This window comes from Myotis yumanensis, unplaced genomic scaffold, assembly GCF_028538775.1.
Source record: "Myotis yumanensis isolate MYYU_CA2020_CCGP unplaced genomic scaffold, mMyoYum1.0.hap1 SCAF_16, whole genome shotgun sequence".
Lineage (NCBI taxonomy): Eukaryota > Metazoa > Chordata > Mammalia > Chiroptera > Vespertilionidae > Myotis > Myotis yumanensis.
The window spans coordinates 20,715,125-20,855,532 of record NW_027223767.1 but is presented as its reverse complement, the minus strand read 5'-3'; the positions used below and the strand labels follow the sequence as shown (position 1 = coordinate 20,855,532).

General features: G+C 54.0%; 2 protein-coding genes across 11 annotated transcripts; one reads left to right on the top strand and one right to left on the bottom strand.

The window, feature by feature from the left end:
- The first annotated feature begins 14,652 nt into the window (after positions 1-14,652).
- On the top strand, positions 14,653-28,656 carry PIPOX (pipecolic acid and sarcosine oxidase). Of its 2 annotated transcripts, none has more exons than XM_070394193.1 (9): positions 14,653-14,805; positions 16,305-16,453; positions 23,596-23,809; positions 24,096-24,278; positions 24,767-24,919; positions 25,288-25,446; positions 26,018-26,093; positions 26,330-26,503; positions 26,682-28,656. In XM_070394193.1, exons 1-8 carry the CDS (start codon positions 14,692-14,694, stop codon positions 26,458-26,460), a joined length of 1,179 nt encoding a protein of 392 aa, XP_070250294.1. In that variant the 5' UTR covers positions 14,653-14,691; the 3' UTR covers positions 26,461-26,503; positions 26,682-28,656. The 2 variants fall into 2 exon arrangements, with proteins under 2 accessions (XP_070250294.1, XP_070250295.1); XM_070394194.1 differs by having other exon boundaries at positions 26,330-26,508.
- A 12,182-nt stretch (positions 28,657-40,838) lies between these two features.
- On the bottom strand, positions 40,839-136,552 carry MYO18A (myosin XVIIIA). Of its 9 annotated transcripts, none has more exons than XM_070394375.1 (43): positions 136,458-136,552; positions 124,712-125,790; positions 89,990-90,025; positions 87,968-88,055; positions 87,658-87,764; positions 87,365-87,541; positions 86,798-87,011; positions 86,513-86,655; positions 85,840-85,940; positions 84,965-85,028; positions 84,408-84,552; positions 81,778-81,954; positions 81,470-81,560; positions 80,753-80,945; positions 79,878-79,964; positions 77,637-77,778; positions 77,324-77,483; positions 76,131-76,317; positions 75,130-75,373; positions 72,462-72,571; positions 69,356-69,421; positions 66,011-66,139; positions 65,175-65,318; positions 64,728-64,817; positions 64,446-64,565; positions 64,145-64,256; positions 63,304-63,431; positions 62,836-62,990; positions 60,988-61,111; positions 60,699-60,899; positions 60,059-60,169; positions 59,431-59,535; positions 58,717-58,863; positions 58,195-58,308; positions 56,772-56,888; positions 56,504-56,587; positions 55,927-56,064; positions 53,769-53,954; positions 53,265-53,404; positions 52,442-52,486; positions 49,170-49,295; positions 46,676-47,982; positions 42,095-42,185 (listed from the first exon to the last, which is right to left on the bottom strand). In XM_070394375.1, the coding sequence occupies exons 2-42, from the start codon at positions 125,708-125,710 to the stop codon at positions 46,680-46,682; spliced, it is 7,350 nt and encodes a 2,449-aa protein (XP_070250476.1). In that variant the 5' UTR covers positions 125,711-125,790; positions 136,458-136,552; the 3' UTR covers positions 42,095-42,185; positions 46,676-46,679. The 9 variants fall into 9 exon arrangements, 8 of the variants coding, with proteins under 8 accessions (XP_070250481.1, XP_070250482.1, XP_070250476.1 ...); XM_070394376.1 differs by having other exon boundaries at positions 124,712-125,787; positions 136,458-136,539; XR_011468437.1 differs by lacking the exon at positions 46,676-47,982 and adding an exon at positions 48,298-48,354 and having other exon boundaries at positions 42,101-42,185; positions 136,458-136,551.
- Positions 136,553-140,408: the final 3,856 nt, after the last annotated feature.

The following is a 140,408-nucleotide window of genomic DNA, read 5'->3' as shown; positions in this document are numbered from 1 at the left end:
AAGAGGGTGGCAACACACTCTCCCTGGAACAATGCAATGAGCCACAGGACCACGGTGCTCCCTTGGCCTGGAAACTCCTGGGCTCACCAGGTCAGAGCAGGGGAGGGAGGCCCTGGGGAAGGAGGCTAAGCTCGGGTGCTGGAGCTCTTCAGTGCCAGTTTGCAGGACTGTGTGCCCCTCAGAAGTCCATCCCTGGGAGGACCCATCTCTGGTGTTTCTGGTGGGCAGCCAGGGGTGGGAAGTAGAAGCTTGCCAGCTGTCACTCACAGAAGATGCTCCCCTCTTCTCATGAGAAGCGGAGAATGACAACATTAAAAACTGCCACTGCCTGACCGGCTTGGCTCAGGGGTTGAGCATCGACCTATGAACCAGGAGGTCAGGGTTCGATTCCCGTCAGGGCACATGCCTGGGTTGCAGGCTCGATCCCCGGTATGGGGCGTGCAGGAGGCAGCCAATCAATGATTCTCTATCATCATTGATGTTTCTATCTCTCTCTTTCCTTTCCTCTCTGAAATCAATAAAAATATATTAAAAAACGAAACAAAACAACAACAACAAAAAACACCCTGCCACTGCCGGAGCTTAGGGGCCAGTATTTTAACCTACATGCATTCAGTCACTCTGAGCATTGCTCTGAGGGGTGATCTTAGGTTCTAAGGATCTTATCCAAGGTCACCCTGCTTGTCAGTGTCTGGCTGTCTAGCCCCCAGGTTCACATTCTTAACCACAGAACTATTCTTCCTCTCGACTAGTCTCTGATACATTGTCAAACCGGTACCCTGTTCGGAGTGCGGGGGCGGGGGGGCGGGGAGGAGTAGAGAGAAGTGGGTAGGAGCACAGACTCTGGAGCTTGCAATCCTGGCCCCTCCCTCTCACAGTGCCTCAGTTTCCCCTTGTTTAAAATGGAGATGTTAACAGCCTCATAGGAGGGTGAGGATTACATGAGTAAATACCCTCAGGTTCTCAGAGCTGGTGGCATAGGAAGGGCGTATGTATAGTCCCTCTTTTTTTTTTTCTTCAGTTTATTTTACTCCACAGTCAAGTTGCAGCCACGCACTCCCAACTAACCTCGAACCTACTCCATCGTCCCTCTCGGGGCTTGCCCATGTCAGTCTCAATCCATCTTATTTCCCAGCCCCCTTCCCCTTCTGCCCAGCCTGGCTTGGGGCTCCACTGTCTGACTCCCCCAGATCCTGGTGGCTCCCCGGTGCTCCCCAGAGTTCTGTTGACATGTATCAGATGTCACCTGGTCTTTTGCCTAATTCGAAGGTCCTCCCATTCCCATGGACCTCACCGATGTTCGTGTGTGTGTGTGTGTGTGTGTGTGTGTGTCTTAATCTTCTGCGGTGGCTGTAGTGGAGATGCCCATTCCACAGGTAGCCAGCAGCACACGTCTGCAGGAGGCAGAGCACAGAGAGAGGACTTTCCTGAGAGGGAGTGGAGCAGACAGTTCCCCCTGGGGAAGGAACAAGGGTGGGAGGGTTGAGAGCGATTTTCCTAATGATGAGCAGTGTGTTCCCACCCTGAGCCATTCATTCCTGTACTTCCCAAGCTTTGTCCCTCCCCGAGGGGAAGCAGCAGTTGTGTCCACTCTCAACCCCTCCAGCTGCCGCAGGGAACTGGGACTTGGGCAGAGGAGCAAAAGCTTAAGAAATCTCAAAGGTGGGACAGGAGGAAGGAGTCTGCTGAAGCAAGGACTAAAAACTAGATTTGAAGCTGGGTGGTGACATCGAGGGCTGGGGGGAACCGGGACCTCTCCCTACGGGGCAAGGCGGGCCCCGTGGGCCCCAGCAGCCTGGCCTGCGTGCCCGCCCGGTGCCCCAGAGCCCTTCTGTGTAGGCTTGGCATCCCACGGAGGTGGCATTCTGCTCAGCAACTCAGAGCGCAGATGGGAGGGCGGGCATTGCGGCGAATCGATTTGCAGGAGCAGCGGGGGCTTTCTCTTCCTCCTTACTTCCCTGGTCTTTGATCTCCTGTCCTTCCTCCAAAGTCCTCTTCCCCCGCTTCTTCCCTTGATCTCTCCCTCTTTCTCTCCCTTCAGCCAAACCACAGCAGCTCTCTGGAAGGCCTGGGTGTGTGTGGAGGTGAGGGTGTGGGGAGGCAGTCCTTTGTCCCCTTCCTACCTTTGACTGGCGGAGCCTCACTGCCCAAGGTACCAGCCTCCTACCCAAGTCCTGAGAGGCAAGGTTTGGCTACAGTGAAAGGACACACTCACTGGAAAAGCAAGAGCTGAACTAGAGAAACCAAGGAAGAGAGGGAGAGGCAGAGGGAGAAAGACTGAGCATCAGAAAGAGAGTGAAAGAGATGCAGAGAGTCAGGGACAACGGAAAAAAGAGAATTCAGCAAATTAAAAATTTTACAACCATCCGGCAAGTCTGCAAAAATGATCTTCCCTGCGGTCTTTCATTTATCTCATTATCTGACTCCTAATGTGCTTTTTCCCCCCTTTCTTTTCTCGCCACACTTGGTGCAAAATCTTATTAGCGTTTTTTTTTTTTTTTTTTTTTTTTTTTTATCTGGCAGGGGCTTCATACAGTCTTTTTCATTACATTTCCTAATAAAAGCAATCACTAGGACGGCACGGCTGGAGGATTAAAAAGCCACCTCAGCAGCCTCCTGGCCAGCAGAGCCGTCGCTTGCTGTGGCCTCGTTCAGGCTGCCAGGGGAGCGGGCCAGCCCAGCGGGCCGGGTCAGGCCGGCCCAGCTGTGCTGTGCAATGTTCCAGGGCTGGGGGAGGCCTCACAGCAGCAACAAAGCTGCATGGCGTTATGTAGATGTGAGAACAGAAGCCCTGCCCAGAGCTTTTCTCGAAGCAGGTGTGACAGCCAAAAGTGGTGTTTTGGGCCTTGGCCCACCATAGCACCTTCTTTTGAATAACATCGGGGATATCAAGTCTTCGCTTTTTGAGAATAGATTTGCTTGTGCTGGCCACACCTTTATTTCACTGTGGTAAAATTCACATCATAGAACATTTACAATTTTCATCATTTTAAGTGTAGGTGTAGTGGCATGAGGTACATTCACATTGCCATGCAACCACAACCACCATCGTCGCCAGAACTTTTTCATCATCCCAGACTGAACTCTGTACCCATTAAACAGTAACTCCCCCCTCCACATCCCCTCCTCCAGCCCCTGGCCACCACCATTCTAATTTCTGTCTCTATGAATTGGACTACTCTACGTACCTCAAATAAGTGGACTCATACAGTGTTTATCCTTTTGTGTCTGGCCTATTTTACTTAGCATAGTGTCTTTGAGGTCCATTCACGTTGCATCATGCATTAGAATTTCATTAGTTGTTTTTTTGGTGTGTGTGTGTTTGTATGTTTGTTAATTCTCACTGGAGAATTAACAAACATTGATTTTTGAATCAATTGATTTTTAGAGAGAGTGGAAGGGAGGGGGAGAGACAGGGAGAGAGACACATCAATGTGAGAGAGACACATGGATCGGCTGCCTCTCACACGTGCCTTGACCGGAATTGACCCCAGGACCCTTCAGTCTGCATGCCGACGCTCTGTCCGCTGAGCCAACCGGCCAGGGCTCATTTGCTTTTAAGGCTGAATAATATTCCATTGCACGGATACACTGCATTTTCTTTATTGCACACTTTTTATTTATTTATTTATTTTAAAAATATATTTTATTGGTTTTTTTACAGAGAGGAAGGGAGAGGGATAGAGAGTTAGAAACATCGACGAGAGAGAAACATCGATCAGCTGCTTCCTGCACACCCCCTACTGGGGATGTGCCCGCAACCAAGGTACATGCCCTTGACTGGAATCGAACCTGGGACCCCTGAGTCCGCAGGCCGATGCTCTATCCATTGAGCCAAACCCGTTAGGGCTATTGCACACTTTTTAAACAGAAACATTTCCATCCACATAAGGAGAGTGAAGAGAAAACTCACCCAGGTTCGTATCACATTGACATAACGATTCTTCTCCCTTTTGGGTGTTTCTCTCTTTTGTTAGTAATTATACCTCCACCTGCCATTGAACCGTCCTGTCCTCCCGAGGGCTGTTCCAGACCGCTCCCAGAAGGCAGCTTGGCAGAGCACTTGGTGTTTGGAAAGGGCTAGAAGTTACCAGGAAACAGGTCTGATAAATCAAGTGAAGGGATAGAAAGGAACCCCCTATAAAGTAACATGACGCTTTATTGCCTGGGTTATAAACGGGTCCTGAGGTGTTTCGCACAGCAGCTTCCAAGATGATCTGGGCCACACAGTGAGCGGCACGGGATTAACTGCACAGTCCTCGCAGGGGGGTGTCTGCGAGGAGGACAATGCTCATTCGGAACTACTTGGTTTAGTAGGCTTTAAAATAAAGGTACAAAGAATCAAATTAAAAGTGACTTGTAAATGTCTTGTTCCTTTGGGAACCACTGAGGCCAGGCCTGGTTTAGGACTGCATCCTCTAGGTGCTCAGCCAGGGCTGTTCTCCGAGGAGACAGAGACCGGCAAGGGAAGGCGTTATTGCAGAAGGGTCTGCCTCAGTCAGTCCCTATGGGGCCACAGCTGTTCCCAGCCAGGGAGTGGGGGAAGGGCGAGGAGAAGGTGCTCTGATCTCAGCCACTGGTTTAGTTAATAATGACAGACCTTGCACCTGTGTGGTCCTTTGGGAGCCTTTTACCTCGCCTTTCTTTTCACCCTTTGCTCTAAGTCTCTGCCAGCCCCTGTCCCTGGCCCTGACCCCAGGAGATAGCAGGCTCTGCTTAGGGAGAGCAGAACCCCAGAAGCTACAAAGACAACCTCACCGACCCCATTTCCTTCCCTCATCTTGCGTCCGAGCCCCTGAAAGGAACCACAGATTTTACTACGTTCCCTCTCTGTACATGAGCAGAAAGTATGTATTTATTTTCCACATGGCTTTAAAAACCGCATCTTTTCCTTATGTACACCACACACACACACACACACACACACACACACTCACGCACTCGCGCACACCCTCTCTGTTCCATCAATATCAGCCTTTTCTAGATCACTTCCTTTCTCTTCCTGAGAAGCTGCCCTCCCTCCCATCGGGGCTCCAGGGGGCTTTTATTTTCAGCTCTCCATCAATCAAGGGGAGGGGGAAACACTTGCTCCGAACCCTTGGTGAGCAGTAGCAGCCACCAGCAGCTGCCAGGGCGGGGGGAACTTCATTTCCGGCTCTGACTTTTATAAATGTGGCACCGAATACCAGTAGGGATTGGAATAAATCAAACAGCTTCTCCCAAGGTTCCCAGGGGCTACTTTAGAATTTCTTCCCATGGGGGGGTTATGTTCCTTCTCTTCCTTTACAGGGGTGTGGGGTGGGGGGGGTGGGGAATGCTGTTATTTGCAACATGGAATGAACCACATTCTTGCCCATAAAAGCACTGAGCTAGGGCCCAGGATGCTCTGCAGTGAGAGCATGAGGCCTGTCTCTGGCTGTGGACAACGGCTTGGGTGTGAAAGCCTGGGTGGGGGTTGGAATGTTGGCTCTGTCGCTCACCAGCTATCGGTTTTCTCATCTGCAAAATGGGGATAAAAATGCCTGCCCTGTCCTCCCAGGGCTCTTGCGGAGATGGAATGAGAGGTCTATAAATTGAGTGCCCTGAAACCTTTGGTAAGCGTATGTAACGTGGTGAGGGGTTATTAAGGAGCAATGATAAGGACCAGGGTTGTCCAGACCCCCGGGGTGTCCAGAAACCTTTGTGGATGGACTCCAGGTAGACCTCCCCCACCCCATTCAACCAACCTCAGCTTTTTCCTTTCCTTCAAGAATCTGGGCAGGGAGCACTGACAATCTGTTCCAAAAATAACTGGACTCTTCCCAATGTCTTTTCTAAGCTTTTCTTCCCTTCTTATTCCCCTCTAAATATTGAGAAAATAAAGATGGGCAAGTATGATAAGTGGAGGGAGAGAGAGAGAGAGAGAGAGAGAGAGAGAGAGAGCTGCCAAGGTTGAGGCAGGAAGCAGAGAGCCGTTGCCAAATATCCATGCAGCAAGCGTGGCCTGGATATTCTCAAGGTTCTGTGCAAGAACCCTGCGCGGTGACACGAGGTCCAGCGTGGACCCTGCAATCCCACTCCCTTATGTTCCCTAAATTCCAGATGCCGCATACCACCGTTCCCCTGCTTTCTATGGATTTCATCCTACTCAGGCCCAGAACCCCCGCTGTGGTGGGGAGCATAGGTGTGGGCAGGATGCCGACATGCCGAGTCTACCCCTGAAGCCCCTCAGGATAGCAATTATCTGTCCAGTGCTTTCTTCTAGGCCTTTTTCTACACGTAACGAGATTCCACCCAGCGTCGCTCCCCAGAGGTGACTTGTGTTGCCAGTTTCTTGCTACCCTTATGGAGAGAAAACGGATTTCATTTAAATATTTGTTCAGCACTTTATTTAAAGAGATTAGGCGCTGCCATGAGGAAGGATGAACAGAAGAACACATCGCTCTATTGTTCTGAGCAATTCAGCTTTGGTGGGCAATTGCATGCTCCATCCTTGAAAGCAAAGGCTGTGCAGCAGGCAGGGCCCACCCTCAGCCGAAGGCAGTTAACCTTGGTGGGGGTGGTGGGGGTGTCACAGCCTACACCTGCATCTTATCAAAACACTCATGCCTCCTTTTAAACAAATATAGTAATTCCCTAAAAAGCATCTCATCAGGAAAATTTCCTTCGATCTTTTTGCAATTCATGATGATGCTTTAGGGTCCTATGTATCCTGGCCCTTTAGCGAAAACCTGGCTGGTCCACCCCTAAATCTGGTTCCCAAGGTGGCTGTTATGAGATTCCCATTCCTACTGCCCTCTAAGGGAGGTGGTCATTCCTGTTGACAATTGGCATTTCTGTCCCCGCCCCCCCCCCCCCCCCCCCCCCCCCCGCCCGCCTTGTATCTTAGGAGGAAGGTTAGGGGAGTGTAAATGGAGGACGTACCGGAGAGCTGATGGATTTGGGGTACAAATAATCTGATTGCAACTGAAGTAGGAAGCCTGATAACGGCAGGTTGAGTTATTTGGACCAACTATCCCAGTGAAAACAACTGAAAGTGCTAGATAATATATCAAAAACCTCGAAAAAGCCCCAAAGAGTTGATAAATAGCAAGGGATTTCCAGGCCAACACGGAAGAGAAGACCAGAGCATGGAAACCACTTAACAAGCCCTGAACTTTCATTCTGATCACCTGGAACAAGGAGGGGCTTAGCAATTCAAGCGCAGGCCCTGAACAGGGTGGAGAGACTAATGGAAGATCCTCCCCTCAATACACCGAGATCCCAAAGGGCTGCACCGCCAGGGTCCCGGGGACTCAGAGATACAGTGTGGGTCCAGCACCAAAGGTGTCTGGGAAATGTTGGACTTGCTGTTTAACCTTCTGTGGCTGTTTAACTCTCTGTAGCCCCAGGCGTGGCTGGCTACCCAGAAAACTGGAATGCCGCCCAGAGATAAACGTCGTCCCCCCAGGAAGGAGGTTAATGAATGTACAGCGCGTGATGACTGCCTGAATCTGTTAACTGAGGAAGGCGCTGTTCTTTCTGGTGATCTATGTGACTGCCCACCATATCATTTTACGATTAACCCCCTATTAAAAAGAGACCCTGTCCTGGGAGAGGTGTGGCTAATTCCCGGCTGGCCACCCCTGGGAGCGCAGCGGCTTTGCTCGTCTATGTAAGTTTCTCCTATTAAAGCTCATGAATTTGAATAAGGCTACGAGTCAGTTCTTCGGAATCGATCCTGATTTTAGACGTTTGGGGCTTCCCCCCAACCACCAGCCCAGGTTCACGTTGCCTGGGTGGTCCAGGGAACTCAATTTAGAGAGCTCCGGACTGGTGGTGCCCCCGTAAGCACAATCATCTCTAGATGGAGGCCCCTTCGTACTCAAATAATTGCCATCTATTTGTTCCCAGAGCAGGGTGAGAGCTAGCCACGCACACAGGAAAATAAGGCTCCGTGAGTCAGAATGATAGAAACCAGAGACAAATGAAAAACAGCTGAGAAGATTTCACCCCTCAGAACGATCAGAACAGGCTATAAACAAACATGCTTACTGTGGCCAAAGAAATAAAAGACAAGCTTGGAAATATTTGCAGGGAATAAGAAATGATGTAAGGTGACAAAATGGACTGAAAAAAAGGTAACGATCCTAAAAAATTTTTTTAAAAATCCACTGTAGCTGCAATTAAAACTCAACTTATTAATTCAAAAGCAGCCGAGATGCGGTGGAATAGAGAATTAGCAAAGTAAAAGATAATAGTGAGAAATTACCCAGAATGCAGCACGGAGAGACATAAAAGGGGAGGACAATGGAGGAGATAGGAGATACAGTGGATTTAGGCCTAACACATCTTTAATGAATGTACCAGAAAGAGAGGAAAGAACAAATAGGGCAGAGGCAAATATTTGAGGAGAGATAATGGCTGAGAGTTCCCCAGAACTCATAGAAGACACTGGCTCACAGATTCATTCAAGAGGTTGGTAAATCGCAACCCTGAAAGTCCTGCCTAAGCCAGCAGCCAGCTGAGAGGAGAGAGGGGCACCGCTGAGAGCTGCCCTCCCAGCCCCTGCAGGCTAAACGTCCCATAAAAGCCCCCACAGGAGAAAGAGCACTGAGCTTCTCACTAAGAAGCAGAGCCAAGTGGCTTTGGTGCCCGAGACTCCCCGCCCCCTTTTCCCTTCCTCCTTCCTCCACTGCCTGGAGGCCTTTCCCCCCATCAGGCCCCTGTTTCCTCCCACTTATCATCGGCAAAGGCCTTCCCTCAAATCTCTCTTTCTCTACTTCAAGGGAAGGAGGGGCGCCCAAGGCAGAAACAGAAGAAACAACAGAAGAGTAAGAACCAGGGAGGAAGCAGAGTAAGAGATGAGTCTTGCAGGCGTGTGGCTCAGGAGACGGCCAGATCGGCTGTGGGGGCCAGTCTTCGGAAAACGGGAACGGGAGATGACTTAGAGAGGCTGATATCCAGAATTCTGCTTCCCTTCCCTCTCTCCTTTCCCTCTGGCTTTCCTCGGATTCTCTGCCTCCATGCCCCTGTGCCTGGCAGTATGGTGGTGTGCAGTGTGGTGTCTGCATTCCCTAGCAAACAGCAGCATCAGTGGCCAGGCTGCGGACATAGCAGGAGGAGCACCACATGTACTTGAAAACCGGAGAGCACCAGAGAGCAAATCCCTGGAGTTCATCTTCCTGCACGCTACTGAATTTGGGCTGTCATTCGTCACCTGTCAAGCCAGCCCAATCCACGCGGAAGGTATTTACTGCTCCTGCCCCCGAGTCTCACTCTTCCCCACATTTACTCACCCCAGAGTGTCCTGAAATCCAGGCTATGAATCATGGAAAAGACATGGAAGAGAAGGGAGGAGAGGTTCTGGATGGGATGCACATGTCGCCTCCATCCCAGACACACTCTCACCTGAGAATTGGGACACCAGTCCTCAGCACTCTGACTGGTCATCTCCCCCAATGGTTGCTGAGCTTTAAGGGGCCCTTCTCAAAGGCCTAGAGGTGGGAATGTACCCACTGGGATATACTTATGTATAAAGACACCTGCTAATGAACACCTGGTTATACCGGAGGGCACCGCAATCAGGTGAGTGTGCAAATATGCACACATATTTGAAAAGAGCTGCGATAGAAAGACCTTGAGGTAAGAGTAAGGAGATGCCAGTGTTCGTCTTAAGACAATGACAACACTCCTTCCCTCATTTTACTGCCTTTCCTCTTGTGCCTGCGAGGTCGGAGAACAGGGGAGGTGCGTCCCTGGGCTAAATGATGACAGTATTTTCTCACAGGTTTCAGCTCCAGTTTCCAGGACTTCCCTTATTTTTCTCCCTCTCCTGGAGACTGAGTAGCAATTGAATTCTTGTATCTTCAGGGAGTGGAGTTGACCTTAATAGTGCCATTTAACAAATGCAAAAACCAAGGCAGGGCGGGAGGCAGAAGCCAGAGTCTCTGGGTGTCCCAGCCCCAGCCCCAACCCCTCCTGGCCTAAAGGTGGGTACTGCCCTCAGCCGCTCACGCAAGGCACCGTCAGCCTTTGATGTAACTCGGGGGGCCAGCCCAGGCGGACCTCTCCCCTCCCTGAGCACCTAATACCAGATAGCTAGAGAGCCGCACGGTTATAGGGCCCTTGTGACAGCCAGAGAGACCCTCCATTCACTCAGCAAACACATGTGGTGCCTTCTCTGTCCCAAATGCCTCCCCAGAATGGTCCATGGAATACTATGCAGCCGCCAGCAGAATATGCCAGCTCCCTATGACTCACGGAGAAGCCAACATACAGGAAATGGAAACAGCAAGGCGCTCCTTCTGAGATGAAAAAGAAATAAGAATATACCATGTAAGTAAGTTTGTGTACCCACAGAACATCTCAGGAAGGAGACAAAGGAAAATAGTAACAGTATCGCATGTGATGAGGTGAATGAAGTGGCTGAGGACAGGGTGGGATGGAGACTTCTGTTCTCTTCTTTACCTTTAAACTGTTGCATTATCTATGAAAAATGACAGTCAAAAGAAGACCCCGTCCCCCTTACGGAGCTGAGGGGGAAGGCAGACATGCAAACAATTACAATACACTGTGCTCATTGCTAACACTGAGACTAGACCGAGTGGGAAGGGACGTGGGGGAGTTTGGTATCATCATAGCAAACGCTGGAACCTCTCTTAGCTCTGAGTAGCCAGGCCTAACGAGCACAGGAGAAGGGACCTGCGGTAGACAGACTGCAGGAGCAGGCGGAGGCCAGGACGCAAACTGCCTTGTGTGCCAAGTGAAGGAGCTGCGATTTTAGCCTCAGAGAAAATGGGCAGCTGTTAGAGACCCGTTCAAATTCATGGTTCAGAGGGAGGAGCCAGGCAGGGTGGAAGGGTAGATTAAGAGGGTCCAGGATGGGCCCGGGAGACTGTTAAGAGGTTAATGCAAGATTCTAGGTGAGGGAAGGCGGGTGGATGACCTGGGCAAAGGGAGCAGGGATGGAGGCGAGGGGATGAAATCTGAGCATTCAGTGGGTCCTCAGTGTGTAGGGAGACCACGTAGGGATCCAGCTCTGCCCCTCTTCATTCCCTCATGCTGGAGTCTTCTGCACATTCAGCTCCTAACTCCCCCCCCACACCCCCAACCCCCCATCCCCACCCCGCAGCTGGCAGGATGGGTCTGGAGGAGCCATCTCCCCTGGCCTGTCTGCCTTCTTACCCCTGGAAGCCATTTCTTGGCAAAGAGTGGCAGAGGAAAGACAACAGAAGCCCCTTTCCCTCACCATTCAACTCCTAGATCTCTCTTCTCTCTCTCTCTCTCTCTCTCTCTCTCTCTCAGTTCGGGGTCCCTAATTATTTCTGATCTGTACAGATTGCTGCTTCCCTGGCCTGGCTCTCCCACCCCCACCTGCGAAGTGCCAATCAAGCAGTCAGATGAGCAGTTCAGCCTCACATCCTCGGTGGCTCTGCCCCAGGACACCAGCCACAATTGCTGACACACCACAGCACGGCGCAGGGCTGTGGGCTCTCCCTTTCATGGTCTTCCAACCCAGAATGGGTGTTAAAATGGAATTTGAGGGGCTCGCTCCTCTCCCCCTCCCCTGTCAGGACAGCCACAAGGACGGGCAGCCCTGCGACAGAGGAGAAACCTTCAGAAGTCAATTTGCTTTTCATTTCAAGGTTGGGCCACGGCCAGTGTATGCTTTCGGAGGAGCCGTTTGAAATTCTTAACAAGCAGCATAATGCTTGAGTCCAGGAATCCAGGGCAGGCTTGTGAAGTAGGGATGAGGAAATGGAATTGTCATTTTATCTCTGAAGGGATATCATATTAAACAAAGGGGGTGGGGGGCGATGCCAGCGGCTTTGTAGCTTTTCTGGAGGACGAACAATAAGAAATGTTATGGGCAGCTGGCAAAAACGGAGGTGAGAACAAAGGAAGAACTTGCCCCGACCCCGGAACCAGAGACCGGGGAGATCTAAAGCCTCTGCATCCCTGGGGGATTCCTCCTCCTTTCACAAATTGTCAATGGCAGCACAATTTTTTGTAGAATACGGAAACTAATGAGCATTAAGCTCAATTACCTCACCAGATTCTCTTTAGATCTTTGCTAACACACACACACACACGTGACTAGGGGTTGTGATCTGTGTGTCTGTTTGTGTCCTGCTTCTCCTCCTCAGTGTGATTTCATATACCGTACACATTTCTGCGGGGCCCACCGTCCTTGCGCCTGTCATTTTGAACCGCCACATAGTATTCCATTGTGTTCACGTGCCAGAGTTTGTTCAGCGATTCCCCGTGGCCGGCTGTTTCCAATCTTTTCTACTCTAAGAGCACAGCTGTAAATGTCTTCATACAAATGTCTTTTTCTCCCCTTGATATTTCCTCGGGGTATAGTTCCCCAAGTCAGATTTCTAGGTCAGAAGGTTTAAACGATTTTACTGTTCGTGCACACTGCCCCAGCGTTCTGCGCGGTCCCCGGACACTCTGGGTTGCCACCCTCCTCTCCGTCCCCACTGCACTGACACCGTCAGATGTTATCATTGTTATTTATTTTTGTTCACTTAATGGGCACATAATCGTGCCTTGAAGTTATTTAATTCCATTTCTTTCATTGCTAGTGAGGCTGGGCACACTTCCATGCGAGGATTTACTATCTGCTTTTCCGTGTGTGTAAACTGTTTATCTCCTCTGACATCTTATCAAGAGAAATCTGGGGGCTGACCTTATATATTTATATCAAGCCTTTATATGTACTTAAATAGTACGTTTTTCTCGGTTATGCTTGCCATTTTTTACCCTATGGGAGCTGTCCAATTGGGAGGGGGATGTTATCTTGTGCCTTGTGGGTTGGGGTGAGGTGGAGCTGAGATGACTTATGGATTCTAGAGTAATTCTTTTTTCAGAAGGAAAAAGAAATCCAGTCATATGGCACCTCCTCTCTGGGCTCCTATATTCCTAGAAAAGCAAGGGCTGGGCTGAGAAGACAGCTTGTGGCCAAGGTCACTCAGGGGCATTCTTTGCTGGGGGTGGCCACTGAACAGAGGCCTGGCAGCTCCCTGAGTTCACATGGATATCCCGGTCCATTTTTTCTCCCACTGACAGTATGGCCATGAGAGAAACAGCAAAATGTTCAAATTAGAATCATCATGACAAGTTCTGACTATTCCCCAGTATAGCACAGTGGTTAAGGTTCTGGAGCAGGCACACCTGGGTTCACACCTCAGTGCCTGGGTTTAGCAGGGGTGTGGCATTGGGTGAGTTACAACATCTGTAAGCCTGGATGTCTTTGGCTGTCAAGTGGTATTTTGGCATGGCTGCATAGCCAATTACCCCAAAACGTAATGGCTAAAAACAACGATCGTATTTACCCCATCTTGTGATTTTGCAGGTCAGGAATTCAGACTCGGCTTGGTTGGGTGATTCTTCTGCTCCATGTGGCATACGTTGGGTCACTCAGTGGTATTTAGGTGGTGGCTGGGCTGGGCTGGGGTCCAAGATGGCTTCACTCTCTCGTCTGGCTCTCCATGTGGTCTCAGGGCCTCACCACGTGGCCCCTCCCACAGGGCGGCTGCATTTCTAACATGGGAGCTCAGGACTCCAGCAGTGAGCGCTCCAAGACAAGAGGGAGCTCCCAGTCTCCGAAGACCTGGGCCAGAAAGAGACCCGGTGTCACTTCTGCCACATTCTATTGGTCAAGCAATCACAGAGCCTGTGATAGGAGGAGTGACAGAGAATTTGGGGTCATCTTTAACCTGCCAAAAGTGGGGATAAAAATACTTGCGCCTAGGGCTGTAAGGATTAAGCAGGACAATGCATGCAGAGGCAGTTTTACCGTGAAGCTAATGAAACATCAACCTAAATTGCATGGTTTCTTCCAAGTCCTAGCACCTAATTTTGTATTCATCATTTTCCTTTTCTTTTTCTTAAAGAGGACCGCCAAATCATATGAGAATTAGGCCCTACCCATCCTGGCTCCGTCCCAAAAGCATGTGGGAGAACTTATTTAGCACACTGCCTAGCCCAGGGGGAGCGCCGCATGGGCCCCTCCATGCCCTGGGCTGGTGCCTGGCCCCCTGACTGTGGCTCAGGAGAAGGCTCCACCTCTCACTCTGTCCTTTCCATTTGTTCAGGATCATTTCTTCTTCTCCTTTTAGACAAAATGAAAGTAAAACACGCTGAGAGTAATTTTATAATCACAAGGCTGCCCTCTCAATTGGCCCAGCACCTACCCCCTGACCTCACCACCCCCAGGGAGGTGGACCTTATCCTGGGCATAGTGCCAAGTTCTTAGTTCGGCCCTCTAGAATCTTCAAAGGAAACCAGGCTGAAGAGAGGAAAGCCAGCAGGGGGAGGCAGCATTCCTGGTGCCCAGCTTGGTCTAGGAGGCATTGAAATTCCAGGGCCGAGGTCCCAGAGACAAAGATCATAATGAGACAGGAAGGTGGCAAAGGAAGGAGCCCATTTGCATGACAATAATTGAGCCAAGAATAGAAAGCTAGAGAGATGAAAGGGTGAGGCTGGCAGCTGAGCTGGGTTAACCCTCACAAATCAGACTACCCAGCTCTGCTCTGCAGGGGAGGCCAGGCCGAGCCCCGTGCCAGGCTTTGGGGGAGGGGAGAAGGACACCGCCCCAGGGGATTGTGGGAATGCTGGCCAGGCTGGACTTTGCCCTCCTCCTCCTCCTCCTTCAGCCCAGGGTCCTGCTTTGCTAGCCCTCTCCTTTGTGTGTGGGCTCTGTGGCTGTGGGGCTAAGTGGGCATCATGGCTGCTCAGAATGACCTCTGCGATGCCATTGTGATCGGGGCGGGCATCCAGGGCTGCTTCACTGCATACCACCTGGCCAAACACGGGAAGCGCGTTCTCCTGCTGGAGCAGGTACTGTGTCCCCTCTGTGCTCCTGACCTTAGGGACTGTCCCTGTCTCTCCCCTAGAGAGAAGGTTCCAGAGCTAGCAGGCTGCGGAGCCAGGCCAAAGGGCCTGATCATCACAAATTCTGTGCAATCTGTAGCTTATCTGCCTGGTGTGTGCGTCATCACAATGCAAAGAAAGTCCCCCCCCCCCCGCCCCCCCCCAGCCAAGACCCATGTCGAGTTTCTAGGTGTATTTTCTCCTTTTACCCCCCCCCCGCCCCCCCCCCCCTTCCCAGTTCCTGCCCTTGATCAAGAAGTGTCCCAGGCCCTGTTCTCTTCCTTCTTGCTATCCATTCTCTTCTGTGCCAAAATGGTTGATCTGGCCCAGAAAAAGAATCAGTTCTGCTTTGGGTAACCTTAAGTAAAGCTAATTTTGTCTCGAGGCAAGGCTGATTTGTCAGCCTCAGAGGTAGGATTCTTCCCTGCACATTCCTGGCCTCTCACCCTGGCACCCAGCGGAGGCTTCTGTTTCTTCTGCCGCCTCCAGATAATAGCAGCCGCCTGTTCGATGCACAGGAAATAAGACTTTGGTCTTAGTTTTCCTTATAGAAAAGGTGACGCCAGGCAGCGCTGTCTACCGTGACCATGCACATGTGGGTGGGCCTGCCTGTCTACAGGGTTCTTCCCAGGACATGTCCACCCAGCTCACCTGCCAAAGATTTCTCCCCTCCCCTTCTGCCTGGTTTGGTTGATTCTTCTTGGTAAAGCTGGATTGGTTGGAAATTTCAGAGAGGAAGGGAGAGAGGAATAGATTTCAGAGAGGAAGGGAGAGAGAGAGGTAGAAACATCAATAATGAGAGAGAATCATTGATCAGTTGCCTCCTGCACACCCCCTACTGGGGACTGGGCCTGCAACCTAGGCATGTGCCCTTGATTGGAAACGAACCCGGGCCCCTTCAGTCCGCAGGCCAATGCTCTATCCACTGAGCAAAACTGGCTAGGGCTGGAAACCTTTTTTTATTTCTCTGTCATTTTTTCTCAAAGCCCGAGGGATTCTTGGTTCAACCTTGCAGGCAATTCTCCATTTTTTGCTAAATCCCAAGTGGTTTCCTTGTCCTGAGTGATCCGAAGCCACAGGGAAATAGTCAGCATCTGTTTCCTTGTCCATGAAATGAGGGGCTAGACTAGAATGATCTCAAAGGCCCTTTCTAATTCTGCTTCTCTGTGCCTCTAAGTAGGATGGGGTAGCAGCAGGATGACTGAAGACACACTAACAAAGGGGCTTCGGGGATGTGAATGATGTTAGCAAAAAAGGAAGCTGAAGAACTTCTGTTCTGACAGCCAGATCAGGAACGTGGTCATAAAGGGAGAATGTATGGAAATATTTGAAGAATAAGTGCTCCTGATTGACAGCTCCTGGTTGACTTGATGAGCTGGCTTTTAAAGGGAGTGGGGTGGGCGTGGGGGGCCGGGGGAGTGCAAGGGGTAATAGCTTCAGTTGTCTCTCTTGTTTTCCACTTCCAGTTCTTTCTACCACACTCCCGAGGAAGCTCCCACGGGCAGAGCCGGATAATCCGAAGGGCATACCCTGAAGAGTTTTACACCCAGATGATGGATGAGTGCTACCAGATATGGGCCCAGCTGGAGCACGAAGCTGGAACCCAATTATACAGGTTGAAGAATTCCTTAAATCATGGGGCCTGGCACCTGGAGGTGCTTCTAGGATGTGAGGGAGCAGTGCCGTGCACACTTGAGATGCCATGGAGGGACATAGGGCCTAGGGGAGAGCCAGTCACATGGAAGCATGCTGCTCACCGTCATGATCACCCACAGGTCCAGATGGCTCCTGCCGGGGTCTGAGTTTCAGGGCTGGTTCAGACCATGTGTCCAAGGCTAGCCGAGGTTGTGTCTGTATCTCCATGAAGCCATCAGAGATTCTGTTAGGGCAGGGATGGTTATAGAACAGGAGGCTGCTGTCTTGATTCTTTATCTTCCTACTAGTATCATAACTTTTCATGCTGGGTGCAGCTCCCAACTCCCAGAGTGACCCCTATAAATCCATTTTATTCTCTCTGAACGCCTCCTCCCATAGAACAAAGTAGGGATGCTCCTCAGACCCCATTGCTTGCCAGGGAGTGAGCCTGCAGCTCTTTCCTTGTTGCCCCCATGACAACCCTCAAGGCCCGCTCCTAACTGACCTTTCACACGCTCATGGGGAAGAAAGCCTGTGATACACAGAGAACTTTAACCACCCAACCACCTTTGCTCCCATCTTCTCTGTGGCTCTTTTTTTTCCTTCTTTTTCCTTCTTTTTTATTTTTATGGTTGATCTCTATGGCTCTTAACTGAACTTCCTACAAAACTCTAGCTCTACCCTACAGGGTGGCAGTTATTTTAATGGACAGGAACCAAGAGGTTACTGTTCTGTTGCAAAAACACCATTAACTTAAGAACAAAGTGAAATCCATTATGCAAATACAGCGAGGGCAGCTAATTACAGATTTATTCCAGAGGCAGCTAATGCACCCAGCACCCAAATAAAGGAGCATGTCCCGCTGAGGGGCAGCCTGGCAAAGGGACCCCTGTCTGTCAGCCATCTGCAAATACTGCTGAGTCTCTTGTGCTAAAAGAAATGCTGAGCCTTGGAGGGCAAAGTTCTTCCTAGTAGACAAGGAGGTGACTAAAAGAGACGTTAGAAGAGTGTCTGGCCCTAGCCGGTTTGGCTCAGTGGATAGAACGTCAGCCTGCAGACTGAAAGGTCCTGGGTTCGATTCCAGTCAAGGGCACATGCCCAGGTTGCGGGCTCAATCCCCAGTAGGAGGCGTGCAGGAGGCAGCCAATCAATGATTCTTTCTCATCATTGATGTTTCTCTCTCTCTCGGCCTCTCCCTTCCTCTCTGAAATCAATAAAAATATATTTTTAAAAAGAAGAAGAGTGTCTGAAGTCAGAAGGCTTGAATTTGCCTTTGTGCTCTACCTCTTACCGGCTATGTGACCTTGGGAAAGTTTCTGTACCTCTCTGTGTCTCATGTTTTCTCACAGGGTTTTGTGAGGATTAAACGAGACTTGTGAAATACTTGGCACAGTGCCTAGCACTTTTCAATAAATGGCAGTTCCTCCCACCTGTTTTGGGTTAGCCACATCCTATCTCAACTGAGCCAGGGAGGAAGTAGGGCAGGAGGAGACAGATGGGATGCAGCAACCAAGAACATCAAGGGGAAAGGCTCCTGGAAAGGGAGAGAGGGAAAGGCACCCTTGGGTAGGAGATGCTCATATTTTCATAATCTTCTTCTTTGGCAGGAGGACAGGACTTTGGATATCAGCTCTGACACATTTTAGCTGTGTGGTTTGGAGCAAATTGTTTAATGTCTTTGAGACTCAGTTTTCTCATCTGTAAAGTAGGAGTAATAATATATATTTCAGGGGCTGTTGTGAGGATAAGTATGAAAAGGGCTTAGACAAAGCCTCATCACCATCATCACCATCACCATCATCATCATCATCATCATCATCATCATCATATATTTAGTGCTTATAGTAAGAAAGTCAAATTGTTTTAAAACTACCTGATATTTTTTAACTCATTTAATTCTCATTAAATCTCATTAGAGGGTTGCTACTGACTAGTCAGGGCCTTAACCCATTAGTGCAAATCACAGAATTCTTATAGTCTAGAGCAGGGTTTGGAAAACTTTTTCTGTATATGGCCAAATAGTATTTTAGGTCTTGCAGGCCATATGGTTTCTGTTGCAACTATTGAATTTTGCCCATTACTCAACTCTACCACTGCAGTGTGAAAGCAGCCACAGAGAATATAGTTGCAACAAATGAGCATGGCTGTGTCCCAATAAAACTTTACTTATGGACACAAAAATTTCATATAATTTTCATGTCATGAAATTTTGCTTTTTATCAACCATTGAAAAATACAAAAACCATCTTGGCTTGTGACAAGAACAAGTGTCAGGCCTGACTTGGCCCCTGGGTCATAGTTTGCTGGCTCCCTGGTTTAGAAGATACCACAAATTGGTTACTTTGTCTACCTCCTGTCTCCAAACAAGTTTTGCTGGGGTCCTGCCCCAGCAAGTCCAGGGATCCCCAAAGGTGTGGACGGAGTCGGCGAAGAATGAATGACATGGAAACTGATTTCAGTTCATCAGCATAGCGAGGTTCTCCCTCCAGGATCTCCAGCCAAGTTCTGTCTAGGAACTCCAACCAAGTTCTGGTCAGGATCTCCAACCAAGTTCCGGTGCCATGTTCTCTCGCTAGGTTCTCCAGCCAGGTTCTACAGGTTCTCCAGCCAGGTTCAGTCACCAGGTTCTTTAGCCAGGTTCTATCCAGGTTCTTTTGCCATGTTCTGTCTAGGTTCTCCAGTGAAGTTCTGTAGCCAGGTTCTGTCCAGGATCTTTTGCCATGCTCTCTGGCTAGGTTCTGGTTAGGATCTGATGATTATTGTCTTGTTACATCCGTATTTATACCAGCCGATTTTAATCCTGTCAATTTCTATTACAAAGGTTAGGGCGTTTCTTATCTCCATTCCAGGGAGTAAAGATTATGTAGCTTAACTACCCGCCTGGCACTTAATTAAGGGGTTGTATCCCATCCCTAACCTCAGGGAAAAATCCCCACCTGGGGAAACAACCTTTCTCGGAGAGGTGACCTTGGTTAAAACACATGGCACTAAGGAGAGCAAACATATTAAGAACAATATGCTATATATGCCAGGTCCCTTGAAACATATGCTGTGCAGATGTTTCTTTCCTGCAGCAACTGTGTCAAGCAGCAAGGATGGACCAGCTTCCGGCAAAGTTTATTGCTAAATCATCCCAGATCAGAAGACTGCTAATGTATGGTACATTTAAAGACAGACACATACATAGCCCTCCTTAAAAGACCGTTCTGATGTCTCACAGCCTCAATTATGAAAAAAGAAGAGTAAAGTGAATGTGCTTTGAAAACCTCAAAAGTCCTATGGAGTGTTAGGTGTTCTGTATTATTATTATTGACAAGTCCTTTCTATGGCTAACCTAATTTACTCAGGCACACTAATTTATTTGGTTCTTTAACTTAGTAGAGGACACAGAACAGATACTTCCCATTCCAATTCCTTTAGCTGTTGTTCTTAATTCGGATTTTCTAAATGATCCATCATCTTCGTGGTGGATCATATAGTAACAGGTCCTTCTGGAAGAACTAGCACAATATCATAATCTAACTGATAGATACGGATGCATTTACTTAATGCTCTTTGACGATGATTTTAAAAAAATAACACCTTCAGGAGTTGGTAGGTAAGGCGGTTGCTCAATTCCTTTTCTTCTGTTCTGTCGCTTCCTGTGACAGTGGCATACTAAACATGGGTGAGCTCGGGATATTTGCATATATTCTGGAAACAGACTGTGACACATGTGTCAGATCACAAGGTCTGAATCGTTGTGATGTGTACAGCCAGGACGTTGATAGCAACAGCAAATCCCAGCTCTGTGGCCCCTCTCTTCCCCGCCCGCCTTTTCCCTTTGAGGCCTACCATCTAGCTCCTGACCCCGGCTGCCCCTGCTTAGCTGACAATATCAGACAAGATCACAGCCGTAGGCAGTACAGCTGCTGGCAGAACCTGGTGGCCCCCTCCGCAGCTGCTGCTTCCTGTGTCTGCGAAGTGTCTGGCTTGTCAGCCACATCCCCTCCCTGGAGCAGTCTTTGTTAACCGATTCCACCTCGGCCCACTGAGCAGAAGATGAAACACCAGGAGCTCCTCCAGCACCAACAAAGACAGCAGCCACCACCTAGTCCTTACTTAAATCCCTTCCCCAAGGTGACTTTGAGAGCTGGCTTGCCTGGTACTTTTAACCCAGACGGGGGGGGGGGGGGGGGCTGGAGACGGGGCTAGGACTTGGCAGATGTGGGGCGAGATGTCTGCCCTTCCCCCCCAATTCCTCCCCACTCCATCTTGCCTCCCGTCCTGCTATAGTAACTGGGAGAAATCCCTAATCACCAACTCCGTGGCTTTAGTGGGGCCGTCGAGTTGACGTGAGCCTTGGGAGGAATCTGTGATTACCTCTTCCTCGTGCCGGATCCAGCTGGGGTTGGGAGGAAGGCGCAATTCATACCAAATGCTTTGCACTCAGCTGAGGACATTCGAAGAGTTGGGAGCTGCCCTTTTTCCAGGGTTTCCTGACCTCCCAGCCTCACTTGGGGTGCCTTCTTGCTAGGCCAGCCCTGACCAGTCATTTTCTGGGCATTTCTTTTTCCTGTGATGCCTCCCCAGATTTTGTAGCCTAGGTCAGAGCCAAAAAGAGGAGAGGGAGGCCCAGGGCACAGGGGCGAGAAATTGATGCAGAATGAGCAGTCTGTTTATTGGGATCTAGAAAAGCCATTAAAAAAAATAAGCACTTAAATGATTTTCAATCTGCCCATGGAAGTCATCTATCTTCATACTGGGGGAGAGGCCCACTCTCCCATCCCGGTTTTGATTGACTGACTTCCAATTCTCTAAGCATTTCCCACAGGAGCCTCTCACCTATCTCCCATAATGACAGGCCTTTGCATTTCCAGGCAGTGTTTTACATTTATTTCCGATTTGCTCATAATGGTCAAAAAAATCTCTCTCCAATCCGAGGCGCTTCTCCGGCAGGGCACCGGTTTCCCTCAGGCCAAATAGCTCAGCCGTGATCCACGGAAAATGAGAATTTCCCAAACGCATCTTCGGATGAGGGGAGGGTCCGGCATCACCGATTCAGATGGAAAAGTTCCCACTGTTAGATCAATATCTGGGCTAAGAAATAAATGCCACAGGGGCAGAGAGCGGGAGCAAAATGATTACGATCGGCACAATTACATTCGCCGGCAGAACCGGCTAGCTGATTACTCTTCAGGATGGGGCGCCCCCGCTTCACCCGCCACAGGACGGCTTGGGAATGAGAACGTCACTCAGCATTTCATAATTCAGCAGATCGGCCCGTTGTCTTGGCCTGCGTTCATTTCCCCTGCACTGTATGTTCCTGTGAGAGGGGTTCTTATTTCAAGGAAGGAAGGGGAGAAGGAGGGAAGGAAGAAATAAAAGGAGGAAGGGAGGGAGGCAGGGAGGAGGGAGAAGGGAAAGGCACTAAATCTGAGAGCATATGAGAGACCAAGGCTGATACATTGCAGGCAGGGTTAGGCTATGGGTTCTACTTCCAGGCCAGCGATCTGACTGCTATAGGGAGGGGTTAAGCCAAAGTCTTTCCCAGAATTCTACCCAGCTACAACCCCATCGGGTAAAAAGGGTTCAAGAACATACACTTGGGTGACTTCTTAATTATCCTGTTGACCATGATGTTTACTAGGCAAGTTTCCATTAGCTGAGCACCCATCTGAGGTTCTTTTTTGGGGCCACAGGAAAAAGGCCGTCTGCTGCTAGCGGGGATTTCTGGAGCATCCTTCCTCTGCTGAGCTTTGAAGAGGCCGAGGTACTTATTGCTTTCTCACCAGCGGTGAACGCTGGGTAGGCGGGGGCCATGGCAAATGAATTGGGCACGCTGCGTGGCTCTGTGTACTGACACCAGCCCCGGGGCCCGCTGTGTTCCTAACCCCTCCCAATCTTCTCTTTAATCCCCCCAACCAGATAATGTGGGATTTGGAAGCATGTAATATCCATGAGACTCCATTATAGGCTATTACGAGCTTTATAAGCGGTACCCGGAGGATGTACCAGGCTGATGCCGGCCACTACGGCTGCTGAAACTGAGAGCGATGACAGGAATGGTTCCAAGGGCCGAAGTGACCTTTCCATTGTTTAGATCAGTTTCCAGAAAAAAAAAAAAAAAGGGATCTCTGGTTTCTTGTGACGAGAGACAGAAGCATTACAGAGAAACCGCTTTTACTCCCTTAGTGAGTAGGAAGCACAGAGGGAAGCATAAAGAGAAACAACATTGTAGAATCACTAAATTAATTGCTGGGGCCTTAAGAGGCCATCGACTGGCATTTCTGCATGAAGGTGCCCTTGGCATTTGGGTGGGATCCTCCTGAGCATCGCAGGTTTAGCATCCTTGGTCCTTGTCCACTAAACGTGAATGGCAACCCCCAGGCATTGTGACAACTAAAAAAAAAAAAAAAAAAAAAAAAAAAGGCTCATGACATTTCCACATGCCCCTGGGTTGGCGATGGTGCACATTGATGTGGAACCACCAATAGTCTAATAGACATTGTCACAGAGGAGGAACCTGGGGCCTGGAGAAACCAGAGCAAGGTCACAGGGGATGCTGGGACTGGCCCCAGAGCCAGACCTCCCAGTTTAGGACCCTTTCCACAAAATGCGCAGCCTCAAAGAAGGAACAGAGAGACAGACAGACAAGGAAGGGACAAAACATTACCTGACAAGAAAAGGGACAGAGAAAAGAAAGAGCAAGGGTGGGGGAGGAGGTAAAGGGTAAAGATGAAAAACAGTGAATAGATAGGGTCAGGGGATGGGAGGAAGGGAAGAGATCACATCAAACTCATTGAACACCTACCACTTTCTAGGTGTGGGAATAAAAGAGGACTTAGGATCTTTGCCCTCCAAGTCAGAATGGATATCCTGAGAGGGATGAGGGAGAAACAAGCAAACCGGTAGTAGTGAGAGACAAGGACAGACTTGGGAATGGCCTGGAAACCAGCTCAGTAACACTGTGATTCTTGCAACAGAGTTGAGATAACTTCACTTGTTTGTGTGTTGTTTTTTTAATGGGAGGCTGGGACTCTCCTTGGTGCCTGGCCCTGGGACCCTTGTTGAAGAATGAGAGAGAATGGCCCAGGGCCCTGATGCAAACCTTCACCCAGGTCTCTCTCTCTTTCTTTACAGGCAGACTGGACTACTACTGCTGGGAGTAAAGGAGAATCAAGAATTAAAGGCAACCCAGGCTACTTTGTCTAGGTTGGGGGTGAAACACCAGTGTCTTTCATCTGAAGAACTGAAGCAACATTTCCCCAACATTCGGCTGGCCAAGGGAGAAATGGGACTCTTGGAAGAGTCTGGAGGAATTCTCTATGCAGCCAAGGCCCTCAGAGTCCTTCAGGTGAGACTGTGCAGTATTAGGGGCAACGCAGCTCCTGATCTGAGCATCCTGGGTCCCAATCAGTCATGCCCCAACCCGCCTTCCCCCACTGGATGAGAGCCTTCGCCATGCTGGCTTTAGTCTTGACCTTTGGGCGGGGCAGTTGTATACACCCTGCCAGGTCTTGCCAATGTGGGAGAGGAGGTCTAGAATCTGCACTTCTTTCTGCCCTAAGCAAAGGACTCTTTGTCCACCAGGGTGAGCTGCAAATATAACCATTTGCCCTTCTCTGGTCCTGTCCTCTCAGGATGCAATTCGACAGCTAGGAGGCAAAGTGTGTGATGGAGAGAAGGTGATGGAGATAAAACCAGGGCTACCGGTCATAGTGAAAACCACCTGTAAGAGTTACCAAGCCAACAGCTTGGTCATCACAGCAGGTCCTTGGACCAACAGGCTCCTCCGTCCCCTGGGACTTGAGCTGCCTCTCCAGGTAAGGGACGCTGGAAGCCCAAGAGTTGGTGCTTAAGAGAAGAAACCTTGGAGCCAGATGGCCACTTACTGGTGGACAACTTGGGGCAAATTCATTTCCCTCACTGAGCCTCCAGTTGTATAACCTGTAAAATGGGGGGTAGGGCTGCTGGAGAATTAAATGAAAAGATATACATAAAGCCCTTCGGAGATGGTCTGGCCACTTGTAAGCACTCCATAAATAGAAGGCATTGTTAACTCCTGGAGAGAAAGCAGGAAGGCTCTTAGTTATAGGAGAAGACTAAGAGTGGGAGAAGAGACAGAGATTCAGAGATTTTTGTGCATCATCATATAATATAACACACAAATGACATGAGAACTGGATGAAAAGGGGATAGATGAGTGAAGTGGGGCATCCGGGCTGTATTGCAGGGCTATAAGACCCCAGCGTTGTCTTTAGAGTTCCAAGGCTTTCCCCTCTCACCTCCCACTTCCTCTCCCTGCTTCTAGACCCTGCGGATCAACGTGTGTTACTGGCGAGAGAAGGTTCCCGGAAGCTATGGTGTGTCCCAGGCCTTTCCATGCTTCCTGGGCCTGGACCTCAGCCTGGCTCCCCACCACATCTATGGGCTGCCCTCTGGAGAATACCCAGGGCTGATGAAGGTGAGTGAAAGGCAGAGAGAAGGCCAGGAGGGGTGCACACAGAATCGGGGCCACTTCTGTTCCCAGCGGACTCCCTCAGATCCCGGTGGGCGGCAGCGGGCGTCTACTCGCTATTCACGACTTGCATTGCAAGACACCCAGCTGTCCCGGCCCCCCACAAGGGGAGCCCTTCCTTTGCAAACAGAGGGTTGGCGGGGAATGAACAACTAGGCAACCTAGCGTGGCAGCAAGCAGCATTTGTCAGGAACTGGGGAAGGCTGGGATGATGGATGGGGGCACTGTGTGTACAAGCCTGTCGCCCGGGCTGGGTGGGTGAGCGGGAATGCCGGCCCTCGCAGCTCACTCACCCTGCTCTGGTTGGGAGCCAGGTCTGCTATCACCACGGCAACAACTCGGATCCCGAGGATCGGGACTGCCCCGCAGCATCCTCAGACATCCAGGACGTGCAGATCCTGAGCCGCTTTGTCAGAGACCACTTACCTGACCTAGAGCCCGAACCTGCCGTGGTGGAGCGTTGCATGTACACGGTAAGGGGGCAGGCGGCCCCGGAGAGCAGGGGAAGGAGACAGATTGGCCTGGCGCCGCTCAGGCTTGACTCTCCTCGACTCCTGACATCGGATGCGACTTGAAACAAATGAGTTAATTTCTGTGGTTCGGTTCACCTCCACCAGAGAGGGCCCATTAGAGGTTATTCATATGCCTTTTCATTAGGAAACTAGACTTACGCCTGGCAGTCCTTCACTATGTTTCCCAGAAGGGCTCTAAAAGATTTTTTGGCAAGATGTTCTAGTCGAGCGGGCCTTAGGGACAAAGAGAAGAGACAGATGTCACCAGAGCCTGAGGCATCTTGGCTAAGTTCGTTTGTGCGCATTAACTGAGCACCTACTGTGTTCATGGCTCTGTGGAGGAGAGAGGCAGATGGACAGATGAGAAAGGCTGACATACCCAAAGGGGGCACTGGCGTGCAGAGAGCGTTCCTGTGCCGCATTCCCATTCTTTCTGGAAAGGAAGCCAGCCTAACCCTCTCCCTCCTGAGCCTGCAGTTAGTTCTTCCTCCCTCCGTCCTCCAAGGACACAGGTGTGACTGTTTCTTTCTAGGACACCCCTGACAAACACTTCATTCTTGATCGACACCCGACGTATGACAACATCATCATTGGTGCTGGATTCTCGGGTGAGTCTGAGGAGGGGGAGACGGGGGGCCTTAAGCCGAGTGCCAGTGCTCGGTGCCAGGCAAAATGGTGTTAGCTGGCCATTGGGGGCCAGCGCCTGGACACTGAGTGTGTAAGGGGCTGGGCAGGGAAGTCAGAGGAACGGGTGCTCCTAGTGGGAGGCTCTAACTCGGGACGGTGTCGGGGCCTCCAGCCCCTGTCTCTGAGGACGCCGGACAAGCTGCTCTTCTTCCTCTAGGGCATGGATTCAAGCTGTCCCCTGTTGTGGGCAAGATCCTGTATGAATTAAGCATGAAGTTGACACCATCCTATGACTTGACACCTTTTCGAATCAGCCGCTTCCCTGGCCTGGGCAAAGCTCACCTTTGACCCAGACATCCAAGATGTCCAGCAGCCTTTCCTTGGAGCACAGGTGCTGTGAGTGAAGCCCTCTGCTGGGAAGGCTTCTCGAGGGGGGCGGGGGGGTGGGGGAGGGAGTGGCCGTGGGATGTCATCCTCTTCTGCTTTTAGAGTCCCCCCTAAACACCAGACGGTTGAATGTACCTTCTTCCCTGGCCAGCTCCTCAATCCCATTACTTTTTTGCTTCTAGATGGTCAATCAAATATTCTATCATCACGGAGTAGCAAGGACCTTTGAGAGGATGTCTGTTTGTACAACGAGGGGCACAAGGACCCAGGGCAGGAGACCAAAGTGGCTGTTAAAATTCTCTTTGCTGGGACATGTGATGAATTGGAGATGGATTTGACTAAGGCTGCCCAGCGGAGGGTAAACAAGATGATTTGTAGAGGACTACTGCCCTTGAAGTTCCCTTTCCTTAAAACTAGAGCCACCCACCATCACAAGCTCTGCTAAAACCTGGCTCATCGCGGGTGCACCATGAATGTTTGTGGAAAAAAAAATGTGTTGAATCGACAAATAAGTAATGGCATTGCCTTAAAGTCGGTGGTGGGCTTTATTTTCCGTGTGACCCCATTTCATATAGACTCAGCACCACAGAATCCATCACCCCAGGAATCCTTGGGGGTCCTTACCCCCTTGATGCACTGCACCCCTTTTCTCTGGATTCTTTGTCTGGTTCTCATCCTCTCTCTGGTTCTGGAAAGATGCTCAGTCCCCCAGCCTCCCATTAAGGTGTATTGTCAGGTCCTTATGAAGATGGAACTGTTATACCAGAAAGAAAGAGAGACACACTCGCTTAGAAACCCTGTTCAATGTTTGAATGTTAAATGTGCCATTTTATTATCATTAGGATTGCTCCCACTTAATGAAACGGCATTAGCACCGAGTCGGCTGGCCTCCTTGCACTAATTGCTTTGAAAGGGAACAGGCTCATGACTACCCCAGGGTGGGAGGAGGGGAGAGGGGTGGAAGCGGGGACTCAGGCAAGGCTTAAGGCGCTCAGATGGGACCCAAGCAGGAGGCCCTCCAGACCAGGCCAGTTGGGCCCAAGAGGAAGGAGTTAAAGTGCTCGGGGGAGGAGAAAACTGGGACTGGTGGGAGGGTGGTGGCGGGAGTGAAAATATTAGGAGGAGTTACTGAGCGGGAAAGAGTGGGAAATGGGAATAAAAGCATTACTATTCCCAACGGAAATACAACACAAAGGAAATTACTCTTCAACTGCCATACAGGCCTAGGCACATGGCTTAGCACTGATTTCTCCAGGGGATTATAAAAGGCAGCCAATCCCATCAGCCCCATGACAAGTCTGCTTTTTAGCCGCTCTCAGATCGTTCCCTGAACCTCATCCTCTGTAAAGTGGTAATAATAACCATCGTCGTATCTGCAAAATGGGCAGAATACTACAACCTGGGTGAACCTTGAAGATAAAATGCTAAGTGAAGTAAGCCAGACACAAAAGGACACATATTGTATTCAGAGAAACAGAAAGTAGAATGGTTGTCTCCAGGGACTGTGGGGAGGGAAGGATGAGGAATTAATATCTAATGGACACAGAGTTTCAGTTTGGGAAGATAAAAAAGTTTTGGAGCCTGGCCAGTGTGGCTCAGTGGTTGAGTGTCCACCCAGGAACCAGGTCACTGGTTTGATTCCTGGTTGGGGCACATGCCCGGGTTGTGGACTCAGTTCCCAGTGGAGGGCATGTGGGAGGCACGATGATTCTCTCTCATCATTGATGTTTCTGTCTCTCTATTCCTCTCCCTTTCTCTCTCTCTCTCTCTAAAAATCAATAAAGTGGGCCCTGGCTGGTTTGGCTCAGTGGATAAAGCATGGGCCTGTGGACTGAGGGGTCCCGGGTTCGATTCTGGCCAGGGGCACATGCCCAGGTTGCGGGCTCGATCCCCAGTGGGGGGCATGCAGGAGGCAGCCAGTCAATGATTCTCATCATTGATGTTTCTATCTCTCTCTCCCTCTCCCTTGCTCTCTGAAATAAATTAAAAATAAATAAAGGAGGAAACATGTTTTTTTAAAAGTTTTGGAGATGGATGTTATGATGCTTTCACATCCTAATTTAGCACATCACAAACATAATCATGGTTTAATTGAGTGTACTTAATGCCACTAAACTGTACACATAAAATGGTTAAAATGGTACATTTTATGTTATATATATTTTACCACAATAAAAAAATGATTATAATATCAACCAACTTTGCAGGAATGTGTGAGGATTAAATAAGATAATTCATTCATTTATTCATTCAATACACAAATATTTATTGAGCTTCTGCTGTGTGGCAGGCACTGTGCTAGGCACTGTGGATGTAACTGTGAACAAAACAGATGGAAATCTCTGCTCTTATGAAATGTACAGTCCAGGGAGGGGAAGAAATGTAAATGACATCTATAAGTAAGTTACATCGTATGTGAGGAGGTGACAAGTATGCTGGAGAAAAACAGAACTGGGTGAGGAAGATAGTAAATGTGGGGGGAGGGACTACCCTTTTTGATGGTGGTCAGGGTGGGACTCTTGAGGAGGGAGCATTTGAGGAAACTTGGAGGAGAGGGAGCGTGCCAGGCAGGTATCTGGGTGTATGTAAGAGAATGTGGTAAGTTGTAAAGCTAGGCATTGTGTGTGTGAGAGAGAAAAATGAGGTACAGAGAGGAATCAATTAAGTTCTTGCCAGCTCCCAAGCTGGCGAAGCTGGGGAGAAAGGGTGCTGGGAACCTCTCCCTCATGTTCCACGGCTGCCCGCAGTTCCCTCTGCCTCTCGCTGTGCCACCCTCCTCCCCCAGCCAGCTGCAGCATCCCTTCCAAAATATCCAGTCTAATTCAGCTTGCTGGTGGCAGCGAAAGCAGGGGACCGAGGTCTAGAGGAGGCTGAGAAAGGACGAGTGGGGGATGCGGACAAGCCCTGCCTGAGCTGGCTGAGGCCCTCGACAAATGAGCTGGTGTGTCCTAGAAACAGGGTGCACGGAGGGGCAGGGACCAGGGCATGCAGGGTCGGACAGGTGTGTGGGAGTGGGGAGGCCAGGGCAGAGTGGAGAGAAGCAGGACTTGGGGAAGAAGAGACTGGCAATGTGCAGGCCAAAAAGGTAGGCAAGGACCTCCAGGAATGCTGCACATCCCCTGAACCCGGGGAAACGGGTCCGGACGGGCCAAGCAATGCAACTGCCAAGTGAGCATTTCTTATTGGGGGTGGGAAGGGGTCCTAGACGGGGAGAAGAAATGCAGAGAACAGCCAATGGGCATAGAGGAGAGGATCAGCCATTGTAGAGAGGGTCAGAGGATACCGCGAGGGTTTAATAACACTGAAGGATTTGCCCAAACAGACTCACCAGCATTATCTCCCGGCTTTTCTTCTGCTTGAGCGTGGCCAGGCATCCCCTTTCAGGCAGACCCGACATATCTTCAAGATGGAAGAAAATGAAAATAAATCGGGCGGGCAATGAGACCTGTGGAAGGGCAGCTGGGGTCTGCACAGGCTGCAGGGGAGAGATAAGGGCAGCGGAGGGAAGGAGGCCCGAGTGGTTGCCAACCAGACGGAGGAAAACAGAGGCAGGCTAAAAATAGATTGGGGGTAGGGAGGGAGGAGAGCCAGTCCAGAAAAGAAGGGAAAGCAGAGGCAATCGATGCCGTCGAGCCTCTGACCCAATTCTTCATCCCTCAGCCTCACCAAACTGAAAAATTCGGGGGTGACGGAGGAAAGGGAAAGATTGGTCCAGATAGAGAGGAGAGTCAGAGGAAAGTAATTGGAGTCTTAAGACCGAGGCAATGGTGGGGTACAAATCAGTCATGGTGATGTGGACAAGAGGAGGTATGTAGTGTACGTAGTTAGTGCAGGTTAAACCCTCACCGGAGTGTGGCACCCGGAACAGGTTGAAGAGCTTAAGGAGTGTGAGTGTAACTTGGGAGGCAGGTCAACTGTCGGGAAAGGTACAAGGAGGCCACAAGGATGAGTTTATTCTGGGGTTAGCAGGCTGGAGTGTGACTTAAGGCTCGCATTTTATCTCTCATGAGAGTGATTAAAGAGAGTTTGGTGAGTGGGTATTCTATTTCTTTTTCTTTAAAAAAATATATATTTTATTGATTTTTTTACAGAGAGGAGGGGAGAGGGACAGAGTTAGAAACATCAATGAGAGAGAAAATTGATCAGCTTCCTCCAACACACTCCCCACCGGGGATGTGCCCGAAACCAAGGTACATGCCCTTGACCGGAATCGAACCTGGGACCCTTCAGTCCGCAGGCCGATGCTCTATCCCAGTGGTTCTCAACCTTCTGGCCCTTTCAATACAGTTCCTCATGTGGTGACCCAACCATAAAATTATTTTCATTGCTACTTCATAACTGTAATGTTGCTACTGTTATGAATCCTAATGTAAATATCTGATATGCAAGATGGTCTTAGGCCATCCTGTGAAAGGGTCGTTTGACCGCCAAAGGGGTCGCGACCCACAGGTTGAGAACCGCTGCTCTATCCACTGAGCCAAACCGGTTAGGGCTGGGTATTCCATTTCAATGGTGGGCTTCCATTGTAGCCAGCGGGTTCAGGTTAGACCTCAGGATATCTATCCCATTAAGTAGATTTGTGAGATAGTAAAACATGTATATGAGCACTCTTATGATATTCTTTCCTGGGAAATCTTTAAAAATGAGAAGCCGGTCTATGTGGGCCTCTAGGCTTGCCTGGAGGCCGGGACCTCCCCCAACACCTCTGGAAGATTTCTGGCTAGAGGTGAGACAGAGAGAGGGTCTGGAATGGCTGTCTGGGCCAGGGCCCAGGGCAGGGTGAACGAAAGCACCTGAGAGTGGGGGAGAAGGGGAGGCACAAGGGCATTGGGTTTGTTAGGCTGGGAGAAGCCGCAGGATCAGGGGGGCAGGATTCTAACACGAAGGACCCAGAGGCATTTACATAACTTTGAATAATGAATAAGCCCAGCTCTGGGGCTCTTAGTCAGCATGCTCATCTACATCTTTATTAAAGCTTTATAAATGATTCAGCTCCCTACCCTTGCCCCCAGCCCTGCCCCACCTGCCCCAAGCATCAGGGTAGTTGATTGCTCATTATTTTAGACTAGATTTGTTTCACCAACATTCAGTGAGGCATGGAGTGGGGACCACAGGAGAGAGGGAGGCCTCCAAAGGCAGGCTGAGTGGAGAGGTAGGGGGCGAACAGAAGCAGCGGCCATGGGAAGTCAGGTAGCTGGCTGTGAGCTAGGGACGCAGTCATCATTCTCTAAAATAACCCCGGGGTCAACATCCTCAGGAGAGAACGATTTCTTAGATTCCCTGAAAGGTGCTGGGTTCAAGTCCTGCTCAATCCCCAGCAGGCACGTGGCTTGGCTCCATCACAGCCCGGAGCCCCTTGAGCAGCTAAATGAGTACCACCCCCAGGGAAGTGCTCATTTTTTCCTGAGGTAGGAATTTTGCTATTTTCACACCAAAGGAAAAAAAAATAAAATTCTGCTACGCTTGCAAGGCAAGAACAGGCACCAGGCACATTAGGGGAGGAAGATACAGGGACGCGTGCACATGGTATATAAATATGCAGGGAAAAGGAAGGCTTGTGTCCACAGAGAGTTGGAGCTCACTCAACAGAGGAGCCCAGAGAAGAGGGGCATCCAGGTAGGCATGCTAGTGCCAGCTGCTCTGGTATCTGGATCGTCCGCGGCAAGAGGCAGGGAGAGGCATTTAACAGCCTCGCCCCAGATCGGGGGGAGTTGGCAGGAAGCTGGTAGGGGAAAGGTAGAACATTTCTCAACCCTGGCAGCACATTAAAACCACCTGGTTAGCTTTCAGAAATACAAAGCTTGGGCCCCACCCAAGGCCAATCACGTCGAATCCCTGAGGGAGAAGGTCCTGGGCACAGTAGTTCTTAAAAAGCTCCTCAGTGTTGGTTGGATACAACCAACGAACTAATAGATTTGAACTAACTCAGCGGTTCTCAACCTGTGGGTCGCGACCCCTTTGGCGGTTGAACGACCCTTTCACAGAGGTCGCCTGAGACCATCCTGCATATCAGATATTTACATTACGATTCATAACAGTAGCAACATTACAGTTATGAAGTAGCAACGAAAATAATTTTATGGTTGGGTCACAAGATGAGGAACTGTATTGAAAGGGCCAGAAGGTTGAGAACCACTGGACTAACTTAATATATGTACTTATTAACATATTGACATAGCGTAAAATCAGGGTAATTTAAACATTGGCTGGATATTTGGTATTAAGGAGGTTTTGATAAATTTTTTAGGTGTGATACGAGTTTTGTGATTACATTTTAAAAAGAGTCGCTTTCTTTTCTTTGAGGAATAGATACTGAAGTATTTATTAACAAAGTGATCTATCTGGAGTCTGCTTCAAGATAACCCAGTGGAGTGGGGAAGTGGACAGCAGTACAGATAAAGCAAGATTCGCTCTGTGTTGTCCTGGCCGGTGTAGCTCAGTTGGTTGGAGCACCGTTCCATACACCAGAAGGTGGCGGGTTCAATTCCGGGGTCAGGGCACATACCGTGGTGGCGGGTTTGATCCCCAGTTGGGGTGCATACAGGAGGCAACTGATTGATGTTTGTCTCTCACATCGATGTTTCTCTCTCTCTCTCTCTCTCTCTCTCAAATCAATTAAAAAACATATTCTTGGGTGAAGATTAAAAAAAATTGGGTTGATAATTGTTAAAGCTACTTGATAAAGAAGTTCATTATACTCTTAGTTTTACTTCTTGATATAAAACAAAACAAAAACAACAGCTCTTTGCGTGTTTCTGATATGCAGCCGGGTGAGAAGCTCAGAGCCAGGCCCTCAGAGGACAGGGCCACCTGGCACCTCTGCGAACAGACCAGCTTCAAGGACAAGAGCCAGCTTGTGGGACTGGCCTCCAAGGCCCTGGGCCTCGGGCCGGGCTGCGTGGGCCACCTTGGGGACACAATATCTGGCAGTTAGAGCTGCAGCTCTGGGGGTCCAGCCTTCTTCCCTGGCCAGCACAGCCGCTGGGGACTCAGAGCCTCCATGCTCGGTGCACTTGGACCAAAGCAAGCTGCCTGCCTGAGGCACCCAGAGCCAGCGATCAGCCTTGCTCTCCTTTCTCAATTCCCGCTGTCTCCTGACTGACTCCCCCGGGGCTGGACCCCCATCTCGGCTGGACACCCCCTCCCCCACTGCCGTCACCACTGCTTCCCTGCACTGTCACTCCCCGGACGGGCTCATCTGCCGCTGCCAGGGAACATTAGCCCAGCTGACTTCATCAAGGAGGTGAGGGGAGGCTGCACGCAAGTCCACAGAAGTAGGGGCACCCAGGCACCCATGCCCAGTGGCTGCTGGCAGAGCTGGCTGAGCTGCTGAGAGAGGCGCTGGTAGCTTGATCTCATTTGCATATCACCCCTGTAATGAACAAATTCAAATGAATCACAAATTCTCAGTTTTCTACCATCCCTGACGGGTTGGATCTCCTCATTCTTATCCCTGGCATGGACCCACCATTCCCATGTTTTCGGCCCTTCCAGGTGAGTTGTCCCCAGCCCCAATTCCTGCCCCCCAAACCCCCAACACCCAACAACACAGCCCCTCCCTCTCACCCCACCCCAGGCCACCACCAGCTTGGGCATCATGCTCAGTTTGAGGCCCTATCTGTCTTCTCCGCTCCATTACCTTCCCCTGATGGCCTCTCGGGGCTGGGGAGGGAGAGAGTTAGAGGGGGTCTGTTTAAGAGATTTTTGGGATCTGTGCCTGCGCATCACCCGCTGCCATGAGTTATTTCAGCGCCGATGTTTGTCTCGAGCTGATTATTCCAGCCCGAGAACAGGTGGAGCAGCCTGCGGTGGCTTATTCGTCAGCCAAGGCCATCTGTTCCCAACAAGCTGAGATTTGTAGCTGATTTCTACTGGGGAGCAAGGAGAGGGGGAGGGGAGGGAGGTGAAGATCACCCCCCATCCTCAGGGGACTTACTCCTCCCAGACCTTCTGTGATGCCTGAACCCCAGGCATTCCCTTCAAATACCCATGCGTTCTCATTTTCTCAGAGAATTCACTGGTCACTTGCTCTCTGAAAGAGCAAAAATACTTTTTCCTTAAGGGGCTAACCCTTCTTTGATGAAGTCAGGTCTGAGAAACACAAATCCATCAGCCAGACACAAAGTCTGGTTATTGAGCTGTGTCTACCCTTACAGATCTTTTAAGAAAAACGTATATAACCATGACCCAAATATTCTAGATGACCTTCTTGGCAGTTGGCTTCTCCTCACCCGGTCCATCCTCAGTCCCTTCACCAACATGAGTCCCCTCACCTAAACCTGTCACCCGCAGGGCCCCAGGCTGCACGGGAGGGCACAGTCTAGATGCTTTTCTCTTCTCCCGGCTGCTTCTCTCCCCGAAATACCCTGTTCAAGTTCCACCCTCCAATCTGTTCCTCTTCCTGCATTCACTCTCAGCCATGCCAAGAGTTGCCTGCTGCTTTAAGAATGGCATTCCCTGAGCAAGGGATCCAAGCAGTTTCTAAGCAGCTTCGCCACATGGCTTTCCCCCCACGGCTGCTATTTCTATATATGAAATGCCAGGAAGAAGCTTCTCTTACACTAATAGGACGATTTGGGGCCTTCTTCAGTGTTTGGCACAGACACACACCTATACTGACTTTTAAAAAAATGGCTGAAAATTTTATAATATGAGCACAGATACTTCATCTATCGCCCCACATGACAGAATGAAACTATAACATTCAGAGATCCCTTCTACTATTTCTCTGTTTTCACATGTACTGTGGTCATGTACGCGTTCCCTTAAGGACCCATTCACAGAGCTGTAAGTCTGCCTCACTTTCTAGTTGGTTCTCTAGGCTTATGTTGCCAGTTCCTGGGAGCAGAAGCTCCGTTTCTACTATGACAGCCTGCCCAGTGGCTCAGTGTGTGATCCACTAGAAAGAACAGCCCCACAGATGAGCTCCAGGACCCTCGAAGGCAGGCCATGAGACCCGTGCCTCCAGTGCGGAACGTTCTGGGGCAGTGTCCTTACTAAGGTCACTCTCCTTGCTTTCCAGAGGAAGATATTCCCGTGGGGGCCAGAAGCAGCCCTCAAGCAAGAATGCCAACCTGCTGCCCTAGCCGGTTTGGCTCAGTGGATAGAGCATCGGCCTATAGACTGAAGGCTCCCCAGTTCGATTCCAATCAAGGGCACATTCCTGGGTTGTGGGCTCAATCCCCAGCAGGGGGCATGCAGGAGGCAGCCAATCAATGATTCTCTCTCATCATTGATGTTTCTCTTTCTGTCTCTCTCCCCCACTCCCTTCCACTCTGAAATCAGTAAAAATACATTTAAAAAAAAGAATGTCAACTTGCAATTGACGCCAGTCTTTTGAGAAATATGACCTATGAGGCCTATTTCACCTCAGACAATTTTATATTTGCCTGGTTACCAGTCATTGTTCTGTCCTTCAAAGACCTAATGGTTCTGAACCTATTGGCTGCATCTTCCCTATTCCAGGATTTATTAAAAAAAAAAACTCCCCCCCCATTTTTGGTATTCTCTACTTTCAAATTCCTTAGCGTTCTCTCTTCCCCAAATCCATTTGCTTCTTCTCCTAATCTAGTCAGATCATAGATGGCACAAAACAGATCAAAATTTATTAAACTGTGGAAACTCTTTGACTCTTAAGCCACCTCAAATATAATTTGCCTGAAGAGTGTCAAAACTTAATATCCTTTTTGAGGCTTTTGGGTAAAACTGTCATAGCTGACTTTTGATATCTAAAGCAAATTCCATCTGCACATTTAAGGATTCCCCTGGGAGATTTATGTCACTGACTTCAATCGCAAAGCACACATGCTTTTTGGAATCTCCCTTATGTGTATGACCCATTACCGGGGCTTATACTACAGAAGACTCAATTTCTCTGCGAAATTTCTTCTAAACAAATCTGGCATTCTTGTTAACTCCAAAATGGCTATTGCTCTGGAAATCACTCCTCCCAGATCAAATCGCAGAGAATGGCCTGGATTGTTCCTTTGTACTGTAATGGAATTAGAATGAGGTGAATATAGCTTAAAATATGCATTCTGGGCCACGTGGAGCTGTTATTCATATTGTTGGCACAGTATGCGTGAAGCACAAATGTGATAACGTCTGGGGGATGTTCTGAAATTGTTAAGAAGCAACACAAATGTGAGGCTGACATTTCTCTCTAAAATTGCCCAGAAATGTTTCCTTCCTAAGGCCTTGGTGGATACCAGCTATTTGAGATGAAGATCATGACAGTGATTGTTGGCTCTCTCACCTCCCTCTTCATCCTCTGACAAGGCCAGAATAGCTCGCAGACCCTGGCGATTGCTGGAGCCAAGCTGAGAACCCTGAGAGGACAGATGTCGTTTCCTCACGGGGATAAGGACACTTTATGGAGTTGTGACAAAAGTTAAATGAGATGAGGTAGGCAAAGTGCGTAAGTACTGGGGACATTGTAAGTGCTCAACAAATGGGAATTATTACTGGCTTTTATCATCCTCTTCATCGCACGGATCGCCACTGACAGGCCGGGAAGCCCCAGTCACTACTCAGCCTCAGCTTCTGCCAAAGACTTCCAGGAGCCCTTAAAAGAGCTGAGCAAAGACAGGTGTCCTCACATCTCTGGAATCCTTAAAGGGCAAGGAGACTGGGTTTGGCCTGGTCAACTGGTTAGGAATCTTTAAAGGGGTGTGGTTTCCTGGAAGAGCGGGAAGAACCTGCGGGTGGGGATGGAGCAAGGGGCCCAGGTTATGCAACTAAGATGTGAATATGCTAATATACCTTGGTTTCCCAATCAATGGGAGGGCGCCTGACTGCACTGGCGGTGCCCTGAGTTAAAAGCCAAGGGCCATGAAGCCTGAAGCTGATGCAGAGGTGCAACCGGGCTTTGGACCGAACCAACCCTGACAGACTTCGCGCTGGGAAAAGACGTGCCTCCCCCCATGGGGATCTCACGGCCCCCCCTAGTGCCACCATTAGGCCCCTCGGTTCCTCACCGAGGGTGATGCGGGTGGGGATGTTGGCAGCATTGAGGGGCTCCTTCAGAACTTAGGAGCCAAGAGGTTCTTGCCACCTTGTTTTACAGATGGGGAAACTGAGGCCCAGGAGGTTAAGTCCCTTCTCCAAGGTCGCAGTGCTCAGTGCTCGGTTGAGCAGGTATTATTTGTCTGTTTTGTTTTGTTTTCACCAAGGCACGTGGACCCCACTCTGTAGGTGAAAAGGCAACAATCCCAAAGGCGGCAAAACCTGGTCCACTACCAAGCAAGCCCGGGACTGCCCACCAGGCTGGAGGCTTTAGGAAAGAATACTTCCTGGGGAAAGATGAAAGGAGGTGGGGTGGCAGCCAGGAGCAATAACAAGCAAGGACAAATGATCATAGACTGGCCTGGAGTGTGTTGCCATGTAAAGGTGACAAAGTGTTCCAGCTTCCCCGAGAACCAGCTCGGAGGAAATAAAAGGGGAACAGGAAGGATGAGGGTTAGATTTAAGGCAGCACTTTCTCCCAGGGGTGATAATGGGGCCGTTTATTCAGTGACCAAGGAAGGATGTGGACTCACCCGACTTCCTCCCGCTTCTGAGGCCACTGGGAATCCATCTAGCCTCCAGTCCCACTCGGGCCTGCGTGGAGGACGGGAATGACAATTGACTGTGTAAAGTCCCCACCATTCAGGTAGGAGATGCTTTTCCTGGATGGGCCCCCTGGGCTCTCTGCTGAGGGTGAGGACAGCAGACATGCTGGCTCCAGGGCCCTGGGGGGAGAAGCAGCCGTCATGGCATCTCTTGCAACACACTCCCTGCCAAATTGATTCAAATTGGCTTGGATATGAACATATGATTAAAGGAGCGGCGTGATTCATTTATCAGGAGAGATTAAAGAGCAGCATCTGCGCAGCCTAGCTGGGGGACAATTAAGGAGCAAATCGCTAAGTGTCTGTGCCACCAGGCATAGGGGCGGGGCATGGGGGGAAGGACAACTGGTATAATTTGCCAAGAGGACACAGGGACAAGAGGAGGTAGTTGGGGTGGGGGAAGGGAGGGTCACTTCGTGCAGCTGTTGTCTCCGGGCACCATGGGGAGCCTCACAGGGCTTTGGTCCTCACCCATGTCCAAGAGTCAGAGCGACCCTGAGGGGCTGAGATTAGAAAGAAGAATCTATTGAGGTGGCTTTGAACTTGGCACTGGGACAGATTTGCTGTCAGTTTGTGGGACTCACTTACAACTTAGGGACCAGAGCTACTTCAGGGTGCAGGTGAGGGCAGGAGCTTACAGGGTGCTGAAGGCGCACCCAAAATGAAGCAGGGCCTTGAGGATCCTGCAGGCCCCTGGGCTCCCCTGGGGAATTGGTGCTGAGGGGATTGCCTCCTTCCCAGCCTGGAGCCCAGCACCCTGGCCAAGAGGCTGTGCTAGAGCTTGGAGAAGCCTTGGTCAGATGAGGCAATGGCCGGCTTCCCTAGATAGCCTGGCATTTCCAACCACCACCTCTCTATCCTTGCCTCAGAGCCTTTGCTCAAGTCCTTTCTTCTCTGCATACTTGTCCCAGCAACACCTACCTGTGGCAATGCTATTCTTTCTTCCCACCCCAACTCAAATACCATCTCCTTTTACTTTAAAAAAATATTTTTATTGATTTCAGAGAGGAAGGGAAAGGGAGATAGAAACATCAATGATGAGAGAGGATCATTGATCATCTTCCCCCTGCACACCCCACACTGGGGATTGAGTCGGCAACCCGGGCATGTGCCCTGACCGGGAATGGAATTGTGACCTCCTGGTTCATAGGTAGATGCTCAAACACTAAGCCATGCCAGCTGGGCAGATACCACCTCCTTTTAGAAGCCTTCCTAGTCCTCCCCCCTCCTCAGTGAGTGTCTCTGCTCATAATATGCTCAAAGCAACTCTTTTGTCCTATTATGTCTCATGTAACTATTTTCACGTGGGTCTGCCCTAGCCCTAATTCACGAGCTCCTAGAGGACAAACACTATAACTTGCTCCTCTCTACTCACCCACAGCTTGCACATATTGGTAAGTGCAGTACATATTTTGTGTCTAACTTCTCAGAATATCCGCTTTAAGAAAGAAAGGACCTCATCCATCCCCAGCACTTAGATCAGTGCCTAGACCACAGCAAGCAGTTATGAAATATTTGTTGAGTGGATGGATAATATAATTGACTGTTGAGTCAATTAATAAGTGAATAGTGTAAGTTTGCTGACTTGAACGAAGCCCCTCTGTCCCAGGCCAGGCTATTGGAGATCGATGCTAGACTTTCCAGTGAACCAGAGACCCGAGTCCGTGTGTGAACAGAATTGGGATCTTGTTTTGTAGGTGGCAGGGACTTTGTCATACTAGTTCCTGAAAACAGAAAACGCACCAAGGTCTATGCAAACAGGAGTAAAAGATGTGATAGAACTGAACATGAGGGACCAGTAGTTTAAGAAAAAAGTATATAAAAATAACTTTGCTTTTACTACCTTCTCTATTCAACCTTGGGGGAAAGTGTCGAGAGGCAGTCTCAAGTTTAAGATGGCTCCATTTTACACTTCTCTCCCACTCATTTTCTCCCTCCTTCTCTTTCTTGACCCTTTCTGGGTAGCTGATATCACCAGAACCTCAGCATTAGAGAGAGCTGTCTGATATTCTTTCCCGCCTACCTGTCCAGACCAGGGGAGCCAGATCAACCAGCTGTACCAAAATGTCATGGGTGCAGGGGTTGTAACTGGTCACATTACAGAAGGTAGAGGAGGAGAAGGCTTGTAAGTGGTCACATGACAGAAGGTAGAGGAGGAGGAGCAAGCCATTTGTTTCTAGTCCTTCTGCATGAACTGCTTCTTGGCTTCAGTGAGGAGACCAAGTGTCAACTGGGGCAGGAAGGCAGAGAAGCCAGAAGTCCCAGCCTGTTCAAATTGCCCTGTGGTCCATGGGGCTGGACAGAGTGCTGTCAAGTTTTGATCAAAAAGTCATCTTTGGAATGACTAAAATTAAACTTTAAAAAAATCGAATACACAGGGCTTGGATTCCTTAACAACAACAAAAAGTTAGAGCAGGCAGGATCTCTGTAATTGGTGAGACTTAACAGAGGGACCTCAACATTTCCAAGTAGAGGCCAGGGGAAGATGAGGCCTGGTAGCTGTGCCAACCTGAATTACAATCCACAGGCTCTTCAAATTAAAAGTGGGGCTTGTATCTCCTCTGACCAATCCTCTCATCTCACTGCCTTGCCTGCCCCAAATGACCTGCCAAAGGTCTCCGAGTGGCTCTGGTCTGAATGGCTCTGGTCTGATGTAGGAGATCCCTCCCAGGTCCCCACCAGAATCTTGACTCTGCTACCCGATGGAACAGGCAGAAAAATGGGCAGAGCCAGGAGGAAAAGGACGTTTATTTCCATACATCAGGTAATCAGGGAAGAGAGAGCACAGCCCAATGAATACAAACCAATTGCAGGAGAGGGGACAGCAGATGGGAGCGGCGCCAGGCACTGCTCTTGGGCCCCCAAGTTTGGTGATGTTGGAGGGATGACCTTTAGTGCCGCGGCTGGGACTGTCAGGCCACATGTTGTCATGTCTAGGAGAAGTGTTTGTGTGTTGGGGCGGGGGGCAGGGTGATTGGAAGAAGAAAAATGACTTAGGCTCAGGACACAGGGTGAGGACCCGTGTCTAATACATATCAGTACTGACCCAAACTTCCAGCTTTAGTTTTTCTGATCACAAGTCCTCAACCCAAGGCCTTCCCTCTCAAGTTGAGCTTATGGTCCAGGCAACTTGGACAGAGCGGGAGGGAGACAGTGCTTGGTTAAGCCCCAAACTGGCGTAGGTGGAATGGGTTTACTTTTAAATAGGTCATTGCACTTAACACGCTGACGAGCTGACGAGGAGGAGGGGCTGGACGTTCCGGATGGTACATATGCACCCCGGTCTATGTAGGTTTGCTCGGTCCAAACCCAGAAGCACCTGGAAGCTCTGCTTAGCTGTCTCTCCAGCTGCACAGAGAAAGGACTGCTCTCCGAAGTGAACATGGAGATGAAATTCCCCTCGTCATCCTGGGGCCCCAGCTGCCACCACAGCCCCCGCCCACACTCAGGGATCCAGCTGTGTTGGAGAGGTTGGGTATTTAAATTAAAAAGTAAAAAGACAGCAGGCACTGAGAAGAGAAAGCCCTCACCCCAAGCCAGGGGGAAGGAATTGCTGTTCCAGCCCCCAACTCCGCCCCATGGACCCAGCAACCGAGAATGTCCCAGTAGGCGATCTGTCCACTGTCCCTGAGCAGAGGGCTGAGATGGAGGGCAACTTGCTGGCTCCATGCAGTGCTACGCCACCTGCCACTGCCCACAGTGGCCCAAGGTCGAAGCCAAGAGGGTGGCCTGTTGGAGGCAGAAGGAGCAAAAAGTTCTCTTATCAGAAACTCCTCTTGCCCCACCTCTTCCGTGTGGAGACATCAGACCCCACAGCCTGACCCAAGAGGGCCAGGTGTGTCTCCTGCAGATCAGCAGTCAGGTGGGGAGACCTGTGCCCCGCTCTTTCCTGGGAGAGGTGCTGTGGCGGCGGCAGCCCATGGGCTGGGAGGCTACGCGTCGGTCTCCGTTGGCTTGGCCTCTGTGTCGCTGTCACTCGGGTAGCTGTGGGAGTGTCGGGGCCTGGACGTGCTGTCAACAGGGTCGTGCTCTTCATCTGACCGGTCAGGGGCAAGGGACTTCCAGTAGCTGGTGGGGCTGCAGGGAGAGAGGAATGAGGTCACAGAGGAACGATATTCCGAATCTTCAGCACCACAGCCTTTAGTCCTGGGGAGCCCCCCGGCCACCCAAAGCTGTCAAAGCCTTCCCCAAAAGCCACACATTGAGAAGTAAAAACCTCCCCTGGCTTCCCCAGAGGATATTCAGAGTAGTAAGAGAAAGGAGCACATGGTCTCGACTCTGAAAACTTGGAAAACTCCAAGGAAAGCGATGCTGTAGAGCAGTGGGTCTCAGACTTGAGTGCGTAAGAAATCAGCTGCAGGTTCCTGGGTCCTTCCCCTGAGAAATTCTGACTCGCTAGCTCTTGGGTGGGACCCAGGAATTCTGCATTTTTAACTCCCTTCCCAGAAGATTCAGGTGCAGGCAGTCCATGGGCCACGCTGATGTGGAGACTGAAGGTCTGGTGCTCACATGACTACAGCTTGTCTAAGGTAAAGTTATTCCTGAAAAGATTCCAAGAAGGAGGGCCTTGACCCACTGAAGACTCCCAGATCCGAACCCTTTCTCCTCATCAGGTTTTCCTAAGGCCTGTGAGAATGTCTGCCCTTGACCATGGCATCATCGACCTACCATACAGAATGGAGACTCAGGATGTAGAAGCTGGCAAGACCTCTGTTTCAGGGTGGCACAGATGTCCCTTTCTTGGCACCATAACCCAGCCCCATAGAGCTTTCCTCAGGCCGCTGAGAGCCTCCACCCATATCTGCCCCCACCAACATGTTGAGCAGCATCAGCCCTGGATGGAGCAGGCTCATGGCTTCAAGCAAGGATGGAAACTCATCTTCCAGGTCCGGTATCCTTTTCTTTTCTTTCTTTCCCAAAGCCTTCCCCTATCCCACCCCCCACGTGCACCTCCACTGCCTCTGCCAGTTCAAGTGCACTATCATTTCAACCTTCTTGGAGAAAATGCAGCTCAGCGTGGCTTCACCCCTACCAGTGCCCTGCACCCAGCGGGTCCCTGCCTGGTGCTTCCAGGGACACAGCCCTGCTTGCAGGTCCTGGAGAGCTTCCACTGGGCTAAACGGGACTTCTGTGATCTCTCTGCCGACAACTCTAAGAATCCGAGGAGGGGCCTTGTTTACCAGTCCTTTCAAGGTTCTATCCCCAAACCAAAGGAGCCAGAATCAGTTCTGCATGGATGCACTACACTCTGTGGTGAAGAAAGGATTTGGCCACTGAGGACTTCCTGTGTGAGACACTCCCTAGGCGCTCTGGGCATGCTATGTTATCTGCACAACAACCCCTGCAGTGCCACGAGGAAGCTGGTTCAAAGAGACAGAGCATCTGGCCCAAGGTCACACAGCCAGTGGGTGAATTCGAACCTGGGACTCTTAGACCTCAAAGCCTTGCCACCAGATTGGGTGACCTGAGGAGAAAACAAGACCAAAGCGGACTTCTCCCGCTGGCCTGGGTGAGAGGCCGGGGTGTGTGTGAAGCCAGGGCTCTCTCTCTCTCTCTATCCCTCCCCGGGGAGAAGGAACAGCCTGATAAAATACATGTTCAATTATGCAAAGTGGTTCAGGAATGGGGCAGTCTCCTTAATAGTTATCGTATTTCTCATGAATGAATTACCATTTTTAACGGAATCACAATAGCACAAAACACATTTAATACAAACTAGACTGAACATAAATGAGTCTTACTTTGATGGGCCAAAGGCACTTAAGGACGCTGGGGTGTCTCAGGGACAAAATTATAAAGGCCAATGATGGCTACGCAACGTAGAAAAAAAATTGGGGTTATTTTAGCTCTCGGGTTGTTTGAATTCTAAATTAGTGGGTTTTATTTTCATTTTTTAGACACAATTTCTGGGCATCCACTGCTGAGGTCTGCTGTTAGGCAAAGGCAGGACTGGCTTTGTGAAAAGTCAGTGGGGTTATTTTGTGGGCAGAGGTGGGGGCGAGGCAGATACCAGGGCTGACACTCAGATGTTAACTGGGTGCTGCTGGAGAGCCTGGGGTGCTCCTTTCCACTCTCACCCCTTCTCAGAGTGGGGCTGCAGCCCCCCCTCCCACATTGCTGTGCGGGCCAGGCAGACCGTTGGCAAAATGACAGCCAGGTTTCAACACTGTTCTATCCGACTGCTGGGCAGTGGGGAGGGGGTAACTCCATGCCTCTCTTCCCTGCTCTGTGGAGCCTCAAGACCCCCTTGCTCCGACCCTGGGTGCTCTGTAGCCAGTCTCCTCCGAGGCTTATCGGCTGCAGCTGTCAGAGAGCCTACAGCAGGCAGCCAGCCCCCTCCCCAGGGCAAGAGTCAGGGCTGGCAATTTGAACATTTTAACCAAATTGTTTAAAAAGCTTTCCTCCTCACAAGCCACTGTCTCCTGCTCAACGCTGTCACAAACAATTTGGTACATAAGCTAATTCCTGCCGGGCGAGCCCAGGGTGGCAGCCTCCTCCCCTTGCCTTAGCTACGATGCGGTGCATTCGTGTTCTGAATTCTCGCTGGTCCCCATCGCCAGATGGGAAGCTAAGCCACCACTCTGCCTCCGCCCCCACTCTTGGCAGTTTATCCATCCAAAGCCAGGACATGCTGCGTCCAACTAGGTCCTCCCTCCCCCGGCCCTTGTCTCGCCGGCTCTGTATTGGTTGGCTGGCTGCTGGCTTGGTGCCCACTCTCCCCGCAGTGAATACAATCCTCCACGGAGGTGGTGGTGTGTAGGGTTTCAGAACTACTCCTGTTTTCCCGGTGGACAAGAGGAACTGCGCTGGTGGCTGGGGGAAGAAACAGGCTTTCTGTGTTTTTGTTCTTGCTGGTGGTGGAGTCAAGGGTTGAGAGCACCCACTGGAGTCTGAAATCCACGTTGTTGGCCAGTGTGGGATGGCCTCCCTCTGCAGGTGCAGTGCTCAGAGGGGCCTGGCCCTCTCTGCTTTCCTCACCTCCCTCCATCGTCCATCAACTGCCTTCCTGTGCGGGGGCAGCAGGGCACCCCCAGGGCTGCTGAGGTGGTAGACATATGACGACTCCTGTCCTTTCTCACTATGGAGCTGTCATGGCTCCCCAGTGCAATCGAGACACTCCCTGCTCTTCCCAGAGCACCTACAACCATCTGCTACCTGGGGGCAGTGACAGAGCAGTGCTGAGCCCAAAGGCTTGGTTTCAGAGCAGCCCAGGGCCCAAGGAATCCGAGTTGGCCATGAGCCTGGTTGGGTTCAAGTTCCATCTTCCCTGTCCGGCCGCCCCCCCCGCCAATCCCATCCCATCCCATCACCATCTCCAAACAGCTTCGGATACTATTCACTTCCACTTGCTCCATCCCTTAAAACAAAACTTGGTCCCTTCGGTATAAAAGGGACAAAGTCAGTGTACTCCTCAGCTGCTCCGCTGCGCAAGCCCACAAGCATGCGACAGGTGTGTGTTAGTTCATGCATCCAGGAAACAAACACCCGTGCCTCAGGGGGCTGCGCTCTGGGGCCAGGCCTCCTGGGAAGCAGCAAGCTGGCCCTGGGAGGGTGCCATGCTGGTACCGGCTTCACAGAGGCAGGGTGAGCCAAATGTCACCACCCGCCAGGGGAACTGGCAACAATGGGATTCCAATGAGTCAGTCTCTGCCTTTCTTTCGAGGTGGGTGTGCGGGCAGAAAGGGCCTGACTGCTAGCTCTCCCTCCCCACAGGGAGAAGACAGGGGAGGCAGGGAAGCCGGGAGGGGGCTGTCACTCAGCCGCTGCTAATTTCTATTCATTAAAACTTTAGAAGATGAGCGGAGATGAGGTGACGCCCATGCGTGGGCTTCTTCAGGTGGGAGGGGCGGGGAGAAAGTCAGGCATCTCCGGGTCTGCTGCAGGGTGCAGTACTATGGGGGCGGGAGTGCACCTGGCACTCCTCGGCTTGAGACCCATGCCAGGGAGGAAGGTGGCATTGCAGGGCCGGGGACAGCTGAGCCAAAGACCCCATGAGAGCTGGTGGCCATTAATGCATCGATCCAGACCAGGGGGTCAGCTGGGATGGGCCCAGCCTTTTGGGGCCACAGACAAGGGCTCCTATAGGTGTGCTGCCAGGTAAATACTTGGCCCCATGTGCTCTGCCTTGGGCTGTATGGAGGAGTGGTTAAGGACAAGTTGAATCGCCTCCACTCAGATCCTGGCAATATCACTTCCTGGCAAGTGACTTAACTTCCCTGAGCCTCAGCTTCCTCTTCTATAAAATGGGGCTAATCAGACCTTTACTATGGGATTACGGTGAGGATCGAGTGAATAAAGCGTGCGAGGTACCTAGGAAGGTGCCTGGCCCAGGGTAGGACACGGTGAGCGGGAGCTCATTGACATCACCTGCACGTTCAGCTGATTGGGCTCAGGGCTCTGAATGACTAGCCAGCTGAGCTGGCCTCTGCCCTCTGGGGTAGCCCGGAGGCTCTCTGAGGCCAGGCCTGCCCGAGAGGCATCGGGAGGGGCTGAGGTGGTGGCAGGAGCACGTTAGTTCACACCGAGGGGCACACGCCATGCTGCACTGCACGCCAGGTGCCACCTACTGCACTAGTCGCTCTCGGGCCGGTACAGGTACCGCATCATCAGGCTGTCCACCTCTTTCTTACGCTTCTTCTCCTCCTTCCGCGACGGCCGGGGCGCCTGCCCAGCCTCCTCTTTTTCCGCGGCTGGGCCCTTCTTCACGCTGGAGCGGCTGTGGCCTGAGACCGTAGAGCCGCTGGATGATGAGGACTCCGACTCCGACTCCGACTCTGTTCTCTTTCTCCTCGACTTGGACTTCTTCTTGCCCTTTCGCGAGCGCCCCTTCTTCCGCCGCCTGTGCTCTGAGGAATCCTCGGAGCTGGAGCTGGAGCTGGAGCTGGAGCTGCTCCTTCTCTTGCTCCTGCTCTTGCTCCGGCTCTTGCGGCTGCTGCGGGACCGGGACCGAGAGACATCGGCCGCAGAGGCTGAGCGGCGGATGCTGGTGGCCTGCTCGGGGGACTCCCGCTGGGCGCTCCGGGCACTCTGGATGCTCTTCCGGTCGTCCTCGGAGTCGGGCTCTAGGCTGGTCCGCTGGAACGGGACGGGTTTGTAGCTCAACACCTCATTGATGGCAGCCTCCAGGTCCGGGTCCAGGTAGGAGTGGCGGCTGACGGAGCGGGTGCTGGAGCCCAGAGGCTCCTCCGTGGTGGAGGCCGAGATGCGTGGCTGTGGCGGCACCGACAGGCTGCGGGCCAGCGACGGGTGGCTGTACTGCGAATGCGCCTCACTCAGGGCCACGCTGGCCCCGTCATCCCACTCATCCAGGCAGCCCCGGCCCAGGGACAGGCGGGAGTCAGGGCTCTCCCGGCCGAGGCCCGAGGCCCGGCCCAAGGAAGGGCTGAAGGTCCTGGACAGGCTGTCCAGCCGGGAGGCGCTGCGGCAGGAACTGGGGGAGCCCGACAGTGAGATGCTCATGGAGGAGCGGGCCCCATCTTCGCCCGAGCCACACCGTGTGGCCGAGGAGGCCCGGCTGACAGGTGCAGAGACGGTCGAGGCCCCGTCAAAGTCTGAGCCCCACCGCTTCTCCAGCCCCCGGCTGGCACGGCTCCCGACCGCGGAGAAGATGGAGCCACGTTCACTTGGCTCCTCAGACCTCCTGCCCTGGCCTGGTTCCCCCCTGGGGCTCGGGCGAGCCTTCCGCGGGGGCCTCTCGGGGGAGGCGGCCCGCTCGCTCAGGGTGGTGAAGAGTGACTCTGCGTCCCCCGTGCCCCCGATGGAGTCCTTCAGGGTGAGCCTCTTCCGATAGCTCAGGGAGCTCAGTGCAGAGGCCGGCCTCTCCTCCACCCCCTTGCCCTCCTTGCCCTCCTTCCCGAGGGTGCTGAGGGCCGTTCTGAGGGAGGAGGTGCGACCGGGGAAGAGAGAACCAATAGTGGATTAGGGCCACAAGGAGAGAATGAGAGAGAGAGAGAGAGAGAGAGAGAGAGAGGCGCGTTAAACCTAGAGAATACAGACGCAGGGGGAGGGAGGAGAAATCGGCAGCAGCCCTGGCAAAGTGGCGGTGAGAGCGTCGGAGGAAATGAAGCAAAATAATTTGCGTCAGTGAAAATAGCTTCATGGAGAATGTCATGTAAATTAGACTATTGTTCTATTTCATCACTTTTCCCCCTCTAAAACGTTTAGTTCAATTTATTTCATTGTCAACTACCTGGAGCCTCGTGCCACGCAGCGGTGAATGGCAGTGGGGCGGGGAAGGCAGCGTTATCTGCAATAACAAAATGTTGTTCGGCCGAATAAATTAAATCAATTAGAAGGGGCCACTGGGTGCCTGTGGTGAGGGGCTGGGCTTGGGAAGGAGCCTCAGGAGGGCTGGAGAAGAGGAGGGATTCCTTTTCCTACCCAGCCCACCTGCTGTCTTGGAAGGAGGTGGGGTGGGATGGCTCTGAGCTGGGGAGGAGGGGGAAGGGGACACAGGGAGGGTGGGAGCAGAGGACTGCTCTCCCTACTGCCATGCTGGCTGGCAGGTGAGGGATGGGGAAGGCAGACCCCTGGATACCAGAAGTAGTTGTCTGATCAGGAGGCTGTGAATGGGCTAGAAAATAGGGGAGCAAGCCTACCTGCCCCCCACCATGGGTGTGAGCAGAAGCATGGCGGGGGGTTGGGGGGCGGCAGTAAAAAGGTTAGAGGAAGGAGAGGATGGGCAGAGAAAGTCCACGCTGTGTCTGTAGCAGTGACAGGGGAGTCGGAACCAGGGCCTTTGCTGCAGCTGCTCCTGCTAAGACCTCCGACGGCCCAAACTATCAGGCAGTCCAGTCAACATTTGTTGAAAGTGTAAGTGGGGATGAAGTTAAACCTACACCAAACCAAAGCCCCGAGCCTGGGGCACCGCAGACTCTGACTAAGAAGAAACCGCGCCTCCTGTGCTCATTCCACGTGCAGGGGGCCCCCGAGGCCCCTCACCCTCATGCCACGCCACAGACGCAGGAGGCGTGAGGCCTACCTCTTTGGGATAAAGGCCTACTGCTCGTCCAGCCTGGGGCGTGGGTGGCTTTTCCTCCCCGCTCCAGGCCACGTGCTCACCTGGAACTCTTCAAGCTGCCATCATCGGACGTTGCCTTGGAAGAAGGCCCCTTGTTTTTCGACAACCACGACTTGACCCCGTCGACCCGGTCCTCCAGCTCCGAGTCCACATCTGAGTCGCCCTCGCTGTGGGATGAGGAGCAGAAGGGTAGGCGAGGCTGGGGAACAGGTGATCACCCGCTGCCCCGCAGGGAGCGCTGAAGGGGCGGCAGGTGTGTCTGGGGCAGGGGTGGGATGCAGGGTGGCATGCGCATCAGTGAGTCAGGGAGAACAGAGTGGTTAGAGAGAGCGCACCGTTCATCAGAACCCTGGCCCCACTCAGCAGGCCGCCCTGTTGACAGCCACCAAGACCCTGAGGAGCATGGGGGCACCTCCGTTCCACTCTGTGTGACCGTTCAGCAAACCAACCCGGAGAGAATGATAAGGAGCCCATTCATTCATCAATGACACCTGGAGGGCTCTTGGTTAAAAAGAGGAGTCCTGGGCCCTTCAGTTACTCCCTGAGGCCTACTCTGCTATTTCTTATCTACCCTCTCCCCAAAATGTGGCTCTAGCTGCTATATTTTTCCATGCCTTCCTTGCAAGAGCTGGGCTGCTGGCCCTGAGACAGGAAAGAGAAGGGATGCATTGTGACTTTAAGTTAGCTTGAACCTGGAGTCTCCTGAGCTGATGGCAATGCCAAACCGGGCCCTCGAGGCCATATCCCCGACCCATCCTGCAACTGCCCTGGCCCTTAGGAAACAGAGGGGGCAGCAGCACTTCCCAAGGAGCTGGCGACAACTTCAGGATTTAAACTGCACCCTGAGACCCAGTCGGGTCCAGAAAGTCCCGGACAAGGGCTCTGTCTCTCCAAGCCCCCTCTTCCGCCCCTCAGACAGCCTCCAGCTCTTGCCCCTCGGTGCTTCTCTTGGCCAAGCTGGCCTGAGCCCTCTCTACTTGCAGGAAAGCCCAAAGGAGTCAAATTCTGAGGCCGGAGTCACGGCGACCCCTCACAGAGCAGCAGGGGCTTGGAGACAGCTTCCGAGCGAGAATACTCCCAGGATTCTGCAAAATGTCTGCTTGTCACGTTCCCCAGCTACGGATATGCTAGGATTTCTCCTTGATATAAATTTCCTTTCATCTGTGTCAACAGGAGCAGCCCTGTCCCTGAATTATGTTCTTGAATAAATAGCCACACAGGCGCGTGTGTGTGTGCATGCATGCGTGTACACACACACACACACACACACGATACCGCCAGACTCTATTCTGGGGACTGTGAAGAGAGCATGACTCGTGGGGAGGGGAATAAAAAGGCACATTTTATGGGCTCCCGTCAAATACAGAATTATAACAAAGACGAGGCTGACTGCTGCCCCGGGTAAACAGGAGTTTAGCAGACAGCCCCGTAACCACTAATGCCATCCCCGTGCCGTCCGGGCCCGGCAGATTTACCGTGGTGCAAGGGCCCCACGGAATGCCAATACCGCCTGATTTATACGCCCGCGCAGAAAACCGCCTCCTCCAGCTTCGCAGCCGGTAATTTATCACCGCCGTTCATAACCATATTGATTGCCTTTAGAAAGGAGGTGCTGTATGCATCGCAAAATCTATGTCTACATGTTAAAAGCGTTTCTGTATAAATCTCCCTTAATACCACGCTGTTTACTGCTTTCATTAAGGTTATGGCAATAACAACTGTATCTCTAAGTAAATCGAAACATTATTTTTCTGCCCGCCTTAGCACGCTCGCTCGATAACTTGGAGCTGAGGCCCAGAGCTGCTGAGGAAGGAGCCGCATCACCTCGCTGCCGTCAGCGGGAACCCAGCCTGGACTGCATGCCCTTGTGCGCCTGCGTGAGTGCCCGGGGTGTGTGTGTGTGTGTGTGTGTAAGCACCCATGTGTTGTGCCTGGCAATGATTTAGAATATGATCTTAAATGCACGTTTTATCAGTCCTTGAAGCTGCTACAGCCCAAGGATGGCGGGGCTGGTACACACAGGGGACAGACGCCATGGGCCCAGCATACGAATCGTCCTCCTCACATTCAGAGCGATGAGGCGGCGGAGACGCTGGCCTGCCTGCCCTCGCCTTCCCTGCAGTTTCAAGCATATAGATGATGTTTGGGCTCTTTTCCTTAAATAATCAAGCCCGTAAACAAACTCCAGGGGCAGGCAGGCTCAGGGGGCAGTTGAAATTTTAAATGGTTGGAATTAAACCTCGTGTCAAATACAATTTATGTCCAGGCTCATGTGCTATTAGTTAACTGGGAGCCAGATCGCGGGGGAACAAACAAACGGAGACAGAACGGCGGGGGATATTAATTGTGTGTGACAACCGGGCTCCAGCGGCCCTCTATCACTGTTACACACTATTACATTTATCATTAGCTCACGAAGTCCTCTGCACCGCCGCCAGCCCATCCTGGCCAGGGCAGGAGGCCTGCCAGGCGAGAGAGAGTGGGGGAGGAAACCCAACCCAAGATACAGGAACAATCTTCCCCGAAACAGCCGGTCGAACTTGGCGGAGGGTCACCCGGGTCCGCCCGAAGGCCTGCGCATCTGCACCTGCTGTCCGGCTCCCACCCAGAGCGAGGGAGACGACGAGCGGGTGGACGTACTGGGCTTCCTGCCACCAGCTCAAGGCCCGGGGCCTCCCTCTGCCGGACGTGCCCGCAGGGAGTAAAGTAAACACATCTGGCTGTGTTCCCTTCCCAGCCACAGCAGAGCGGCCGTGATTAGCTGCCTGAATGCTTTCTCCAAACAAGTGACTGCTCGATGCCCCTCACCTCCTGCCCTTGTCTGCCAACCGAGGTGGCAGACCTTGCAAAACGAGACATACCCCCTTCTCTGAGGCTCCAAAGGAGCCCCAGGATGCGGGCAAATCCATCCCAAACAGACTTTTCCCCAGAGGAATAGGCTGGGGAGGCGGCGACACTTGGTTTCGGAGGGAGGAGAGGGCTGGAGCTCAGGAAGGCAGACCTGCTACCTCTTGAGGCTGAGCTCTCCTTGCTGATGGAGCCCCCATCCTGCCCGCCAGGGCGGGCCGACGAGCCTTCCTGGGGGAACGCACCCTGTTGCCTCCTGCGCAGCCCAGCCTTAGACCCGGCCTCCCCTCAGGACAGAGTCAGCAGAGTTAGCGTGAGAGCCTGGCTCAGAGGAGATGCGAGAGGCTGTGTGTCCCCCCAGCCCCCCACCCCATGCGTCATGCAGCAGGCCAATTGGGGGCCAGTGTTAGGGGCGGTTAGACACCACGCCAGGAGAGGCAGAGAGCGCATGCCCTCCAGTCCTCACGGTTTATTTTTCCTTTTCTGATATTTTGTCACCATGTCCTGCAAACTGGAAACAGAAAGAAAATGGTGGGCCAGGGGGGCCAGAAGAAGATGAAAAAAATCAGGCAAACCCAGGTGGACCCCTCAGCTGAGGACCCCTCTTTCCTCAGCAAGAGACCAGAGGGTGGGAGGAGTGACGGTGCTGTCCTCAGAGGGAGGTCTGGGCCGCCCCAGGCACCTTTCCCCTGACACAAAGGAGCAGGTGCCCTGAGACCTGCCTGCAGGATGCGGCCCTGGCCCTCATGTAGGAAGGGGGCAGCTTGGGGGACGCTGCTCAGGGCAGCCCTGGGAGCCTCTCCAGGGCCTGACCACCCCATGCCCTCGACTGCCGGTCTGCCTGCCTCATGAGTTCCTCCCCAGCCTAAGACTACAAATCTCTCTGTCTCTCCTAAACCATTCCTCGGGTGGGTTTTATGAGAGAAAACCTCTGGCATGGTAACAAGGCACCACGGCCCTTAAATCTCCGCTCTCCCCAGAGCAGGGCAGGCGCCATCGGAAATGCAGCTAAACGGGGGAATAACTCATCCCAAACAGGCAGCGCCGGACAACCAGGTCCGGGGAGGCCCGGGGAGGGAGGACCGCGAGGATGAGGGGAGGAGTCTCACCCAGGCAGCACCTGTTCTGCCCTCGACAGGTCCGTGCTGGGGTCTGGCAATGAGGGGAGGGAGGCTGGTGGCTCAGTGACGGGCAGACAGAGGTTGTAACTGTTCTACCTGGTGGCCTGGCCCAGAGGCGGCCGAGAGGGCCTCCGTGCTGCCTGAAGCTGCCCTAGGGGCCCCTCTCACCTGTTGATGAGGTCCTCGTTCTCATCGCTCTCCATCTCATCCTCAATGGCGGCCTGCAGGTCCCCGATGCGCTTGAATGCCAGTTTTAGATCGGCCTGCAGGCTCTGGTTAGCAGCCTCCAGACTCTCCAGATCCATTTCCTAGGAGGGGAAGTGGGGAGTCCATCTACAGGAGGGCCAGTCTCTCGTCCAGCTGCCCCAGAGAAAGCCTACTTCGAGGCTCGCCCAGCCAGGCAGGAGCTACATAGGTGCAAGTCTACAGGGCTTTTTTGTTTGTTTGTTTGTTTTTTGCTTTGGTGTTGCTGGGCGGTGGCGCCTAGTCTCGCCTGATGGAGACTCCAGGACCACCCTTGGCCTCTGGCCTGCCCTCAGGGCTCCCTGGACTGTCCTCTTTCCTCCAATTCTCTAAACCATGGTTTCTTTGGGACCCCCCCCACCCACCAGCCCAGGGGTAAGGCGTCCTCAGAGAGCTGCCAGCGTGGGGCCCCAGGGTGGGGTGCATTACCAGTTCGTGCTTCTTGCGGCTTGCCTCAGCCTCCTTCCTGGCCAGCTCGCCCATCTCCTCCTTGGTGTCCCGGAGCTGCCGCTGCAGCCTCTTGTTCTGCTCTTTCTCCCGGTTCTCAGCTGCTGTGCGCTGATCCCGGTCCTCAGTCAGCTTCTCCATGTTCTCCTTGAGCCGGCTGGCCAGGCTCTGGACAGGGAGGCGGGAAGAGGGGCCCATCAGCCAGGCAGAGAGAGGACTGTGGCGGAACTCCGGAGTCAGGAGGTCTGGGGTCCACTCCGGCTCCACCACTCACTGGTGGGCAAGCAACTAAAGCCCTGTGAGGCAGCCTCCTTTGCCTTTCTGTAAAATGGGAGAATAACACCTAGTCCCTGTGGGTCTTCTAAGGACCGAGGAAGGTAAAGTAGGTGAGGGCATGGAAGATGACAGGTGCTAGCAGCATCACCCTCACTACTGAGGGGTGCCTCCAGCTGTGCCTGTCTATACTGACACCACGTGTGGGGGCTCCATGAGCAGCAGGTTTCCCTCTGAGACCCCGAACCCAGAAGCACCAAAAGCTACATCCTGAGCTCAGAGGTAAATGGCTTTACTGAGAATTCCCAGATTGGGAGGAGACTTAGCAGTCGTCAGATTCCTAGCACAAAGCCATCCCTCTAAGCCTGATGCATCTCTTCCCCCAGGAACATGAACACATTTATTCCTGCTGGGCCACAGGATGCTGAGCAGGAGATGGCCTGGAGACTGGGCAGAGGGTGGGGGAAGGACCCTGGTTCTACCCTGCCTGCCGCGGGGCCTCTGCCTCTCCGCCCCCCCTCTCAGTCTCTGTGTCTGTAAAATAATAGCGTGAGGCTATGTGACCTCTAAGGGCCATTTGTGTTTACTATTCCATGCGTCTAAACCGCAATACTGCCTTTCTGAGCAGAAGGGAAAATGAAAGAGAGAGCTGAGGAAAGGGACTGGGGCCCACGAGAAAAGGAGACAAATATAGCAGGTCTGTCCCATAGCCACCAGACCAGGGCCTCGTCTGCCCTTGACAGCTTTGTGACCTTAGGCAGCCTACCTAACCCTTCCTGTAGGTAAAGGCAGAACATGAACTATGATTAAGTCTCTTCTAACTCTCTCTAGCTCTCCTGCGGACTGTGACCCCATCTCGGGAGGTCCAGCCATATTCTCTTCCTAGGTCAAGGGCACCCTCCATGCCCACTGCCAGCCCACAGCCACTGCTTCCATCCCCACCCTAGTGCCTGCTCCACCGATGAGGGGTTGATGGGAGGTGGCAGGGGTGCTCCTCAGCACCCACATCCGTGAACACAGTTCTCATGGAGAAATGTGGGTGCTTAGACATGTGTCTACAAGCTCGAGAAGGACGAGAACATAAAAACAGGGCGAGAGGGGTGGAAACCCGGAGACAGAATGCTGCCTGCCTCTTTCTTCTTACCTGCTCAGCCAGAAAGGGAGGGAGCTGGAGCATGCTGGCTCCGCGACATTGAACAGAAAGGATTGATGGAGATTACAGTTGAGAGGAAGGAGAGAGAGAAAAAAGAAAAGAGATGAATAGAAAAAGGAGAAGGGTTGAAGGGAAGAAAATGAAAAATAGAGAGAGAAGAGGAATGGGAGGGGGAAAAGGGAAAAAACAGGAAGGGGGTAAGAAAGGGGAATAAGATTAGGGAGAAGAGAAATACAAAGAGAAGAAAGAATGGGGGGAAAAGATGAGAGGAGAAAAAGCAGAGACGAGAAGGGTGGGAAGAAGTGAGGGGAAAAGGGAGTAAAAAAAGGGAAGGGAGAGAAAGAGAGAGCAGTGAGATGAGAGAACAGGCTTCAGCCTCATAGAAGTGGCGCCATTCACTGCATATTTATGACCCTGCCAGAGAGCGAGTGAGGCGGACCTGCGGGGGGAGCTCATGGTGGAGGAAAATATGAAGACGAAAAGCTAAGCTGCTCTGGTCCCTTGGCAGAAAGTAAGCACGAAAACAGAATGTAAAGCAGGCAGGCTCCGTGGTGCCCAGAGAACAGGCCAGGCGGGCAGGGGAGAAGGCACCGCCCTGTCAGCTGGCCTGGCAGCTTGGCAGCGGCCTCTGCCCAGCCCTGCTCAGTACGTGTGGCTCCAGCTACAAGGGCCGCGCTGCCTGGTCACTGCGGACCAGGAGAAGTGTGCACCCACCTCCAGCCGCTTCACTTGGGTCCTTTCGAACTCCAGGCGTGTCTCCAGCTCTCGGATCTTAGCTTCCTGTCTGCTCACCAAGGACTTGTCCACCATGGACTGCTCTAGGAACTCCACTTGGCTCTGGAGGGCTTGTAGCTGGGGGTAGGGAGCAGGAGGAGAAGAAAGAACTGAGCCCACAAGGGAGGGGGCAGAGTCTGGGGCTGGAAAGATCACCATGGTGACCAGAAGGCTGAGGGAGGGAGGGAGGGAGGGATGCACAGGGGAGGTGGAAGAATGGGGCCCTGAGCCAGAGGCGTCCCCCACCTGGCCCAGCGCTGGCACAGATTTAGCCCTTTGGAGAGAAAGGAGAAAGCTGAGGACCAGGGAGGGAATAGAAATGTGAAACGAGGCAGCTGAAGCCAAAGTGTCTGCTATGGCGACATGGCTCCAAGCCTAGCTCTCTGCACTTGACGCTGCTCCGTGGATTGCCGATGGCAGAGAGAAGTGCTTGCTATCCCGGGAGCGTGGGGCTTCATCCCCACGTTTGGGGATCTGGGCACCCTCTCTCTCTCCCAAGGCAGACCCCGGTGCCCACCTTCTCCTGCAGCTCTTGCTTCTCCTTGTTGGCTTCTTCTAGCTGAGCCTGGAGGTCATTCATCTGAGCCAGGTCCCGGGAGGCCTGGGAAAGGAGTGAGTGCTGAACAGGATCCTCCATAACCCTCGGATGTAGCCCACTCCACCCTACTCTGAGTGCCAGGGACCGCAGGCACTGCCACCGCTCCCAAGATGCTGCTGCGCTGGGGACCTGTGAGGAGGGCAGAGCCTGCGGCACAGGGTGCGGCGGGCACTCCTGGGCCGGGTACCTGAGCCACAGCTGCCTTGTGCTTCTTCATCAGCTCATTCATGTCTTCCTGATCCTCCTCCAGCCGGTTCTGGATCTCGTTCTTCTCGCGCTGAAGGCGGCTCAGCTGCTCCTCCAGCTGGACAGAAACAAAGGCGGATCAGAGGGCCTTGGTCTGAGCGGGAGTCGGAATCTTCAGTGGGAGGGGCGTGGTGGTGACTGAGGCCAGGTCCCCCTGCTAGAGGGGGTTCCAGGACCAGGGCCATCAGGGAGCTGCCTGTCCGGCTCCGGGCCGGGGAGATGAGGGAAAGGGCTGTCTTTGCAGCTCAGGCCTACCCTCAGCTAAATGACAGCTGCTTCCTGGCAGCTCTTTGGAGGCTAATTAAAAAGGCAGAAAAGATCTGCCCAGAACAAGCGACCCAGCACCCAGGCACTAGCAGCCTAGGCCCTAACCTTGGTGCCCTCGGCCCCCTTCAGGTCCCAGGAAGGACCCCTCAAATCCTCGAAGCTCTTGTTTCCCCAGGGACGGCCTGCTCCCTGGCCTTCCCGCCCCCAGAGCCAGGCCCCTCGTGGGGGGAGGGGAAGAGACAGCCAACAGCAGCTTCAGGAAATGAATGAATCTATTAGCCTGTAATTCCAAACCAAAATGACTGCGTTGGCTCCTTCTCTGCCCCATCCATCTTGTTACCGGGCTGTGGGGAGTTGGGGAAGCCTCTGCCAAGAAATTTATTAACTCGGATTTAAATAAAATGGTAATTTTATAACAGCCTTTTTTAACACAATTAAGGAATTTGAATTACTCACCTGAAAACTGCTGAAAAGCACAAATGTCACGGGGATAAATCAAGCCTGGAAGATGGGCATCGGTAGCCGGGTGGCTAGCTATGGGGTCGTGGAGCCCAGCCCAGCCTCCTCCCCGGCCCCGTTCCCTGCCGGAGGTAGTACCAGAGCACCGGTGGCCACAGCCCAGTAATGAATTCTCGCCCAGCTTTGCATGGGCCGTGGGAGAGGTGGGGAATTAAAAGGGAGGCATTAAATAAGAGTGCTAATTAGCTGCCGCTTGGGCTTGTCAGTGGGCTGGCCAGGGGAAGGGGAGGGAAACGAGCCATCCCATCCCCTTATCGGTGCTTCTGCTAATCTCTAGGCACCTGCTTACATCCCTCAGCCACATTAGCGGCTTTTATTAATGGTGTTGGGGCCTGCAGCCAAGCTCTCACAGGCAGGTGGCTACGCAGGGCCAGGGGCCCTGGCTGGCTCCCTTTCACCTCGCCCCCTGTCGGTCCTCGGCTGTTAGTGGGGGAGACGGGGGAGGAAGGCCTGCTCTCCCGGCAGAACGTCCTGGCGTGAAGGGACCTGGCTGGGGAAGGGTCCCTGTTTGGAGTGAAGGCAGCCGCTGTCACAGCTCTATTCTCCCTCAGCCCGGCCTGCGCACCCCGGTTCCTCACCGCTGTCTTGGCTTTGGCGATGTCATCAATCTGCAGGTGGAGGTCTTCGATCTCCACCTCCATGGCTTTGCGTGCTTTCACGGCGGCGGCACAGGTGAACTCGGACTCCTCCAGCTGGACACAGAGCCACCCCCGCCCCAGGGAGAGACGTCAGCCATTCCCTGGGGACAGGCGGGCTGTGCAGGGTGCTCACAGGAGAGAGGGGGCCCAGGCGCTCTCCTTTCCTCCTCCGTGTACTCAGACCCTGGGACCTCAGGGTGCTGTGGTGCGTGCACAGGCACCTCCTCCTGTGATAGGGGTGGGTAGCGGGCCCACCCCCAGCAGCCCGGGGCTTGGCAGTCACGCTGGGCATCATGCAGAGACCCTGGGGAGTATGGCTATTCCAAGTGGCTTCTCCCGCTTCCCTGTCACCTTCCTTCCCAAGGACTCAAGACCCACTGAGAGGGACGAGAGGGAGAGAAGGAACACTGGGAAAGTAAGCCCAGGTGCCCTGAGAGCGGGCCACGTCCTCTCTGCAGATACCTGGTTCTTCAGCTGGGCGATCTCCCGCTTGCTGGGTGCGTTGTTCTTCAGGTGGTCCAGCATGATCTGGGCGTCAGCCAACAGGGCCTTGGTGCGCTTCAGGTCTTTCCGGAGCCGCTTCTCTGACTCAAAGTCCCGCTGGTTCACCTGGGTCGGTGGTCGGCAAACTCATTAGTCAACAGAGTCAAATATCAACAGTACGACAATTGAAATTTCTTTTGAGAGCCAAATTTTTTAAACTTAAACTATATAGGTAGGTACATTGTTATTAACTTAATTAGGGTACTCCTAAGGCTTAGGAAGAGCCACACTCAAGGGGCCAAAGAGCCGCATGTGGCTCAAGAGCCGCAGTTCGCCGACCACGGATGGGTGGACACCAGAAGTGGAGGCTCTGGGCTCTACCACAGGGCCCCCTCCTGTCTTCCCCAAGCTCACGCCTCACTCTGGCTCTCATTCTGAGGCCCCCTAATGAGCAACGACAGTGGAAGTGCCAGGATCACGCCGGCCAGTGAGGAAAGCCTGGGTGTGCGATGTATGATTATCACCCCCGTTCTACACATGATGGCGGTGGGCTCCACAGATCCCCGCGCCACCCTCCATGTTCCCAGATCTCTCACCTCTGCCCACTGCACTCTGACCCCTGCCCAGAGTGCCATCCCTAAGTCTGGATGGGGCAGGCAGCTGGCCAGGCCCCAGCCAGCGGTCTCCACTCACCTGGTCGCTGAGCGTGGTGAGCTTGCTCTCCAGTTCCCGCTTCTCTCGCAGCACCTTCTGCTTGTCCTCATATTCCTCCTCAAGCTGCACTTCCATTTGTTTTAACTGGAGAACCGTGGGGACAGAGCCCTATCAGTGCCCAGTGTCTGGGGGCAGGCAGTCCCCTTTCCTCCTAAATCCCCCACCCCCACCCCCACCCCCTGGGAAAACAGTGGGCGGGGCTGAGCATGAATGACCCCTGCCCTTGAGGTCCCTGAGGTTTCACGGCAGCCTAGGAGGGAGAGGAGGGATGGCAGGACATGATGGTGGCCCCAAGCTAGAGCGGGAGCCCTCATTCCAGGGTGGGCAGGCCCCACGGAGCCAGGTGAGCTGACGGCACAGGGTGGCTCAGGGTGGGCTGCTGATCAGGAGAGACAGCAGAGAGCACTAGTCCCTCAAGGGCCTGAGTTTCTCTACAGACCCTGAGAGCACACATCCCAGCTCATGTCAGGAGCGGAGATTCCTGGCCCAGAAGGGCAATGAAGGAAAGCGTGGCTAAGGCCGGGAAACAGAAAGTCCCTTACTTTGAAGCAGTGCTGGGGGAACCGGTGTTTCTACTGACTGGACAGGTAAGTCCCCACGGCTTTACCTTCTTCTGACACGACTGCCGGGCCTCCTCCACCTCCTCATCCCGACTTTCCATCTCCTTGGAATGGGTCTGTCTCATCCGCTCCATCTCCATCTCGAGTCGCAGCTTGGCCTGGAGGTGGGTGGGAGTAGAGGCTGGGTTCCTTTCCCAGCAGCTCGCTGACCTCTGGCCCATGGCACTCTGACCTCTGCCCACTGCACTCTGATGGGCAGCTCTCTCAGACTCAGGAGCAGGGAGGGCCTCTGCCGGCCGTTCGCTTTGCTCCCACCTTGCTCCTGTGGCTTTCCTCCCTTTCTAGGTGACTAGCCCAGGCCCAGAGAAGGCTGCTGGGGCGGGACAACCCTGAAGCTTTTCCTCTTGGCCTCCAGGCCCTAGCTGACACGGTGGCTCAGTGGCAGCCGGGTGAGCTGCTGTGCATCCTGAGCCCCTTCCCGCTAGAGCTCAACCAAGGCTTGTTCGTGTGGAAAGCACGACGGAAGCTTAGTTATCCGCACACTGTGGTCGGCACAGGTCAGGTGCTCACTCAGCATTTGGTGACTCAGGGAATGAGTGACTGAATTGGAGATCTTGCCCTCCTCTGCCCATGCCTCAGGTTAGCTGTGGGGACTGCGGTGGCTCCCTTAGCCAAGCCTTCCAGCACCTGTTCCAGCATCTGGATGCTCCCCGCCTGCTCATCCAGTTCCTCTTCCTGGTCCTTGACCTTGGCCTCCAGGTCCCGGAGCTGTTTCTTGACCTTGGCCAGAGAGGCTTCATCCTTGGACTCTTGGGAGGAAATGTCCTGGAGCTCAGCCTCCAGGGAGACGACCTTCTGGGTGAACCCTGCAATGTCCATGTCTTTCTCCTGGAGCAAAAGAGAAGCTGAGGCCGGTCCTGGGCCGACCTGGGCCTGTGAAGGGGACAGGGTGTGGATGGTGGGCAGCCCAACGCACCTCCAGCTGCTGTTTCAGGGTGAACGCCTCGGCGAGGAGCATGTCCTTCTCCCGCTGCAGCTTCTCCCGCTGCAGCTTCTCCCGCTGGGCCTCCTCGTGCGCCTGCGAGAGCTCGCTGTCAAACCTGTAGGGAGCATGGCCGTCGCGGCCCCATCAGACGAGGGAAGAGTCTGGGTCTCCAGCACCCAGAGGCTTCTGGGAAACGCCGCCGCAGGTACAGATGGGATACAAGCGGAGGGGGTGCTCATGCAGCCTGAACTGCGGCCGGGGCGAGGTGACACTTCAGGGGTCAAGCCATCTAGGCCCTGCTCAGGAGCCTGGTCCTGGATTGGTGGGGCGGGGAGGCATTTCATCAAGCTGGTCCCAGGAGCCCTTTCACCAGGGGGGCCTACGAGGACCCACAGACTGTTCCCGGACAGAGAACATCCTCTCCTCTGGCATAAGTCTCCACCTTTTCCGTTTCAACAGATCCAAGAATGAGGCCCCCGGGTGAGGGCGGCGAGGGTATCAAGATGGGTAGAAATGGACATCCCGCCGCCTCGTCTAACTCACTTTCCGCAGTTCCGTCTGGCTCCTGCCCCCACTTCTCCGCACTAGCCTTTGGCCAGGCCCACCTGCCCCAGCGGTGCGCATGCCGCCACCAGGACACCCCACCCTGGGCTGGAAGCCAGCAGCCCCACTGTGCCCGGCTGGCCCCAGGCTTCCATGGGCAAGTGTGCATCCATCCAGGGTTGGGGGCCTCTTTCTTCACACCTCCACTTCCCAGCCTTCCATTTCCTGCCCAGTGACTTTAAGGAGCGAATGACTGAAATTCCTCTTAACACCTTCCCTGAATAGCTAATCAGGCTCCTGTCGAAAACTGAACAGCTCCTCCTACCCCAACACTGTATCCAAAAAAAAAAAAAGTAAGAAAACTCCAGGCAGCTGAAACCTAATAAGTTGCCCAGTGGGGAGTGCAGCAAGGCCTCACTGGCACTGCCACCGGGGTGCTCAGAAGGGGGCTCCCGCTAAGGGTGCCCGCCGCTAGGGAAAAGGGAGGGTGGGTGCAAAGATAAGAACTAGGGAAGCACAGAGTCGGGTGCTGCGAGGAAGAAATTTAGGACCTTGTTCCCTCTCACTCTCCACAAAGCAGCAGCCCAGCCAGGAGGCCGAGGGAAGCCTGGGGTCACTGGAAGGTCGGGGCTCTGCGGTTCTCACCTCCGGGGTGTGGGTGTGGGGCTGCCCCTTCCCTAGTGCCTCTGCTGAGAAGCTCTCCCTGCAAAGGAGAGCGGGGTGCTGCTCCCACTCCCTGGGGCGCCCTGCCGTTCCCAGGGTGTGTGGTTCCTCGGCGTTGCTAATAAAGGCGTCCCGTTCCCATCCCCAGCCCGGGAAATTAATTTAGATTGGATTTTCTCCTGTGAGGGCTGCCCCCCTCCCTTGTGTCATTACCATAATGAGATGGAAGTGGCACGGTAGTTTAATGACATTCGTCAGGAGAGTGTGATTGTGTAGCTGAGGCAAGGGAGAGCTGGGGAGCGGGGTGGGCACGAGGGCAGGGCCCTAGTGGAAAGACCCCTGCAGGGGGCCTGGCCGGTGCCCGTCCTTATGGGGCCCAGGCAGGGTGACAAGGACTCTGGGGGATCATCTCCGAGAGCAGAGGCCTGAGCAGGCCTTCGGTGGGATGTGGTCTGAGTACTTCTCAGAGGTCAGGAGTAAGACCCATTCACATTCTAGACGAGTGACCATGCAGGAGAGGCCCCTGGCCAAATTCAGGCCCTTTCGTCTTTCCTCCGTGGAGGGAGAGGCAAGGAGTCCTGTCTGGAGCTGCTCTAGAAGGTGCTCTGAGCCCAGGGCAGGGGACCCACCCACCTCCTCTGCTTCTTCTCGAGCTCGTGGTTGCGGACCTGCTGGCCCTCCAGGTGCAGTTTGGTGTCCTGCAGCTCAGCCGTCAGCCGTTGGCACTTCTTCTTGAGCTGCTGCAGGGCCCGCTGGCTCTCATCACTATCTGCCTGCAGGTCCCCGAGCTAGCGGCCCAGATGGGTGCAGGGTCATCAGCCATTGAGAGGCCCGGCAGTGTTGGAGAAGGTGAGGAGAAGGAGATGGACAAGTGAAGGGGAAACCAGAGATGAGGGATGAAGTCAGGGACGTTCAGGAAATGAAGACACTCGAACAACAGTTTGCCCTTGGTGGTCCCCTGCGCTGAGAGGCGGACACGCCAATCCTCTCCTATTGCTCCCAGGGTCGGCCTGCCTCTGGCCCTTCACTGGGCCAACATGTGGGACCGAGCCCCGCCCTGCCCTCCCAGGCCCAGGCCTCCATGGCTTCGGGCGGACTCACCCGCCTCTCCAGCTGCCTCTTGTTCTGCTGCTCCACCTCCAGCTTGTCCTCAAACTCCTGCTGGAGCCGCTTCTTGGTGAAGTCCACCTCCCGCACGGCTCGCTCATACTTCAGGCGCCACTCGCCACCTGTGGGGTTGGGGCAGACAGGGAGGCCTGAGCTCCTGAGAGTCCCCAAGAAAGGGCAGAGGGGAAGAAGGATGGGGCAGGGAGGGCAGCAGGTGGAGTCGGCCAGAGGGACTCAGCAATGTCTCTGGAATGATGGCTTCGTCCCCAGGTGGGAGGAGCCAATGGCGGGGACTGCCAGACCTTGGCCCTCGAACACGGTCATTACCACGGTCATTGCGGCCCTCCATGATAGTCCCCTGCATTTATTGGCACCTTCACTGTCCATGTATGGCACTATAGCAGCGGTTCGCAACCTGTGGGTCGCGACCCCTTTGGGGGTCGAACGACCCTTTCACAGGGGTCGCCTAAGACCATCGGAAAACACATCTATAATCACATATTGTTTTTGTGATTAATCACAATGCTTTAATTATGTCCAATCTGTAACAATGAAAATACATCCTGCATATCAGATATTTACATGACAATTCATAACAGTAGCAACATTACAGTTATGAAGTAGCAACGAAAATAATTTTATGGTTGGGGGTCACCGCAACATGAGGAAGTGTATTAAAGGGTCGCGGCATTAGGAAGGTTGAGAACCACTGCACTATAGCCTTATCACAGAGCTCTACGAAGGGACCCGCCTGGACAAGGGGTGTGGTTACCCAGGGGTGGGCATCAGAGCTGCCGCTCAGGCCACGACCGAGTTGCTCCGGCCTCAGACCCACCTGCATCATCATCGTCCACTTCCCCGTTGATCTCGGCTGCCCGGATGAGGCGGGCCTCCATCACCTCCATTTCCATCACCTCCATTTGCTTCTTCAGTGCGTCATACTGGGTCTGCAGGAGAGGGGGTGAGGAGGTGTGCCATCCCATCCCCAACTCAGTACCCCCACGTCCCTGAACCACACAGACCATGGTCACATGCTTACCCAGGGCAAAGATGCCACCTGTCCTTGGGGGGAGCCGATGGGCACTAGAGTGTGGCAGCCGCTAGCATGGCTGTCTCCACCCCGGCCCTGCCCTCACCTGCAGCTCCTTCATCTCTTTCTCAGCTCGGAGCCTCTCCGCGGTCTCTGCGTCCAGCAGCTGGGAGGCGGACTCTCCCGTGTTACGTTCATCTGTCAGCTCCGATGTCAGCTCTGAGATCTGGGGGGGGAGAAGCGGGGGGCAGAGGGAGATGCCACCAGTTACCAGTTGAACTGCCTGCCTCCTTCAGCCGGAACGCTGGGGAGGTGGGGGAGGGAGGCCTCCTAGGCCCAGCCGCCCTGTGGGGGTGAGCCAGTTTGCCTGGTGCTGGGAGTCACTCACCCGGGTCTCCAGCCGGTCACTGTTGAGCCGCAGCTCATTCCGCTCCTTCTCCACTTTCTCAAGCTTGCTCCGCAGCTGCTGGATCTCCTCCTAGGGGGCAGCAAGGAGGGCAAAGTGAGCCAGAGGCACTGCGAGAGGTGAGGGCCCGGGACCTGCAGCCTTGGGGTGAACAAAGCTGGGAAAGCTTGGGGCCAGGACACGAGGAAACAGGAAGCCACTGCCTTCCAGGGGGGCCCACGATTTTATCCTATGAGGCTCCCCAGGGGCTCAGCCAGCACCCCAGAGGGAGGCCTTCTGTTTGATGGGCCTACTTTAAGGACACCAGCTCTCTGGACTAAACAAAGAAGCACTTGGGAGCCCAAGAAAAGCTGGTAAGGCTCTTGCCCACGTGGACGAACTGCTCTTTTTTCCTCCCGGTCACCTGGGCCTCCCGGGGCTGTTACGCACGTCTTTGTTCCGGATCTGCTCCTCGGACAGCTGCACCTCAATGAGGGGCCGCACGGTGGTAAAGAGCTTCCACCAGGGCCAGTCCTTCACCCCTTTGTTCTTCTTGATGTTCTTCTGCACACAGCGAATGGCCAGGTCCTGGATCTAAGTTGGGGTGGGGGTGGTGCACAGTGGGGCTCTCAGTACCAGGCCCAGCCTGGATCCTCCCCGCTGGGCTGCTCCTCTGGCCACCTATCTTGGAGTCCAAACTCCCTCTGCTGCCCTTTGCCCCCAGCCTCCCTGCCTCCCTCAGAGAGTGGGCGACAGAGACTGGCCCTGGGAGCACGGCCTTGGGCACCGGCCACTCCGCCATCATTAGGAATATAATTCCATCTGCTTTATTTGCGGCCTGATTATTTCCAGCACCCTGGCCTGCAAACGCTATAAAACCTAATCTTGCTGAAACACAGAGGCGGCGGTGCTGGCTGTTTTATGGACTTGCTAATAAGAAAAGGAGTCGCTGACACAGCTCCTTAATCTTCATGGAGCAGCCTCTGATCCTCAGCCCACCTCTGTCTGGGCCCTGTGCCCCCACCCCACCCTAACTCTTGGACCAGGCCACATGATCTCATCACTGAGCCCACCAGCACTCTCACTGGCACCGAGGGACTGCCCATTCCCCAGCCTGGCCCAGGGCATGGTGGCCCCCGGAGGCCCCTACATCTTCTCCCCCAGATGGCAACAGCTCACAGCCCGAGACCAGCCTCCTGCCCCTCCATGTTCCCCTCTCGAGTCCCCCACCCCACCCCACCCGACCCCGGGAACTCAGCTCTGCCTGCGAGGCTGGGGAGTGGCACCTTTTTCTTCTTGAAGTGCTGCCGGGCCAGGTAGCCCCTGCAGGCCGCCTGGAACAGGGTCAGGTTCCTGCTGGTCTGTTCGTCCCGCTGCTCCTCTAGCCGTGCCAATGTGCCTGCCCGGAAGAACACCTGCGGAGAAGCGGGCCGTGAAGGCAGGAGCCTGGGCGGGGCAACCCGGCGAGGAAACTGGAAGCAGACGCAGGAAACCAGCAGGCCTACCGGCGTGACCCTCGGCCTGGGAAGAGCCTGAGAATCCAAGTGTCCAAGACAGGAGGGAAGGAGCAAGAAGAGGCCCCAAGAAGAGGAAAGAGGAGGGCCAGGCTGGGGGCTGGGTGGTTTTAGAAGGGGAGGAGTAGGTGGGAAATCCAACTTCAAAGAGAGATGAAAGGAGATGGAATCAAAGGAAGGTATCGGGATAAGGAAAATGGGGAGAGGACACCCTCGGCCACATGCTCCCGCTGCCTTTGGCATCCAGCTGCCTGAGGCCAGGTGAAGTGGATGGTGGTGTCCGTGCGTAAGGAGAAGAAAAAGGCCCAGAAAGCAGTGTGCAGAGAAAGGGGGTGGGGAAGGGTAGGGAGCCCCTTCTCTGTACCCTCCCAGCTCAGTTTCTTTCATGTGCCAGCACCCCACCCCCACCCACACACCCAGGTTTCATCTGAAGAAGCCAGTGTGGTGGGCGGAGGTTGGCCCAGTCAAGGGACCTGTCATACAGGTTTGGGGGCTGGAGGGCAGATGTGAAAAGAACCAGCTGGGTGCCCCCACACCCAGCCTTTCCTTTCACTCTCTGGTGCCCTGAGCTGGAGCTGGGTAAATGTTTCCCTACTAAGAGAGGAAGAAAAGGGGGAGATGGTCAGGTGAGAAAAGGCTCTAGTCTCCTTAGAGAGGGCAGAGGGACAGGTATATGCCCACCTCCACCACGCTCAGGACACACACAATTCCCTTCTGTGGGGCAAAGAGAAGACGTGAACTCCACGGGAAAGACTCAAAACCACTAGGTACAAGCTCCAGGCCTCTCTCAGGGGACCAGTGGGGAGAGGGCCTCCGCTTTCTGCTGAGAAAGCTTTGCCTCTGGCGACGCCGAGGAAACCTAGTCCCCTGAGGCTGGCCTGGGAGAAAGGCAGCTCCATCTTCCATAACACTTTCCCCAAACCCACATGTGGGGCCGAGCGCCTGGCCTCTCCCATGGGTCCCGGGTCCAACCTGAGCCTTGATTTCCCACAGCGTGTGAGCCTGCGACCCTGCCAGGGGCGAGGGAATATCCCAGCCCCCTGTGCCAGCGGCCGGCATACACAGTTGTCTGACTAGGACAGCAGCAGTGAGGGGCCAGGTGGGGGACAGATAATGGCCCAGAAACACCTGAGAAGAAAACGGATGGTCTAGCTAGTGGTTCTCAACCTTCCTAACGCCGCGACCCTTTAATACAGTTCCTCATGTTGTGGTGACCCCCAATTTTATGGTTACAAATTGAACATAATTAAAACATCGTGATTAATCACAAAAACAATATGTAATTATATATGTGTTTTCCGATGGTCTTAGGCGACCCCTGTGAAAGGGTCATTTGACCCCCAAAGGGGTCGCGACCCACAGGTTGAGAACCGCTGGTCTATAGGCTAGGGCAGGGAGCCTCAAACCTGTCTTGAACAGCTGTGTATTTGTGGGGTAAGGAGTCCCTTTGAGTATTAGGTGAAATCTCAGGGCCATCTTCCCCCAACATAGCCATCCATACAAATTTCACAAACAATAACCAGGGGTCCTCAGATCCCCCAACTCCTTGCCTAAACCCTCAAGGTCCTGTGGGCTCAGACGGAGACCCCTCCCTCCTCCTCTGAAACGATATGACAAACAGGGAGTCCTGCTTACCACCCAGTGTTAACCACAGAAGTCCTCAACTTCTCTCCCAAACCAGATGTGAGCGAACATCTGCCGTTGCCCCTAATTCTGCCCCCTGGGGCGCGACTGCCTCAGCCAGGCACGGGGACCATGCAGAGGGACTGGGATGGCAGCCGGGAGGAGGACCGGCCTGGGCAGGCCCTGTCCTGCCCACAACATGCCTTGGAGGAGGTGCCACCCCCATGCCAGCCAGTAGCAGCTCAGCCTGCCCGAGGGGCAGGAGCCCACCCAGGGAAGGACCAAGAGGCTGAAGTGAAATCGTTGACTGCAGGCTTCCCAGGGAAGAAGCTGAGCTGGCAGCCCCCAGCTGAGAGACAGTTGGGGAAGGGGAGAGGGAGGAGGTGAGCCAGACAGCCGAAATCAAAACCAGAAAAATGACACGGAAAGAGGGCGGGATGCAGAAGACACAGAGGCCGAGGAAAGAAATAGAATAATAGAACCAGAAACTGAGGAACGGAGACCAGCAGGGACCGCAGGGGCAAAGGGACCGCCAAGGACAGCAGAGACACAGATACAGCGAGGGGCTGGAAAGGGATGCCCAGGGAGGGAGGGGGCAGGAGGAACCAAGAACGTGGCTCCGAGTGCAGAACAGAGAGAACAGGGTGGACAGACCATACTTAAGCTTTTTGTCGAGCCTCCGCTTCCACCTCACTCTCCCCCTGAGGCCCTGGGACGGGAGTTCCTCCCTGTCTGCTGACAGACGCACAGGTCCAGAAGCCTCTGTCTGGCTCCCAACTCCCCTCCCTCCCACTACAGCCCTTGAGCACATACGTGGACGCTGCTGGTCAAGCCTCCCAGTTGCGGGAAAGAGTGGCGTGCAGGGCTCCTGGCGCACGGGAGGAATGCTCAGCTGACCCTCTCGTGTGGTGAAGCGGCAGACTGGCACCCGGGCCGGGCGTGCCTGCCTTTTATGTGCTACGTTCCATTCAGATGAGGAATTCGGCCCGTGGGCAGGTGGTGGCAGCACAGCATTACCATGTCCTGCCTGCCCTCCTGGGACCCTGGCAGCCCCAAACGAGCTGCCAGAGGGGGCTCTGCCCTCGGGAGAACTCTGCCTACGGCCTTCCCGATTCTTCTAGCCCTCCTCCCTCCGGCTTGCCCACTCCCCACACCAGGACCCAGGGCAAGTTCAGGGCCACCCTCCCACCCACTCCCTCCTGACATCACAAGGTGTTCACGGCAGTGAACAAGCCAGTTATTCAGAGGGAGGAAAATCAAGTTTGCGGCAGCTGGGATATCTAAATTCCTGGCCCCTCGCCCTAACGAGGGCAGCTTGAGAGGAAGGACGGCCCCAGAGTGGCTGGGGTGGTGGATAAGGGGACCTGGGGGGCAAGACTCAGAAGGGGCACCAGGAGATTCCTGGAGTAAGACTGAGCAGGGAGGGCCAGCCATGTGGACAAGGGTGACCAGAGAGTGAGGCCCGACTGTCGCCTTCCTGTGGGGACAACTCACCCGGCTCAGGCCCATGCAGCAGCTGCTCTTCTCCAGGTCCAAGGACTCCAGCAGCTCCTCCACCGCCTGCAGAGAGAGAGGTCTCTGTCATGAGCCGACCCAGGGACTCCCCATCCACAGAGGCTCCGCCCAGTCACTTAGTCCTTCCCTGTCCTCCACTCAGTCCCTTATTTGTGCACCAGGCACTTTCGGTGGCTCCCACAGGGTCAGGCATTTGCTAGATTCTGGGGCTGTAAGGATACAAGCTATCTTTTGGGTGTTGTGAGACAAGTGAATTAGTGAAGTACATAGAGGAGGAGGCAGCTAAGTCAGCCAAGGGGGATCCTGGAGGGCTTCCTGGAGGAGGTGTGGATTGTGCTGAGTCTTTAGATACAAGAATTAGCCAGGCAAAGTAGGTGAGAGGGTATTTCAGGCAGAGAGACTAGCATGAGCAAAGGCCCGGGAACAGAAGACAACAGAATGCGCTGAGAAAAGTAGTTAGCATACTTTGGAGTGAAGTGGGAGGAGTTAGGGTACAATTAGGGAGGTGAGCAATAGCCAAAATACTTGGAATCTGTGTGATTTGAGAGGTCCTGGAGGGTTCTCCCGGTAAGGACGTGATTGGATTTGCATTCTAAGGAGATATCACTGGTAGAAGGGCAGAAGATGAATGGAAACTCCCTTAGGCAGTTACTGTAATAATCTACAGGAGAGGTTACATAGAGCCTGACCTAAAGGGGAGGGAGGGGGGTAGATGTGGGAGATGTTAAGGAGATAGAGCCTTGCCAGGTATGAGGAAGGGTAGAGAGGAAGGAATCTAGGGACACACTGAAGTTTCTGACTTATGTAACGAAATAGACAATGGTGTCGTTTTCTAAGGGAGAGAATACAAGAGAAAGAGTGGGTTTTGGAGGCGATATAATCAGTTTGGTTTGAAATGCTGAGTTTGAGGTGCTATGGCACACCAGTAGAGAAGTCCAGAAATAAGCTGGATAAAAATGCACGTCTGGAGTTCAGGAGAGAGGCCTGGGCTAGAACTATTGATTTGGGAGTCATCAATATATATGTGGTAATTGAAGTGATGGGTGTGAATCAGGTTGCCCTGGAAGAGGGTGCAGAATAGAAAACACATATGGCCAAGGAGAATCTCAAAGGAGAGAGAGACCTTTATTTCAGGGGCAAGTGGAAGCAGGCAAGCTCAGAAGTTCTGAGAAGGAAAGAATAGAGAGACGAGGGAAAGCCAGGAGTGGCAGCAAACAGGCTGAGCAGAGATTTTCAAGAAGAACAGAGCTGTCCACAGAGTCACATGTTGCGGAGAAGCACAGAGACATGCCCGTTAGCCCTGGCAACACGAAGTGCAGGAGGAGACAAGGAGACCAAGCCCAGGTGTCAGGGATGGGAACCAGGCAGCTGTGGGTGGAGGAATGAATGGCGGTGGGGTGGGAGGACACGAGAGGAGAGGAAGTGTCGAAGGCACAGGGCAGGCAGGAGACAGGCAACGGTCGGCAGGAGAGAGAGTTAACAGAAGGCTCCTTTCTGACAGCAATGTCTGTGGGATGTTTCTCCACCGAGAGAAGAGCCAGCAGGAGAGAGGCCGAAGGAACAGGAGAGGAGAGCTACCACCAAGGGAGCAGGTCTCCAGGGAGACCACCGGAAGGGGGTCCAAAGCACAGGAGGACGGGATTGGATGAGGGAGGGGTGCTTCTCCCACCGACAGGAGGAGGGAGGCCCCTGAAGAGCCGTGTACAGAAGACAGAGGAGGAAGTTGGAGCCTCGATTCTATGAGCGTTGACAGGCCAGGTCAGCCGCTGGCCAGAAGACCTGGGATGGCACGGTTGGGGAGTATTAGAGAACGGTGGAGGATGGAGTGTCAGGGAAGGAGCTTAGAATTGGGCCTGGGTAAGGATGGGGCACACGGAAAACTTGCCAGACTACCCCAAGGGCCCCGTTGGGGCTGGAGACCATGAGGCTGTAGGAACTCAAGTCCATATGGTTGTGTCTTTTTCTCCCACAGCAACTTGGGAGCGCAAAACTGAGGCGTGTGGATGCCCAAAGGCTGGTCCTTCAGGGTGGGGTTAGGGGAGCAGGGCAGGTGCTAGGGGAGGCTCAGAAGAGCTGAGGATGGTGATGAAGGCTGTGAACAGAGGGTTAGACTGCGGCCTGGAGGCTGAGCGGAAAAGGAAGTAAAGAGAGAGGGGATGGACAGAGTAGAGAGAATGCGGTGGGATCCAGAAATGAGAGGTCTCAATGGACAGAGAGGAGTGAGACGCACAGGAGGGAGGCCGAAGTCAGAGAAGGCCAGGTTGGAATTTCAGAGGCGGAACATTTCAGGGCGGGCAGGGTGCTGGGCGTGGCCATGAGTGGGAGGCTGGAATGAAGGTGAAGAGTTAGGGGTGGTGGGGCAGGTCATCGACATTCACACCAAGACTGCTGAGGACCCTGGCAGGTCCTGAATGAGAGAAGGTTCTGGGGTCTCCACGAATGTGGGTCTGTGTGTGACTCGGGACAAGGGGAGGGGGGCTTTCTGCCCATTCTGTAGAGTACCCGCCCTTTCAGGGAAGCCATCCTGAGGTCAGATGCCCTCAGAGTCAGGCAGGGTGCCTAAGGGCAGAGCACAGTGAAGGAGGATTGCTCTGCTCAGGAGGGGGTCAAGGCGACAGCCTAGAATGGCAGGGGGACATCCCCTTCTGCAGCCAGGAATCACCCACCCGGGGTTGACAAGGGGCCCAGGAGGCCTGAGGCTCACCCTGGCACAGCTTCCTCTGCAGGAACTAGTCCCAAGTGGAGGTCAAGGCTGAGGGGCCCAGGGGCTACCAGTGGCACACCAAAACATGAGCTCTCGTCTGCACCTGGGGGTTCCTGAAGGATTGTCAGCAGACACCCCACCTCGGGCCTCCAAAGAGGGTGGCTCTTCTCAGATTCCTGCAGTCCATTCCCCAGGCTACCTTCTCTCTACTGACACAGGCTGTCTGCCGCCTGCCCCTGTCCTCATTCTGGATGGCCAGAACCAGGAGCCTGAGCAAGAGCCAGACCAATTCTCTCTAGGGAAGGAAGGGTAGCTGCTCAGAGGGCTCTGGGCTGAGAAAAGGGGGTCTGGGGCGGGGGGTGCCTTGGGGCCCAGACCTACCCGCTTTTCATCCATGACGATGTAGTTGCGCCCGTGTTTCTTGGTCAGGTGTGGGGCCAGGACATCAAAGCGGCGGCGGAACTCGGAAAATACCATGTGGTCAGGGTAACCTAGAGAGAGCGCAGCCCAGGGCCAGGCCCATCAGCATTTCCCCTGCTCCCACACTCTCCAACAGCCACCGCGCCCAGGCACTGGCGGGGAGGGTCACCCGCAGCGGGAGGAGGGGCCTGCGGTGGAGGCAGGCCCAGGAAAGGAGAGAGCGGAGAGGCAGGAGGCAGGGGCGAGGGACAGGAAGCCGAGAGGACATCTAGGGCTGCCCTACAGTGGCATTACAAGGTTTAAAAGGGGAACAGGTTCTTCTGGAAGGAAGCAGGTTCCCTGTCCGTGAGGGGTGCACATGGGGGATGGCTGACCACCTGGAAGGGATGCTATAAAAGCCAGATGGCCTCTAAGGCGCTTTCCAGTCCTCCATTCCATGACTGTCATCACCCAGAGAGAACAATGTCATGAGGACTTAATAAGAAGAAAAAAAATAAAAATAGGGCATTGGACAGTAGCTGAGAGAAACAGCACATGAGCTTGGGGGTGGAACCTGGCCCTGGCTCCTGGTATCACATGACCTTAGATGGGTCACTAGGCCTCTCTGAGCCCCGGTTTCCTGATCTTTAAGTGGGGGCCCTACCACGTATCTTGCATGGTAGTCATTTCATTAGAAAATATGTAGAAAGCTTGACTCACTTGGTGACTCCTTTCCTCAGTCTACGGAAGCAGGACGTGGGAAAGGGCTCCCTTCCTACCCCCATCTTGACCTTGAGTCCTAGGCCAGTGGTTGGCAAACTGCGGCTCACAAGCCACATGTGGCTCTTCGGCCCCTTGAGTGTGGCTCTTCCACAAAATGCCGACTTCTGCGCATGGGCCACGAAGTTTCAATCGCACTGTACGTGCGCGCCCGCACATGGTATTTTGTGGAAGAGCCACACTCGAGGGGCCAAAGAGCCGCATGTGGCTCGCAAGCCGCAGTTTGCCGACCACTGTCCTAGGCTATGTGACCCAAAAAGACTTGTAGACGCTCTTTCCCTAAAGAGTGTGACCTCTCACAGAGATGCCCTTACTGCCTGGGCCTGCGGTCAGGGCAAGGGTGAGATGGCTTCCGGTTTGGAGCAAGGAAAGGATGGTGGCCGGCGGGAGGTTACCCGGTCTCACCCGAGGAGGCCAGAGCCCACAGTGGAGGACCAAGAAACCAACTTCTGCAGAATCATGGCCTTTCAAACTGGAAAAAGGTGTTAAACCAGACACAGCTCATCTTCCAGACACGGAAACTGAGGCCTGAGAGGCGGAGCGACTGGTTGCTCAAGATCACAAAGGCTGTGGCTGGAGGCAGAGCTGCACTCGGAGCCCAAACTCCGACAGCCGGTCGGGGGCTCTCTCCACCGTGCTGGCCTCACTGGCTCTGGGAAAGCCTCCAACTGGGAGATGAGGCTGATGCATGTGCCTGATAATTGAAACAGGAGGCGGGGGCCGCGGAGGGGCCAAGACAAAGTGAGCTATTGATTGTATCTGAACTGCAATTAAATTGATGGGCCGGGATAGCAGGTCCGAACGCCAGGCATCTTAATTAATCATCAGCGCTATCGATGGTGGCTGGGGGCTGAGTGAAGGGGGGCCCTGCTGCTGCTGGCCTCATCGATCTGCTTGTTTGAGTAAAGCACATTGATTTTTGTTCAGAGCGGTAACAATCTGGTTTTGAAATAATAAACACCAACTCCATATCAAGACGTGGGGACAGATCGATGATTTATTTGGAGCAGAGCAGGGAGCCCGTTTCCTGGCTTGGCTGCTGAGGAAAAGTGGCAGTGCACACGGGGCGGCCTCAAAGGGACCTGGCTGTGGGTGGGCGGGACCCTGCCTGCTCCTCTCGCTGAGGGAAACGGGCACAAACCTGGCCATTCCTAACTTCTCAGACAAGCGAAACCCTACTTGAGAGGCATGAACTGGGAAGCTGGTCTGCCTGGGTCAAATCCCACTCTGCCACTCACGAGCTGTGTGATGTTGGGCAAGCTCCTTAACCTCTCTGAGCGTCAGTCTCCTCGTCTGGGGATGGTCACAGTACCTACCTGTCATGAGGGAGTCCAGCTCTGCCTCCACACATTAAGTGAGTCAATGTGTGTGATGACTTTGGTATAGTGCCTGGTGCCCCGTCAATGTTCTACGGATGTTAACTATGACTGGCACCTCATTTCTCACTGCGGGGCTAACCCAGCCACCGGCCTGCTCTTGGAGGTTGGCACCTCCACCGGGCAGATGGTTCCATGAGGGCATCTGCTGCTGTGGGCAGAGGTGACCATCCAAACCAGTGAAGGGGAAAGGATGGAGCTCTGGGTACAAGGCATGTGGGGTAGGGGGGGTAGGGGGGTGAAGAAGACAGGAATATGGAAGGGAGAGGCAGAAGAGAGAAGTCAGCAGAGTGGAAAGAAAGAGAAGGGAGCACGCGGGGCTGGAAGATGAGACGAGATCCCACAGAGGAGGCACCGGGGCGGAAAAGAGACCAAGGGCTGGTTGGAGACCGGAGGGGAGCAGCACCCTCTTTGGCCCATGGTCCCCCTTTGAGAGATGGGGAGGGACAGAGGCAGGTCCAGAAAAGGGAGGTTGAGAGCGAAGGAGGCCCTACCTTGGCGGTACATGCGCATGGCATCGAGCAGGCGGGAGCCACGAAGCTGGGCGCGGAGCAGGGGCACGTCCAGCTGCAGGAGCCCAGCCTCGCAGTGGTCCCCTGAAGGCAGGTCCAGCTCGCTGCTGCTGCTGACTCGGCGGGAGGAGGCGGCCCGGGGCTCCCCGGCCCAGCCCTCTGCCACAGGCAGGAAGCAGTGCACGAAGTGCAGCTTCGACTTCTTGATGGTGTCGATGAGGGCGTCCTGCCAAAGGGGAAGGGATGGCCCTCAGGGAACTGGTGCCAGCATCTCCACTCCTTGCAGGCTGGCAGGTGCCCCACCACTGCCGAGGACATGCCAAGTCTGATAAGTCTGCCTTCACAGCTCTGAGTGACCGCCCTCACTGGTTTGGCTCAGTGGATAGAGCGCCGGCCTTCAGACTGAAGGGTCTGGGGTTCAATTCCGGTCAAGGGCATGTGCCCGGGTTGTGAGCTCAATCTCCAGTGCGGGGCGTGCAGGAGGCAGCCGATCCATGATTCTCTCTCAATATTGATGTTTCTATCTCTCTCTCTGGCACTCCCTCCCTCTCTGAAATCAATAAAAATATTTAAAACAACAACAACAGCCCTAACCGGTTTGGCTCAGTGGATAGAGCGTCGGCCTGTGGACTCAAGGGACCCAGGTTCGATTCCGGTCAAGGGCATGTACTTTGGTTGCGTGCACATCCCCAGTAGGGGGTGTGCAGGAGGCAGCTGATCGATGTTTCTCTCTCATCGATGCTTCTAACTCTCTATCCCTCCCCCTTCCTCTCTGTAAAAAGTCAATAAAATATATTAAAACAAACAAAAAAAACAGGTCTGAGTTGCCACTCAGGCAACCGCACTGAAAAAGGGGACCCCACCAGCATCGATCAAGTCGAAGTGGGATGCAGAGTGGGCACTGGGTGAGTTGAGTGTGCCCAGAATGCCCAGGCTACCTGATGGGGTGAGCAGGGCACCGGGGCCGGGGCTGGCAGACTCACCACCTGCAGCTTAATCTGGATGCACAGTGACTTCTTCTTGACCGCCGCCATGCCCGTGGTGAAGGTCTTCCGCATGCTGGTGGCCCGGCGCAGCGCCAGCTGCGAGCCTCCCTCCAGGCCCGCGATGGAGCCCGAGAGCACCGTGGCGCCGCCCGCCCGGCCCAGAAACAGATTGCTGATGATTTTCCTGCCAGAGGAGGGAGGGCAGGGGAGGGGAAGAAGTCACATTCACAGAGCAGTAGAGGCCATTCCTTTTCTGAGCTCCTAGGAAGCCAGACAATCCCCATGGCCAGGGGCCTGGCCTACCCGGGCTAGGGCTGCGTGCCCCTCGCCCTACAGAGACACTGTAGAGAAATCTCTGAATAGTGAGAAGACAAAACCAGGGTGGGCAGCAGCCGAGGGAGGCGCAGCCAGGGATTGGACAGAGCGGGCGATCTGTTCTCTGTCGCTAGGCAGGGCAGAGCGGGGAAAGGGTGCCCATGAAGCAGGAGACAGTGGAGCCCATCTTCTAACAGAAGATATAATCTATTACGTCTACTGTCTCCAGTCCCACTAGAATGTAAACTCCATAAGGGCAGGGATTTGTATCTTATTCAGTCACAGAGAAGGTGCCAATAATTATCTGCTAAATAAATGAATGGATGACAAGGATTATACACCTGAGAGGTTTCTAAGGCTATGCCTGTCTTTTGTGAAGAATGCAGGGGTGTCAGTCAAATCTAAAATTATAACTCCCCCCTCCCCAAAATAAGTAAATAAATAAATAAGCCCGACTGGTGCGGCTCAATGAACATCGACCCATGAACCAGGAGCTCACGTTTCGATTCCCGGTCAGGGCACATGCCTGGGTTGTGGGCTCTCTCCACAGTAGGGAGCGTGCAGGAGCAGCTGATCAATGATTCTCTCATCATTGATGTTTCTATCTCTCTCTCCCTCTCCCTTCCTCTCTAAAACCATAAAAATATTTTTTAAAATACACACACAAAAAAACCCAAAAAATACCTATAGGTCCCTGCAACCATGTCTGTCCCCACCTCTACTCCAGGAGGCCAGCCCCAAACTCTCAGCTAGCCTTGGCTATTGCCTCTTAGGAAGCAGAGGGTATCTACCCTGCTGGAGAGGGAGGCCTCTGACCAGGGGGCCCAAAACAGCCTTTGGGGGTGGGACAGGGGCAGAGTGAGTGGTATTCTTACTTCTGGGAGTCCTGCAGGAGCCGGGGGGCATTCTGGGTAGCCGGGTTCTGCTTGGTGTAGCTCAGCCAGCCAGCCACATTGTACTCCACCCAGTTGGTGCCATGGCTGTGGCCCAGGAGAAAATGGCGTGGTTTGCTGCTGCGCAGGAGGGGGCTTTGGCCTGAGGGTGGGAGATGCAAGGTTCAGACCATCAGGGCACCGGCTCCACAAAGCCCAGGGACTCAGTGAGCCCCTAGGCAGTGCCACCTGGACCCATATAGGGGGGTCCCCTGGAGAGGAAGTAGAGGAGCGGCCCTCCAGGGGTGCCACCTACCTTTTTTGTCACCTTCCTGGGGGCCATAGTAGGAGAAAAGGCGCTCCAGGAGGGCATCCTCAGTGGCCCCCGGCACCAGGGCCTCCTCCTCCAACAGCCACAGCAGGCCCCTGGCCTCGTCTGTGCGGGCCAGTGAGCGGACCTGTGGAGAAGCGAAGAAATCCCACTGTGCCACATGGAGCTGTGGGAAAGGAGCCAGCGCCCAGGCCCTAACCACGCACGATCAATATGCTGCACATGTACACACGTACACACGCACACCGCACACACACAGCAGCTCCCGCCCCTCACTGCTGACACCTTGTGGAGCAGGTGGGCAGAGAGGAAAAAGAGGAGGCCAGAAAGAGATCAGAGGAAGAAGCCCACGGCAAAATATGACTCCCAGGACTCGTGGCCAAAGTCACCAAAGGCTTCTGACACCCAGAGGCTCTCCTCCATCCTCATCCTCTCGCAGGTCACATGGGGTTTGCGAGAGCCTCATGCTGCAGTCACTCCCTGGGCATCACCCATGAGCATAGCGCGCGGACTAAAGGAAGCTGTCAGTAAGTGACAGCTGTGGGGCTCACCTGAGAGAGGCGCACCCAGGGCACTGCAGGTGGGGTCATTGCAGAGTCATAAACTCAAGTGTGAAGAGCATAAGACAAGTGACTTAGTGGCTGTGAAAGCCCAAATGGGCAGATGGAGGCTGGCTGGAGACCAGGTGTCCCCATCGAAAGGAAACAGCCACCCCTCAGCGGCAGCCAACTGCTGTCCTGCAAGAATGTTGGCCTAGTATTGGTAAATACCCAGTTTTTCCAGAGAAGGTGGAAATAATGAATTCTGATTTCTAATGCCCCATGTAAGCCAAACCAACTATATCTGTGGCCACATCTGGTCTGAGGGCATCTTTTTAATGGAGTTTCCAAGTCTTCCTCAAGCAAGAAGGACTGAACTTTCCCCACACCCATTCTGGCCTGGCCTTTAGGGACTGGGGGACAAGAGAACGAAGAGAAATGCCATTTCCCTCCTGGACCCCAGCTGCCTACCTCTCCTCCCTGAAGCTGCCCAAGGGAGTCAGTGTGATTACCAGGAGGTGACCAAGGACTGATGAGCAACTACGGTCCCAGAGTGGCCAGAGCTGCCAGCAGGAATGAGCAATGAAGTCATCAGATGGTGAGGGGCCGGCTGGGCACTGAGGGGCCCTCATCCCCAGGGGTGCAACCGCCCGATGCCAAGGCCCATCAGATAGGAAGAGCAAAGAAGAAAAAGAACGGCCAACCCCCATCCAAATACACTGCCTGACCCACTGCTGCTCCTAAGCCACACGGACTGACTTCCTCATGGCCAAGGTACTGGAGGGAGGCCACCTCAGGAGCCCAGGTATCAGGGGGAAAGCCGCTTCCCTGGGGAGATGTGAACCTTGGGCACTTCAGGCATTTGTCCCGGAGGGACATTCACTCTCTCCAACCTCCACTCCCTTGCTAGCCAATGGGGGCCTTCCCACAAGGAAGAAGGAGAGGGAGACAGGACTCGAAGCCGAGGAGGGAGAGCAGCAAGCCTAGCAAAAATGTCGGTTCTCCAGTAAAACGCCTCAGGTGACTTCCCTAATTGGAGATCATCACCAAATGCCAAGTGCACTTCAGGCCAGCCAGTCCCCAGGCAATAAGGTGTCCAAGACACTAGTCCCAAGGGTGACAGAGCCCACCCGTCCCAAGGATGGGGGGAGCTCAAATCCACATGGCCCTCAGTGGGCGTCTATAGCTGGGCGCTATTTCCCTGTTTGGGTGCAATGCTGCCTCTTCACCCCACTCTGCCAGGCACATCAGTCTTCTTCTTGGGGACAATGGGAGGGAATGACTATGTCCTTTGGGTCCAGCCAGGCCCTCGCCACCTAGGAGGACCTGAGGCTCAGCCAGTCACAGGACAGGGCCTAAGCCCGGCTGGTGAGAGAGGAGGTACACCTTCCTGTTTGGCTCAGACACCCAGGGGCTGAGGCTCCCCATTACACCAGGGCAGAAGAAAGTGCCACCTTCCTGGCCAAACTGGCTGAGGGATAAGGGAGGGGCAGGGACCATAGCTCTAAAGTGCTTGGTGTCTGGGCCTGATTGCTGTCCCTCTCCCCCTCTCCCCCCACCCGCCCCCACCCCCGCCTCAGCACCCAGGGGCACCGCTGGCAACAGTTCATATAGGGAGGGTCCTGCTGAGGAAGAGGAATAGGAAAGGAGAGAGGAGACCGGCCCAGGGCCTCGCTGGAACTCCTACCAGGGACTGATGGGAGGCTTGGTCCACGGCAGAAACAGAATCGTCTGTGGCCGGCTCCAAGTCGTCAAACGCCACCTCGATGTTCTCCTGGGAAGGAAGGCAGAGCGTAGTGAGCACCGGGCCATGGGTGGGCGCAGCTCTATGAGCAGGCGAGGCGGTCAGCAAGTCTGACCTCCTGTCCCACGCAGGAGCGCCCCTCTAGCAGCCCGAGTGACCACGCTCATTACCTCCCAAGGCACCTCGTGCCACGGGCGACCAAAACTCTTCTAACCTCCTTTCACACTGAGCTAGAGTCACCGATTTCTGTTATTCACATCCATTGAGTAGACTATGAGGAGTGAGCCTTTCAGGTTCACACTCATCCTTGAGACACTTGAAGACAACTGTAATTTTCCTCCTGAATCTTCTCTGATCCCCAATAAATATCCTCCCCAGGATCAAGATCCCTCACCTCCACATGAGGGCAGATTTCTAGATCTCGTCTCATCCATGACCCCCTTTTGTGAAGGGGCCCCCAAAGGATCAATCACCGTCTTAACAGGTCAGGAGACAGGGAGGACCACGCCCGACGCCCAGTGGCGATCGCAGGGCTTAGGTGGCGCCTCAAAGGGCAAGAAAGGGCTCCTGGGACCCTGAATGCATCTTTAGTTCTTGGGGAGCAAACTCCACAAAGTAAGAATGTAGCCTGGGCAGGAAAAGAGGCCCAGTGCAGAGAGCACCGGTGGGCAGAAATGACAAGAGCATAGAAGCTGGGAAGGAGCCGCCAGTGGGGAAGGTGGTTCATCCCCTCACCCACAGAAGCCCGCCCTGAGGGGCCAAAGCCAGAGGGTGAGGCTTGGGGGGAGGGGGCAGGCCGAGCCCAGGTCGAGCGATACCTCCTTGTATCTTTCCAGCTCCTGCACAAAGGTGCGCTCGTGGAAGAGCCCCTGCAGCCGGTCCTGGGCGTAGTTGTGGCACAGCTCCTCAAAGGAGGCTCCTCGGGCCGCCCCTCCCTGCTCAGGGTTCTGGAAGCCTGGAGTATCCACAATCATCATAGAGCAGAGGGAGTGCTGGCTGGACTTGAGAGCCCTTGACAGGGAGAGGCTGGGTCAGCGCTGGCGAGGGCAGGACCACTGAACAGGCCCCACCGGCAGCCCAGCCCTGGACCAAGCAAGCTCCCATCCAACCCCGTGCGGGTGCCCAAGACCCCGGTGGGGAGGATGTGCCTCCCTTGGCCTAGAACAGTGATGGCGAACCTTTTGAGCTTGGCGTGTCAGCATTTTGAAAAACCCTAACTTAACTCTGGTGCCGTGTCACATATAGAAATTTTTTGATATTTGCAACCATAGTAAAACAAAGACTTATATTTTTGATATTTATTTTATATATATAAATGCCATTTAACAAAGAAAAATCAACCCAAAAAAATGAGTTTGCGTGTCACCTCTGACACGCGTGTCATAGGTTCGCCATCACTGGCCTCTAAGGACACGGAGCCATCTGCTGGTGGAGCATGGCTCTACCTCGGCAATCACACAGCACAGAGGCTTCTAGTCCATCTTGGTCAAGGCAGGAGGCCTGTGAGCTCCTGGACCCTCCCGCTTGGCACTCACCTGTTCACCAGAGAGACAAGAAGGGTGAAGAGCTCGCTGTAGAGGCTGGACGCCATGCCCTCTAAGCACTCCAGCGCACTCAGTTTGGGGCCTGTGGGGCAAGGGGATCAGACATGTCTCCTGCTCCCGGGGATCCCCACCTGGGTATGTTCCCTCCCTACCCAGGGCCAAGTCAGCAGGGGTCTTGGGGCTCCCTTTCCCCCTGATGGACGTTCTAGTCGCCCCAGCAGTCTCCCCATGGCAGAGAGAGCAGTGAGCCCTGGATGAAGCCTCCCAATGACATTCACCAGCCAAGGGGCTCAGGGTACCTGTCCCATCTCCCAGGCCGCTCTCCTCGGGGCCCTGGCGGAAGGAGGTGGAGCGCTGCAGGGTGCCACCCTTGTACTGGTGCTTAAAGATGGACGAGGAGAGCTCCTCCAGGCTGCAGCCCAACAGGTACGCGGCCTTCTGGGCCCACTCGTGGCGGGCAAACTGCTTGCGCCCAGCTACGGGGTAGAAAGAACCATCTGGTACCTTGGGTCTTCCTCCTGAGGCCATTTGATGCCCTTTGGCTCCCTGTTCCCATTGGACTGGGGAGTAGGCATCTTCCAGAGGCAAAACCAGCCCAGATGACACCAGAGGGCTTCAGGCAAAACAAGGACAGCCAGCAACTGCCAGCTTCCTGTGCCCCTGGGGGACAGAGAATGAGCAGGTCCTAAAAGAGGCGGTAATACACACTGCTGCCACCAGAGGGCATCCTGTCAGCTTTCAACATCCTTTTAGGGCTTGGCTCCCGGGTACCAACTTGGGGAAATGCAGTCAGAGGATGAGCCAGAGCCCACCTACGATGAGCACCGAGATCCACCTGTGCCTCGGGGGGCAGGTCAGGAGGGAGTACAACGCCTTCCCTTCCATGAACGCATCAGGACCCTCCCTCTTACCTCCAGGCATCTGCCAGGGGGGACCACGAACACCCACCCATGGCCCAGCAGTGGGGACATGAGGAAGCCTCAGAGGAAAGAAAGCAGCCCACGCAGACAGAAGTGCCTCAGCCAACATGTGTCTAATCACGGCAATTAGGGAAAGCTAACAAGAAACAAGGTTTTACCTTCAGCAGCTTCTGTAAGGCAAAGGACCAGCATGCAGCATGCAAAGAAAAACAGCATGTTAGCAAACAGTCATCAACGGAGCCCGCCAGGCCCACGGGGAGGGGTGGTGGAGGGTGGGGGTTTGTGAGGACGAGCAGGCAGGAAAACACAACCACGTTCAGGCTCGGGGACACAAACACTCGCACGCACAATCTCACAGGAGGATGTAATCACCCTGACACACACACACAAGAACCTCCAAAGACACACACACACACACACACACACACTTCTCTTTCCCCTCAGCCTCCAAGGCCCCAACCCCCCTGGAAGCTCTGAGGAGGTAACAGACCCTGCTCACAAGGCAGGTCCATGTGCTGCACACCCAGAGCTCTCTCTCCACCTGCAGGCAGCCCTGAGTAGGGTTGGTTACAGGAAACCGGGGTTTGTCACCTCCTCAGAATGAAGGAACTTCCTTAAGACACAGCCAGCCACCCACCCGCCCGGCCGCCTACGGTTTGGGGAATAACTTCTTTAAAACGGAGCCTGCTTCCTTTTTGGTGGAGATGCCACCTGCTGGGATCATAAGGAGCCTAACACCCAGACGCCGGTTCTTCCCTGTATCCACCCACCCACCCACCAGTGCTTCCTCGCTCCTGCTGAGCAGCCTGCAGCCCTTCACATCCCGAAGGAAGATGAAGCCAAAGCCCGGGTGCTATGAGAGGCTCCCCTTTCCCTAAACTGGAGGAGAAAGAGGTGAAGAGGTGCTCAGAGTGCCCGCCCATCAGCGTCATCTCAGAGGAAGGCAGCGGAGTTTCCAAGCCAGGCCAAGCTCTAGCCCACTGATGGCGAACCTATGACACGCGTGTCAGAGGTGACACGCGAACTCATTTTTTGGGTTGATTTTTCTTTGTTAAATGGCATTTAAACATATAAAATAAATATCAAAAAGATGTCTTTGTTTTATTATGGTTGCACAAATCAAACAATTTCTATATGTGACACGGCACCAGAGTTAAGTTAGGGTTTTTCAAAATGCTGACACGCCGAGCTCAAAAGGTTCGCCATCACTGCTCTAGCCATTCACAAGCCCCCAGCACAAGTGCCGAAATTGCAGCCCATTGGTTACCACGGTGCTTGCTGCCCCCTAGTGGCCTTCACCCTGACATGCAAGAGAAAGAAACCTGCTACCAAACCCGCGGAGAGAAGGGTGGACTCGGAGAAAACTGGCCTTAGGAAACCCCCGGAAGCAGGCCCACCCTACCCCACCTGAGCCCAACGAGGGCATCGTGAGAGGTTCCAGGGTCTGGATGCAAAACAGATAGGAGCAGCTATTTTGGGGACTCCCAGAAGCCCACCGCCAGCAGCTGCCCTCGCCACCTCAACCCAGAGGTTTCTCCCAGGCCAGTCCCCTCATTACAACAGAACAAGCCCAGCCCCCAGAGAGAGCCCCGGGCAAGCACCAAGGGGGGCCAAGTGGCCCCACACCCCAGGGAGGGGCCAAGGTCAGTTACCCTCTTGCTCCTCAGGGGCCTCTGTCAGAAAGGGAACAAGAAGAAGAGTTATTCCAGGGGACGGCTCTGAGTCGGGCCCTTCTCTTCCCCCTCGGCCTCCAAGCCCCAACCCCCTGCTTTCACAGAGCTCCCGCTCACGGCCACCTAAATCCAGGCCTCCGGCCACCATGGGCCGAGCTGCTTCTCCGGGTGTCGGGAGCCTTCTGCTCTGATGTGGGGGGCTGGGAAGAGGCGCAGTGAAAGAGGGGTGTCTGATAACAGATGAGTCTGTGCTGGGCAAGGACAAACTGGGAGTGGGAGGGTCCCCCAAAGGTCTCTGGGCGACAAGCCAGACTGTGGGGACCCTGGGCAGATTACCTTTGGTGGCTCCTGCAGCCCCCAGGTGGTAGATGGCAGCCAGGATGAGCCAGCAGGCTTTCTGCTCATCGGGGGAGATGCCCAGCACCTTCATGGCCGCCTGTAGCTTACTGAACTGCTGAGCTGCCTTCTGCTTCTCCTCGGGCTACAGGGGCAGAGGAACACACTGGCACCCGATCTCAGAGGGGCTGCCCCCTCCCCCCGCAGCAGACCCCCATGCCCTCAGGGAGGGCAAGGCTAGGGGAGAGCCACCCAGCTGGAGCTGGGCTCCTGCTATTCTCACGGGCACTGCAAGCCATTGGAGGCTTCTTCTTCTTCTTGTTTTTAATCCTCCCCCCAGGACATGCTTATTGACTTTAGAGAGGGGAAGAGAGAGAGAGAGAAACATCGATTGGTTGCCTTCCCATACTCGCCCTGACCGGGAACTGAACCAGGAACCTTTCGGTGTAAAGGAGGGACAACACTTCAACCAGCTGAGCCACACCGGCTAGGCATTTGAGGCTTCTTTTACCCCCAACGCCCAGGGCTGTCAACCCAGTACCCACAGGCCCCCTCACCTTGGCCAGTGGCACAATCCCGAACACATTGTTCTCTGCCAAGTGGTTCAAGTGGAGCTCTGTCCTAGGGGTACAAATGAGGGATCAGCACAGTGCTTGGTCCCGATGCCAAGGCCATCTCCCTACCAGCGTGGAGACAGACAGACTCAGCTTCCAGACTCAGTTCTGTCGGCTCCTCACGCCCTGCAGTCAGGCCAGCTGCTACCGCCTTTCTTCATCGGCTGGATGCCTGGTCAGGGTACCAGTCTCCCCAGCACAGGTCACCAGAGATGCCCTGATGCAGAGTGTCAAGCCAGACCCCTGGGAGGGGGCAGGAAACCTGCCTGAAGGGCGAGTCCAGCAGGACAGGGACTGTGCCCTCGGTTACAAGAAGAGCTAAAGAGGAAGTGCCCACAGGCTGCGGCTCAGCCTCATCATTTATCCTCTCGTCAGTGAACACCGACAGCAAGTCCGAAGGCCTTCAGGGAAGCGCCTGGCAGAGGAGCCAACGTGGGGCAGGAGGGTCAGCTTAGAGGGAGGGCACTGGGAAGGGGTTAAGCTCTTGGCCCCCGTGTGGACCGGCTCAGCTCCCTACTAGCTGGGTGACCGCAGGCCAGTTCCTGAGGGCCTGTACCTCAGGGTGCTTTCTCGCTGGGTCTGGCTTAGCAGAGATCCTAGCTAAGCACCGGGAACACTGAAGGGTTAACTGTGCCCCTCACACATAACCAGACCCCTGTGCCCAGGCAAAGGGAGCTCCTGCCGGGCAGGGTCTCGGCTCACTCATCTTGTCATCCTCAGGGCCTGGCAATACGCAAACGGGACGGGATGCAACCGAGAGGCAAGATCTAGGGGGCTGGAGCCCAAAGCTCCCTCCCGTTCCCTCTGTCCCATCTCACCTGAGGGTGCCATCCCCACAGGCCAGCAGGTAGTAGAAGACATTGAAGGTGGCCTCGCTGGCCGGGCGCCGAGCCACGCGCAGTTTCTCCAGAAGCATCGTCTGTGCGCAGCATGAAGGGTGTGGGCAAAGGAGAGAAGTGCCAGGAAAAACTTCTCCCACCCCACGGCAGAGAGGACCGGGCCCACGGAGCCAGCGGCCGCTGGTTAATCTCCAGGTGCCCAACCAGAGGCCAGAGCACCCATGGGGCAAACCCGGGCAGAAACCAGGGTGTGTGTGTGGGGGGGCGTGGAATAGAGACAGGCCCAGCTCATGGGAGGACACTGCCACTCTGCCTACTTCCTCAGCACAGCCTCCGCGGGAAGCTGGACACGTTGTGGTGAGAGATTTCATTTAGCAAAGAAGGGGCCTACCTTTACTGACAAGCCAGTCTCCCCTGGGTGAAACCACCAGAGAGAAGGCCCTGAGCACGGGGCGGGGCTTGGCTGGGCCCCACCCAGGGCAGCAGGCACAGGGAACAGAATGGGGGAGGCGTGGGCAGAGCAGGCCAACTCCAGTGCCAGGGTCGGTTTTGCTGGGGTCGAATCCCAGGAAAATGGGACACAGGAGAGAGCCTGATTCCTAGGGCATGAAACCGGGTGGTCACTCGCCTACCACCCTGAGTGTCCCCTCACCTGGATGGAGGCCGAGGCCACCTGGCCAGCTTGGTCGAAGTCCAGGGAGAGGATCTGGGAGAAGCGGGTGGCATTGCCGTTCATGATGGTGGGGCTGTTCCCAAAGGCTTCCAGGAGGGTGTACAGAGCCTGCCACTTGTCCACTGGAGAAGAGAGGCCCAGGGGCCGTCAGGAGAGCCGGGGCACGGAGAGGCCAGGGAGAAAAACGCGGGCACCTAGCAGGGGCCTCCGTCCCCACCCTCTCTCCCAAGCCCATTCTCAGTCCCTCAGTTGCCCCTGCCTCACCAGAAAACACCTTGTTCCCGCCGGTGCCTGCGATGGTGGCCAGGTACTGCACCAGGTGCTGGCAGCTGGTGGTCTTGCCACTGCCACTGCTGCCCAGGAGGATGATGGACTGGTCCTGGCGGCTCATCAGCATTGCCCTGTATGCCGTCTGGGCCACGGCATAGATGTGGGGTGCCATGTCCTCCCGCCGACACCCCTTGAACATGTGCATCACCTTGGGCAGGAGAGGGGTGGGGAGGATGGATAGGCTCTTAGCTGGTCCACTCAGACACCCCTCGCCCCCAAGGTCCACATCTCTCTGGGCCTTTCACTCCAGGGCAGCAGAGGGATCCCGAGGCGAAGGCCAGGCATGGAAATGCAGATCCTCGCCACGTTCCGGCCTCCGTTAGAGGTTGGGGAAGGGCTTTCTGTCCTCACCCCTTGAAATGACCCTCTTCCCAAGGTCAACTGAGAGAGTGGACAGGGCCCAGTGGGATGCCAAGGGGAAGGGGCAGAGCCAGAAAAGGTGGGATCGGTAGAGGCTGGGTGGGTCCATGAGGCAACACAGTGGTTCAGGGGGCATCACACCTTCTCGGAGTACACAGCGGGGGCCCCCCGGGGGCTGAGGACCAGCAGGCTGGGGCCGGCGTACGTGTGCAGCAGGCTAGCGCCGTAGCGCTGGCGCAGTGTGTGCACCACGCTGGACTCATTGAGGTACACCAGCGAGGCCAGGTCTTCCAGACGGTCGCAGGAGGGGGCGTTGGCCTGTGTGAAGGGACAGGCGGGAGGGCACTGAAGGAGCCGAACCAGCCTGCACTGCCAGCGGACAGGCCTGCCCTGCTCAGCCCACCTCCTGTGCCCTCCACCAGCCTCCTGCCAACCTTCTCCACGTCGTCCTCATCCACATCCAGGATGGCTCCATCGTGGTCTAGCTTCACGCGCACCTTCCCCTCGGGCAAGCTGAGCTCCTGGGATTTGAGCTGACTGGCTGCAGAGCGGCGCAGACAGTCAGGCGTGGGTCTGGGAAGGCTTGGCTACCCTCTTTGGGCCCGTTATGGCCCTGCCTCCTCCTCCCCACGGTATCACCGGCCTCTCCTTGCTCACCACCCAGCCCTTTCCAGATGCAGAAAGCGCCCCAGCCCTGAAACCCAAGAGGCCGGGGCACCTGCCCCTGGGCGCCCCCAGGCTCACCCAGAGAGAAGCCATCCTTATGGACCAGCCACACCTTCTCTGTCTCGTGCCAGGCCTCCTCCGCTGCAATCTGCTCTTCCGTCTTCACCTGGCAGAGGGAGGGGAAGGATACATAGTCAGACTCTGTTCTGGAAAACGGGGGCAAGGACAACGGGAGAGAGGAGGGACTTGAGGGGAGGGGCTCCCAGAGGAGCCACTGGGCGAGGAGGGGGCAGTTGTTGGCAGACACAGAACAGGGACGTCAGCGGTGTCAGAGGGAAGAGGTGGGGAAGCCAGGAGGGGGTGGTGGTCCTGGGGAGCCTTGAGGACAAGGACACAGAGCCAGTGGCACAGGGAGCATGTGTCCAGGAGAGAGCGATCCCTGGAAAACAAAGCAGCAGGTTCCACCCTCAGCTGCCCTTTCCCCCACCTCCCTGCGAAGCCGGTGGGATTAGTGTCCTAAGCCCACAGCCCTCCCTGGGCCACAGCTGCTGTGACCTCTCAGGCCCAGCTTCTCCCGCATCCTGGTGGGCCCTCCCTTACCAAGCCGGGGAAGGGCATTTCCTCAAGGCCTGGGGCGGGAGTGTCTCCTGAGGACCTCACGGTGCAGAAGGATACGTGGGGCCGGAGTCCTAGCCTCAGCCTGGCCTGCCCCTCCAGAGGATGCTCCCCGGGGCAGAGGCAATGCCCAGATGCCCACGCCAGCCTCGCGGCTCCTACTCCCTGCCTCCTCAGAAGGCGGGAGGTACACAGACCTACATGGACATGCTAAGGCCATACAAGGCATGCCACACAGATGGACATCAGAATGGGTATAGAGGGGCTGGGAGCCGCTTAAGGCCCCAAGTGGTCACCAATCAGAAAGAAGCATTTGCAGGGTGTGGGGCTGCCAGCCCTGGCACTCCATGAGACAACTTGGGCTGGGCAGGAATGGTGCCAGGGGGAGCTTGGCAAACGGGAGACAGACCCATCAGGCTCCTTTAGTTGTGTGTGGGCAAAGGGGCAACAGGTCATCCAGGGGCCCTGCTGGGGGGAGGGTCACCCCGAGCTCTGAGGATCCTCAGCTCTGAGGTACAATTCGTCTGCTAGCGTCCCCCACCCTCCTGAGACCTGGGCACACACACTGCTTTGTGATACTGAGCCCTGGTGAGGGGTCGAGACGGATAACAAGAGGAAGCATTTTCTCTGTCCCGTTTCCTAGAGCTGAAAGAGAGATTGGGGTTCTGCTCCCAGGTTGGATTCCGGCTTCAGAGAACTCTCTCCCTCGCTGACTGCCCTTCCCAGCTACAGTGTGAGGAGGCGGGGCTACCCCAGTGGTCCCCGGCCTCATGGCAGTGAATTTGCCCTTCAATTAGTAGGATCACTATGGGGTACCTATAGCTTAAATTAAGTGCAGACATTAAAAAATGGTTCGTTTGTTATATCTGAAGAAATGTAACTTTATAAAACAAAATTATTTTGTATGTGTTGTCTTCTGAAAACCGTGTGAGACAGGCGAAACCTTTGTCTTGAATGAGCACGTTCTGCGGGTCAAGTGTTTGAAGACTGATGTATAAGGTGACATCAAAGGGCCATGGCCTATAACTAACTCCTTCAGAGCTAATTCGAAGGTGGGTTTCCCACATTGCCCAGCAGGTGGAGACAGAGAAAGCCGCATCTTCAGGCTTTGGATGGGGACTGGGGGGGTGGGGGTGGGGGGCGGGGGACGGTAGGGATTGAGCCTTTTCAGCTACCCAGAGCGAGCAGAACTGAAACACCCAGAAACCAAAACCCTGGGTCTCCAGTGGCTAAGGACCATGTACCACAGAAGCCAAACTCAAGTGACTCTCCCCAAGGGCCTGACACAGAGCTGCCCCATCTCCAGCTCTTAGCACTGCCTCCCGGGAGGATCCCGCCGGACAGCAGGTGGGGACCAGAAGGGGAAAGAGCCCTTACACTCCAGCATGAGGCCCGAGCACAGACGCCGGCCCAGGTACAGGCCGGGGGTGGCAGGTGGTCCCCGGAGGAAGTGGAGGGCTCCTGAGGGGGACAGGAACACCCTACCTGGCTGTGGGCAGGAGAGGCGGCCTCAGGGTCCAGCTACCAGCAGCAAGCAAAGAAGAGAGAAGAAGAGGGGTGAAGACAAGCAGACCATCCGCACGTCCCCTTCCGCAAGCACCCTGGGCCAAGTGGGCGGGCACTCTCGGGCTGCCCAAGGTGTGGGTACGGGTGGGACTTGCTTAGCACCAGGAGGAGGGTTGCTGGCCCGGGCAGGTGCACTGAGCCCAGGGCAGGACAGGACTGTGCCATCCTGGCCACAGTCTCTCCCAGGCTGGCCATCTAGTCCATTCTGAATTAGGCTCCTCTTCTGTGTGCTGCCAGGCCAGGCCCCCTCACCATATCCAGGGCCTTGTTCCCCTGGGAGCCCCTCGCCTTGTCTCTAGGGCATTTTCCGGCCTAGCTCCCCTGTAGCCCTCAGACCCCAGGACAGGGCTGTCCCTGGCCTCCATACACCCCCGCCTCCCGCCAAGGCTGCCCTTCAGAAATGTCATCACTGCACTTCTCAGACAGCAAGACCACCAGTAGCCCCAAGTCTAGGACCCTTCTTCAAACCCCCACGGAACCACCGCACCACTCCCAGGCGGGCACCCTACCCATGGCACGTGGAGGCATCGCCCCATCCGGGTCCACATGCCAACCGCCCGAGTATAGGCACCTTGACCTCTCGGCCTCTAGCTGGTCACTTAAAGGCCTCTCTGGAGAGGGAGGGGAGTCGGCCAGGCCTTGGGCCTTGCCTCTTAGAAATGGACAAGGAGTTAACAGGCCCACCTGGGTCTGGAGAGCCGGGGCATCAAAAAAGGGGAGTGTCAGCTCCCCTCTCGACACCCACCAGACCTGGGCACCAAGACATGTCCTCATGGCAAGAGGACGGGGCCAGAAAAGGGGGTTGGATCCCCAGCCAAGAGGGGTCCCTCCCACAGGCACTGGGCTCCCTGGAGGAGCAGGCGTCACTGTGCTCAGACCCACCACAGAGCCCTTCTCTCCTTTCTTGAAGTGGGAAGCCCACTGTGAGGCCCCCAGGACCCAGGGACCACTCTTCCATAGGCAGGTGCTCCCACACACACACACTGACACACACACTCTGGCCGCCAGCCTCAGGCAGGAGGAGGCCAGGGCCTGGGGAACCGCACACGGGAGGTGGCATTACAGGCGCGGTGAAGATCCTCTCCAGCCGCAGGTGGGCCTCCTCCGCGGGGCTCAGCCGGACCTCGGGGGCAGCTCCTGCCTGGAGGTTAAACCACCATTAGTCCCGGCCCCGGGAGTGGTGGGGACACCGCATGTCAAGCTGCTAGCCCAGGAAGCCACTAGGACCCAGTGGGTAAGTGAAGTAGGGTCAGGAAGGCAAGCCAGGCACCAATCTGAGGTTTTAAACGATCAGATAAGAAAGAAAGAACGGGTGCCTGAGAGTTCTGAGGCTATTTCTTCTCACCATCTTAACCACTTCAGCACCAGGATGGCCCTGCTCTTCCACGCACCCTCTGGCCTCTGCCATCAGCCAAGGCGGCAGAAGGCCAAGCAGAGCTCTTCTCTGATCCCAACTCCACTCGAGTGAGAGGTGGAGGACGGGGAGCCAGAGGGAGGGCAGCAGCCCAGGAGCCACTCCTTGGAGGTTTTCTCAGGGATGGATGGTTCACCTCATGCCCTGCCCATCAAACCAAAATGCCCCTGCCAACTCCTGTGTGCTAGGAGGTCCGTTTCCTGCTGCAGAGTGAGCCACGAGGGCTGGGGAGAGCTGCAGCCTGCTCCTCTCTAGGTTCTGCGAAACCCAAGAAGAATGGAATAGGCACAAGACGGGTTCTGGGGCCTGAGGAATCCCAGGGGCTGGAGACAGGACAGGCCTGTAGGCTGTGCCCTGCCCCTCCCCTTCCAGCCAGGAGCACGGAAGAGCAAGGAGAAGCACTGGTGAAACTGCACCCACTCCCCGTCCCCGCCTCCCCCGCAACACACACACACCTCACGAGGCCTCAGAAGGGTCTCTACACAATGGGAAAGCTTAAAGAGAACTGGCCCCACGCCTAGGACCAGCCAAGCAGGCATCACCTTCCATGGCCAAGGGCTGGGCTGACCGCCCTTGCCTATCCCCTCTGCCTCTCAGCATCCTGTCCCACCCAGAAGGCACATTGTGGACAGACAGCGCCCCAGATCCAAAGGGGGCCCACTGTGCCCACTAGCCACCCAGGCACAGGGCTCCTCACAATCCTGCTGCCACCGGGGCCTGGTGCCAGGCCTGAAGGCAGTGATGGCGATGATGGTATTAATAACTACTGTTATTAGCATTACCTACAATACTACCGTTTATTTATGGAGCACCCACCATGCCAGGGACTGGGCTGGGAGCATTCATTATCTGAACCACCTCTAACCTTCACAGGAACCCTTCAAAGCAATCCAACGTCCAAAAAGCCCTCCAAGACCAAAAGATGCTTCTCAGCTATTTTGGTGGCCAGTCCTGACTGTTTATATTCTATCCCTCTGCGGCGTGAACATTTACAGGTTTTGCGGTGGAAATACTAATGCCTGGTTATGAGTGGCTGCTCATTATGTACACTGCCTGGCATTCTAAAATATAAAAATTACTCATTTCTCAAATACTTCTGGCCCCAAGGGCTACCGAGAAGAACTGAAGGCCTGCGTCCTCCCGACTCGACAGATGAAGACTCGGGGATGGGACCTCGCCGAGATCCCACTGGGGTGAGTGGCTGGGAGGTGAACGCACACAGGCCTCCTGACTTCGGTTCTTCCCACCCTAGCACGGACCTGCTAAGACTCCTGACCTTGATGTAGCGTCTGGAGCCACAGGCTGAGCCCACATCGCTGAGGACCAGCCCTGACTCCCACTGAACAGCCGCATGCTGGTTAGCAGCCCCATCACAGAGCCCAGGCCGCCACCGCTCTGGCATTCCATCTAGGGGAGCCATGCAGCCCCGCCTTCAGCAAAGGCTCGGGCCTAGCCTCTGCATCACGCGGGGCCTGTGGGGTGGCCTGGGGGAAGCCGGTTGTGAGGGTGCCTGGCCCTCGAGCGAGTGAGCGAGCGAGGGAGGGTGGTGAGGGGCAGGGGAGGTTAGTGACACACTCGGGTACCTCCTGCTGCCCGTCAGGGGCTGGTGACTTGCACTGCTGCGGTCCAGTGAGGTTCGACTTCGGGCCAGCGGAACCCGAGTCGGCCAGCTCTTGTGGCGCGGCTGGGGAACACTGCTTCTCTGGGGTTCCGGGCTTGGCGGGGGGGTCCACCACCTCTGGGGAGCCTGGTTTCCCCGGGGAGCCTGGCTCCTGGCTGGGGGGCGACTCTCCCTTCCCAGGAGGCTGCCTGCTGCGGGGCTTGTGGTCCTTGCCCCTGCCCCGGGACATCAGGCTCCGCAGGCCCACGGAGAGCTCATCCTTGGCTGCCTCCTTCTTGGCTTCAGGCTTAGGTGGAGCAGGGGGAGGAGGCGGAGGGGGAGGGGGCTTGGGGCCGGGGGCTGCCTTTTCTCCCCTCTTGCCTCGAGCTGGGTGCTCAGGGGACTTGACCCCTCTGCTCGGAGGTTCCCTGGCATTCCCCGGCTCCTCGCCGGGCAGCACCTTGCTCACCACCTTCCTCACTGCATGGGCCACCTTCTTCCGAGACAGGCCCGGGGCCTCCTCGCTTGGGCCATCTGCTGAGGCGGCCCCCAGGCCGTTCATGGCCGGTGTGGGCACGGGGCTCTTGGTTCTCTGGGAAGTCTCCGCAGGTGCGGGGCTGGTGGGAGGCTGCGGACTCTTGGATGGGCCACTGCCGTCCTTGGAGCTGCCCTCTAGCTACAGTCACACAGATACAGGTAGACATTAGCATCAGCCCGTGTTCCTGCCCGCCCCACGCAGAGGAAGTAAGAGGTGTGGCCTCACGCCCAGCCCTGAAACAGACCTTCCATTCATGCAGCAAACAACGCATAGCTCCAAGAGGCTTTCCAGCCAGCATCTGAGCGTGTGGTGTCTCTCCCCCACAAAGACAAGCAGGAACTGCTGTCACCTGCCAGGCTTAGCATGGAGCTGTGAGACGCCAACACAGAATCCCTGGAGGCCCATGAGGTGCCCCAGAGTTAGTGCCATCCAACGGGGCAGCGACCAAGCCCCAATCCAGGTGAGCCCAGTCCCTCACAGCCCAAACACAGCAGAGATGGAGCATAGAGAGGGCAGGCAACCCGTTCCTAGGCCTCATGCCGGGGCCTCCTGCCTTTGTGGTCCCTCGGTCACCTGGTTTTCTGGGCTGTCAGACCCAGAGTCTGCTCATCCTGATGAGAACAACAGTTAGGGAGCAATTCCCCACCTGTCTACTCCGCACCCACATTCTCAAGGCTGCAGAAACCCAGTGCTCGCCCAGGAAGCTTCCACCTCAGCCTGCTCTCTGTCCGTCTCTGCAGTTTTCCTCCTGCAAACCTCTCAAGGGCTGGACACCTCCTAGCTCCCAGAGGCTGCGTGTGGGATAATGGGAGGAAGAGGAGGCAGCTGTGGCCCACAAAGGGTTAAGCACTCAAGCTGCCATGCCCTACAGCCTCTGGGCACCCAGGAACTAAATGCAGTGTGCTGGCACACTCCACCTGCTGAGCCTCCCCTCCCCCCAACACTGGGGGGACTGTCTGTGGACCCATAGGACTGCCACTGGGAAGGCCAGGCTGGCGAATGGCAGGGCAGAGTTGCCTGCAGAGCTAGCCACATTGCCTCGGGGCAGCCAGGCCAGCCTAGGGGCTCCTTGCTGGTCAGGCCCTGCCACTAATGAGCCGTGCTCGTGCCCTTATTCCCCAAAACAATGACCCTGGTTCTGGGGTGTATCTGAGCACCGGGCTCCAAGGGGGGCCGCCTGCCATCTCTGCTTGGTAGGAAGATGCCTGCAGAGTGGGCAGACCTCTGGCTGCCGTGTGGAGAGGTGGCCCCACGTCCTGAGAAGAGCTGAGCCAAGGAGCCCGGGCCCAGGCCTCAGCGGCACTGTGGCCCTGCTGCAGGGGTGGAGGGGGGAGGGCCTGAGGTGCTCTTCCTCCCTGGCATGCCAGAGGCTGCGGCGCTGGCTGGTGGCTCTGGCTGCTGGGTCCTACCCCCCTCCCCTCCCCCTCTGGCTTTCCTCCCGTCCCCTCGAACTGCAGATGATGAGGACAATGTCAATGACGATGATGACAGTAACTGAGAACATCCATACAGGGCTGATTATACGCTGGGCCGTCTTCTAAACACGTTACATGTAATTTTCACCCCCAAAACCTGGCATTCTCTGAGACCCCTCCCGCCTATATCTCAAACATATCCCTTGGAAATCACAGGCTGGCCTGGCAGGATTGTTTGCAGATTAGGTAGAAGCCACAATGCCTGACTAATCAAATCTCCGCCCCAGGAAGTGGGGGGAGCGGGGACAGGCTCGCCAGTCTGGGGTAATGGCGTAAGGGTCTATTTGGTGAGGCAGCTCTGCTCCCGAGCTCTGGGCACGCCCACCTCCCAACTGCACATCTCTAGCCCTGGCTCTTCTGGAACCGTCTCCCTTCTCTTGCCTTAAAGGAGTCCAGCTTTATTCAGGGTCTCCATCCCAAGGCAGAATGACTGGGGTAGGGGGTGGCTGGGGGCCCTGGGCAGCTGGAGCCGGCCTCCGGGTCACCCGCCCCAAGCAGCTGACGGGGTCTCCGGGACGAGACAGCAGCAGCTGCACTGAAATTCCTCCCTGCCTGGCTGGTGCCGCCCAGAACGGGATGAAGAGTCCCAACAGCTGCGGGTTCGGTGCTCCCGACCTAAGAGCTTGCCCACGTAAGCCTCTCCAGCCCCAAAGGCTCAGGAAAGCAGAACTAAAGGTAGGAACTAAAGGGGCTGGGGCGTTTGGGGAGGTCTCCAAAGTGCCTGGGCATTCCCATCGCCTTCACCTGCCCCAGGTTAGCTTCGCACAGGCTGCACTTTCAGCCCCTTCCCTGGCATGCCCCCTAGCCACCCACACAGAAAGAGCACCCCCATGCCCGCCCGCTCCATGGCGCTGCCCCCCAGGCCAGGCGGGGCCGGGCGCACCCACACACAGGGGTCCTGGAGAAGCACTTACAGCCCCTCCCTCCTTGGCAGGAGGGCCAGGCTTCGGCAGAGCTTTGTCCTCCTCCTTCACCTGAGGGAGCAGACAGAGAAGTCACTGGCAGGGCAGGGCTGGGGACCCAGCACACAGAGCACAGAAGGCGCGCATCCCACAGGCCTCTCTCCCTGCAGGGCAGAGCTCCTGAGCGCCCAGGAATACTGAGGCCTCGGACCTGCACAACAGATACATTGGGGTCAAAACTGTCCGGCGACAACCTCAAGAATGAAGAGTCTTGCCCTGACCGGTTTGGCTCAGTGGATAGAGCGTCGGCCTGCAGATTGAAGGGTCCCAGGTTCGATTCCGGTCAAGGGCATGTACCTTGGTTGCGGGCACATCCCCAGTAGGAGGTGTGCAGGAGGCAGCTGATCGATGTTTCTCTCTCATCGATGTTTCTAACTCTCTATCCCTCTCCCTTCCTCTCTGTAAAAAATCAATAAAATATATATTTACAAAAAGAAAGAAAAGAATGAAGAGTCTCTGTGGGAGCTGAGGCCAAGCACCCTTGCCCTCACTGACCAGCCATGTGGCCCGCGGGGGCTGTGTAAAGAGGTCCACCATGAAAGTGGCATCCTGGCCTTGGTTACAGGGTGGAGAGAGAGATCTGGCTAATTCAACTCAGGCTAAACTGCACAGGTCATCCCAGCTCAGACAAGGAGTGGTCTGACCTAACGGCCGGCTGAGGAGACGAATGACCCCAGTGTGGGGCTGCAGGGCCCGCAGAACTCCGGGGAGGTGAATGGCGGCTCCGTCAGGCTGGCTCTGGCTGTTTGTAGGCTTCGCACAATGCCCTCAGCACAGAGCCCGAGTGCCTGCTCCAGCCGGTGGCTGAGCTCTGGCTGGAGGCGGAAAGCGGGGCAGAGGCAGGGATTCAGGGGGCCAGATATCTTCCCAACCTCAGACCCTGCCACACACTGCCAACCATGCAGCGGGAGGAGGGAACCCCAGGGCTGGGGAGGGTGTGGAGGAAGGAACGCTGCCTGAGCTCCAGCAGCTCTGGCCGGGTTTTGTGCTCAGCCCAGGAGCAAGCTGGCCTGGTCAAAGGAGAGGAGCAGGGTCAGGGGCCAACTCGGATGCCAAAATGAATCCGGGGAAAAAAGGACAGACACTGTGGACGCTCTGAAGGTTCTTTCCCATCAGAGACTGGCTCAGAACACACCCGGCGGGGGGCGGGGGGGAGGGCAGGCTTCCAGGCTGGGGGGCCCCCTCCCCTCCACTAGCATCTCTCCCTCCACAAGCTCAGGCAGTCCGAGTGGATTTTGTTTCTCTTCTTCCCTCAGTCACTCAGGACGGTAGAAAAAGAAGGTCTGTTATCACCCTGCCCGCGCCCGTCCCCCCGCCCCCCCCCCCCCCCCCCAGCACGCCTTTCTTTCCCAGCACAATGTGCTAAGAAGGAGTCTTTCATTCCGAACGGAAAGATCCTCAGAAACTCTTCCAGGGTCACGTTCGGCATCCACCTGGGGGACCCTCATTGGGAGCCAGGGCCATGGCTGATTCTGAGCTCTAATTAGCAGGGCCCCGGGCGCTGACCAGCAGGATGGCCACGGCCGTTTGAAAGCGGCATCTTGCCCACAGAACCCTTTCCATGGGCTCCAGCTTCAAAGGTAGTTCATCCTGCCACAGACACAGGGAAAACGCAATTTTTCGTCCGCGTGGACTCTACTACTTTAGAAACTGGGATTGGAGCAGAGAAAGGGAAGGGAGGGGCTGGTGGAGAGGGAGTGGAGAGGAGGGGCAGAGTCTAGGTCTGCGCCTGCTGCCCCCACCGATGCCCATCCCTCCCCCACCCCCAGAGCCCACACCGTGCACTAGCTCATGCCCCCGGGCACACAGGTTAGAGGGACAGCAGATGCTCACAAACCTCACAGACACACTCATTACTGCACGCAGTGCTGTTAGTTCAGGCACAGGGGTGGCCCGGATTCCAAGTCCACTCCGCATCCTTCACCGGCACCAAACCTGTCCTCTCCCTCCAGGGACTCGAGCCTGGGACCCCAAGCGTCTTACCCAAGTGGTGAGGCATTGGGGAAACACTGGCTCTCCCCGCAAATGTTTGGGACACGAGGCCCAGCTCTGAGCTCAGCTCTGGATTTAGCCTGAGGCTGACTCACTGCCCCCTCCCCCGCCCAGAGGGCTCTGTCTGTCGTAGGTCATGGCCCAGCTGGGGACTGTGCACTGCACGGAGGCACGCCCAGCTCTGCAGCCTGAATCACCCCCTGGGCCCGGGCAGCCAGGCTCTTTCTCCTGACCCTCCACAGCCCCCAGACGCGGGGAGGCCCAGTTCCGAGGCCTCAGGACCAAAGCCATTCCCGGTGGCCCCTCCCCAGCAGTCCACATTCCCAGGGGTGAGTCGGAACAGCAGGGTTTGGGGGGCTGGGAAGGGGGTGGAAGGGTTAACTTGGAGGGGCACCAGTGAGACAAAAGGAGCTCAGCTTACTAGAGGTGGAGCTCAGGAGAGGAGCATGACTCAGCGCCTGAGCCCATTCAGACAGGAGTGAGTTCACTGGCCCCCTGGTCATTCTCCCCAACCCCCAAATATGCACACATGCCCCAGTCCATCTCTAGTTTCCAAAGCTCCCTCTCTCGCAAGCCAGTCTCCTGCCTGCACACACCATGCCAAGCACATAGGAAAAGCAAAACGGTTTTGAAATCCAACTTTCCTTTTGTTCCCAGAAGGCAAATCTTGACGAAAAGGCCATGGTGCCGAACGTAGCCGGCACCCCAGGTCAGAGAAGAAATGGGGGTGGGCAGGGTCTCTCAGGGACTCGGAGTCTTCCTAAGGGCCACGATCTGCCAGGGCGAACACTGTGGGCAACAGGGGGAGAAAGGGATGGGGCAGAGGGGGAAGGATTACAAAGCTCAAAAGGTCAGAAGAGGAGTAAGGAATAAATCATTAGAGGAAAGAGAAGGCAAGGTGTGGTCTAGGACATAGAACTTCCTGCCCTTGAACGCTGTGTGCCCTTAAGTAAGCCACTCCACCTCTCTGAGCCTCTCTGTAGAAGCAGGGCCTGGGCTAGTCTAGACAACGGCTAAAGGCCGTTCTAGGTCTGGAGCCCTGGGAGTGTGGGTGGGGAGAGGCACTCAGGCCCTAACTCAGTGAACCAAAGCTGCAGGACAGTGACCCGGGAGGGGATCCAGAACTCTGGCAACTTTGCCTTCGACTTACAATACACCATTACCCACCAGGGGCGAGAGGCCCGGAGAACGTAAAGCCACCCCACTCCTAGGTTAGAAACCCGAGCTGCTCCTTTTGAAAAGCAAAGAGCAAAATCCGCCTCAGTCCCAGGAGAGACTTCATCCAGAGAAGCCATTCAGCTCAGAGGTGTTTAAGAACCGGTTCATTCTTATTACGGCTTATCATGAAGTGACAGTGAAAAATGAAAGAATCGGTGTTTTTAATTTGTTTTGTTGACTTTTCTATTTTACTGCGCAGTTCATATACAGGAGATTTCCAGTTTGCTTAATGAACCACTGTGTTCTTTGACCTCCCACTCTGGGTTTCCTCTATGTGCAGAAGGAGCCCATCCACCCCAGGCTGTAAGAATGCCAGGCCATTCATTCACACCAGGGCCAGGCCATTCATACCAGGCCATTATTCACACCAGGGCCAGGCCATTCACACCAGGGCCAGGCCATTCATTCACACCAGGCCATTCACACCAGGCCATTCACACCAGGGCCAGACCATTCACACCAGGCCATTCACACCAGGGCCAGGCCATTCACACCAGGCCATTCACACCAGGGCCAGACCATTCACACCAGGCCATTCACACCAGGGCCAGGCCATTCATTCACACCAGGCCATTCACACCAGGGCCAGACCATTCACACCAGGCCATTCACACCAGGGCCAGACCATTCACACCAGGCCATTCACACCAGGGCCAGGCCATTCACACCAGGGGCCACTCCTTTGCACCAGCTGTTCCTTAAGAACATCACTCTGAACACAGGTGTGGGGTTCTCCTCCAAGGAAGTTCTCTCTGTGGCTTTTGTGCAGAATGGCCTGGATATTTCTCCTTCTTCCTTATCGCTGGATTGATTTGCTTAGGATCAACACCAACCTGTTTTTATCTAACATAGGAACTCAGCCCCAAAGATGGTGGCGATGTCCCTGCGACAGTCACCCCCAGAGCTGGGAACTAAAGGCCCCGTGGAGCAAGGGGGCCTGGGAGCTGAGGCCCTTCTTCCTGACCTGGTCCGCCTCGGGAGAGTTCGGCTGTTTCCAACAACAACAGGAGTCACTGATGCGGACACCTGCTGTGAGATGGGCCCTGTCAGTGTATTCAACGTGTATTTTCTAATCCAAATTTCACAACCATCTCATGACATGGGAATTATTATTACTCCCACTTTCCTGATGAGGAAAAAAAAAACTCAGAAAGAGATTAAGTCACAAGGCTGATAAGTGGTTGAGCTGGGATTTGAACCCAAGCCACTCTGATGGCAAAGCCTGTGCTGCTCCCATAGAGGTCACCTTTTCTGCTGTGTGAGGCAGGGTCAGAGTAGCCAACTCTGGCTAATACTCCGCATCGCGGCAAGGTTCAAGAGGGCTGGGTCAAGCCAAAGCATGGATTGGTGGTGCGGTGTTTACTGGTGTCCAATGCAACCACACGGAGCCTCTGGACTTACAAAGGGAGATCCCACCGGACCCTACCCCTCGCTGAGGCCTGGCCATCCCATCCCCCTCCTCTCTGGCATTTCTGGCCTCCTCTTTGGAGGAAAGGAAGAGAACCCAATCCTCACTGAATACTTACTGGGAGCTCTTTGTGTGTCTGCAATGTTCCCTGGACTCTGACTTACTCACGGGCAGCCCTCTCTTTTACCCATCCTGCTGCGGACACTTCATCAATGCTTGTTGCACAGCAGTGCGGCAAGGGGTTCCTTTGCACTACGGAGAATCACACCTGCCCATCCCGACTCCCAAGGAAGTGGGAGAAACAACTGAGCAACAATAGATAGTAAACTCAGTGCCATGCACAGCTCCTTGGGAGCAACAATAGCCATGAAATTCATCATCCCTGGGCCTGGCCACCCCATCTTCAGGAATGTGTATGCAATAAGATAGCTCAGCAGCGGTTCTCAACTTGTGGGTCGCCACCCCTTTGGGGGTCGAACGACCCTTTCACAGGGGTCGCCTAAGACCATCGGAAAACACATATATAATTACATATTGTTTTTGTGATTAATCACGATGCTTTAATTATGTTCCATTTGTAACAATGAAAATACATCCTGCATATCAGATATTTACATTATGATTCATAACAGTAGCAAAATTACAGTTATGAAGTAGCAACGCAAGTAATTTTATGGTTGGGGGTCACCACAACATGAGGAACTGTATTAAAGGGTTGTGGCATTAGGAAGGTTGAGAACCACTGGCTTAAGGAAAGGAAGAGAGGCCCTGGCCGGGTAGCTCAGTTGGTTAGAGTTGTGGGTTCGATCTCTGGTCAGGGCACATACAAGGAGCAACCAACGAATGCATAAATAAGTGGAACAACAAATCCATGTTTCTCTCCCTTCCTCTTTCTCAAATCAATATTTTTTTTAATTTTAAAAAAGAAAGGACAAGAAAGAAAAAAATCTACAAATCCATGCGAAGACTTTAAAAGATATACTCTATATAATAGCCCCCAATTGGAAGCAACCCGAATGCCTAGAATGAAGGGTGACTTAACTATGGTACTTTGGTACAATGCACTAACAAATATGTGGAAAATGTAACCACATGGAAAACTTCACCTAAAATAACATCAATCAGAAAAAACTAGAAACTGAATAGAACAGTGACCATGATAATCTTGTAAACTGTGTGAATTAGATACAATAGAGATGCTATTTTATGTATTGATTACTTACTGTTTATTTCTACTGTAAAGATGACTAGTCAATAAAAAAGAAAATGCTGAGGCTATATAATAGCTAGAAGCATTTGCTCTCAAAGAGAAGGAAATCCAAGCAAGGTGCTGAGGGACCCACCTCCGCGCAGCCCCAGAAGGCTCCCCACACTCAGGGGGCTGGGCCAGTCTGGGCTTCACCCTCTGCATGGCCAGCGAGGACCGTCTGCCCTTAACTTACGTACTATCCTCTGAGCCCTTCACAGGAGGGACTGGAGGCACGAATACTCCCAGGAGGGTCATTCTACCCACCAGATACCCCTTAGGCATGGAATGCCCCACGTGGACAAATGCATCGAGGCCTAAGTGCCCATGCAGGATGCCCACACTCTAGCAGCTCCCAAGAGCAGCAGGTGCCCTGAGAAAGAAAGAGAGAGAGAGAGAGAAAGAGAGAGAGAACCCAGAAGAAGAGAACTTGGCACCTCCCCTCTCTGCCAACATTCATGCACAGCACCCTCCTCTCACCTTTCCCACTGAGGTTCGGAAGGTAGGTCCCAGGCCACCCTCGCCCTGACAGGCCCCACCCAGCACCACCAGCTTACGTAAAGGTCGGGGTGGGGTGGGAGGAAGGAAGTAACAGTATTGAGCAGGTACTAAGAGCCAGGCACTGTGCTGACCCCTTCACTTGCATCATCTCACGTCATCCCCACGGCCTCCCCACGGCCTCCCTCTGAAGTCGATACGGGTATGATTCCTACTTTACAAACGAGCAAAAGGAGGCCCAGAAATGACTGGCCCAAGCCTCGCAGCAGCAAGTGCCACATTAGAACTCAGGTGTGTCCTCCAGCCAGAACTTCCCAGGCTCCCCGTAAGGGACGGAGCAAACCCTGCCTCCACCTCCCAGTTCACCTGCACTGTTGTCCTTCACGGCATCACCTGCCAGAACACAGCTGGGGTGAAAGCAGGGCTTCCATAGACAACCGGCTCCTCCACCCGTGACCCCAGTAAACTTCACACAGAGCTGCCTGAGGGGAGCAGGGGCTCTGCAGGGAGTGGCCTGAGGCAGAGGAAGAGGAAGACGAGCTGGGCAGGGACATGGGGGGCCCTCCCCGACCTGGGGCGGAAGAGAAAGCAGCCCAGCGCTTGCAGCTTCTGCCCCGCAGGCAGGAGGAAGCAGGTGCCCTGGAATGGCTTCCTGCTGCCACCACAGCTGTAGAGGGACTGGGTTTCCTCCCCTAACGGCCGGCCCTGCTGGAGGCTCCCTTCCCTGGGGACACTCACTGCCCTGTGCAGGGCACTTTGCCATCTGCCGGCCATCGCCGTGCGTGCGTGGCCCCAAAACCTCGACCTGGTGCTGGCGGCCCCGGGTGGGATCGTGTGGGGAGTCAGCGGGACCAGGAAACACCCACCTCAGGCCCCACCCCCAGCTGCTCACATACCTCCACCCTGGTGCCAGATTTATGGCTGGGGCAGGGCAGTCGTTGGCACAGAGAGATACAAATGCTCAGGGGCACATCTCAGGCTCCTGCTGCACCTCCACACTGGGCCAGCCCACACTCTGCCAACTGCTGACACCACAGAAAACCTCACCCTTGGTGGCTGGGAGGGGTGGCATGGGGGGAACGCAGGCAGTTATATCTCTCCTCACTTGCTTTTTAAAGGAACTTACTCCTCCTCCAAAAAAGAGACCTACATACCACCAGGGCATCCCCGGGGTGCCATCTGTGCCCCTTCGAAGTGTCCGACCCACAGAAACGGAGGAGGCGGTGCCGAGTCCACTCTTGGGGACAGCGCAAGGAGAGGCCTCGGACTACTCCAAGGACCACCCCTCTCCAGCCCCTCTCTCGTGTCTACCAGGAGGGACAGGGGGTAGAGGCTGTCCTGGCAACACAGAGCAGGGGACAAGACTTCTAAGACCTGGGGGGCCAGGGGTTCCGGGCTCTGGAAGAAAACAGTGCTCCGAGGAAGGAAGGCCTCGAGCACTGACGGTTTGTGGGAGGGCGTGTCAGCCTGTGGGGAGGCTGGCACAGTCCCAGGACACGGAGGGTTAGACGCAGCCTGGCCCCTCGCCTCGGAGGAGTCGTGAGGCTGCCCGGGCTGAGGAATTCCCTGCCTCTCCCTCCCTCCTCATCTCCTTCAGCCACATCGGGGGGGGGGAAATCACAAACGGGTCCCTCCTTTCCTAAATGAGGAAATGGCATGAGTGTGGGCCATTTCCGGGGTAGGGGGTCAGAGGGACACTCACCCGCATGGCCGGGCCTGGAGCAGCCCAGAGCAAGGAGTCTCTTCTCAGATGCTGCTCCGTTAGCAGCTCAAAATAGCACTGGCCGCAGCCCCGCCCCTGCTCCCCTCCCTCCCCCCAGGCCCCTCCCGTCCGGAGCTGCCCAGCCCTGGCCAGAGCCAGCGGGAGAGAGTGAGTGGCCTGGGAGACTGCGGGCACCAGGTATGCCGCCTGGAGGAGGAGGATGATAACAGGAAGGGACGGTGGAGGCCCTCGGAGAAAAGGCACTGGGTGGGGGACAGGGGCAGGGAGAGTGGGACTTTCCTACCGACACGCACCCGAGCCTCCAGACAGCTGAGCTGATATGGCCCCTAAAAATAGCAGTGGAATTTGAGACCTGCAGCCCCCGGCCCCACAGGCCAGGATCAGGACAAGCACACGCGCCTTCATGTACATACACACACACACACACACACACACACACCAGCACACGTGAACACTCAATCACAGCAGTGTTCTCAAGAACACACAAATCACAGGCTCACCCCAGCCATCTAATTACTGCGGCAGAGGCCAAGACGACCTCTAACGTCGCTCCTGATACAACCCAGAGGGCCCACTGCGCCCTGTGCCCAGGCAGCAGCCGGGCAGCCCTGTGCAGAGACCCAGCGGGAGCAGGGACCCGCACTGTCGGTCTGAGGCCCCCTGTTGCTGCCTCGCCGTGATGACTGCACCGGGGACATGCGTGGAATCTACAGCACTGTGTACACATCCTTCTCCCCGCACAGCCAGTGACTGCGCAGGCACAGAGGAGGGCGGGGCGGGTGGGGTGGGTGGGCCTTGGCTTTGAAGACAGAGGAAATTGTGGGTGTCTGGCCAATGAGCAAGGGCTGCCGGTGAAAAGCCAGGGCTCCTCGTGAAGAGAAACTGTGGTCCGGCTCTCCAGTTAGCATCACACGGTGCCCAGACCTGGGCCGCGGACACTAGAGAGGCCGACATGGGAGCTGGGAGCAGGTGGGAAGGAGTCAAAAGACAGGTCTTTGGAAGCTGTCTCAGAAAAAAGGAAACAGTCATCGCCTCCTTCCTCTGAAGGAAAAAAATGAAAAAAGGTGGGTGGGGGTGGTGCTTGGAAGCCCTGGAGCAGAGCTGTCTCCTAACCAGTGTGCAACCAGAGTGCTAGAGACCCCAGGCCTGACACCCAGCCAGTCCCGTGAGGCCAGTGGGCAAACAGTATCACTTTCCTTGGGAAAAGGCTGTAAACACTGCCCGAGCGGCCCACAGCCCAGCTCTGCCTCCTGCCTACCACTCACTGCAAGCACAACTACACAGAGCCGGCAGGACACTGGGCTCCTGGCTCCGCTTTCTAGGAGCAGTGTGTCATCCCGGGAAGACCGTCTGCCCCTCCTGGGGCACGTGCTGTGTCTTGGTCTTCCCATCCTCACGGCTTGCTTGACACAATGGGGCCAACCTCAGCTGCACACTGAAATCCCCTGTGGGACTTTAAAAATACTGATGCCTGGACCCTCCCACCACCACACACACACACTCCCTGTTTCTGATTTAATCAGTCTGGGAGGGAGGCGTGGGCACTGGGATTTTTTTAAAGCTCCCCCAGGTGATTCTTACATGCAGCCAAGGCTGAGAACTGCTCAACTCGGAAGCCAACATAAGGCCTAGTGCCGAGGTGCCCATTTGTTCAGTCAATGAGTGAGTCAGCGAATGAATGAATGACTTAGCTGTAAAGTCCACTGTGACTGTGGGCAGGTGACATAAATTTCCCTCGTCTGTAAAATGAGGATTATAGTGCATGACTCTTTCACAGGTATTTAGCATGACTGGTGACATCCCAGTGAGTGAAGAAAGAGCTTTGGTTCTCAAAGTGTGGTTCCCAGATCTGTAGCATCAGCGTCACCTAGGAACTTACTAGACATGCAAATTCTAGGGCCCCTCCCAGACCCACAGAGTCAGAAACTCTGGTCATGGGGACCAGTATCTGTGTTTATTTTATTTTATATTTTATTGATTTTTAGAGAGAGAGAAAGGAAGGGGGAGAGAGGGAGAGAGAGAGAGAGAGAGAGAGAGAGAGAGAGAGAGAGAGAGAGTCTTGCACACCCCCTACCAGGGGTTGAGCCTGCAACCTGGGCATGTGCCCTGACCAGGAGTTGAACCAGCAACCTTTTGGTGCATGGGGCATCGCCCAACCAACTGAGCACACTGGCCAGGGCCAGTGTCTGTGTTTTAGCCAGGCCTCTGGGTGATTCTGAGAACCACTGTGTTAAAGGAATTATTCATGGTTGTTAGTGAGACTTCCAAAGGCCAACTGCCTGGTTCATTCTCTGATCTCCCATAGAGTAAAAGATACACCTTAGCCTTGTGCTACCATTTCTTCACCTGTAAAACAGGAAACATAATAGCATCTACCACACAGGGTTACTGTAGGGGGGAACTGAATTAGTACTCGCAAAGCTCTAAGAACAGTATCCAGCACAATCGCTTTCAATACGTTTTAACTACTATTATCTGTTATCATTAAGGGAGGGGAAGGCACATCATAAGCAAAATTTCTAGGCCACTGGAGCCTACCCCCTTTAAGGAACAAAACATTTTCTAGCTTGAGTAGTTTCCTAGATTCTAGATTCTATTACTATTTACAATCATAAAAATAACAATCGTTTTATAGACTCTCTGTCTTAAGTAAAACACTCTGAACTCATCTCAAACATCTCAAAGACTCCGAGCTTCCCCTCTTGAACCCAATCATTTCCACTCCAGCCTGTACTGAAGGGCATGTCGTCCCCACTGCGGTGACGCCTGACTTCACAGCCCGGCTTCTGCCCCCGCCACCCACCAGCCACTCTCCAAGGACGCCAGCCCTATCCAGACACCACAGTCAGCACGCACCCTCGCTATATGCCCATGTTAGGCAGGCCAGGCACCCCTTGTGTCTGGATATCTGCTTTTTCATTCTTTTGTCCCCTACCCCTGTCACTCTGCCTGTCAGCAGGCCTGTCTCCAGCAGTCTCACTTCCTTATATACGCTGTTTCTGCCAAAGGTTAGAAAACCAGATAACCAAGCCTGGGAGAACAGAGTCCAGAGCAGGACAAGGGGGGTGTCAGCAAGACGGCAGGCCCTCCTGTGAGTGAAGGGCCTGGGCTTTCACACGCAGACGTGGTGTCTGCTATATTGGCAGCTCAAGGTTTCCCGCCATTCAGCCGTCCTCCAGAAGATGGCTTCTGGGTGCCGGAGGTGTCCCTGTATCCGCAGAGTCCTGCTCTGAATTACTGTTACCCATGTGCCCATCCACTCCTCTTTTCTGTTCAGACGACTAGATCCTGTCCATTCTGCCTCTGAGAGGATGGGTGCTACTGATGGAGATCATCTCAAATCAGGGTCACCTTCCTGAGTGAAAAGACCAGACCTCTTCATTCAGAAGGGACACCTCGGGCCCTAACAACCCGCTCAGTTTCACACAACCAGTCCCTCTGCTGCTCAAAGGTCGGTGCTATCTCAGGTCCGTGCCTTTAATAAACTCAACCTATGGTTCTTGGAGTCACTCCCACAGCCGGCCAGACACCCTCAGGCCCCTCGGCTTGCCTCCAAGGACAGCCCCATCCTGGCCCCTCCTTGCACTTCACCATCACTTCTCCATCTCCTTCTCCCCAGCCCACCTGGCTCTCACTCTCTCAGGCTGCCCTTCCCACAGTCCCCCGCCCTCCTTACCACCGGAGCTTAGACTTATAAGTGCCTCTCCTCCAGCCCCTCTACCTTCTCAACCCTCCCCATCTCTCAAAGTCCATCTCGAGTCTCCCCGCCTTTCTGAAGCCTTCCCTGAACCCCAGGGCCTGCATGGTAATGCAGTGCAAAAGCATGGGCTCACAGTCAGACACACCTGGGTCTGAGGCCCAGCTCGGCCTCTCACAGTTTCCTCTTTTTGAGGGGTGGGGCTGTGAGAATTTTAAAAGAAAATACATGTAAGCACCAGGCGAATTGTAGGTAAAGTCTAATTAAAAACCACAGCACTCAGTGTCTACACCTAAATAGCACCACATACACCTGGTGGTTCTAGATTATACTCAAGAAGGTATTCTATTAGATACAGTGGAGTCACATACTACATGGGGTTAGAGTCTAAAGTCAGCATGTTAGGCAAAAATAGAACACAGTCAAAATTACCCTTTAAAAATCCCTTAACTGCTCAAAAACACATGGTTCTGTAGATACTATTCTATATATTCTGCATAAAGGCATAATGTAGGCAGTCAAGGACAGCTTATAATAAACACACACAAAATACAATGTTTATAATGTTAGACTACAGTAATATAGGTTATTATACAAACAGATACTCGAATGTATTGGAGTTTAAGGTGTATATGCCATGACTACAAAGCATAAACTAACGCTTGGATGGGAATCTCTTTGTGTCGTATGTTTAAGCCTTCTCTCCCTGGACAGCAGGGACCATTTCCTACCTCTGTTAGGTCTCATCCCACTCCCCAGCACTAGGCACATGGCTGGTGTTCAATAAACAACCATTGGAGTTAACTAACTGATCTGAAAGGTACAGGTACAATAAGCCAGATAGCACAGAATGGGGAACAAAGGGATATCCAGAAGATTAACAACTTCAACTCCTCTGCTGTCCCATGGTGGGGGAGGGGGCGGGGCGGGGTGGGTAAAAGGACCTTGGATGTTTCAGGCACTGGGCCAGGCGTGGTGGCTGAGCAGAGCTAGGGGCATAGGCTAGACAGAAGGTTCTGCGAAGTAAAAGAAGTCTTTCATTTACTCAACTAGCAGTGCCCTGTCATACCTCCGGGTGAACACTGTGGGGCAGCACAATGCCTGCTTCCTTCCAGCCTCCTCACCACTAGGCTGTGAGCTCCTGAGGCTGATGGAGAGGGAGAGAGTCTGGAAAACATTGAGACTGAGTTTCTCACGAACATCTTAACAAAAGGATACTCCTCCAACCCCATTTGTCTCACTAGTTCCCCTTTAAGTCAAAACTCCTTAAAAAAAAAAAAAAGACTATAAACACCGTTTCCATACATGTACACTAACTGTGTGGTGCTTGTGTCATTACTAATTTGCAATGTATAAAATGTCACTAAGAGAACTCTTTACTTGGGGAAGTTGGGGTGTCCCGTTTCAGGCACTCAGCTCTGGGGCTGAGGAGGGCTCCCCACCAGCCGGGTGACAGATGCATGCTCTCGGCCCTCAGCACCAGTGCCTTCCCTCTCTTGAGAAGGGTTACCCTTCATTCCTTATTTGTTTGTTGGTTGGTGTATAATATATATCTTCTTTTTTTATAAAGTGCCAGTTTTAGTAGAAGTGCCTGGTACCCTCTGAGGCATGAATGTGTTTGTTTGTTTGTTTGAAGTTTCACCGGGCACTGAAGACCAGATAGATGACCAGTGGGTACCAAAGTGGAAGAGGACAGAGGACCCCCTTGAAGAGGCCTCGGGATGGCCACAGGGAGGGAAAGGAGGGGGGACACCTGTCTGGGCGAAAGGCGCACGCCCAGAGCTGGGCCCAGGCACTCGGGACCTTGGGGCAGACAGGCCAAGGCTGGTGGGAGCCCAGCCGGCCCCAGGCCCACGGTGCGCCCGGTGCGCCCCGGCCCCGCCCGCCGGCTGGCGCAGGGGCGGAGCTGAGGGCAGGGCCAGGCCGGCACATGCGCTGGAACCCCAGGCTGCACCCGCCCTGCAGCGCCGCTGGAGCCCAGCAGAGGGCGGGCCGCCCCTTCTCACCGGCCGCCCCGAGGCCGAGGCCGAGGCCACCGGATTTCACCTCCGCGGGGCTGGCTCGGGGTCCCATCTCCAAGAGGCGTCCCCCTGAGAGCTCCAGGCTGAGGGGCCTGGGGCCAGCTGCAACATGGCCTCTGGCTTTACCCTGGAGGGCAGGGCCAGAAGAGGCAAAGATGAGCTCAGTGCTGACTCTGCTTTCATCACTGCTTCACCCCCAAAGCCCTTCCTATAGCAGGCACCCAATAAATGCTTAGGGATGAAACAAAATGAATGAATGAGTGGATAAACCGCAGACTCCAGCGACGCTTTGAACCTGTGTGGTGGGCAGAGGTCTGGGACAAGCAGGAAGGTCAGTGGACTGGGGTGGCCAGGCCCAGATCACTGCCCCAGAGGTGATCCCTGAGGCTTAGGGCTCCACGCTCCCTAGCCCGGCCCTGGCACACCCAAAGGTCTGCTCAGAGCCTGGTGACACCACACCATCTCATGGGCACAGAGCCCACGCAGGGATGTCTGGGCTTGCATTCTCTGCTAAGACCAGGCGTCTGTCCCTTCAGAGTCAGGTCCTGGCTGCCTTCAGGAATCACCTGACTGGCAGCTCGCGTAGCCTTCCGTTCCCTGAGGATTCTTCAGCTGCTGGGGATTTCCTCGTCGCCCTGGGGATTTCCAAGCTGCCTCTGCTTCCTCAAGCTCCCACAAGGCCCAAAGCCAAGGGCCGGCCCTGAGGATGGTTTCCCAAAATCCTCTTTGGGTCAGTTCTGAGTCTACTAAATGCCCCACGCGAATAGTCCCACCCCCACCCTCTCTGGCAGACATGAGAGAGTAAACATAATGAAGTGTTGTTCTCTTTTCCACATAAATGACAACCCTTCCCCATTTACACAGAAGGAAAACAGGAAACCCAGTTTAAGGGTTAGCCACACCGATTTAAATAAAATATCGATAAGGTCTTCTTGTGTTAGGGGCAAGAAAGGAATACTGGGGACTGGCTATGGTTGTGGGAAATATTGATCATGCTCTGTTAACCATGATGGCCTTGTGCTGGTTAAAGAGGGGACGTTCTGACCTGGCTGGGAGTTGTAAGCCCTCGGGATTTGGGAGTCAACCTTGGCATGTGGTCCATTCTCATGGAAAGATTAACACACCAATGGAGTCCCACTCCAGCCTCCTACTTCCCCCGGCCTGTGGTCCCTACTTCCCCAGGCCTATAATCCAATTTCCCTGTGTAATCTGTGCCCTACCCTATATAAGCAGCTGGTTTATGGGGGGCGGCAGAGCAGGTTTTTGTGGACGACCTGCTGCTCCCCCATACTGCCGGCAGTATTGGAATAAACACTCCTTTTCCGAACCTCTGAGTGCGCATGGTCTGTGCTTCCCGCCGACCTGATTTCTGCCCTAACATCTAAAGGGTGAGAACTGGAGGCCTGTGGTGCTTATTCTCAAAGTCAGAGGCTTTAGATCAGCCTCAGGTTCCTGCAAACACTGGACATTCAATAAACGTGTGAGGATCTGTGTGTTCACTTCTGGAGGCCTCTCTTGGGCCTGCTTTGAGAACTCTTTGAGGTAAAAATAAAGCACAAACCCAACCTCCATAGAAGCAGGAAGGAAGAAGTAAAAGCTTCGACTTTTCCTACCAACCCACCACCCCCACATTAACAGCCCCGGCCAAATCCACTGGGGCATGTGAGCACCTGTGCCACAAAGCTGGGCAGAAAACGTGCTTGTCGAGCGGGGGAGCACTGCCCCAGTTGCGGTGGCTCTCGGCCAGGGCCCTGCTGGCTCTGGGGCATCAGGATTCCAGAGCTGGTGAAGTGAAGAAATGCCAGAGAGGACAGACTTCCTCCATGAAAAGAAGGGAACAGGCCACCCTCCGCAGCCTCACCAGGCGGCTGCAAGAGGAGACAAGCCTTCAAGAGCAGCTCGAATCTCTTTTCGGAGAGCTGCCTAGAGCTGTGCTAGTTAGCGTGGTAGCCACGAGCCATGTTCGGTTATTTAAATTGAAGTTAAGCCCGAGCCGGTTTAGCTCAGTGGATAGAGCATCGGCCTGCGGCGGACTGAAGGGTCCTGGGTTCGATTCTGGCCAAGGACACATGCCCAGGTTGCGGGCTCCATCCTCAGTAGGGGGCGTGCAGGACGCAGCCAATCAATGATTCTCTCTCATCATTGATGTTTCTATCTCTTTCCCCCTTTCCCTTCCTCTCTGAAATCAATAAAAATATATTTAAAAAAATAAAAACATACATTGAAGTTAAATAGAAACAATGTTAGTCTTCCTGATTACATGAAAATCAGATAACATTTAAAATTCAGTTGCTCAGTCCCACTGGCCACATTTCAAAGGCTTGATAGCCACATGCGGCTAATGGCTACCAAGGTGGCAATCACAGGCCATGGGACGTTTCCATCGTTGCAGAAGTCCATCTGGCCTACAAGATCCCCTTTCAGCTCGCCCTGCTCATCCTTGCCAAAGACTCCGTCAGGCATTGGCCCCGACTGCTGTTCTTTCCCACCTCTGTCCCCGTGTGCCTGGCCTTCACCCCTAGGCCTCAGAAAGAAGTGGGGGAGGGGACTGTCGCCACTGTGAACCCCCAGCCCGGGAGCAGAAGCCCCATGCAGAGGGGCTGAAAGGGCAAGGCTGAACAGAAGCCAGCCCCCACCCCAAGGCATCCCAGGCTTGGAAGAAAGCCTCTCAGTGCCACACAATCATGGCTTGTTTCTGGAGTCTCTGGACCATGCACGGGTAAGACATCTGGAATGTAGTGGCCTGAGGGCTTCCCCACATCACCCGCTGCTGGACTCAGGAGAGGGAGGTCGCAGCAGAACCCTGAAATTTCAAGGGCAAATAAGGCCAATGAAGCCTCACCCTGAGCAGCATGCCAGGAGTTCGGCCATGGGGCAGTGAGGACCATAAAGGAACGCCTTCCTGTGCCGCCAGTTGGATGAACCAAATGAGGAAGAAGGGAAGGAGGACATGATGGAGAAAGGACATTGGGGCATGTCTGCCATGATAGAGAGACAAGCTCCCCCAGCCCGGTATCCAAGGACTAGGGGGAGGGGCGAGGGTGGGGATGAGGGAAAAGGGTGCAGATCTGTGACATTCTATCACAGGCACTTTATTTGGAAGGTTTTGCTACAGTTGTTAGAAAATCCAGTGGGAGCGTCTGGGCAAGCTCTGTGTGTGACAGGAGCGGCGGAAATCAGACCCAGGACCTGGCAGGTTGAGGCCGCCTCTCTGTTCAGTGCCTCAGCTCTGTCCTCAGTACCTGCTTAGCCTGAACCCAGAAGGGCTGTCAGAGGCAAGAGAGGTGTGAAGAGAGACCACAAAAAAGTCAAGTTTGTTCAACTGGAACACAAGTAGGCAGAAAGAAGTCTGGCATTCCGAAGGTATTGGCATCAGCCAAGAATCTGACTGGAGGAAGTCACAGGAAAGTAGCACAGTTTTAAAGACTGGCATCAAATTATAGACCAGAAGCTCAGGGCAAAGCAATCTCACTCTGAGGCTACGCTGTGGCCCTTGGGGACCCGTTCGAGCCTAACTTCCCTATGCCCACCTGATCAAAAGCACCATCTGAAGGACGAGAGTATAGCCCGCACCCCCTGGCAGAGTGAGCCATTAACAGGCCTGTGGGCAAAGGACTCTTCAAACTTCCAAGCACCAAGGGCTTCCCAACACTCGGAGACAGATTAGTAATGATAACGATCATGCTATTCTAAGTGATTTTTATGTATTGATTCATTTAATCCTCAAAACAATCTTACAAGGAAAGTATTATTATTATTATTATTATTTTACAGATGAGGAATATGAGGCACAGAGAAATTTAATAATTTGCCCAAGGCCACCTGCTAGTGAGCAGCAGAGATAGGATTTGAACGCAGGCGGGCTAGCTCCGGAGTCGATATGTACCAATTATTAATAAAACACACACAGTCCTATGCGGCTCCCAATCTGTGGGCCCTATGTTGTCTTCCTCCTCTTCCCCTGCCCAAAATGAACTGAAGGCAATTCCTACAGCCCAAACCAGCTCTTCTATCCAACTTCATATTTGCCGAGCGTCTGTCTCTACAGCAACAAGAGCTGCCATTTTTGTTGGATTTTGAAGAGAATGGGTGGGGAAGGAGATAGGGGACTTTTTACAGCAGGATTCCCTCTTTCAGAGGCACAGAAGAGAGACCGCAGAGAAAGACGCAGGGGCCGGGCAGAGAATCCGGGGCCCGGATAAAGGCTAGGAGAGTCTGCCTCCCCCCACCCAGAGCCCAGGCCTCCAGGTTGAGGCCAGCTTTCCTCCGGACAGAGAAGGTGAGGGCTGGTTGGACTGGAAGCTGATTGCAGACATGTTTTAGGAGAGTCTGGGAGAAAAGGACAACCCAGACTAAAGTCTGGTGTGTGTGTGTGTGTGTGTGTGTGCGCGCGCGCGCGCGCGCGCGTGTGTGTCCCCGTTTCTACGCTGGGTGTCCCTTCACAGGGCCTGGTTCTGCTACCCAAGCTCAGGGCCAAGTAATCACGGGTGGGGGCTGGGAATGATAAGGGCCCTGGGGGAAGCGTGCAGGCTGCATGCATCTATGTGCCTGTGGGGGTGGTTCACATCCCACCGGGAGGGCAGGGTGGGCAGGCTGATACCCTCACCTTTCCCAAGCCCAGGCCTCGTTCCTGCCTGCCACTCTCAGCCTCACCTGAACAAGAGACCCCTGTCATTGTCCAGAAATCCTGAGACCAGAATCATGCCAAGGGGGCTCTGCCAGGCAAAGCCAAGCGCTCAGGGGAATCAGGGTGTTTGCTGGTCACTGGATTGCAGGAAGACAGCCCACAGCGGTCCCCGAGGCTTCTCAGGCGGTGGGCCCATCTCCATGTCTCCATTGATATTGATGCATGGCCAAGTGCGTGGGGACCTTATCCTGCGCCCGTGTGTCCTTTAGGTAACCTAGGTTACCGGCAGCAAAGGGTGCAAGGCTGTGGGTCTTCTGTGCCTGAGGTGCCAGACACTCAGGCTCCTACAGCCTGGACAGCTCCGGGGAGAGCGAGGTAGGAGATACCAGCCCACTTGGGAGGAAATCTTTCACTGTCTGAAGCTGTGCTTCTGCAATCAGTTCAACCATCAGACCAGACCACAGATGAGGGAGGCAGGGGAGGGGAGGGGAGAGGCAGGCTGCAGGCCCCAGCAAGAAGAACCAACACAAGAGATAGTATCAGGCCCTTCCCCTCGATACATCCCTGGAAAGCTCCCCTGGCATCTCCAGACATTTTCCCCTTGTTGTGGTGGGGCTGGACAGGAAGCTGGGTATCACAGAGTCGTGCCTGTCTCATGTGCCTGACGGGGCTGTCACTGCTTGGCCTCCAGCCCATGCCACTCTGGGCTGAGCTCTCTCTTGCTGCAGATGTCTTCTGCTCTAGAGGAGGCAGAGGCCCCCTGATCACAAGGAGGCATCCTCAGCCTTTCTCCTCCACAGAACCAAGCCCAGTGTGTGTGACATGGAGCAGGTGCTCTCCGAGGCTTCCTGACACCTGCCTTGATTGTGCTAAGGCTCCGGGGCCATTCACACTTGGCCTTCCCTAGAGTCCAGAGCCATGCCCCTTCCTGCTCCAACCCACCCCCAGCCCTCTTTTACCCAGAGCCAGGGGCAGCCTGTTCTGCTGCCAGAGAGAGAAAAGAGCTTGGGAAGTGAGGAAGCTGCCTCCCTGTGGGTACCCTGCGCACCACAGGGCCTGGCAGTGAGAGAAGTTGGGGAGGGAGAGAGGAAGTGAGTCAGCTCCCTGCAAAAATGGGAATGGGAGGGAGGAGCCAGCAAAACTGAGCTCAGGGGACAAAGGGCACAGGAAAAGGTCACCAGGAAAGGGAACCAGGCTCACTGAGTGGAGGACAGATACAGGCGACACACTCAGCAGCGCCACCTCCTACCAAGGCTGGGTGCCTCCATGGGCCAGAGAGCCTGGGCCCGGCAGGCACAGCCCCACCTGAGGGCGGAATCCGAGGCCGCTCCCTTCGTGACTCAGGCGTGGCTGGAGGAAGTGAAGCCAGGGCCATGATCTCTCCTCACTGAGGTGGAGTCTCTGGTGCCCAAGGCCTCCCAGGACCTCTCCGGAGCCCCACAGCTCCAGAAGCCCAGGTTCCCCCAGGCCCGGCCCAATGGGGAGACAGATGTTTGCATCTCCAAAGAGGGCGGGAACTGAGCCGAGGCCTTAAGAGCAGAGGAGCTAGGGCGGCCCTGGCATCCTCCATGGCCCTCTCCAGGAGCCTCTGCCCAGCCAGGAGCTGTCCCCGGGCTCCAGCTGCAATCTGTTGCTCTGACTGGGAAAAATCCTGGCCGTGAAAATTCCCAGCCTGTGGCATTCCAGCAGGAAGGCGGCCAGGGAAAGCAGCAGAAGGGAAGAGGAAGCCATGAACCCTGAGGGCCACATTCCGCCCCCTCCCGAGACCTGCAGCCAGCAAGACAGGCACATTCCTCCAGGGCCCCCTGGGGGATCTTAGGCAACAAACCTAAGGCAACTTACTTAACCTTCACCCCTCTGTAATCCATATTCCCAGGGCTGGACACGGTGTGACCCTGCATGTGCTTCGGACCCAAGCTGTGTCCTCCGGGGGCTCCAGTGCAGGGGCAGGAGACAGGCCATCCCCAGGAACCCCCCTCCCAGAGCCCCTTCCCCAGGCTCCTGCTCCTAGACGCCTGAGCCCATCTCTCCCCCACGCCTGTGGGAGCTGCCGAGAGCCAGGGACACAAGAAACAGAGTCATGGTAATGTCTGCAGACCAGTCACAGCCCACTGTGGTCCCCCAGGCTTCTCAGGGGGGGCCAGTTTCCCTCTGGCCTCTATTGAGGCAGGACATGGTCATGTGCTGCAGACAGGTCACCCCGGCCAGCGGGGAGGGTCCGAGGAACCCAACCTGAGCTACACAAGGAAAACTAGACAGAGGATGGGAAACCAATTCCTGACTAGAGAACCATCTTCTTCAAAAACGAGCCCCTGTTCTCATGACGTGCTCCAGCCCTGGAGAAAGGAGACAACTCCTTAATTGCAATCTCGATGAATGCTATGAAGGAGAAGGACGGGGTGCCGCCCGAGTGCAGACCTAACCGGGTCGGGTAGGATCAGGGAGGGCTTCCCTGAGGAAGTGATATTCAAACCGAGCCTATGAGTGTGAGGGCATGAGGGTGGGCAGGGAAGAGCATTACTACGGACGGAAGGAACAGCAGGAGCGCAATGGTAGCAGCAAATGAGAACCCTGCGCTGCACACCCACTACCTGCTAGGCACCCTGCCAGGCCGTGCCGTGCGCCTTGCCTTTCCCCCACAGTGCGCACTAGGAAACAACAGCGATCCGCCCCGGGCAACGGAGGAGGACCCGTTCTTGGTCAGAGGTGACAACGGGGATCCTGTCACCCCAAGGGCTGCGGCGGTGGTAGGTACTAGTATGTCAGGAAGGGCCAAAGAGGTGAGGGGGCAACTCGCCTGCCTCCCAGGATCTCACGGGGAGATGCAGAAGGGGCAAAAGCGCACCCTCCACCACTTCTGGGTGACGCACCCAAATGCTGCCAAGGCAGATGCTGCTTCTCTTCCTCGGCCACTCTTGCCAGGACCTCTCCCAGCTCCCACGAGGTGAAACCCTGCCTGCCTGCCCCTCGGGCTCACGGCCTCTGGTTGACCTTCAGGAGGGCCTGAGAGCAATGGCCACACCTTCTACGCTCACCGTCCACAGAACAAGAGCAAGAGTGCAGTCACTCTGGCTTCCCGTCCCTTCTGGAGAAGAGGCCTCTAGGGCAGCAGGAATCAGAAGGGCCAGGCCTGGGCTAGGCTACCCAGACACTGCCTTCCCCTGCCCTGTACAGCAGGTCCTCCAATAATGTCATCACGTGCAGCGTCATTTTATTATAACACTGAGGAGATGCTGTAGGAACGCAACTCTTGCTTATGTCAATCAGCCTCTGCTAAAATTGGTCTCATTATCCTTCGTTCCATCACAGTTCTAAGAACCCATTGATGACATTAAGGGAGGACTTACTAGAGAGCACGCTAGTGCAGAGCAAGGAGCTGATGCCCTGAGTTCAAATCCTGGCAAGTCATTTAATAATAGCTTTGAAACCTTAGGCGATTTACTTGACCTTAACCTCTCTGTAATCCAGTTTCCACACCGAGGAAGTAGAGATTATTATAATACCTAAAGGGCTGTTGGGAAAATTAAATGAGTTAATACGTATAAAACACCTAGAACAGTGCCTGATGTGCAGTGACCGCCAGCCATAATCGTCATCCTTGCTATTATTTTCCATGCCCTTTCCTCAAGGCCTTTCTGCTCAGCTGAATCTTTATCAGATCAATTAAACACCACTTAGGCAGCACGTGTGTGCCACACACTCTACTGGATGCCAGGCAGAACACTGGACAGACACCCTCCATTCTGCAGAGTGGCTGGGCTGAGCCGCGATGGGGAAGAATGCCATGCCCTGATTCCGAGGAACATATGGCGGGAGATCAAGGGAGCCAGAGTGGTGACCTGGGTCTAAGGAAACTGTTTCCCAACCAGACTACGGCCAACAACTGAAAAAATAATAAGCTTTGCTGACACTGTCCCCTGTATTTAACAGAACAGAAGCTGCTGCCAAACACCACGCAGGATTCTAGGGTTGGCTGGGGTCGGTCTGCCCCCTCCCCCTCCAAACTGCTCAGCAGGAGGCCGGGAGCCACGAAGACTCCACTCCTTCGCAGTGCAGATCTGGCATGGTGGGCGCCCACAGAGCCAGCTGCTGGGTGCCTGGGGCACAGCCGTACCACTGCCCAGGACTGACAATGGAGGCGCCAGGCAGCCTGCCCAGGCAGCAGGGGTGCCCCCTCCCCAGCTGGGTCACCGGTCCCCACCCCCACAGATGCTGCTCTCACCCCAGGCTACAGGGAGGAGAATCCAGCAGCTTAGAGTAGTGGGGTGGCGGGAGCCCTGCTGGCAGGCAGAACGCGTGCTTGTGGTTTCTGGGAAACACTGTAGAGATTTGCAGCATTTTTAAAATACTTGTGTTCCCACCCGCCACACACTCCCCCTTCACCCCACTCCTCACCCACCCCCCGGTCTGGGTGTTTGCATATCTGGTATTTTCCAGAACCATTTCAATGTAAATAAGAGAGATTAGAAGGGAGCAGAGGGCAGGGTGGCCAAGGGGATCTGGGTGGGCCAGAGGGGTTCTGGCCAGGGCCGAAGGGGCCAGGGCAGGCTACCTCAACCAAGGCCCTGCCCCCGCACCAGGGCTCCAAGCTGTGCCTGCAAAAACAACCAATGACCATGGCATGTACCCACACCCAGTTCAGTGTGGCCTGGGCACTGTGCCCACCACCCACGGGCCGGGTGGCCAGGGCACATAGGGGCTGCAGTTTGTCCAGCATCTCACTGGGAAGAAGGCAGAATGGTGCCTCTGAGGACAGAGAAGGCAGACCTAGCAGAATAGAAATGACCTAGTCTACCACTCTATCCTGCTGGCCTCATGTAACCCCCAATCCAGGATAGATAACCCCCAAAATGTCCCTAAAAACCTTTCACCCATCAGTTCTCATGCCCTTGAACCTACCCATTGGCCCCTCATTTCCAAAAGAACTCCGTTTGAGTCCTGCTTTGAGCCCCCAAGCCAGGGCTCTCACATGGGGAGACTGATGCCAGAAGTGCCTGCAGCTTTGGCACAAAATGAAGTAAAAATGTTCTGTTTAAAAAACAAAAACCCCTCCAAGGATCATTTAGAGCATCATGAGGAACAGAAGCACTCTAGAACTCTGAGCCCAGGCAGCACCCAGCACAACCAGAGCCCCTGGGGAAGCCCACTGCCCGGCCGCTGGCCCAGAGGGTCTGGAAGCAGCACAATTGCGAGGTTCCTTGGAATCTGCAGTCCCCACTCCTGACAGCACCAGTGGACAAGGCTGCTGAGGCTCAAATACTTTCCACCCAGGGGTCTGGGGCTTCCACTATGACAAAGGGACCTGCCCTTCTCCCCCAGCCAGGCAACCCTAACTGGCCTGTCTCCTGCTGGGCCACTGATGTCCATGCCTACAGGCCTGAGAAGCTGGGCTCTAAGAAGCTAGGAAAAGCTAGCGGACACCCAGGGGCCCACCACACCTTTAATCTGGCTTTTAAAAAAAACAAAAACCTACAGTGAAAGAATTTGGACAAAAGCATCAGGAGTCCCTATCGGAAAGAAAACCTCACCAGGAGCCATGATGGGAGACCACTAGGCTGGATTAATTAAGGAGGCTGCAAAATTACTTTCCCTGGATGTCTTCAGAGACTGGGCAGAGAGAAAGATACTAATCTTCCTAAGCATTTACGACCTGCCAAAGTCTGCCAAAGGGATCTCACCGCAGACATACAGATTCTTAAATAAAGACCCATAAAGGAGCGTACACAAAGTGAAAAAACAAGGCTCCCTTTCTTCTTCTCAGAGGATGCTGGAGTGGGTTAGGTGGGTGTACAGTCCTTCTTTGATTTCATCTTTTTAAATTCTGAGAGGACAGAATAAGGCCCATTTACAGAGAACAAGGGTCACATCCTCTCAGAGGCCTCTTCTGATGGCCACTTCCTCCTTCCCACCCCACTGTTTACCTGTACAGACATCTATGATAGCAATGATGGCGCTGAGTTGCCTTTCTTTACTGATGCTTATGCTTCCTCAAGGAAAGCTTCTACTTTATTTACTTAACCCCCCAGTGCCCAGTACAGTGCCTGGTCCTGTTCAAGGGAGTGAGTACACTGAGGCTCAGAAAAATTTGGTTAACTTTGGTAAAACTCAAGCAGACCTTTCTGGTTCCAAAGTCCATGTTCTTTCCACTATGACATGCACTCTCCTAGGTTCTCCTGAATGTGCAGGTGGTTTAGATGGATAGGATGACCTCTTAAGGAACCTCACAGCCCTGTAACTGTTGTGGACAAACTCCAAGGTCCAGTGGGAGAAGAAACTCTACCACAGATCTCCAGCAAGTGCCTGATAGCTCCACAGGGCTCAGGAAACTAGATTTGACTGGGAAGGGGTGGTAGGCCTTCCTTTAAGCACTCCCCTCCCCTCCTACCACAATCTCATAAAATCAGGAAGCAGTGCTTTCTGGGTAGGGCTCCCATGCAGGCCAGCTCTTCTGGCTCTTGGCAGCAGAAGAACAACCACATTGGCCAGGGTTTAGCGAGGTGGGCTTTTCCGAGCTCAGCAGAACCATCACATGTTCACAGACAATCCACTTGGCCCCCACGATGGGCCTACTGAGGATACAAATGGAAGGGACCAGCTCTCCCTACTCCCAGACCTTAGTCCCCACCCAGCCCCTACTCCTTCTCAATGGGCACTGACTTTCCTACCCAGACTCATGGAACTGGAGAGAAGAATTTGGTCCAACTGGGGTTTTAAGATCCTCCCCTTTACCAACACCTTCCTTAATCTCATCAGACTCAGGGAACTCTTTTTGCCTTTAGAAAAGTTAAGAATAATTTTCTCAAAACAGATGCCCCCAAAACACTTTCCCTGAAGAATCATAGAAAGAATTTAGCATCCTCCCCCAAACCTGGGAGTCACACTTACCCGCTCCTCTCCTCCTTCCCTCACCCCAGTTGGTCAGCAAGACTCTAGAGCCTACTTCAGTTGCTTACATCTGAAACCTCTTTCCATCTCTAATGCCTCTACCTAAGTTCAGGTCTCCATTCATTCTCCCCTTGCTACACCCGAAAGGATTCCCCATAAACAGCCAGAGATTTTCTAAAATCTGTGCCTATCACGCCCCGATTAAATCGCTACATTGTCCTTAGGTTAAAGTTTACATTCCCTAGCATGACTCTCAGGGGTCTTGTGACCTGGCCCCTGCTTGCTTCTCTTGCTGCTTCTCTCAGTAGTGTCCCCATATGCTGTCCCCAAGCCTTATTCCCCAAGTGTGTCAATCTCTCTGATTTGTATCTAATACAGTCTTTTCCTTCCATTTGCTTCCCCTATATGTCAGCTCTCTCTCTGATTCATTCCGAAGACTATACTTGAAGTTGCCTTCTGTGCTCCCCAGTACACTCTATTGCTGACCTTCTCAAATGGCAATGTCATTGCCTGCTACTTGACCATCTCTCCCACTAGACTTTGAGTTCCTTGGGGCTGGGTGTACATCCTTCTTTGATTTCATCTTTGAGGCTGGGATTATGTGCTGCACACTGCTGGGTCCCAGAACCTACCACAGTAAGTGCTCCACAAACGTGTGTTTAGTAGACAGATGAGTGGAGGAATAGATGGCGGAAGAAGGGCTGCTTCTCTCAGGCTTGCTGAGTGATTTCTATCAGGTCCCAAGTCTATCCTACGACTGTGGCTCACCCCTCCTCCCAGTGGAGCCTTGTCTGGCAGCTACAGAGACATATGAACAAGGTGTGAGCCAAGCATTCTGGACACACACCATGTGAGAAGGAAACCCAAGGGGCTGTCTCTCCCTGGGGCCTTCTGAACAGGCCATGGACAGGAGCCATGGGGCCTGGCCCCTATCTGTGTGCAGAAAGAGAGCAGATGGCTAGCCAGCTCCTTCAGAGCTCCCTGGGGACAGGCAACGTGTGGACACAGTTGATGGATGGCCTGACGGGCAGGGTGGCCACCAGAGCTGTCCCTGTGGGGCTAGAGTTGTCAGGGTACCCCGCCCGGGAGCATGGAGGAGGTGGGAAGGCTCTTTTCTTGGCATGGAACTAGGATTAGAACTGCTGCCAAGAAAAGGAGCAGGAGTAGGAGTGGGAGGAAGAGGAGATAGAGGATAAGAGCCTCCGTCGAGGCTACAGCACTCCCTCCCCAGCTCCGGGGTCTGTCTCAGGAAACCAGAATGCGGGCTCATTCTGCTCCTCTCCGTTGTGGCCTGAGACCCCACCACCTCCCTGGCAAGAGGAGACGTGGGGCTTCTTTCAGCCCTATGCTTCTTGTTGTCCGGTCAGTTCTAGGAGACTCACGAGGAAGGGACTTTCTACTGTGTCCCCTGCTAGAGCCCCGAGGTGGGGGAAGAAGTCCTCTGGGCACCAGCTGGGCTTGCCCCACGGGCCAGAGCAAGCCAGCACTTCTGAGATACCAGCTGGAAGGTGGGATCCACCGGGGTTTCCAAAGCTAAACCACCCACTTCCCCAGGGATGCGGTAACAGCAGCTAGTTGGGAAGGAGAGCGGCTGGGAAACATGAGATGCCAGGATGATCCCTGTGCTATAAAGAGAAGAACTGAACAGCATCTGTGATGGCAAGCCCTGAGCCCCACAGAGGCCTGTGCTGGGGTTCGGCGGGGACCTGGCAACAATCCCCGGGGGACTCATTCTTTAAGAGGAAGAATATTCTATCTGTTGAAGGCAATGTTAGCCTGGGAGAAAGTAGGCAGACGTGGCAACATGGTGTGGTCTTTGGTGCTGAGATAAAGACAACTCCCTCTAAGCTGGGGGAAGTTCCCCAAGTTCAGTGTAGCCTGGTGGCTAACACAGAGTAGGTGCTCAACGTATTTCTGGAATTAATGCATCCAGGTCCTTCCTGGATTCTACGACAGGCTCCCCTCCCACTCACTACCCCTTCCTGACTAGCAAAGCTGCCTGACCCCACCAGCCCCGGGTAAAGGAAGGTCTGGAACCCAACTCCAGTGCTTCCTGCCAGAGTCTGACCCTGCGGCTCCCAGGCCCTCCAGGCCCGACATGCTGCTAGGCTAAGCAGCCATCTGAGCAGCCACTTCCCCTCCCCGGGAGAAAGCTAGGACCGGGACTCTGCCTGTTTCCTTAGCATTTCCTCCCACTTCTGACTTGGACACATCTGGCTGGTCACTTAGTGCTGAAAGGTCCTGGCCGGGCCATGTACTGGTCAGGCTGCAGGGACCTGGACAGTCCTAAGAGCCACAGCTGGAGAGAGGGGTGACCAGAGGCCAACTTGTCCTTCAGGGGTTGCCTCCAGGCAGAGCATTCCAAACTGGTAAGGAGCCAACCTATCAAGAGACCGCTGGGGTTACAGATCTCCATCTCCCTAGAGACCATCTTTTCAGGAGTTAAATTGGGTAGGTCCTTGGGAAGTAAACAGGTATTTGCTAAACTGATGGATACCTTTAACCTCAATCTCTTCTGGGCCTGTGTCACCCTCTCCCACCTTTGCTTTGTGTGGGCCGGGGTCTCAGGGATGATCAGGTCATACTATCTCTGTAGGCTTCATCCCTGTTACTTTTCCAGGCCCATGCATTGCCTTCCTCCAGGAAAGCTAATAAAACTCTGGGAGCACAAGTGATCTGTATAAATCAGATCGTCGCTCCCCTACGCTTCAAACCCTACAACGGTCTCATTGCAATGGGGTTAACTCGAAACTCCTACCACGATTTATAAGGTCTTTCATGATTTGGCCCCTGCTTATCTCGGCAACCTTACCTGGTATTCAACTCCTCACTCACAGGGGCAAGAGGAGGCCTGAGGTCATCTTCCCAGGAGCTACCAAAGCTCCTGTACACCCTAGATGTCCCCTGACAGCCCTGATTTGACATAACTTTTTTTTTTCACCTCCAATATCTAAATAACATGGAAATCCTATACTTTAGTCCAGAATATGAGACTGTCTGTCTCTCATATCTGGAACTGGCACGTGTTAGCCTCCATGCCTCAATTTTGGGCTCAGGAAATATGGTGCCCAAACCCTAACCCCCCCCCCCCCCCCCCTTGTATCATGAAGCTTGTCTGACCGTGTATAGCCCCCACCTGAGGTGCCTTCTCCCCACCAGCCAGGTAGATGGTCCCTGAAGCCCACGGAGTGGCCCGGCTTTACCGCTCACACACTCGCTAGGCTCTCACTACAGCACTTGAGTACCCTAATCATCCACCTAAGTACATTCACAGCAGACATCAACAACCCAGTCCCTGCTCATCCCTCGCTGCCCAGGTCCCAAGGGAAACACTCACATCGGCCGGCTCCCTGCGTGGTCCCTCGCCGCTCCGCAGCCAGCTCCGGCTGAGCTCACTGAGCTCTGGGATGGGTTGCACCTTGAGCCGCACGCTGTCCCCTGACTGCCGGATCATCTCCACAATCTCATCCCTGGACTTGCTCTCCACGTTGTGCCCATTAATCTCCACCAGACGATCACCCGGCACCAGCCCCAGGGCCAGGTCCTTGGTGCCCGCACCAGGCTCAGCAAAGTGAACCACCCTCCGATAGACCTGGCCCTCGGGGCTCCGATCCAGCATGGTCGTGCGCCGCAGGGAGAAGCCAAAGTCTCCAGTGGGCCTTCGTTGCAGCTCCAGCTCCCGGAGGGCAGGGGGTGGCGGGGGCACCACGGGGGGCAAGCGCAGGTCAGCCGGAAACCGTTTAGTCACCAGCTCGGGGACTTGGGACCGGGGCCCTGGTCGAGGGTGGCCTGGGCCAGGATGCTGCACCAGTTGTCCCTCTAGAGTCCTCACCTCCACCTGCGGAGATGGGGCGGCAGAGTGCTCCGAGGGGGTGGAGGTCTCAGAGGCACTCTCGTCCCGGCTCCGCTGGGAGAAGGAGAAGCGCTTGACAATCATCTGGGAGTTCTGCTTGGCCAGGGAGCCGAACTTGGCCGCCCGCTGCAGCACAGAGCCCCGGAAACTGCCTTCCTCACCCTTGAGGTCATCGCTGGAGCTGGCTGTGCTGAGGTGGCCCGAGTCCAGGATGATGCTGCCCCTGTTGCTGTCGGAGTCGATGTCAGTCAGGTGCAGGTCGGAGCCGCTGGCCACCTTGATGGGGATGGGGTTGGAGATCTCCAGGCGCATCTTCGATTCACGCTTGGAGGAGCGGTTCAGGTTGAAGAAGCCGCGTCTCAGGCTCATCTCCTCCAGGCTCCTCAGCTCTGCTGCTGACATCCGCTCCTTCTTCTCCTTTTTCTCCTTCTTCTCCTTCCGCCCTCCATCTTTGTCCTTGTCTTTCTTCATTAGATTAAACATGGTGGGGGTGCTGTTTTGGGGGGGGTACCCCCAGAGGATTATGGGTGCTCAGCACAGGGCCTTTGTGTTCCACCTTGCTGCTGCAGACAGAAACAGAGAGAAAGAGAACAATTATTCCAGTAGAGCCTCTTCCCCGTCTCCAGTCCAGACGGGGCCAATTGCTGAGCACAGCTTCCCCTCACAGCGATCTCTGCCAGGTTCTCTGCCTCACACAATACTGTCTCAGTTCAGCGAAGCCTCATAACACTGCTATGAGGAGGTCTATTGTTACCCCCATTTTACAAATAAGGAAACTTGAGGTTTAGATAAGGTTGTAAAAACCCAAACTCCAAAGTCTCTCATTTCCTATGATCTCTGATAGACCCAGGCTTAGGTGTGCATGGAGGTGGCATCTGGGCGATCTGACCTCCTGGCCAGAGGATGCCATTAAGCCAAGTTGGGACTTGACTGAAGATGCAAACACAAGGGAAAAAGAAAAGAGACTCTGTGCACCATCACCTCCCACAGCCAATGTCCCTTAAGGCAACAGACATCACATGCCACTGGGCTCTTTCCTAAGCCTGGTATCCCTAGAACAGCAGCCTTAGCCACTGCCCGACAGAGGAGGACCTCAAAGAACCAACACTTGCTTAATGACTACCACTTGTCAGGCATAATGCCAGGCCCTTTACACACACTACCTCGTTTGAACTTCACAGCATCCCGGCAAGAAAAGGATCATTATCTCTACACATGAAAAAATTAAGTAGATGTTAGTTGTCCAATAGCTAATAGGTGGCACTGTCAGGATTCAATGGCAAACATTGTTTTCTTTCTAGGTCCTGGGCACCCAAATTGGAGCCGGGAGGGAAGTGAGGGGAAGTTCCAGTCTGGACAGAGGACAGACAGCTGTGTGGTGGGGATGGGGGAGGGCGGGGCGGGGGTCAACTGGATAAACAGGATCCTGAAAAACTCACATCCTTTTCCCCAGACCAACATCTAAATATAGCCTCAGGAGGAAAGTTGTGGCGGTGAGAGAAGACCTCAGCTCCAGGGCACGTGTGCCTATGGCGCCAACCTACTCCCACTCCAGTGCTCACCTGACTGGGACAGGAGTGAGGAAAACCGATGGGGGTGGAGTTGAGAGGGCCTTTCTCGTTCTAACCAGCAGGGAACAAGACGTAGAAGTAGGCCATACCACCTAATTAGAAACGAAATGTCATTTCTGTTCTCTCTCCATGAGGGCCTTCCCCCTGAACTCTAGACACAATGACCTATTGCAAGGCCCTGGAGAGGCCTTTCCTATCTGAGTACCCCACCCCCACAACCAAGCAAGCTCCCCATTCTACTGAGAGGGATCTCCAACCCAGATACAAAGCCTAGAAAGGCATCAAGGCCAGGAACTCCCAAGGGCCCAGGTACACTGGCTGATTGCCCAGCACTCTCTCCCAGTGGTTCCTGAGAGATCAGTGTATCCTCTCCAGAGCAGCACTATCCAAAAGAAGTATAATTCAAGTCACATATGTAATGTAAAATTTTCTAGCCGCCGCATTTTAAAAGATAAAAAGAAACAGGTGAAATCAACCTACCCGATATTCATTGTCATCTTAATATGTAATCTATATAGAAAACATTGAGGTATCTTATATCCTCTTTTCCATACTAAGTCCTTGAAACCCAATGCCTATTTTACGCTTAGAGCACATTGCGATTCAGACCAACCACATTTCAAGTATTCAGCAGCCCCAAGTGGCTTGGCTAGAGGATTGGACAGCACAGTTCTAGAGAAATCTTCAGGTGTAGAACACATCCAAAGAGGTGGGGAATCTGGTCTAGTCACTAGCTCCCTGTGAACCTCTCAGGTACCCCTTTTCTCCTCTCACCTCCGTTTCTATCTGGTAAAACAAAGTTCCCTCTGAACTTTTTGGTTCCAAAGGCTCATGCACATTACCTGGGGATAGGAAGACAAGGAATCTAGGGCCCAAGAGGCACAAAGCCAGGGGCAACCTTGGCCAGATGGGTCTGGGCTGACTTGGGTTGGGGAAGTGCCTAACGGCAGACATCTCTTTAGGGCAGTGATGGCGAACCTATGACACACGTGTCAGAGGTGACACGCAAACTCATTTTTTTGGTTGATTTTTCTTTGTTAAATGGCATTTAAATATATAAAATAAATATAAAAAATGTCTTTGTTTAACTATGGTTGCAAATATCAAAAAATTTCTATATGTGACACGGCACCAGAGTTAAGTTAGGGTTTTTCAAAACGCTGACACGCCGAGCTCAAAGGTTCGCCCTCACTGCTTTAGGGCTGTACTTTGACATGGGGAGTCTCTCTGTCTCCTCCTGAACCACTGATGGGGGTGTGGCATAGACCCACCACAGGCCAGGACACAAATAAGATCTTCAGCTGGTTGCTACCCACCTTACCCACCACTACTTGCACTGTCTTAAAGGGCTGGTTTGGAAGAGGGCTCCAGGGGCACCTGTGGGGAAATGAATAACGAAACCCACCTCGGGGACCTGGAGGGGACAAACGAGTGTCCCAGCCTCAACTCAACCACAGAGAACCCAAATGCCGTCACTGCTGTCCCACCAAAACACCTTTCGGTCTCTAATTCTCACTCTTCAATCCTTACACAACCCTGGCTCTTTGCTGGGGGCTGAATATTTGAGCAGTATCAACAGAAACGAGGCCCCAAATTCTAGAATCTTTGGGCTAGAAAGGTCCCTGGAAAGTAATTTCATGCAAACCCCTGTCTTGGCAAAAGCTTGCCCCTCGCTGTCATTGCGACGGGCAGGAAGACAGACAGTCACAGCCGCAGCGCAGGGGACAGTGCTGGCCGGAAATGTTAGGGATTTGGTAGCTAGGCCTGGATCTGTCAACAAGTCACCAGGGGACCTTGAGCCTGTCACTTTGCTCAAGGTTGAACTAGGTGATCTAGGTCCCTTCTAGCTCTAAAATTCCAAATATCTAAGTCTCTTGTGGACACAGGTTAGTTATTAACTTTCTGCTAACGTTACCCCTTCTCATCCCAACCCGGGGGCCTTTGGAGACTGAGTCCATTTCAGCCCTTCATTCATCCCCCCCTGTGCTGCCACTGTTATCTGACAGCTCACAAGGTACCCATTCCCCACTGTCATCCCTACAACTGCCAGGCCTGGCTGAGATCGGGGTTCTCTCCAGGGCCAAATACCTGAAGCTACCTATAACCTTCCCCTTCAGGGTCAGACCTGTAGTGCAGCTCTATGTCCCTCAGCACCCAATTCACTAGAGACCTGGGCTCTGTCGTCTTTTTGTAGACCCCGGACCTTCCAGCATCTGCTGTCCTCATGATCAAAGTCTCCAGTAGCAATGATATCACCACCTCCCCATTCTCCACTCCAGGCTGTAGTTTCTACCAGCCCCCCTTCGTCTCTTACTCTCTCCAACCTTATAGTTTTTCTGACCTCCTTCTCTGCCTTTCTCCCCTCACCCTACTCCAGGAGGCCTTCCTAATTTTAAGTGAAGAAAAAGTATGCATGTAAACTAGAGTAAGTATGTAAATTAGGGAATGTACCTAAATCATCGTGATCCTACTATCTTCAAAATCAAAGCAAAGTACCATCGACTCAGTCAATTCCATTGCTTTATCACTTTAAAACAGAAAGCATTTTGAGGGCAAGGACCATTCAACTCAAATATGCATCTATCAGTTCACCAACAGGCGAAACAATTTACACATTCATAGAATGGAATACTACTCAGCAAAAAGAAAGGAGAAACTAGCCCTAACCAGTTTGGTTCAGTGGATAGAACATTGGCCTGCGGACCGAAGGGTCCCAGGTTTGATTCCAGTCAAGGGTATATACCTCTGTTGCAGGCTCCTCCCCGGCCTGGGCCTTGATTGGGGCTCGTGCAGGAGGCAACCAATCAATGTGTTTCTCTCACATCTATATTTCTCTGTGTTTCCTTCTCTCTTTCACTCTCTAAAAATCAATGGAAAAATATCCTCGGGTGAGGATTTTAAAAAATAATAATAAATAATTTTTTTTTTTTTCAAAAAAAAGCAACTACTGATACAACAGGGATGAATCTCAAAAACATTATGTCAAGTCACAGTAAAAGAAGGTTTTAACAAAAGAGTACATACTGGTATGGTACTGTTTTTAACATATATTTTTTTTATTGGTTTTTAGAGAGAGGAAGGGAGAGGGAGAAACATCGATGTGAATCGAGCATCGATGTGTCCTGACTGGAAATCAAACCAGCGAACTGGCAACTTTTCGGTGCAGGGGACGATGTCCAACCAACTGAGCCACACTGGCCAGGGCTGGTATAGTACTATTTATATGATGTTCTAGCATAAGCAAAACCAACCTAAGCTGGAAAAAAAATCAGAACAGTGATACCTTTGGGAGGTGGGGGTATGGATGGCAGTGGGGATTGCCTGAGAGAGGGCATGAGGAGACTTCCCAGGGTGATGCTCAAGTTACATATCTTGATAGGGGTTTGGATCGACAGGTGTATATATTCATCAATAGTCATCAAATTGTGCACATAGATTTGTATATTTCATTGTGTGAAATATTCACTCAAAAGAAAAAAGAATTGTTAATAAGTATTGAACCCTCGTCAATGATATGTATACTAAAGTATTTGGCGCAAAGTATACTGATGTCTACAATTTACTTTGCACTGCATAAAAAATATACGATAGCTTGATGAATAGATCAAGGGATAAATATGTGATAAAGCAAGGATAGTGCTAATTGTAGAATCTAGGATATGGGGGTTGTTCACTATAAAATTCTTTAACTTTTCTAAATGTTTACAGAGCTTTATAATAAAATATTGGGGAAATATGTACGTATCAAGCCCCTATTAAATGCAAGGGATAGAAGATAAATAAAACTAATGAAAGAGCTTAGATTTCAGATGTCAGGTAACAAACCTAGGAACAAATTCAAGTTAATAGCTACACAATCTTGGACAAGTTACATAAGGCCTCTGTGCCTCCATTTTTCCTTTTGTAAAATGGTGATAATAATAGTACCTACCACTTAAGGCATGGGAATTGAATGAGATATGTATAGAAGCCCTTCATATAATGCCTAGCTCAGAGTACGCCCTCAAGAACGGTAACTGATAGAAGCAGGACATATTCTCACCATCTACATGGGACTGAACTCCACTAAATGATGTGTATACTACCATTAGAGCAGAGGGGGACTTGGTAGAGAGGAGAGGAAAGTACAGAAATAACTATCAGCACAAGTATGACTAAAATAAGTCTAGGCATAGAGTCTCAATGCTGGATAGGACCTTTATATATAGAAAGTAAAGCCCAAGAAGTGAAGGCAATCCAATGAGCACATGGCCAATCTGGACCACGCTGGCTCAAGTCCAGAGGTCCCATATAGTTACCTTCAGGGATAAGCACAGGCAATTCAGAGATGCAGAAAAACGAACGGCCAACAAGCATGAGCAGTGATATTCAGACATGTGAAATAAAAGAGGTATATCATTGTTCACTTAGCAGTTTAGTAAAAAACTACCGAGATTAATAATATCAATAAATTAGAGGATGGGAAGCAGGGCATTTCATACATACTGGTAGGAGTCTAAATTGGTATAAGGAGGGTAAGTTGGTACCTATAAAAATATTTAAATGTACATAGTCTTTGACTGGGCAATTCCTCTTATAAGACATCTACAGATATATTCACACAATAAACATGGCTAACCTTTGCAGCATTGTTTATCATAGCAAAATGCTGTCAATATAAATGACCATCACTGGAGGAATAGCTAAATTATAGAACTGGGCAGTTATTAAAAAGAATGAGGTTGATTTGTATATGCTGACCTAGAAAGATTTTATAGTATATTATTAAGTGAAAAAAGCAAGTTGCCAGATAGTATATAATTTTTACGAATTTTTTAAAAAATTATGTATATGTGTGCATATATATACATAATTTCCAATATGTATAATATTTGCATATTCATAGAAAAATGTATGCTCTGTGGAAGAGACAGGGATTTCAGAAGAGTCAAAACAGACTTGTGTGTTATCTGTATTGTTTTAATTTTTTTACAATAAGAAAATTTAGCTGGTATAGGTGTGTGTGTATTTAAATCTAAGACTTTAGCTAGTGGGAGTTTATATAATTTTTCTTCTACTTTTGTGCATGTTCTTTATTTCCTACAGAAAAAATATTTTTAAGTGTTTTTATAAAATTATATTTGTATAACATATAAGATCTTAACCTATAAATATATATAATATATAAAATACATATAACAAGCTTTTGAAATAGTCTGGAAAGGTCCATGACAATAATTCATCAGTGGTTTTCTCGGTGGAGTAGTGGCAAGGAGGATAACATCGTCTCTCTACCCAGCACACTTCCTGCATTAAACCTTTTTTCAGCATGTTACTTTCGTGACTGTAAAGATTTTTTTAAAAAAACAGAAAAGAAAAAAGGAAGGTTTGGCAAAGCAGTAAGCAATCAACTTAGCATGAAAGCTGTAAACAAGATTTGCAACGGTAACTTTAAGAATTGCCCTCTCTCATTCCTTGAAACAATGTCAGGGACTTGGGGGACTTGGCTAAAATAGATGGCCCTGTTGTCTTGTGGCTCTAAGAGGGGACAGATTTAAATGGGTCACCCTGCGGCTGGCAAAGTAGAAACCCCAGGAAATGGAAACTATAGCGTTAGAATCCCGAGACGAGGGCCCCCAGGCTGGGCTGCTGTGGGTGGGTACTTAAAAGGGTCAGTCCCCCGCTTCCCACCCCAGACCACACTCATAAATAAATACAAAGGAAATGCTTTCCCAAGAGAGCCGGCCTCTTTCGCTTGGCCTCTGACCTCCCTGAGTGGCCATTTCCTACAGCCCCGAGGCCTGCATCTCAGCGCGGGCCCACCGAGGGCCGAGGACTGCGAAGGGGGCCGGTGGGGCTCACAGGGCACCTGGCCGGCCGGTGGCGGGCCCAGCCCGAGCGGCTCAGGATGACGCCTGTGCCTGCGGCCGCCACGCCGAGCTGCTCCCGGCGGGTTGTGCTGAGCTCCGCAGAGCCCGTGACTCACCGCCAGGTCACATGGAGCTCACTGGCTCCAGGTGTGCTCCCTCATCCGCCTGCACGCTTCTCACATGACATCAGCTGGCCGGCCGGCCCGCCCACCTGCCCGACTGCCTGCCTGCCAGCCTGCCGGCTCCCGGCTCCCCTCCCAGCTCCCTTCCCTGCCGAGTCCCGGCTCCCCTCCCTGCTCCCTTCCCTGCCGGCTCCCAGCTCCCCTCCCAGCTCCCTTCCCTGCCGGATCCCTGCTCCCCTCCCTGCTCCCTTCCCTGCCGGCCGCCGCTCTGGGCACCAGCAGCCCCCAAGCACTTCCAGGCAGCAGGTCCCGTGAGCCGGAGAGGTGCCCGCAGCCCGGCCAGGTCCGGGGCTGCTCTTGCAGGTGAAACTCCTCTGTCTCATGGGGAGCCTGCCGCAGCCTGCTGGGCGCTGAACTCAGTAAACACTACCATCCCCACCCCACCTTCTGTGTGACCTTGAGCAAGTCCCGTCCCCTCTCCGGGCCTCAGCTATTTCAACTATGGGCCTGAGAGCTCAGACTCGGCCCATAGCTGGAGAGGTATGCTGCTCAACCACAAACTGCAGGTTCTAATCCTGGCCTGCCTCCGCCTTGCTGTGTGACCTTGAGCCCTTCATCCAATATCTCGGAATATCAGAGGATAATGAAAAAACAATCCCTTGTAAGTGACGATAAAAGTACTTGGCAGAGAGAGAGGGCCCTGGGCCCTGTAAAATCGTCAGTCCACAACTTAAACTGCTGCCTGACTCTCAGCTATTTGAAATGTCAAAGGAATGTGGATAATTTATTAGCCAAACAATTCCTATCGCCAGAGAAAGGGCAGAAAAGCAAGAGGAGAGGGGCTTTCCAGGGTTGCTCCGCGCCCTCCCAATCCAGCTCCTACCACTGCACCACCCCACCCTCTAATTCAGTCCACCTCAGAAAATGGTGATGGGGGTAAAAAAAGAAAGAAAAGAAAATGGTGATGAGGGGTGAGGTGCAGTGAGCAGATCTTAAAGCACCCGGGAGCCTGACCCAAAGCAGAACTTCAAAGTTCCATGAAGCCCCCGCCCAAGTCCTGCGGGAACCTGTTAATCACAGTACAAAGTGGACTGGGCCTCTGATCCCCTCAAACCTTTCAACTACCTCAGCATTACCCACCAAACCCGGGAGAGGCCGGGGACAAGGACCCGGGCCCAAGGCCACCAACAGGGCCCTGCTCACATGGATGCTTCTGGTTCCAGCCTGTGGTGTCCACGTCAGGTGAGGGTGGTCTGGCTGAGGACAGACCTTGGGTTTGAAGGAGCAGGAACAGCACTGCTGCCCTGGAGACCTGTGACACACCAAGTTGGGATCAAGCCTTCCTTAGTTCCAACAACTCCCTGCTCCACCCAGGAGGGTGGATTCTCCCTTTCAGACCAGCTCCCGCTCTGCCCCACCCTGTCTGCCTTCAGGTACCTGCCTCTGGGGGGCGGGGGGCGGGGGGGGGGGTGGACCTCAGAGTTTTCAGGCCCAACTTCTGAAGAGACATGCACCCCTCAAGGAGCAGTTTCAAGCTGGGCCAGTGAAGGGAGCTCCAGGCAACAGGCTGGCTGCCAGGCTGCCAGGCAGTGAGGCTGAGGGACCAGGCAGGAGTCAGGAAAGGCGCTATCAGAGTGAGGGCAGCTGAGGAGAGCCGGCGCATGGGAGGAAGCCCTCAGGCACACACCCTGGCACCTGAGCCAGACTGGGAAAGAGTAAACAAACCAGATGATCAGAGCTGCCAGGCACCAGGTCATCAACTGTTCAAAGTTCAAAGCTCCCAAAGGAAGTGACCACCAGCATGCTATCCCTCCCACCCCCACCTGCAACCCTTCTCAGTCCCCTAATCCCCCAACACAATAGCTTCCCCTACTGTCTTCCTGGAATTGAGGCCCCAACTCCAATGTCCCCAGCCCCAAATGGCCACGCACACCTCCACCCAGGGCTATATATAACCAGTCATGTCCAGCAAACAGGAGGATGTTTCCTGGAAAGACCTCATCAGAGGGGAAGCTGAGGAGGTGGCAGGCCATTGACAAAGAGCCAGTGAGGCCGGCAGGAAGCCAGGGACCTCAGGAGAGCAACTTTCAGTATCCCCGTATAGAAAGGAGCCCCTGAACCAAAAGGGAGGAGAGCGGTTAGGCAAGGCTGGGCCCGTTGCCATGACAACAGGATACCTACTTGCTCCCTCCCCCCGCCCCCCCCCCAAAGAAAAAGGGCTTCCAGACCGGATCAGTACACAGAAAGGGAGCTTGACTTTCTCGAGTCAATGTGTTGCTAAGCTAAGGTGATCCTACTCTTAACTGCCTGGATGTGTTCCCTCCCTTCCAGCCTGGCCCAATGCATATACTCTTCGAACTCAGGGGGGCTGACAAGGCCTCCTCAGCCACAGACAGGCCAGGCACTCAAAAGATAAAACGGAACCTCGAAAACCAGCCCAAGTCATTATGGGCAAGGTGAATGGGGGTGAGAATCCAACTCCAGACGCTTGGGGGACCCTCTGAGGGCAGGAAGGCCCCAGGCAGGAGAGAGAGCTCCTCCCAGGAAGCATCATTCCAAGTCTCCCTACACAAACACAAACCATGAGGCCACTGTCAAACACATGCAAAGCCAGGCAGAAGGAGTACCGCTAAAACCTGATGCCTCCCCCCACCCCACCCCACCCCCAGCTCATTCCGGCTGCAGCCTTTGCAACTAATCAGCAGGGCACATGTGCCTTGCCACAGGGTGACACCCCCAAACCCCACCCCCACAACAAAGCCCCAATGTGTGGTGTGTCCCTGCAGGCCTTATCTCAGCCGGGAACATGACCCACTCCTCACCCGGCTCGGTCCCCAGCAGCAACCCCCAGCGGGGGTGGGGGCCAGCTAACCTTACCACCTCCCCTACCCATTGTTGAAACAACTGGCGTGACAGGTTAGCAGGGCGGGGCGTCGGGGCAGTCTCTCCCGGAGGCCTGGGGCAGGTTGTCCGACCTACCCACACACACCCCACCCCTTTGCAGGAAAAGGTGAGGTGAGCAGCCAGCCACCCGGGACAGCCTGCACGCCCTAATCTCCAAAGCTTCCCGTGCACCCAGCCGCCCCCATCCTCGGTCCCAAGGGGAGGGGGCCTGGGGAAGCGGGGTCTCCATTGTTTGGCCAGCTGTCTGGCAGCTGCTCCTTCGAGAGCAGCCCGCTGTCGGCCTGGCAGTGAAAGGGTGAAGGCCGCTGGGAGGGATAAAGGGCTCGGCGGAGGTGCTCGCCTTCCCGGCCGCCTTCCAGAGCCTCGGTGGGTCGGTCCGGCTGGGGGACCTGGGCCTGGCTCCGAGAAGCCCCTACCCGCGAGGCTGCAGCCTCCACCCCGCAGCTTAGGGCCACCGGGGCTCCCCCGAGCCCCAAATCCCCCCAAACTGAAAGCCACCCTGCCCTGCTTCCCCGCCCCCGGCTCTCCCCACCCCCCCCAGCAGGCAAGGGGGGCCGGAGTTCGCCCTCCCCGCCCCTCCCGATCGCCCCCACTCTCGGGCGCCAAGCTCCGCCGGCGCCGCTGGGACCAGAGACGGAGCCGGGAGTCCGGGCCGCTGCTTTCAAGGGGACACGGGGGGAGCGGGAGCCGGCGGGCCCCGCCGCCCGCCCGCCTTCCCGGCCCGAGCCCGCCTCGCCGCCCCGCCGGGCCCTGCAGGCGGCTGCCCCCGCCGCCCCGCACTCACCGACCGCCGGAGCCGGCCCGGCAGGCAGCACAAGCGGAGACGCGGCATCCAGCGGCCCCGGCCCGGTCCGGGCTGGAGCGCAGCGCGGCGCAACCCAGCGCCGCCCCCCGCGGCCGCGCGAGCCGAGCCGAAAGGGAGCTCCCTGCTGGCGACTCCGGGGATAAATGCCCGGCCTTCCGGGCAGCGCCTGGGCGCGCCTCCAGAGCGGGCCCTGCGAGCACCCTCCCCGCCCCGGGGACCCCTGTTCGTGCTTGAGAGGCCTTGCCTGAGGTCCTGTCTGCACCGGGCACTAGAGGCTGCTGGGCATCTCCAGGGCAGGCACAGGGTCATGCTGAATGTGTAGAACAGGTTCGGTCCAAGGCGGGCACGGAGCTCTGCTGTGTCCGAGAGGGCGCTGCCCAGGATAATGCTGTACAGAGGAAGCAGCAGAGTCTTGCTGGCCACATCTTCCCAGGGTGGCTCTGCAGAGGCAGACATAGGGCGCTGCTCCATGGTGCCAGATGGCTCCGTCCAAAGCAGACACCGCCTGTCATGTCTAAGGTGGGACTGGCGGAATGTACTCCCCAAGGTGGACACAGGTGTCTGGTGGCTTGATCTGAAAGCGCCCTGCCTCAGGGGGGCTGCCTGGGGGTGTGCCAAGGCCCAGGGGACACAGCCATAAGCGGCACTCACTCCCTAGGGCCAATAATGCCAAGATTAACCCCTTTCAGAAGCTCTTTGAATGAGGCCTGCCCTTGAGCCTCCCATGTTCTGTAAATCTCAGGAGAGCTGATCTACCCAGTGAGAAGGAACGTTAGCCTTCCTGGCAAAGGCCAGAGGCATTTAGAGACCAGGCCTCCGGGGCAGGTGCTTTCTCTGTTGAGTTTGGAAAGAAAGGAGAGAGAGAAGGAAAGAGAAGAGATGAAGACACTCCTAGAGGCAGTGTCCGTATTAGGGTGGGGACCCCAGAATGTGGAAGAAACGGAAAAGAGTCGTTCAAGAGAAAGGGTGCAGCAGACGAGGGCAGTTGCCTCCATAGACAGCCCAACCCGGAACTTCTCCAGGCAGAGGTGGCCCAACCTGACAGGCCCAGGAAGGTGGAGGGAGAGGGCTCAGGAGCAAAGAACTGAATGAGAGCTGGGAGATCTTGAGGCATAGACCACACCCAGGATATGTGTTGTAGATAAAAGAATAGCATACAACCAAACTCAACAAACATTTACCGAGAGCCGCTAAGTGCCAAGCGCCCCATCAGGCACTTTGGGGAACACAGAGAAATAAGACATGGAACCTCTCTCCAGGGGGCTCACATAGGGGTTGGGGGGAAGGGGGATGGAACGAAAGCTGCTTTGAGGACTTGACATTAGAGTGGAACCTTGAAGGCTGGGTAGAACAATGACTCACTACTGCTTCCTGAGCACCTACTATGTGCTAGACATTATCTCTATTCCTCACAACAAACCTCTGAGGGGGACGTTATTGTTGTAGCTAGGGATTGAGTACATGGACTCTGGGACCAGGTTGCTAGTTCAAATCCCAGCTATGACAAGTACTAGCTGTGTTACCCTGGGTGATCTATAAAACCTCTCTGTGCCTCAGTTTCTTTATCTGAAAATAATGGGGCTACTAACAGTGCCTGCCTCAAAGTGTGTTTTGAAAATTAAATGAGTTTAGTCTTTTCAACAACAACAAAAAAGATCATTTATTGAAATGGTCTTTTCAATAAATGATGCTAGAAAAACTAGGCACCCACAGGCAAAAATATGAATCTAGACACAGACCTTACATTCTTCAAAAAAAAAGTAAAATGGATCATAGATCAAAACACAAAATTAAAACTGCTAGAAGATAACATAGGAAGAAATCTAAATGAGCTTGGGTATGGTGATGAATTTTTACATACAATGCCAAAAGGCATGATTCCTAAAGAAAGAATTGATAGGCAGGACTTCATTAAAATTAAAAACTTCTCTGCAAAAGATAATATCGAAAGAATGAGAAGACAAGCCACAGATTGGGGGGAAATATTTGCAAAAGATACATCTGAAAAAAAGACTCACCCAAAATATACAAAAAACTCTTAAAACTCAACCATAAGCCCTGGCTGGTGTGGCTCAATTGGTTGGGCATCGACCCATGCACCAGGAGGTTGCCATTTTGATTCCGGGTTAAGAGCACATTAGCCTGGGCTGTGGTTCGATCCCTGGAAGGGGGGTGCAGGAGGCAACTGATCGATGTTGTGCTCTCCCTCTCCATTCCTCTCACTCTAAAAATCAAAAAACTTAAAAAACAAAACAAAAAAACTCCTCAACAATATGAAAACAAACAATCTGATTTTAAAATGTGCCAAAGACCTGAACAGACATGTCACCAAAGGAGATATACAGGTGGCAAATAAGCATTTGAAAAGATGCTCTACATCATATGTCATAGGGGATTGCAAATTAAAACACAATGGATACCACTACACACCAATTAGAATGGCCAAAATCCAGAACATGGACAACACTAAATGCTGGTGGGAACGTGGACCAACAGGAACGTTCATTCATTGTTGGTGGGAATGCAAAGTGGTACAGCCACTTTGGAAGACAGTTTGGCGGTTTCTTACAAAACTAAATATACCCATATCATATGATTCAGCAATTGCACTCCTTGTTATTTACCCAAATGAATTAAAAACTTATATCCACACAAAAATCTGCACATGCATGTTTGCCAAAACTTATAAGCAGCCAAGATGTCCTTCAGTTGCTAAATGAATAAACTATGGATAAACATCCTGACAATGGAATCTTATCATCACTAAAAAGAAATGCACTTATCAAGCCATGAAAAGACATGGAGGAACCTCACATACATATTACTAAGTGAAAGATGTCAATTTGGAAAGGCTTTATCATTCCACCTCTATGACATTCTGGAAAAGCAAAACGATGGAGACAATAAGATGATCAGTGGTTGTCCGGGGTTGGGAGAAGGAGAGATGAATACCCACAGAGGGTTTTTAGGCAGTGAAATGACTCTCTTTGATACTAAAATGTCATTATACCTTTGTCCAAACCCATAGAATATACAACACCAAGAGTGAACCCTATAGACTTTGTGTATATGGGGACTCTGTACTTTCAGTTAGTTCAATTTTGGCTATGAACCTATAATTACTTTAAAAATAGTTTATTTTTTAAAAATTAAATGAGTTAATATATAAAAGGAACAGTGCCCAGGACATAGTAAGCATTCTGTAACTGTTAGCTTTATTATCATATCTTCCCCAACTCACAATTATGGAAACTGAGACAGGTTTGTGAGTAGCCGAGTCAGGATTCAAACTGAGGTCCCCAAGGATCCAAAACCCATGTTCTTTTCCCTACATCATGGCAGGGAATGAACAAGCATATTAACAACTTTTATTTATGTGTGTCCACATTTAGGGCACTCTTGGGGTAGCACACAGTGTGCCTAAGAACGTCGCTAACCAGGAACCAGTTTCAGAGACCAGGTAAGAGGAAACCCTAGGTCATTTGGTATTTAGCCTTTAACTTCCCAGAGGTCAGAAGAATCCCTGCCTTGTCTCTAAGTAAAAGTAAAAGTAAAAGTAAAAGTAAGAGTAAGAGTAAGAGTAAAAGTAAAAGTAATGCACCTCTTCCCCCTTTATAGGAAAATGTCAAAGCAGTGTCCACATAAAATAGCCCAGATGACCGTGGAAAGGCCAGCTTTCCCAGAAGATCTCTAAGCTCCTAAAGCAATCTGACTTTAAGGGAGAAGTCCCTTCAGAGAGAAATCCCTTCAGAGAGAAATCTGGAAATAATAAAAACCATCTATATCAATGGAGCCCTTACCACAGGTCAGACACTATGGCAGGCATCCTCTCATTTAGTCCTCACAATCATCCTGTTAGGAAGGTGCTGTTATTATCCTCTTTTTTCAGATTAGAAACTGGGCTTAGGAAGATGAAATAATTTGCCCAAC

Excerpts from the sequence above, each read along its gene's own strand:
- PIPOX (XM_070394193.1), top strand. The coding sequence starts at position 14,692 with ATGGCTGCTCAGAATGACCTCTGCGATGCCATTGTGATCGGGGCGGGC. Across the intron at positions 24,279-24,766 it reads GACTTGAGCTGCCTCTCCAG|ACCCTGCGGATCAACGTGTG; the intron begins GTAAGGGACGCT and ends CCCTGCTTCTAG. Across the intron at positions 25,447-26,017 it reads TGGAGCGTTGCATGTACACG|GACACCCCTGACAAACACTT; the intron begins GTAAGGGGGCAG and ends GTTTCTTTCTAG.
- MYO18A (XM_070394375.1), bottom strand. The coding sequence starts at position 125,710 with ATGTTTAATCTAATGAAGAAAGACAAGGACAAAGATGGAGGGCGGAAG. Across the intron at positions 63,432-64,144 it reads AGTGGACGATGATGATGCAG|GTGGCGAGTGGCGCCTGAAG; the intron begins GTGGGTCTGAGG and ends CCAACCCCACAG. Across the intron at positions 56,588-56,771 it reads ACAAGGCAGCTGTGGCTCAG|GCCTCCCGGGACCTGGCTCA; the intron begins GTACCCGGCCCA and ends CTCCTTTCCCAG.